Genomic DNA, 144,179 nt, shown 5'->3' with positions numbered 1-144,179 from the left:
CATCTCCGCTACCTGTGAAGCCTGCTCCCCTGTCTTGAGGCATATTGCACCCCAGCCAGGTGCTTCATGGCTGACTGGGGCTCAGTGTGCCTCAGTGCAGAGGCTACCAGTGTCTCAGCACAGTGGCTCTGCAGTGAAGCCTCCAGGCTGAGGCACATGGAGATAGGGGAGCATCTGGCCCAATGCTGCCCGCTCCTTCATCTCAATGCACACTGGGGCCCAGCCATGTGGGGGGGGGGCTACTGGGTTGTAGGGTGCCTCAGCTTAGGGGCTTCACAGGAGGTGGGAGAGCCCTGGGCTGCCTGCTCCCCCATCTCTGCATTTGTCCCAGTGCTCACCACTTTGGTGTGGGTTGAGCCACTTTTTTCTGGGATTTTTTTGCCCTTGGTGCTGCAAATTAGCAGTGTAGCACACTGATTAATGTGCAACTTGTGTGGTTTGTAGCACTGCAAAGGGGTTTGCAGTGCCACAAACCACACGTTCCTGCACATCTGGATCCAGCCCTGAAGTCCTAATAAACTGCTGGTTCATTTTCCAAACTAAACTAAACTAAACTAAACTAACCCTTTGATCCTTTTATGCCTGACATATCAATAGATAAAATACCAGTAGAAGAATCATGTAACAGGTGCCTGGAAATATTCTGTCTAAATAATTTTCAACTGGCAAATGTAGTTTCTAATAAATTGCTAATTTCCACAGGAAAAATAAGTTTTTGCTCCCAAAATGTTATTTTCTATTAGAAAACATAAACTGATTAAAAGTGGGTCAGTTCAGACTGAATCATGATAACCTTGTTTATTAACTGACCCAAAACATTTTGTTTCTAATAAGTTTGAAAGAATACTAAACTGCATTTTCTTGTGACACATCACATAAAACTGTATTTCTAAGCCCCACTGTTTCCTATGGGGCTCTTTTGGAGTCCTTGGAGGATATACTACCCATAAGGCAGTATACTGTGACTGAGCTCTATGGTGCATGTGGGAGGTCACATGCCTCTGGGAACATAATAGGAAATATACTCTGCCCAAGGATCCAGGAAAGAATAAGAAATCAGGCACCTAGCCTTTAGCTCCCATGAGACAATGGGAAAATGTGGTTTAACAATGAAATGATTCAAAATAAAGCCTTGGGTCTTTTCAACTAACCCAAAGGAAATATTTTATTTCTTTGGACTGCAGCCATATTTTATTTAATCAAAACTTTGGAATGAAATAAGCATTTCCAAATGTTCTTTTTTGAGAATTCCAGGTCCAAAAAAATTATGTTGAAATTTTAGAATTCCCCATAGGATAGAATTTTGAATTTTGCTCAGGTGCAGTAAAAATGTTGAGGTTTGGGCAAAAATGTTTCTTTTCTGAAACCCTCTGTAAAAATTGTTGGAAGCATTAGAAATTAACATGACACTGAGCATGTCTCTATTACAAATTAATTCCAGACGTGGATAATAAATATTAATTCTTGTTAGAAGGAAAATTGATCATGGGATTAACCGCTCTCTAACACAAGCCAGTTGAAGATTTTTTTTCTTGTGCTTATACCATAAATTTAAAAATTGACAACTGTTATGCTCTCCCTGTTCATTTTTCTGAATCTACTTACATGTTGTAAAACACTAGTTTCATGAAAGTATATACTTGGATCGACCTAACCAGGGTCATAAATTGGCCATAAACGATGCTCCCAATCTAAGTTAGTTCACCTCAGGAGGCGAACTGATTTAGATTGAGAACGGAATTACCCAATGAATGAAGGGGTTAACCTGAGCTATCAAACTCTTGCAAAAATCACATTTTCAGCACAGTCACAGGGCTAAGAAAGCCTATCCATTTGCCTCAGCCATGGGGCTGTGCTGTTCCAGCTGCACCAGCCCCAACTAGGCTGTTTTTAGGCCCTGATCCTTCCCCTGAATTCCCCTCTCTTGCAAACACATCAACTCCTGCACTCTTGGCAACCACGCTCCCTCCCAATGCACTAACGTTCTCCATGGACCCACCAGCCCCTTTGATCCTGCCAGTCCCTCTCTCCATCCCAAGTTACTTATCCCAAGTTGTCTATGCTGCTCCCAGCAGCGGTGAATGCCTATACCTTAGTCTGTGTTTAGGCGGCTTAAAGTAAACTGCCTAAACCTAGACTGGGTGCAGTGAATGTTTGTATGTACCCAGTAGTTGCAACTCTTTCCTTCATAAGCAGTCTAAGTGAAACAAGGGAGACTTTGCATAAGAAAAGATGATGATATTTAGATCCCTATTAATGGCTTAATTTCTGGACTCATTTTTTTAAATGACAGAGCAGTAAGAATTTTTTCACACAGAAGCAAAAAAAGACAAAAAAGAAGTATTTCATGTTAACCTGATGTTAAAAAAAATCTTCATATTAAAAAAATCACTTTAAATGACATATTTAAATCAACTTAACATGAAACCTTTCATTTTTTTTTAAAATTTAATTGAAGGCAATGTAGTTTCATACCTATTTAGAAATGAAAATGGAAAATTTTCTATTAAAATGTCAAAATAAAATGTTTGACTTTTCATTCTATTCAGGTTTTTTGGCTTAAACAGTTCAATGAATTAAATACACTTTTGAGAACAGTTTTGGGGTGGGATCAGTTTGGTTCTTGATGCATCTAAATAGGACTTGAAGGGTTTTAGGTGCTTAAGTTAAAGAAATGATCCACTTCGATCCTACTTCACTGGTCAGAAATTCATTACATGCTTACTACTAATATAAAGTTCATAAATATTCCTGCCCCCTGCCCAGAGTGTCCCCATCACTGGGTACAGAGGCAGACTCCCTCTACCCTGCTGGAAGGACTCTTTATGCAATTTACATTGCACTCTTGGCTGTCCAGTACCTCAGCTTGGTGGTTGGAGCACTTATCTAGGAAGTAAGAGATGTGGGATGACCACAAGCTGAAGAGGTCCTAGAGTTCAAGTCTTCCACTGCCTGGCTTAGTGCTCTGAACATTCAGGGCAGTTGTAGATGACACGGTGGTTTAAAATGAGGCAGTGGTTTTTTAAAAACATCGCTTCAATTTACAGCAAAGTAAACCCCCATGTCGTGTACACCCATGTCCTTACCTGCCTCTCTGACGGCAGGGAGGGGAAAGTGAGCTGCTGGTGGGCCAAGCAGTCCCTGAGCTGGGTGGGGCTGGTGCTTCCCTCTGCAGCAGTGGCGTCCCCCCTCCAGGCAGCACCCGCCTGCAGGCACCCAGCTTGGGTGGTCCCAGGGGGCATCCCAGCTGTGGAGGGAAGCATTGCCCCCACCATACAGCTCAGGCAGGCATACAGGCTCCAGGGAAGGAAAAAAAAAAAAGATGATTCAACGCTTTTTTTACTTCTTCTTTAGTGCAGCCTGCCTTCTTGGGCTGCTGCCAGACTGTCTGAGATGCACGGAGCCCGGCGATTTCTTCTACGGCTGCAAGGTAGCAAACTAAAACTCCTCAGAGGTGTTTTAGTTTGCTGTGCCCCAAAGTCATTTGCTGTGCCCCAGAGTCATTTATGGTGCATCATGTCACCGAATTTGCTACAGCGGCTGAAATTAACACGCAATATGCCGCTGAATTTGCAAACTCATGGAAACAGCAACACCATTAAAGGGTGCAAAAGGGCATTTAACCCACTTTAATGTGTTGTCTACAAATGCCCTAGGTTATTAAGGAAAATGTGATCACCCCTTTCCCATGTTCAAAGGCTGGAGGATGAATACCGAATAGCATGTGATTAGGGTACTAGAGATCAGATTCTATTCAAGCTATTAGGCGTGCAAGTGGACTTTGGCACCTAATGCAATTGTGTTCCACCCAGCTTGAGTCCCTGAAGAACAGTTAATGGAAAAGGTGGGTATGTCCTCCATCTTGCTGCTGTTTTTGTTATTCAGCCATAGGCCTAAACTGATGGTGTGTTATAAAAGTAGATGTATTAGTCAGGATTTTCAGGATTTGAACAGTGTGGAACAGAATCAAACTTAAGATACTTAAATTCACATAGATGACCAATGGTTGGAACAGAATCTGGCCATAGGTATCTACCTCAGGAGTTAGATTATGACGAATGGATATCAAGTGAACAGAGGCGTGTAATAGTCAGCCCATATCAGGCACCTGAGATTCTGAGGAGGTTGGAGTTCAGGGACACTCCTGTACTTTTGAGTTTCCCATTGGCTGCCTTTATGCTTTTTGCGTTGTCCTTTCAAGGTCCTTACTTCCTCCTATTGTCTGTATAAAGCACTTAGGCACCCAGAGCTGGCCATGTTGCATCACTCTTCAGAGATGCCTCATTTTCCCCGGTGACTTTGTAGGGATCCATTCTCCTAGGCAAAGGTGCCTAGATTTTTGCTATTGTGACTTTTAAATGAAGACTCTCTCCACTCCAAAAGCAATTGGATCACATTGTTGGGCAGTTTGACTGTGCATTTTTTGGCTAATAAAATATTAAACTAAAAATTGTGCCCAGCTGCAGTTACAATTACAGTACTCACATTTGAAGTTCATTTCCTAAGGGATCAGTGGCATTTTAGCTTACAAAAACAAAAACAAAAACCCTAAAAGAATTTAGTAGATTTGTTGTTAGCAATTTTTATTAACAACCAGCAGTGAGTATGCTTAACAGTGAGTGTACAGACAGAAAATGAAGAACGCCCTTCTTCCCTTGAAAAACTTGCAGTTTAATGACCAGAATCAGAAAGGTAATTAAGCATCATGCTTTAGCCCCACTAAAATCTGTGGGACTTTAGTCCATGCTAAAGAGGTGTCATGCAGTTATGTACTTTCCTGAATAGAGATGGACTTAAGCACATGCTTAAGTGCTTTGCTGAATCAGGGACTGGGAGTCTGTTCCAAGGCTCAGTGACATCTCTTCATTGGCAGAAGTGGGTGTTGGGTTGGTCCCTAGTAGTTAAATCCGTTAAATTTTATCATCCTCTTTTGGTCAGCTCCCATGGCTCTTGGGGGAATATTACTGTAATATGAATTTTCCTGTGAGGCCCATCATAAAATGGGCCCTCAGAGAGGAAATGAGGAAAATAAAATACATCGAGAAGTCCAGAAGAGGGATTCTATGTTCTTTCTGTCAACATCTAAACAAGGGGTGGGCAATTATTTTGGTTGGAGGGCCATTTAATGAGTTTTGGTGTGCTGTCAATCGCTGCAAAGGTAGCCCCGCACCTTGAAAAGTGCCCTGTCCTCTTGTTGCCATCTTGGGACCAGAAGATCCTCCCCTTGCCCCCCAGAAATATTCCTTTTGGGAGGGGAGGGTTGCCATCCTGGAACCTGAAAAAATCCAAATCATATACTAAAAGTCAAACACCTACTATAACATATTTTAATTTATTACAAAAAATGTTTGTTGTCATGATTTGTGTTGGTGTAGTGTATATAGAGGTGATTGCATAATTTTAAAAAATAAAAAGTCTTACTCTTATATGCTGTGTATGGGGAGTGTGGGGTATGGTTGTGTGTGCGTGTGTGCATGTGGTGGGATGTGTGTGTGGGGGGAGACTTGGGGGTAGCTGTGTGTGTGGGGGCAATAGGGTATATTGGGGATGTATATGGGGGGTTGTGAGGGCAGGGTGTGGGTGTGTGGCATTTGTGGGGTGTGAGGGAGGGTAGGAAGTGTGAGGACCCCTACATACTCCCCTCCCATGTCACACAGCACTGCAGCAGCAGTGGGCAACAGGCACTAGAGGTGCTCGTGACCCGAGTAGGCGCTACCACCCGGCGGTGCACGGCATCAGCTAGCACTGCACATGTTGTCAAGGAGTGCAGCTAGGCTGGCCTGCCTCTATTGGTGGGACTGTGCAGTGCATGTACAGCCCCTGGCACTTGTGTACCACTGAGTGAAGCCCCATGTGGTGGAGCTGGCTGCCTTTCCTGCCCCCTGCCATGCAGGTCCCGGGACTGTGTTGGAAGTGGAGTGGAGCCTCAGCCCCTGCTTCCTGGCAGAGTCTTGGGACCTGCACAGCAGGGAGCGGTGAAGGCAGCTGGCCCATAGCGTGAGGCTTCCCCTGATGGCGCATGGTGCTGGGAGCTGCATGTGTACCACGTGAAGCCTGGTGCAATAGAGGGAGGCTGGTCTGACTGAGATCTTTGCCACCACGTGTCGTACTGACTGGAGCCATGCGCTGCCAAATGGCAGTGCCTGCACAGGCCATGAGCACCTCCAGTGCCTGCTGCCTGCTGCTGCTTTTACCACTGGCAGCAGGGGCTGTGTGCCATTGGGAGGCATGTGTAGGGGGTCCCAACATGCCCTCCTTCCCTCACACCCACACCCTGCCCACCCGAGCTCTGCGCTCCCACTGCCAGCCCCAGCTCCCTCCCCACCCAGCTGCAGCTCCTCCCCGCCCCTTCTGCTTCCCTACCTGGTGCCCAGAGCGAGCAGGATGCTGGGGAAGCCGAGCTTGTCCCCTGGTGACTGCAGCAGTGGAAGCAGCTCCCCACCTGGAAGCTGCATGCTGGCTAGGCTGGGCCCTTCCACCCATGAGGGTGGGAGCAAGGTGCAGAGGCTGGGCAGAATACAGTTATTTGGTGAGTGCCCGCAGGCTGGATGAAATTGCCTGGTGGACTGGATTTGGCCCACGGACCGTATGTTGTCCACCCTGATCTAAACTCTTTAGGACTTTATGGGGGATTCCTGATCTGTAATTGAAAATATGTTTGATTTTTGTTTCTTGAAAAGTGAAAACTTAAATCCTTTCAGTTATCTTTTATAGGCATGTAAACTTTCCCAAGGAATTATTATTCCAGTATGACCTGAGTCTTAAATTAAGATCACTGCAGTATGGCAGTCTTCGACCCACTGGAGAAAACATCACTGGAAGAGAACTCATTGATTTCTCCAAGCGAAGACTAACTTCTACTACAAATTAATGGTTTTGCTAGGATTTCAGAAATCAGGTGACCAAAGACTGTATTTAAGTGGTGGGTCATGTACACCTGGTTGACTGAGACACATTAACAAAAATGTCCTACATATAAGAAAAAAATTCCTTAGATGTAAAGGGAGTAAAGAAAAAATATTAAGGGTAATAGATTACAGGAGCAGGTCATTCGTCTTGTATAAATTATTTTTTCCCAAAGAAAATATCTCTGATACTAGATTTTGTATGCAATCTCTCTAGTTGCTGCTGTTTAGATTAATACTAAATACAGTTGGATACAGAAGATGAACAGATGAATTGTAGTGAAAATCAGTTTAATGGTTCAGTAGGACCCTTCTCAGTTTTATTGTGAGACTTACAATGTTAATTTCTTAAAGGTCTAGCTCTTGGATCCATGCGGCTCCATGAGAATCTTGGTGTTCTTTGAAAACAAAAGTAGGTTTCTAAGACCTCACAGTTTCTGAGGAGAGTTAGAAAATGTGCTTCATTTCCAGTTTAAAGTTTCAGACGGTAGAAAACATACAAAAAATACAAAATATGTTGTTTTCTAAAAAAAACCCCCTGGATTTGGGAACTGACCTTATAGGCAGGGGAGGATAGAGGCTCTTAGGACTCTGAACTTTTCAAACTGCTGATTGACTTGGTTGTCTCACAGCTTTCTAGCATCAGAGTGATTACTGTAGAGACGACCTCTCAGTGCCTGCTGCGCTGTTCTTATTAGAAGTATTGCTGTGCTGCAAAAAGGAAACAACAATAGAGGAAATGTGTTGCTTCTGCACGCGTTAAGAGCACTGATCAAACCACATGAGATCCCATTTCAGGCATAATGTGCATCGGAGGGCAAAATTAGATTGAGAAGTAAATGGAGCCTAAAATTTCCATAGCTTTATCCGTCAAAAAGCTGTTTCATTGTGTGGTTTTAATTCTCCTAGTTCTTCCATTCATTGCATGTAGCACGCTGGCTGGAGTACATTTTAGAAATAATGGGATGAGAAAACCCATCTTTAATTTGGTGGCAGTGGTGAGGTGCATCAGGGCAGTTCAGACCTGAGCTGGGAGTAGATATGAAATGCATAGATATGTTATGCACCAACAGAAAATAGCCAGATTGGCACTTTCAGCTTTTCAGCTAGAGTTTTCTACACTTGTAAACGTTTTGACCTATTTGAAGGCTTTTTTTAAAGGTAAAATTTCGTTTCATTCCTGCTTGTAAAATCTGCTCAGTGATGAACTTCACTCTGTCCAGAAAAGAATATTTTTCTAGCCTTTAAGTTCACTGATGGTGGCAAGCGCATCATTTAGCTGTAAGATTCCCTTTGTTTCCCCTTTTAACATGTCTCTTTGACAGGAGGAGGCGAACTGGTCTCTCAAGTAAGTAGACACATTGAGGTTTTTTTTTTACCTTTGAAGGCAACACTTGATGTCATTTCAAAACTAACACAGATTGCCAAGCAGAGCATTGATGTACAGTGAAGAATTCCCCTCTGAAAACTTGAATATTGTAGATCTATATAATTGGCACCAGTGGTATAACTAAAGTAGAAGGCAAAGCATGTCTGTGTGTCTAGACCATGTATGCATTTATGCATGCATGTTTTCAGCTTGCCTTTCCCTTGTCAATTTTCTTTTTGCCTCCAATAAAAACAAGGGTAACTTGAATCATTTGGTTTCAGGAATTCCCACATAATAATTTATTGCAATATGGGCTTTTGTCAGGTTGCATATTAAAGCATGTATAATGCAATATCACACACATACAGCAGGGGCAGAACTGGGACAGAGGTTAGGGGAGGCTATAGTCTCCCCAAAATTTGCCTTATCCCCCCCCCGTAGCCACTCCTCCCAACACCACCCCTGTCCAAGCCACTTGGCTTCCCACTGGGCTGCTGCTGTCCACCCTGTGCAGCTGAGCCCGGCCCACTCCCACCTGCAGCCCGCAGAGGCGTGGCACTTGTGGCCTGGCCCAGCCCAGCCCAGCCCACAGGGCCCGTGTCCCACCTTTGTCTGCTCAGTCCCCCCAGTTTTCTGTCTAGCCTACCTTGCCCCCCCCACACTGGGAAGAGACTGGCACCAGCCCTGGCACAGAGGCACACACTCACTCACTTTCATGAATGCCTCCTTCCCTCTTATTGTATTATCTGAGAAAAGGAGAACTCGCTGTCATAGTCATTCTTATTCCATGTACATAAAGATCCTTCGCTGGTGTGATATGGGCCACTCCACTGATTTCAGTGCAGCTACATTTCTTTACATTAGCTGAGGTTCTGATCCTAAGGTTTCAATGTTAAGACCTCATTGGGTGAAATGCTGTGCAGTGGTTTGGGAAAAGCACTGCCATGAACAAAAGGCATAACTGGAAACAAGTCTCCAGTTCTGCTGCTGTTACATGCTTTGAGGAATTGTCTGGAGGAAGGGTTGTCATTCTGTATAGTCACTTTTAGGGTCTGTTTGCTGTCTGCAGGTGTGAGGGCAGGAAGGGCACGGAGTCTGCTTCCCTGTGATGCTCCCAGGACAAAAATTAAGCGAAGAAGCCATTCCCTTCAGTGGCTGGCCAGATAGCTGAAGGGATAACACTATGCTGTGAGATGAACTGGGAAAGACAGAGCCTCTGCTTGTCAAAGAGGCCCAGGTGAACTCTGTACCACGCTGTTGTGTTCATCAAGCAAGGTGACCCATGTTTCTTTCTTTGGGGTCAGGAACAGTCCAGTTTTTCAGCATTCTCTAATAATTTTTATTTGGCTATTCAGAGCCTCAAAAACAATGGGCTTGATCCTCAATTGGTATAATGCAGCATAGCTCAGTTCACAACACCAGGGCTGCATGGATTTTCACCAGCTGAGGACCTGGCCCTCCGCTCTCTGAGGACTGAGAGAATGACATTGCAGAAGTCTGGAACTTTAAAGCTAAGAACTAGATAGCAGCTGTAGTCTCCCTCTACTCCACATGAGTGGGACACACTGCTTGCGTCACATGCAGCCAAGGACATTAGCATTGTGAACACAGGGACACGCTCTGGACATTTCCATGTGAGACTCATCTGTAACCATGGGCAGATCTAGGATTTTGAAGAAGGGGGTGTTGATGGTGTGCTGCATCCACACAACACATATCTTTCTCCATTTAAAGTGACACTAGGAGATATACTAATATATTAGGAGCCTAGAGCTATGTTATTCAAAGCAAAACTAAGGACAACTTTGTGGAATGTGCACTAATTTGCTAGTTTATATATTAAGTTTAAAAAGCCACAATGAACTAGGCAGAAATAGTCGAAATATACTATTTTATTAGTCCTTATAGTCATTACATGTATATCTCTAATTCATAGATTCATAGATTGTGAGGCTGGAAGGGACCTTGGAAGATCATCAGGTCCAGCCCCCTGTACCAGGCAGGAAAGACAACTGGGATCAGGTGACCCCAGTAAGGTGACCATCGAGTCTCCTCATGAAGATTTCCAGGGTAGGCAATTGCACCAGTTCTGGAGGGAGCTTATTCCAAAGTCTGGGCACCCCGGCTGTGAAATTTTTCTTAATGTTGAGCCTGAAATGGTCTTCCAGGAATTTATAGCCATTACTCCTGGTTTTCCCATAGGGCACCCTGGTAAACAGTTGTTCACTGAGCCCTTGATGTACGCCCCGATGAAGTAGTAAGCTGCTATCAAGTCCCCTCTCAGCCTTCTCTTTTTCAGGCTGAAGAGTCCCAGGTCCCTCAGCCTTTCCTTGTACAACTTGCCATGCAAGTCTCTCATCATATGGGTGGTCCTTCTCTGGACTCTCTTGAGCTTTACCATCACATCCTTGTTGAAGCATGGCATCCAGAACTGGATGCAGTACTCCAGCTGTGGTCTCACCAATGCCCAGTAGAGTGGAAGAATCACTTCCCTAGTTTTGCTGGATATGCATCGATTGATGCGTGCCAGGGTATTATTTGTCCTGCTGGCTACAGCATCACACTGCTGGCTCATATTCATACTGTGGTGTATTATTACCCTCAGGTCCCTTTCATCTGTGGTCCTTGTAAGTTTGATGTTGCCAAGCCCGTAGGTGTGTAGGGTTTTTTTTTATCCCCAGATGGAGAACTTTACATTTCTTGATGTTGAACTTCATCTGGTTCTGGTCTGCCCAACTTGCCAGCCTGTCTAGGTTGGCCTGTATCTGCAGCTTATCTTCAAGTGTGACCACGCTTCCCCATAACTTGGCATCGTCTCTGCATTTGGCCAGTGAGCTCTTCACCTCTGCATCGAAATCATTGATAAAGATGCTGAAAAGGATGTTAATTCAGTTCATAATACAAAATCTAGCCTTCTGGAGCATCGTGACAGGGCTTCCAACTCTTCACTTTTACTCATTTCAACAACTAAGTTAATGTACATATGAGTTAAAATTACCATACCTGATTTAATATTTTTAGCTTGAGCTTAAAACAGTCTGCAGGAATGTGAAATAGGAGGGAAATGGCTAAGAGACAGAAAAAAATGCAGAAGAATGGATTGCTTGATTAATGGAACATCAAAAATATTAAAAAGGAAAGAGGGTTGCTAACATCTGTGAAAAGGAGTTAGCAGGAATCAGGTAGATAATAATGAGCCACAAAGTCAATTCTCCCCTTAGCGCTGCCTCGATAGAAATGCTGCTTCTCCTTCTAGGAAGTTGGATTTAAAAGTGGAGCAGGAATTAAAAATAGGATGGGGGTTGAAACTACCACTGAACCCCTGTAGTATCTATCCCGGTCTGTAAGTCTGCAGCCAGTGCAAGGTGGGAAGGGTCTTGATGCTTCTGTCAGGTGTGAACACTTCAGGGCAGCTATATCTGCTTTGTGGTATGGCTATTCTCCTCTTTTCCTCTGAAACCCACCAAAAGAGAGCATCCTATTGCTGGCTCAGAAACCTGATCTGAAGAGTCTCTAGAGAGCTCCTGGTGACGCTGCTGTCCTCAGTGCTGCTGGGCCATTAGGTGCCTGATGCAAAGCCCATGGTGTAAGATGAAGCAGAAGATGGCTTTATCATCTCAGGAACATTTGCAAGATTTTGAAAATTTGTCCTGTAGTGAGTCAGTGAGGAAAGTTACCATCTCAGCAACCAAAATCAGAAATACAATTTGTTTTTGGTCACTGTTAGCTTCTGTTTTGATTCTGGTCCTTTTCACTCCTCACCCTTTCCCTTAATTAGCTCATGTGCTTAAATAAAAGTTAATAAAGAAGAAGTCATTTAAGAAAAGCCACAATCCAGGGAAAAAAAAAGAAATTTTAGTTTAAAAAATGGTGGAAAATGAAATATTTTCACCATGTGAAAACATTTTCTAAGAATTGCTTGGAAGGTTTGTTGAAATTGACTGTCTCTGGTGAAAGATTTCAGTTCCAACAAATCAGTACTTTCTGATGAATAATGTCATTAAAAAAAATTCTAGTTTTACCATTGAAATCAAGAGAAAGACACCTGCTGATGTAATTTATACCAGTGTTGGTTTACCGATTTTCCTGGTTATACTACTTTACATCAAGGGTAACATTCTTTTAATTTCTGGTTGTCCCATGTCCAGATTTGGTCATCTACATAGTATTTTTTGGATGTGTAAGTTCTGAAAAAAACACACCTATGCACAGGTTGGCATTCTATTGTGTGTGAACAGCTCCTGTACTGTCAGGCCAACTGAGCATATATAGTAGTGGCTGGGGCCAATACATTGCCTTAAATGCTCAGAAATTGAATTGTTCAAAACCCATGACTATTGAACCTAGCTTCCAGAGTGGAAAAAGCCACGTGTTCTGCTTTTGCCACCCCCCAGCTCAGGGGATGTGCCCTCATTTGGGTTGTTGGAGAGTCTGACTTCTGGGCTCCCCTCACACATGGAGCAGGTGAACCAGGGCTTCTTTCACAGTACTCTAACCGCTGTAGTAACTTAATGTTACTTATAACATTACTACTATATGTAACTTATGGGATGCAACAACTCTTTATTATATACATGACTATGGATGGTACAGAGGTAACAATCTTGCTACTTCCTTTGCAAGGGCGGGGGCCTAGACTTGTTGCTATGGCTGCATCAAGTAGTTCAACCTGCTTGCCCAACCTGTCCTTGTGGTTCCACACTCATTGGACACTGCATTTCCAGGAGAACTAACTCAATGTCCAACCACCACAGGTCAGTTTAGGGCACTTACCCAGGATTCTGGAGGTGCTGCACCTCCCTTACAGGAGGGGTGGTGAAGCAGATGTTGAACCAGGGCCTCTGTTGAGTCCCAGCACAGTAGTCTAACCACTACACTACACAGGTCAGCCGTTATTCACAGCCTTCTCTGGTGCTCCTGTTGAAGCTGAGCCACTAATACAGTCAAATGAAAAAAATAGATGGAGCACAGCAAAAGGGGGAAACTTCTGCTCCATTGAGGACAAGGGAACAGGGCTCCACACACACTCAATAAAATGCCAACCTGTGCATAGATGGATTTGGGGACTTATTCATCTAAAATGCCATGTAGTTAACCAAATTTTCACACTTAGAAACCAGAAAAGACTAGAATGACACCCATGGGTGACTGGTGCCTCCCAAGTCTAAGGGGGTACCAGTGGGGCACAACCCGGGGGGGGGCATTCCCCCAGGTGTCAGTCTCCAAGAGTGCCAGTGGCACAGTGGCACAATAGCAGCAGAAGTGCCAGCACTTCCACATGCAACACAGCACTTCTACCGCTGACATGCCATCAGCGGACCCAGTTTCAGAGGGGGCACTGGTACTCTCCATGTCCCCCTACCAGCCAGAGCACTCGCTGTCAGGAGGGGCACCAGCGCTCTCAGGGGGGGCATGTTCCCCCACTGTGCCTCCCCTACACGTCGCCTATGATGACACCGCATGTGCCCAGGCCCTATAACATCTAGTGATGTGCTTACAGCTGTCTACCACATGTGCTAATCAAGCCTGCAGTATAGGCACACAACATTTATTTGCTTTTTAGTTACAAACCACTTATAAATGAAAATGTAGCTGTAAAGCATGATGACAACCAACTGTCCCTCCCATTCTGAGAGTTTGGCTGCATCTACACAAGACACTAACTGCACTGAACAACTTTTAGGTGACGCTGACTGCAAGTAATTCATTACTACTGTGCATTAGTGTTGAATCATGCTTCATGCCATGCAGTGCTACTGTGCAGTGGTAACGAGCTACTGCATGGTCAGTGTCTTGTGTAGACATGGCCACTGTGAAAAAATTTTGAGTAGCAAAAGGCCAAAACTTGTTTGCAGTTGAGATAAGACACAGTCATTTATGGAACTGCTCAACAACTAGGATTGCAAAATGTTTTTACAACCTTTATTTCAACCCTTTCAGATTTATGCTGTCACCATGTTGCATGAGGGAAGTTTCAAGAATGCTGGCTTAGTTTTGGTAAATGACAGTGTGCACAAGAAGCAGCATGTTTGTAATGGGAAGTTGTTCTTATCCTTCACGTTGGAGAAATGTGTCTTTACTTAGTAAAGGAGCACAGTTAGAAGCCTTCTGTTGAAAGGATAGTCTCACTAAATAATGAAGATGAGATTTGTTAAAATTCTAAGGGAGTTGGAATCGTCTCTGGTTCATTCATAACAGTTTTCATTAGTAGATTTCAAAGCAAGTTACAAAGGAGGTCAATATCATTATTCCCACTTTACAGATGAAGAAACTAAGGCACAAACAGGTAAAGGGCCAAATTCTATTCTGCCTGTTGGGTGTCTAAGTGGACTTAGGTGCCTAAATGTGATTTTATTCTACTTTGCTTTAGTCCCTGAAAACCATGCAAAAGGTTGGTGGATCCTCCTTTTCTTCTTCACTACTTTTTTGTGACAGAACTCTGAGGATCAAATGATAGTGTTTTACCTTAGATGCACTGATGCATTTTTAGGGACTCCAGCATGGTTAAATAGGCACATTTAGGCATAGACCCCCAAGAGGTGGAATAGAATCTGGCCTGAAGTGACTTTTGCCGAAGATCAATGAGCAGGTGAGGGCAAGAGCCAGGATTAAGTCCCTGAGTCCAAGGCAGTGTTCTACCTGCTGAGAAAACCTCACTGGAAGAGAACTTTTTGGATTCTCCAAGAGAAGACTAACATCTATTACCAATAAATGGTTTTACTAGGGTTTCAGAAGTCAGTTGACCAAAGACCATATTTAAGTGGTGGGTCATATACACCTGGTTGACTGAGATATGTTAAAACAAAAAGTCCTACATATAACAGAAAACCCCTTAGATGTAAAGCAGAATAGAAACAATAAAAAGGATGACAGCTTGCAAGAGCAGGTCATTCATCTTGTATAATTTTTTTTCTGATGAAAATATCTCTAATACTAGATTTTGTATGCAGTCTCTCTAGTTGCCTGCTGTTCAGATTGAACTGATTGAGGACTGGCACATTTAATATTAAATGAATAGGTTGCATAAATAGATATCAACATCTGAAAATGTGTCAGGTATAGAAGATGGGCAGATGGGTTGCAGTGCAAATCAGGTCAATGGTTCTAAGCAGGACAGAAAGTCTAGGCAGCACAAATGACTTTTAACAGACTAATTTCTGTCCTTGCAGTGGCAGGATGTTGATAGTTACCTCATCCCCCTGCTTCACCTGTGGCAAGTTAGGGTGTGCTTGATGTTTTTTGGGCATTGTCCCTGGTAGTTGTATGAAAGGGTTTTTTGTGCATTTTTGTTTGAATTAGGCTGGGTAGATAGGGATGGCTTAGACTGGAATGATCCTGCCTTGAGCATGAGATTGCACTAGATGACCTACAAGAGGTCCCTTCCAGCCCTACTTTTCTATGATTCTGTGATTCTAAGAGTAGATGTTGAGGAGATGATCAAGTCAGACTGAGTGATGCTGAAAATGTTCTTAAAACAACGTCACTCCAACACTGCTTAGAATTGGTGTCATAGACAGCTGCTCCAAGGAACAGCTTAGCAATTGCAAAGAATATTTTAAAATGATCCACTCTCTTTCCTTCCTTCACGGAAATGTCATCTTCCATTTTTTATTCCACTCTGCCTTTTATTTAGAGACAGCATAGTTTGGCTCAGACATCTATGAATGTTCTTTTAAAGGTGAATCTGTCTTCCCTTACATACCTGCTCCCCTGCAGGTAAGAATTAAAATAAACAAAGCCACATCTGGGACCATCATTTCAATACAGTGTGCTTAATCTTAATGTTATGGCTTGGATAGCAGATTACAGTGCTGCTGTCACAGCCTTACTGCAACAGTCACGGTGGACACTGTGCATTTCAATACCTCCTCCTCTAATCTTTCCCCCACTGCTCCCATTCCCTGGCTGCTAATTTCACGCCGGCACTTAAACATGATGGATAATTGTGTTCTGCTTATCAATGTTTAATTTAAGGGCTGTTCCATCTGACCTGGATGCCCTCTGCAAGAGATATGCCTCGTTATTGATTTCATGGTCACACCTGTGACATTACCTGCTTTGTAGGAAGTCGACTTTGACATTCCTGTGAGGCCTTGGCAGCCAGACCTAATTGTCAGAAGAATAATCGAGCTAACAAAATCATTACAGCTGATCTGTGTGTTACCACTGTTTTATCTGCCTCTAATTAGGTGCAGGGGAGGTAACTAATAGCAGTAAGCATGCTACACTAGGTTTGATGTCCATAAATAGAGTGGAATATAGTGTGTGTGTGGGGGGGAAATTATTCACGATCATTCTGGAAAGTTAGGAATTGAATTTCAGTTTGTCCAGGTTTCCCCCATTTTTTTTTTTCAGGAAACTGTCATGCTAGCGAAGTTTCCCTCCTGCAAGTGTTTGTGGAAAATAATCATTATGCATGTTGTCAATTTTAATTTCATGATTTAAATTAAATTCTGGAATTAATTTTTAAGGTGGAAGCAGAAAATATGCAAGAGTCATTTTTAAATTTGGGTTTAGTGTGGAAATGAGGATGGCAGCAGGCAATGCAGAGAGGTAGAGGGAAGAAGAAAGGTGGTGGTGTAAGACTGGAAAGGGGAAAAAGATAGGGAAAGACAGGTCTGGAGTGAGGAGGTATGTGGGCCACTTCAAACAGGTGGCAGAAGGAAACAACTCTGCAGCTAAAATCCTCTGTGAAACGCAGGCAAGCGGTAGATCAGTTCTGAGTGTAATGTGACAACAGCAAAGATTCACAAAAACAGTCACTTTCTTTTACCACTTGCACCAACACTTTGCTAAAGTAAGGAAATAAAGAATACAAATAAGGAATTTAAGTACATACACTCAAATGGCCTCTTTACTGCGGAGCTTGTGCCTAGAACCTTCCCCAGCCTCTTCCCATCTAGCTTCTGGCACCAGATAAAAGGACAGAGCACTTGGGCTCTCACACATGCTGCTTGCACGTGGTTCTGTACAAAGATAGATGTGAACGAGTACAAACACGACTAGAATTTAGAAATGTGGTAAACTGGATCTTTTTCTTAAATCAGTTTAGAGCAGAGGTCAGCAATCTATGGCCTGTGGGCTGGATTCAGCCTGCAAAACAATGGGATCTGGCCCACAAAGGTTTGACCCAACCCATTAACAGTGTGCTGATCCCCAGCTGTCCAATTCAACTTGCTTTCTATCTTCCGCATTTTATGAAGGGCATGCTGCTCCCCTCTGGCAGCTCCAGCCTTCTTGCTCGGTGTGAAGAGTTGTTCTCCCTCTACTGCAATCTCTGGTCAACAACCCTGCCAAATTGTTGACTCCAAATTCTCTCTCACCACACTTGGTGGTGGCATGATTTTGGCTGAGGCCAAAATCCCTCTACCTCTCTGCATTGCCTGCTGCCATCCTCATTTCCACACTAAACCCAAATTTAAAAATGACTCTTGCATATTTTCTGCTTCCACCTTAAAAATTAATTCCAGAATTTAATTTAAATCATGAAATTAAAATTGACAACATGCATAATGATTATTTTCCACAATATGGAGGCAAGAGAGCAGCCCTCTTCCCAAAGCTGGGATGGCTGGAGGAGGTGGGTGGGGAACAATGACTTGTGGTGCCAGCTAGGTCACAAACCACCACCCTTTTTAGTAAAAGATTGCCAAATCCTGGCTTAGAGAGCACATAATAGCATGCAGAGATACATGTGCATTCTGAGTTAGTGTGGCAAGTTTGGAGCCTCTTGATAGCCTGTATGTCAGGACTGTGGTCAGGAATATGGGAAATAGTTGAATAACCCTGTCTTGTTGCAGAAGAGCTGGTTAAACTTTTAGTGTAAAAAGATTTTCCTTAATTGGATAAAAAAACATTTTAAAGAAAAAAATAGAGCTGTTCTTTAAAAAACTAAAGGCATTACAAACAGTTTCTATTCACCAAAGTTCTTTTTTTGGGGGATTTTGGTAAAGAAAACCAATTTGCTAAATTTTTTATATAAATGTCAATGTTAACTGGCTACATTTCAAATCTTGTGGTATAATTTTGGGTGATAAAGCCCAAGTGGTTCCCAGCCTTTCTCACTGACTTTTTAAAAATTATCTGATAAATGGTTGCTTATAGGTAGGGGAATAAATCTATGGGTAGTACCCACATGGGACATGTTGCAGGTCTACCTCTAGGAAAATGTCTCATGCCAGGTGTCCAGAATAATCCTAACGAATAAAAAGTGGTGCATTTTGCTGCTGCAGTCATTCCAGGGAACACCAGCCCTGTTGGCAGCCTACTGGCTGCAGACAGTAGGACCTTTTCCACCCAAAGTGCAGAAGCCAGGAAACTACAAGTTCAAGTCTTCTCTTTCAAGGACTTCTGTTAACAGTACTGGGCACACCACTATCCCTGTTATTCACCAAGGCAATTATCATTCCAGAACCTTACAAAAAATGCAACTGAGGCTGCACAAAGTTACTTTAAATAGAATTGGGAACAGAAACTCAAATCTCTGAAATGAAGGAACCAAGTATTACCAACTCAGCAGTTCTGCCTCTGGAAATAAGTTGGTCCATTCTTCTTGACACCACTTCTATAATCACTACTCAACCTTTTCTTCCAGAGCCAGGAAAGTTCCTAATACTGTCATACTGTCTACTGCTTCTAGCGAATAGATGTGCAGTCTACTTGCAAAGAATATTAGCTGAAGTGATGACAAGCTGGGGTGGATTTTGAAAATGCCACATCTAAACTCTGAAGGTGACTCATGTGAGAGTCAGTGGCTGCATACAGAAATTTAGGCAGTCTGCTGGGGAGGCACTCTAACTATGGTGCTCTACGCTAAGTGCCATGAGTTAGGATGCCTTTGAACCCAACAGGCATTTGCCTGTTGAGTGGAGGGGGCTTGGAGCCTACTTTCATTGGCCCAGGCCAGCAGGCAGGGGCACACTCCAGCAGCCTTCCAGGAGGCTGCCAGACAGCTCCTCTCGCCAGCCCGGGCTTCCTTGCCAGCTGGCAACTGACAGCAGTGGCTAGGGGGGAAGGGGGGAAATGAAGCCCTCCCACCTTGCAGGCCCAGCCCAGCTACCCCGATGGGGTTTTAGGGGGAGCCAGGCCAGGCCTGTGAGGCAGGGTGGGCTCCATTCCTCTGCCCCTCAGCTCTGGATGTGGCAGCCATGGCTGCCACTGTCAAGACATTCATGCAAGGGGTGGGGAAGAGAGCCCCCCCCTGAAATGCAGGCCTGGCTCTGCTCCCTCTAAGACCCCAGCAGGAGTAGCTGGGGTCGGGGAGGGCTCCCTTTCCTGCCCCCTGACAGTGCAGGGAAGAGACAGAGGTTTTCTCTTTGCTCTCTGTGACAGCCCCAGGGATGGGGCTGGGCCAGTGCTCACCTGAGCAAACACCCACTCAGCCCCACAAAGCTGCATGGGAATCACCTGAAATTAACCCATGCAAGGCACCTGTACACAGGTTCCCTAAGGTGCTCTACCCTAGAGCGCTCCTATCTAATACAACATCAGACGAAGTTACATTTTCACATGATCAGCCATTTTAAAAACATTCTACAGCCATGAACGTTTGTTGGGTTATGGCTACAGAGCACTTCTGGGGGCTTCTTTGCACAAAAAATGGAATTTCTGTGCACACCCAGTATGTCTCTGCACAAATGGAATTTCTTCATTGCCAGTCATTTAAGGTTTTTGTTTGAAACTAGATTTTTTGCTCTCCCTCAAACTGACTGAAAAAGTCAGGTCTGACTGAAAATAGGTAGGCAAGTGGCCAGCTAGAAAGGTTCTTAGAAGTCATGGCTGGAAGAATCCATAGTGGAAGCTAGGGTTTCTTATGTAGCAGAAACAATTTGCAACCAGTGACAAATGGCCCATTACAGATCATAGAGAAACAGTGGTGGGTTTGCCTATCAGGTGGACCTGGGAAATATTCTTTGTAGTGACTGGGGAAAATGCAGGAATTTCTGTAATTAAGAATGTAGCCTGGGCCCAAGGTCACCTGGATTCTGTCCTGGTCTGCCACAGGCTCCCTCTGGGATTTTGTCAAGTCACTTAACATCAACATTTTAGAAGATGGCCTTTACTTTTGGCCTTAGTCTCCCTATGCCTCATTCCCACTGTGTAAAATGGAGGCCCTGATGCCTCCCTACCTCACAGAAAGGCCATATCTATATATTCAGTCATGTTTGGGAGATGAAGAAAACACTGGGGGATGGAAAGCTTACATCTTTCTCAGATGGGAGAAGCGTGGGGAATCTAGAGGTGTGTTGAGAAAATTCTAGTAGCAGGAGAAGTGTTGAAGCCATGGTGGGGATATTGGTAAGTGGGGAGATCCTTGTTGTCTGCTGTGCATGGGGGATCAAAGGCTGGTGAGACCAGGGAAGTGTAAGAACATAAGAAGTGCCATACTGAGTCAGACCAGTGGTCCATCTAGCCCAGTATCCTGCCTCTGACAGTGGCAGAAATGGATGCTAGAGGGAGTGGATTGAACTGGACAGAACTAGAGTGATCTGTCCCTTATCCATTACCCTCCCTGGAATCCACCATTACAGATTTAGCATGAGCATTTCTAGACGCCGTAACAACCGAGACTGGGGTCCAGGATTCCAGAAGGAATTAGAATCGTTCTGAGCTTACCTTAATGGTATCTGAATAAGGATTTTTGTAAGTGGTACCTATGAAGATATAAAAGGCAGCTCCCTGAAGTCATTCTAAAACAAAAGGAGCGGTACTGCCAAAGACTGAGTTTTGGATGCATTCAGAGCCTACCTTGCAGTCTGAGCATATTTTTCCTGACACTGAGAATCACCTGACCAGAAACCAAGACTCTTATCAGCAGAGCACAAAAGGTTGTGCCTTCCTTTCTTAGGACCACTGTAAAATTCACATTTGTGTATCTTGTTGCAGACCTGTTCTTTTTCAACATGGTGAAGCCCAGCCAAGGACTAAGAACTGTGTTTTGGACTTTTGAAAGCTCAGCCAGGGGACCTGTTCCTGCATGGCTTAGGGATCTGTGACTCTTACTAATTTCAGTGGGAGTTCAGATGGAACAAGGGAAGTAATATTGATCCCTAATATAGTGATGGCTCCAGGACATGTTTTTTTCTATGTATGGAGGGAAGCTATCATTTGGATATCTGAAATATCTTCTGTTCTGGTTGTGAGGTGTGTGGGGGGACCATTTTCACTAGGTGTTTTAGACCATACCCTTTCCACATCTTACAGACTGGTGAAAGCTTTGAGGTTCAAAGAAGTATCCCCAAGGGTTTCAAGTCAAACCGTACAACTCATTTTTTTTTTATCTTTAACCTATTTCAAATCAGAACCCTGGTCTCTAGAAAGGAAAATTTATATTATTAAATGAATGCACAATTTAGTCCCTGGCCTTGTTGCTTCACTGATGGAAATTTCTTGATTTCCATAACCGTGAAATATGGGATAAATACCCACATGTGCCAGTAACACTGCGCGTCGGTGAGATGCTATTTAGTACAACCTATAGTGTGTTCTAAAGATGGAAATTACAAGTCCCACTATTGCGGAATAGCAGAACAACATGCTGAGACACTGGTAAAAGGGCTTTGTAGCCAACCTTCTCACCACCTGAACCCCCTGCATTTTCTAATGTATCCTTTGCAGTAATTAATTACCTCTCTTGTGGTTTCATTTCTTTCATACTGTTACTGGCAATCAGGTAGATAAAGGGAAAAAAATTGTTGGTGCCCTGTGGTATTAAAAGTGAAGGGTTTTCACACTGTCAGGGTAATGAATCCTGCAAGGGTTTGAAGCGCCTGGGCTTGGGGGAATCTTTGTGTCATGTGTCTGGGAATGACAACCCCCAGTGGTTAATTACTGCCACGGATGAGAGCTGAGCTGGTAGCAAAATGAGATAAGTTCATTATGAGTTAAATTTGAAGTTAATTGGATTCAAATTTTCACCCATTAGTATACAAAGATACACCTAGAAATGCTCTTTTTTCCTCTATTTTATTAAAAAAGGGTAAACTCATGAAAAATGCTGCTAAACTTAGTCCTTGGTTATTTTGTCATGGTTTGGATACAAAAATTATCTTTCACAGAAAATGTTTTATTCCTTTTCACAAACCAACCTGAGGCATTTTCTTTGGGAGCTAGAGCATTTGTGAAAATGTGAATGTAAGTTACGGTGTCGGTTCAGAAGAGGAAACATTGCTGGTCTTTATCACAGCTGGTTACAAAACGGAAATTTTCCAGGGGAAAAAGTTTTGGACAAAGTGTTTTTGTTTGAAATTTTTTGACAAACAAATTCAGCTTTTGTTCAGTATGAACATACGATTGCTTCTCAGCAAACATGATGAATCTGGACAAATCAAACTCATGAGGTTCATGAATTACCTGGAAAAGCAAACTGGATTCAATAAAGCGACAGGCTTGCTGAACTCAAATCAGGTAATAGATATAATTAAAATTGGATTGACTACTGTATTTATTTTCCTTCTGACATACAACTTGTGGGCATGAAATTGGTTTTGTGATATTTGTGTACAGTTCCTACCTTAGTGGGAGCTTTACTATGCAATTGGGACCACTAAGCACTCCTTCAGTAAAAATTGTTTCTATTGTTAGTGATTAATATTAAGTATGATGCTATTTAAGAGTTGTAGGAGCTATGTGTCGTGATCGCATATTGGTATATATCATTGATTCAACATGATATAAATCATCACTGACCCTATAACTGAAACTGGCTTGTGATTGAATGAATATTTTTTGCATGTATGAGCCATATTCCTGAGAAATTAGTCATCATCCTGTTATATATGTTTAAATTTATATTTATTCATGCAATGAAGGAGCCATTTCAAAGTTCACATACGCAGCATAAGCTTTGCTATATTATACTGTGGTCCTATCAGCACTGCTGTTCTGGGCTTGTGCTTGAGTGTAACATCTCTGAGGAGCTCATAATCACTGCAAGAATTGTAGTTGGTGAGTCAGTAGGTGACTGACTTAGCTGCTGATTCTGTGTATGCTTAACAAATCAAGATGCTAACAACTTATAGGACTGCTAGCTGTGGTGTCCTGGTATATTCTGTTATACCCTGCCTAGCTACATTTCCTCTGCAGCTTATATATGAACAGCACTTCTCATTTCCTCTTAAGCAGTTAAGCTATTAAGCAGTCAGCACACTTCATCCCAGAGGTTGCTACATTTCAATGGGCAGGCAAGGGGTTTCTTTTATAGTTCATACAGCATGCATCCATTTGCACAAGGCTCTGGATGAGAAGCACTATATTAATAATATTATGTTGTCTTCTTTTCTGGCACTTTTTAATCCAGCAAACTCAAAGCAGTTTATCAGGGGAGACAAATAGGATTGTCCCCCTTGGAGAGATGGGGAAACCAGGGCTACAGAAATGAAATGAGCTGGCCGAGGTCTCACAAGTAGTCTGTAGCTGGATCCAGAACAGAACCTTGACTTCCTGATTCCCATCTCATGGCTTCTCCATGTATAATGCTTGTAAAACATTTGAACACCTGCCTTTTATATACACACATGTTGGTCATTGTTTCAAAGGCAGGTTTACTTAACTTTGAAGGGACTCTAGTACACTGCACAGCACTGCAGGAAGAAGATGGAGAAAGATATGAATAATCCTTTACTTAAGTTGCTTCATACAGTTGCTCTGTCTGTAACATTTTTTAAATCATCATCTCCGTGTATCAATGTTAAATTAACCTGGAGGAGGGGGGAGGTCATGGGTACTAGTGACTCTTACTCCTTTGTCAGAGGCTAAACAATACCGGTAATATGATATACCTGAACCTGAAGTCTCCGCTGCTTAAGCAACTTCAAGTATAAGTAGTACAGAACACTACAGCATGCCTCCTTAACAATGCAAGCAATCACAAGCACATCAAATCTGCTCTCTGCTTGAGTCACATGCAAGGTTTTAGAGATTTTATATCCAAAACACTACTAAAACCTAGGGCCTACGATATCTAGGAGATTGCCTAGAGCCCATGCCTATGGTCTACATGGTCTACAACTCAGTTGCTGGGGCTCAGCAGAGCACACTATAATAAGGCTGTGTGTAAAAGAAACAGATTCCTTAGGGACCAGTCTGAGGCTGGGGTAGGAAAGAGTGGTGCTGAGTACGTGGGGGCTTGAGAGCCCTGGCCTCCCTCAGGAAGAGGGTTGTTATCTGAAATGTGTAAAATGTTCCACATCTTAGGTTCCCCCTGGCGAACACAAAAGTTGGCACCAGGTCAGGAACTAAGGATCATCACAAACCTTTCATTGCAAGAGCACAGCACTTCTTCCCCAACCCCTGCCGCCTTCTCTAACATAACTACAGTGCAACCTACATATGGAAAAAACACAAAGAAACCAAAAAAACCAAACCAGTCCTACTGAGCCAACACGCTCAACTGCACACATTCTTCCCCTCGGGAAGAGAGTAAACAATGCAGGACAGATGTTAGTCATGTTGCACAGAGCACTCAGGGAAGGTGCCCTGATGCAGTGGTGAGGAGCGTGCTATAGGACAGGAACCTAGACAAAACGGAAGAACCATGAAGCAATAAAGTTTCCTTGGGACTATTAAAAAAAAACCCGAACCCAGCCCTGTAGCAGTTCTTACAATGCTACATGCTTTTATGAAGATTCAGCCATAAAGAGAATTTAGGAAGGCTTGCCCCCAGGACCGTTTCCTTTGCCAGGAAGGCTGAAAACAGCTCATTGTCTGCAAAATGTAAACAGGTATTTGTCAGCTAATCAATTATATGGAGCACTCAGCATTAACAGTAGACAATAGTCCTGTTTCCAGTAGAGAAGAGTGAGCTGTATATGTTCCCTCTGTCACTGACAGTGACATACAGTCAGCCCTGTTTGTGCTGACATGAGGTCATCTTTTCTTCCCCAGTGTGGTTGGGGAGCAGAGAGAACTGTCTGCTGGTGTTTTAAACTGTGATATCACAAACTCCACAGGCTCCTACAATCTGTTTTACATTCCTTTGTTATCAGATTCTTGAGCTGATAGAGATGGACCCGAAGTGCTCTGATTCCTTTGTTCTGTTCTTCTCTACTCACTAGTTTTAGATTTTAATGAAAAAGAAATGCTAGCACTTGAAGCTAACAGCTGTCCTCTGCTTACAGTCCATGGGCAATCGCTGGTCGCCAATTGATAATAACGCTGAAGTGAAGCCCATTTGTTTTCCTTAATCTAGTGAAAACTTTTCAGAACAGGGCAGATTTTTTCTTTTAAAAAACCCACCCTTCTAATTGGAACCCATGTTGCAAGTGCTTGTCCCTAGGGAAAGAATGTCCCTGGATTTAATGGACTGGCCTGGCAGACTGGAGGTTCAGGTCCCATCTCTCCTGCAGGTAGCTTGCATGAGTCTAAGGGGCAGATTTATAAAGACATTTAGGCCTCCACATACATCTTTAGGTACCTAAATATCTTTAAAAACTCTGATACAGATCCCCCAAGGTGTTTTGGAATGGGAGTTAGGCATCTATACATCTTGAAAATCAGGGGCGCTAGGCATCAGCTGGCATGCTGCAAAAGATATTTTCCTCAGTTACCCTGCCTACTTGAACTGTAAACTCTTTGGGGCAGGGAATTTTTCTTACTATATATGTTTGTTAATGCCTGGCACAATGACAAGTAGTTTCACTGTCATCAGTGCAAACCAGGATACAGGAAAGTGCTTATTCAGGATGCATCTGAAACCTGACAGAGAGGGTTAGGTGGAGTTGAAGCCCCTGGGACCTGCTTCTTTATTCTCTTCTGTATCAGTGGAATTAAGTATTTTATTTAGAAGTGGACTGCAGGTGTCCAGATGAGGAGGAAAAGCAGATACTTATTCTATCTCATTTTGGAGGAAAATCAATAGAGAACTGAATGCCACAGTATTTAGTACTAGATGCTAGATGTATACATCCAACCTAAAGACCACTGATTTTAATAACCTGAAAACCAGCATGATTTTAAGAGGCACTGACCACCTGTAGCTCCCATTGACCCCAGCAGGACCACCACCCAGTTGATCCATCCACCTTATCCAGGTAGTTAAATCCTGGGGTGGTGAGGAGCTGCAGAAAGATCTCATAAAGCCCAGTGACTGGGGAAAAAATGGCAGATGAACTTTTGCATTGACAAGTTCAAGGTAATGCACATGGGAAAAATAATCTTAACTATACTTACACAGTGCTGGGGTTGTGAACTAGCTGTTATGACTCAGGAAAGAGACCTTGGAGTTATTGTAAACTGTTCTCTAAAATATGAACTCAGTGTGAAACAGTGATCAGAAAAGCCAATAAAATGTTGTGCATCATTAAGAAGGAATTGAAAATGAAACAGAAAACATCATCATGCCACTATATAAATCCATGTTGTGTCCACATGTTGAATTCCATGTGCAGGAAGTCATTTTTTGGAAGGACTCTGGAAGTGCATATTTAACTTCTAGAACTTGTTGCCACAGGAGGTTGTAGATGCAGCTAATATAACCAGGTTCAAAAAATGGAGGACTGGTCCTTTAATAGGCATTAAATACAACAGGCAGGGATGAAGCCTCTGACACCCCTAAAACAACAGTGGTGCAAGTCAGGAAGGGTATGATAGGGAATGGCCCACCCTAGGTATGCATTATTCTCACACCCTCTGCTTAAAGTGTCTACTACTGACAGTCTCAGAGACAGGATACTGTATGAGATGAACCATTGATCTGACCCAGTATGGCACTTATGTTCTTATGCTTTTGGTGGCACCACGTGAACAGCTGGGCTTCCAGAGCAGAAACTGTGCCCTGGGAAGGCACTTGCTGCTTAGTGGACTGTGGCAGTCAGCAGAAGGCAGCAGTAGAGCAAAGCTGTTGGCAGAAAGGAGGGCAGGATAGCCACTGGGGACTTAAGGGTGCAGACTCTACTGAAGTCAACTTTATAGCGTGCCTGTGAAGCCAAAGAGGCCGTGCGAGACAACTCAGGATGAAACCTGCCCTAATAAATGGGCCAAATGGGAAAGACACTCCAGATTACAGTATTAGAGGTATTTTCTTCTGCTGCAAACACCTAATTGGTCTCTATGTACAAAATGAATCACTAAGCAGCTTTTGGAGGAGCTTGCTCTCTTATTTTGTTCTAGGGCTCCATTGTGGAAACCCTTTGCACCTAACACTTCTTTGAGTGTTTTATTAGAAAATTGACTTTATTTCAGCAGTCATCATGGACCCTCCATATTACAGATAGATAGGTTTACTTACAGTCCCTTTTTGCTTTTATTGTCTTACTCCAAATGTTCAGTGTCCTCAAGCCATAAAGGAATCTGATACGCCTAAAGGGTGTTGGGGGCAGGAAATGTTTTAACGAAATTTTCACATTTCACTTACTCATTTTAACCAGCTTCAATGTTACCTTGTTCTATTGTATATTGTTTCCTTACAGAACTATGCTAAAAATAAAGCAGACCCTTTCAAATATGAAAATATGAAACAGGGTCAGAGAAAACACAAGGTGATGGTAGACTTTTTCCTTTGAGATTGCACAAGGTGGTATTTTATGAATCCTCATTATTTATTTTTTTCTAATTTTATACCTTGTTTATTTCAAATCATGTTTTGGTCGCAAGTGAAACTCTGGTCAGCGGTCTCATTGTAATCCTTAGCAGATGTTTGTCAACTTGACAGGAGCATCAGTTTTTCCTGTCTGACAACCTGCTAAAATAAATGTTGAGAAGGAAGTAGCAAAGGGGTGTTGATGGGATGTGAAACACATGGCGTCCTCTCAAATCAGTCCCTCCCCCTTCCCTGCTTTTCTACAGAGTGTGTATAGTACCCACAGATTCACACCACTGCACATCTCCTGAACCCATGGAGGATTAATTGATGCGTATGGGTTGTCTGGTATTGAGAGCTAATCCTTCTTCAGGAAAGTCAGGTGAAGGCTTGTAGGAAGTGTTGGTCAGAAATAAACTATTCCTCAGTTAAAACAAATGCTTCCCTTCCTGGGGGGGTTGTGGTTTTACCAGTATGAACTGTGTGCAGTATCTCTATCTCACCTCTGTATCACTTAGACCTTCAGAAGAGATAGTCAGTCAACACATTAGCAACATGGCAGGCAGTTACTAACAGCACATGCCTAGCTGGAAGGTCATTTCTGATTGGTGGGTTGATTTAAAGCCTAACCTTGCAGAGGGCTCAAAAGCACGATGCACGTCTGAATGGAATAATACATTATCATTACTGTGATAACATGTTATCTGGAGGGATTCTTGCATTTTTGGCACCAATAGAGGCATCAAAACAAATGCCAAGCAATAGGAAACCTTTCTGTTTTGGATAAAATCCTTGTTAGTATGTAGTTTAATGTCTGGGGAGAATCACAGATCCAGCAGATATAGCTAGATCTGGGTGAATCCAGTATCTACAAGAAACTTACAGGTCACATTATATGAGGCAAGTTGTGTGGGAAGTAGGGAAACCTATTAATCAAAGAAGGGGGGAAAGTTTTGATCTGAAATAATGATTTACTGTCTGAAATTATTTATTAGGCTGTATGGTGTCATTTAAAACTGCAGGAGAAATTAATTATTTAGACCCTTAAATACTTTTTGGAGTGTGCCTGTACAATACACATGCTGTAAGGAAATGGCTCAGTGTATCTGATAGAGTTGTAATAGAGTACAGAAAACAATGGAACTTAAGTTAAAAGGCAGCTGCAAATATACCTCTTCAGTAGTCACTGTGGGTGTTACTAGATACAGATTCTTTTTATGTCATAGGATATTTACCTTGAGATCCCTGACTCAAGTCATGTGACTAGAACAGACTACATAACTGATTTTTCATTCCTTGGGCAGATCCACAAAAAAAAAAAATTATGAAAGTTTAGTTTCAGGTTGATTATGAATGAAAATAATTCAGCAAATTGGAAAGAAAAAATGGTTTGGGGTTCTCACCCCAAAATCAAATGTTCCATTGAATGTTCCATTTGATTTTTGAGCTTTCTAAGATATTGTAATTGCCATTGAAATTTAAAACCAAAACATTATTGCAAATCTGAAATAACAAATATTTCATTTTGAATATGTCAGAACAAAACATTTAGATTTTTAAAAACTTTTTTGTGCTTACTTTCTGACTGAAGCTTCTTTACCAAACTATGAAGGAACCCATAAAAAGTTGTAATTGATCCAAATCAGTGAAAAAATATTCTCCCCCCTCCAAATTTCCCCAAGATGTGACTGGATCCTGGGTATAAACCTTCAGTTTTTGGTGGGACTTCAGAATCTTGTTTCTGCCTCCTCAGTGTTATCATGTCAGATCTGAGCAAGATCCGGTCTGCTTCGGTCTGCTGAGTGAGATCCAGTCTGCTACCCTAGAGGAGTTTCAAGGAAAATTCAAGGAGGTGCTGGAAATGCTTTTTGGTAATGGTGAGCACGTCTACACATGTGCCCGACTGTACAGTTGTTACTGCACAGTCATTTAGTATTTGCTAAAGCAGAGCCTGGCCAGCCACTGGAGCATGGTGCCCTGTGCGCTGCTGCCCTGTGTGCTGCACTGCTTTTATTTAGCAAGGGTTTTTCTGATACTGGGATTTCCAAATATGCAGTGCAGAGAAAAAAATCATGTGCACAGAGTGTATTTTGTGGCACCTCAGAAGCTTTTGAGGCACTGCAAAGTGCATGTGCATGCTTTTGTAGATGTGCCTAATGGTGCATACCACTACCACTTTAAAAGCAGCAGCCTTTTAGCCTTATTGGGCACATCCACATGAGCACACACTTGCGCTGTGTGGCACCTCAAAGGCTTTTGAGGTGCCACAAAATGTACCCCAGGAATCTAAGTTGGTGCAGTGCAGAGCCAAATATAAACTGTGGGAAAAACCTGGTATCAAAAATAAGTGCACCAAGAAAATGGTGTGGTGCACGTGGCAGCCGTGTGTACCACCTGAAACCAGAGGCTGGCCGGCCAGAGCCACACTCCAGCTGTCGGCCAGGATTCGCGTACCCAGATCGCTGCTGCTGCAGCTTCAGGAGTCCCCCAGGACTCCAAGGCTGCTGGGGCCAGCACCTGGTCCCTTACCTGACTCGGGGCAATTTGCCTTACACCAGAGCACACATACAGGGGCATTACCTGAGGACAGCTAGCAGTAGCACACATATGTGCCACTGCTATTTGTCCCTGGGGAAATGAACATGTGCACACATCTGGACATACCCATTGAGGTGTTTCTTTCCCTTCTCTGTTACCTTTCAGTACATTTTCATTTTTGGGATTTTTATCTAAAGGGCAATCAAGAAGCCAAAAAAGGAAACAGAGATTCAAGGGACCAAAATGGAAATCACCTTCATAAAACTGCTGAAAAAACAACTCCACAGGCTCTTGACTGATTCATGGATTTTCCAGGGCCCAATGTAACCCTTGAATTGGATAGTCAGGCACAGCCCAGACACTCTGTAGAAGCTAGCCTGGGGAGTGCGGAGCTGGGCTAAAATAATATTTGGACAGCAACCAGCCAGACTCTCTGAGCAACATAGATGATCACAGCCTATGGTCTGTGGGAAGCAGTGGTTAGGAGGCCAATGGGGAGGCTGAGGCCATAGGAGAACGACATGTATGCAAGGGTGGCTGCACTGATCCTGTGCAGGTGGCAGCTGCAAGTGCTGGCCCTATCATACTGCCATTACCAATGGGTGCATCATCTGCACACACCACCCCATAAGTGTGATGCACCATAGAATACTGTGAGTAGCAGGAATCTGGGTTTTCTGTTCACCACAGAAAAATGCTGTAAAATATGGATTTTCTCATTGTCAGGAGAAAAACACAGTTTTCTCCTTTGAAGGAGAAAAGCATGGGAAACTCTGGTAGAGTTTCAGCCTGCAAGGGGCTAGGGAGAGCAGGAGGAATGTGATCAGGTAGGGGGCACCATGTGCATGTGTGCACACACATGCACATGGCAGCAAGGCAGCATGAGAACAGCTCCTTTAGCTCCCTGCAGGTAAGTCTGGGGAGTGGGGGGAAGATTGAGGCTCCCATAGTAAGGGAAGGAGGGAGTTGGGCAGGGCTGGGGCTGGGGACACTGCCCAGCCAGGACGGTGTGTGGGGCCTGGGGCTTCGGGCTGCTATACGTAGCTGCAGGGCCCGTGTGGGGAGCAGGACAGAGCAGCAGATGGCTAATTCAGGTTGCAGGGGGGCTTGTTCCCCGTCACTGTGTGCACTCCTGGGAGGAGGAGGAGTGGGGGGGGCACATGTCCCCAGTTTTGTGTGTGGGGTGGGGGTGGATGCAGGTGGCGTACTGTGAGCTCGGGGTGGGTGGGAGGCTCAGTGCTCCTGCTGAGAGCCCCATACCACCATGGCAGCAGGGAGCACAACTCCACGCTGGCACCCCCTCTGTTGCCAGGTAGGCAGGGGGTGCGTTATCCTGGTGGAGCAAGGCAGCGGCAGAATCAAGTCTCCCAACCCTGTCCTGCCTTGCCACTCTGGGTCTGATGTGCTGGGCCACAGGAAACCACTCTCCCCTCCCCTATGGGCTCTGCTCTGGTCATGCCACCCGTGGGGCAGGGGAGCTGGGCTCCACACTGCTCAGCTGCAGCAGCTGTCACCTCCCACAGGTGGCAGCTGGGGCTCAGGTGCTGCTGGGGGGGAGGAAGGGAGATGCGGACCTGGGTCCCTAGTTTCATAGCCCTGGCAGCAGGGGGCCCCCTCCAGTAGGGCTGGGGTAGGGCAGAGGGCTTGCGGGGGGGAGTAAGGGGCACCAGCAGGGATGGGTGGCTGTGGGTCCTGAGTGAGGGACACTAGCAGGGCCAGGGGGCAGTGGGTGGGGAGTAAGGGCACCAGTGAGGCTGGGGGGCTGTGGCTTGGAAGTGAGAGGCAATGGCATGGAGCAGGGCACCAGCATATCAGGGCTGCTCAACGTCACAGAGCAGTGAGGGGGACAGCTGCAGCTGGACCTGCCTCTTGGTGAGTGAAAGTGGCAGGGGGAGCTTGTGATTTTCCATGACAAAAAACCCCAGATCAAATGCCAATATTTATACGTATTTAGAATATTTTTATTATAGTGATTGTTGCACTGTAGGCTTCCAAATTGCTTAAAAATTTTAAATATATCAATAAAACATTGTGTTCAACAGATGCCTATATATATATAGTGGCATTTCATTTTACTTACAAAAAGAAAATGAAGATTTTGGGGTTTTAATCAGAGATTTTTATCAGAAAATTTGCAGTTTTTAAACAAAGAAAACCAGGATTCCAGGTGATTAGGTACCAGAAGCCTGGGCACATTCATATTCATACAGTGAAAGAGACGTGGTACCTTTACAAGTGAACTCCATGTGCAGCTTTTCAATTAAATGATTTATGACATCCTTCACTACTCACCTTCTTGCCTGGAAGATATGATAGGGCAGAAGTGGGGTGGTATAAGTGGCATATTGGAGAGTAGGTGTAGGCCTGGGGACTCAGGAAGACTAAGTAAATCTGGTGAAGTCTAGAGGGAGGGTGTGTTAGTGTAACACACATGAACACAAGGGGAGCAGAAGACAGTGCAGGTTGTGTGCAGCCATATTGTTAGTGTACTAGGCTCCTGGTGAACTTTATCTTCCTCCCTCCTATATGCAATATGAATATACAGCAGTGGGACTCAGACCCATTGGCTAACATGGCTGGCATTACTCCATGGTCACAGGGAAACAGGGCATGACATCCATGCAGGGTTTCTGTGGTTTGAGATGCCTTGCTTTGGAGCAGAAAGAATGCCTAATGAGAATTTGGTTATGAGAGTTGGGCCTTTTTAATGTCTTGTAAATTGGGCATCCAAGAATTCAGGCATGCAGGATTGCTCCTAGGATTGTACCACAGAAAATGTAGGCTCAAGCAACTTGCCCTGGCTGGACATGACATCTGTGGAAGAGCCATTAATTGAGCTCAGAACTCCAGGCTTTAATTAAAAGGCTGTCTAATCTGAACTCTGAGCAGGGGAATCAGTGGACTATGGTCTTAAATTTTTGCAGCTAACTTTCTGAAGATGACCAGGCAACCACATATTTACAGTTTTCTGAGACATCTAGATATCTTTTTGAGAAACAGGTCAGCAGTCTCTCTCTGTTTTAGAAATGTTGAAGTAAATGCTAAACAAATAAAGGTATTGCTGCTAGTCTTGTGTTTCTCTCTTGCCTTAACATAGGAGGCATCCCTATAAACAATGGCTAGTAATGGTGTCACCCTTATATGTTATCGAAGTGCATAAGTTCCCCTGGAGAAGTACAAAATGGTGATGCAAGTCCTCATGTAAAATGTCTAATTCCCAAAACAATGTCTTGAATTCAGTGCTATATCAGCATGTGTTTTTGCCCTGGCAGTAGTTCCATCCTACACAGCCTAAGACACTGTTGCGACCACGGCAACCACTTTGCATCCTGTTATATTTTCCATACAGAAAAAAAGAAAAATTCCCTGAACTGAATTTGCAGGACCTCTGCAGACAGTCCTTGTGTGTTTAGACATGCTAAGTCCTAGGAAGAGTGCTTAGTAAGTGTTATTAAAATTGCTCTAGCTTTCCATTGCAGGACTGATCAGCTCCTAACTCTATAATGCTATTTTGCCAAATCTGAGTTTCAGCGAAACATGGGAAAAAGAAGGGAACATCTGAGTTAGATTGGTTGTCTTGCCTCTCTGCAGAGCCATGAGCCTTCTTTCTCTGTCTCTCACTTTATCAGAGCTTTATGGCAGCTTACAAAGAAAGGAATTGTCTCTTCTCTTCCTGCCAAGCTAAAAATCCCACTTTGGTATTCACAGTACAGTGATGACAAATGCATGGCCTGTGTTCTGAGTGTTCAGGGAAATGTAAAAACATGTCTAGTTGTTGTGAATGCTCACATGGTGATTTGTTGGTCTGATTCTTCAGGTCGTGAATTGGCAAGCACAACCCTCCCAGGATACCCTCCTCACGTCCCCCCTGCCGGACAGGGCAGCTACTCTGCTCCAACGCTGACAGGAATGGTGCCTGGTGAGTTTTCAAAAAAAAAAAAAGCAGCATTTCAGAAGCAAAGCCAAGCGCTTTGCAATTGTTCTGCACTGATGCCAGCAAAAGACAGAATTGTACTGGTGAAAGGAGAAAATTAGATGTAAAGCAGGCCCAAAAAATAAACAAACATCCCTCCAGTATGAACAATAATCTTATCTTTCAGCCATCAACTCAGGTGATTCAGACCAATTGGCTGAAAAAGGCTCAGGCCCCTCCTAGTAGGGCAGTCTGCTGTATTCTTCATAAGATGCTGTCAAACTTTTCTCTCTTTCACCACATGAATAATTGTAATCAATGTCTTTGTTATGAACATGTCATATGCATTTGTGCAACTGGACTGGGGTCAGCAACTGATGACCTTCAGGCCAACTCTACTTAACAAATTTTGGCATTTTGGTAGCAAAATGGTGGGAATTCAGTGGCAGGGCTATTTTGCGGTGGTTGATGGCATCTGGGTCTCACATTAGTAACAGTTTGGTGGCAGAGAGAAGCAGCTGTCGTTAGGTTGAGCATCAGCCCACTTGTGACTGAGCTGTATTATTTGGGCTCCTAAAGGGCTACAGACCCCAGGACTAGACTAGCTGCTAGGATTTGTCAGGCTGAAAATGCTCAAGTCATTACTTTTTAGCACTAAATCATAACAGTTTGAGTGTCTTTAGTGAGTTACCAATTTTTTTTCTCCACGTTTTTCTTTTTGAACAATATTTCCACATTTTTGAGAGAAGACTAGCCTTGTGATGGAAGGGGTCAGGCACTAACTGGGAAATAGTGAGTGCCTTCAACTCCCTTGGAAGCCAATGGGAGCTGAGGATGCCAAGAATCTGACAAGGGGTGGGATTAAGCCATTATGTATGTAATGCATTTTACATTATTGCCATTATTAGCACCTTTTAACTATGAATTAATAAATGGTTAATTAATCACTTAATTTATGACCTTTGATACCATGGCGGTATCATATGCACTCCAGAAATATGGACAGTGACAGAGCTAGCCAGATAAATATGATATTAAAGAGTATTCATTTGTATTTGCTCCTGACTTAAATATGTAAAGGCAGATTCAGATGTTGGTATAAAACAAAATTCTCTCTTTCACTTCGAAAGAACTATGCAAGTTTATACTACCCAAAGATTTTGCCCTTAGAATCTGTTACAGCTGAGTTAAATATTAAGGATATTGCTGTTTGCTAGAAAAGTGCTCTGCAGTATTGTGAGTGCAAAGCATTGAAAACGATCATGTGATTTAAAAATCATGAGACTTTTAAAAATAATATTTTTGAGGTTCACTGTTTTGCCTTCTGCTATTTGCGCCTTTCTGGTTCTCTCTGGACATATTTTAAGCTTCTCTTCTCAGCCATAAAGATTGGAAAGCTACTTTAAAAAAAATGAAATTGAAATCCTGACAAAATCAAATGACTCCAGCAGCTGAGACTTTAAGAGGAATATTAGAAGACATGCAATAAAGCACAGATAGTAATGCCAGCTCTGTCCCTAGAGCACATCCAAATTCAGTGATCAGTTTTGAGTGTATTCAGGAACTTGTGTCCTAGTAATGCCATTAAGGAATTAGGAAAAGTTTATTAATTTTAGACATTAATCAGTTTTAGGAACTCACTGCATGAAATGGGTAATTGGCAATAATATAGGGTGCCTATACACAAGTGTGGAGGCTGCTCTGACACACTGGAATTCCAGTGCATTGGAGCAGACTTGATTAATCAAATCTGCTGGAGCATGGCAATTGCCACGCTCCAGCAGCCTCCTGCGTCTCGTGTGCCAGCGTCCCCGTGCTTAAAAATGGTGGCTGGGGTGCCTGTACTAAAGCTCATTCAGTGAGCTTTAATTCAAGTGCCCCTGCTGCCAATTTAAAGTGCGGGGATGCTGATACAGGAGACATGGCAGTGCTTTAATTAAAATGACTCTTGGACCTTCTGAGTAAGGGATCCTACATTTTCAAAAGCACCGAGGGATTTGGAGAATCCAGCAGGGGCACTTTGAAGAGAACTGACTTTTAGAAAATGCTAAGCACCTGTGTGTTGAAAATCAGGCCCCTTTAACATGTCTGTAGCCTGGCATGCCAAAACTAAAAATCACAAGTCCATTTTTACAGTTCAGCTGATGATGTTTCAAAATGCTTCCAATACACACTCCAGGCATAGCCTTATTTTAGCAGTCCCAAACATCTGCCAGAATATGCATAAGTAGACGAGTGGTCCATAGGTCAGTATGTTAGATTGGGACATGGGTTCAGTTCCCTGCCCTGCCAAAGGTTTCAGGTAATTCACTTACATGGGATTTAAAAGAGCTCCTAAGTATGTTAGACATGTAACTTCCATGGAAAGCACTAGTTCAGTTGGTTTTGAACATCCCTGTAGGTTTCTATCTATACCTTGAGATGCCAAAAATACCTTTGCAAGGCTGTCTCTGTGCCTCAGTTTTTCTGTATGAAGACAATATCAGCAGCCAATGCCTCTCAAGGGGCAGAGAAGATAAAAGCAGTAAAAATTAGATACTACTGTTACTTATCAATACCTAAGATAGAGAGGTATGGCAGAAGTTAAGACAGTATGGTATTTGGCAGAGTTTAGAAAGTGGAAATACAGTGCAAGTTTGGTGTTGTAGGCTCATTTGAGCTGATTTTCCTGTGTAATAGAATTTATTTTTAACTACACCTAGGCTTGTGTGACCCATTAGATTGAATAACTGCACTGTTCCTCTCACTGGTTCCTTTAATAACAACCTTCTGCTCCCACGAGGTTGAAGGTCAGCTGCAATTCTTTTAGGTACTTCTTCTCATTTAAGTGAGAATTTGCTAACTAGCATCCAAAATACCTTCTCAATCCTCACTTGTCTCTTGTCACTGGTAGGGCGAGTTTCAGAGGCATCTTTAGCATTGAGCACAGTCTTGTGCAATTTGCCTTTGGAGTAGCTGACAGATCAGCATGAATGCCATATGCTCATCAGTGCTTGTGCTCTGATATGGCTGAATTATTGTCCTGAAATTTAGACAAGGGGAATGTTTCTTTTACCAATTCTCTGGGATTCACTCCTACACCTGCCACTTCCCTGTAATAATTTTCAGAGCATATGTTAAAAATGTGTTTATTTGATAAGACTTTAATTGTTAGCTATGAACAATTAACTAATTGTGTCAGTGAAATACTTAGAGACATAGGAGAAATATATACATGATAAGACATACATGATGTTTTGTTGCATGCTTGTTGTTGCTGACATTGCTTATGCTATTGTGAATAACCCGGTCCCCAGCTACAGAGTGTGTGCAGTATTCATCAAGGCTTCCTGGAATGCGTGTGCAGGAGGCTGGGGAAAAAAACACTCACCACTCTTGCTTTGCATGAGTGTTAAATCTGAAAATTCATGGATAAGAATATTCATCACTGGTATTCCAAAAGGGGAAATGGGAGCTTTGTATATTCAGCTCCCTTTTTATTTTCTACTTGTGCCAGTCCTAGCTGTCTCCCTGTTTTTCCCCTCTCTCTGATATCTTAAGCCCTATTCTGAAGCCTCATAACTTCATCAGCACTGCGTTGCAGGTAGACCTGATCTTCCTGCTCTGTGCCACCACCCAGGAGAAACCCTCAGGACTCCTGCAACCCCTTTCCAACTTTCTCCTGTTTTTTTTCCACAATCTCCCTAGACTTCATTGTAGATCTGAAAGTCTGACTATCTACCACTATCTACGTTACATGGAGTATGCTGGCTCCAGGTGAGGGTGGTGTCACACATTCAATTTAACATATACTAAGTGCTGTAACAATGCAAGTGGATGCATGTTCAAGCACTTTAGCAGGTGGCAGGTGCCCTTGTGATGTTGCAAAGTTGTTCCCTTTCAGGCAAGGCATATTTTTTAACACGCTAACTTTAATGGGAGCTCTGTTGCTTATTAAGTATGTGTTAAATCTGGGTGGTATTAAAGTGCAAACACATTCTGAGCAGTCACCCAGTAACGTTTACTACAGTTTCTTAAATGCGCACCTCAGTGATTGTCAGTCCCAGCCATGGCACTGCACGATAATTCTGAACTGCCTCTGGTGCAGTCCTGGGGCTGGGAATGACAATCAGCTGATTATCAGTCCCAGCTTCCAGCATCACAAACAGGAGTCTTGAAGTGGCACCCAACTTTCAATTTGATCCTGGAGGAACCTGACAAGTGAAAGGTCCATGATCCTTCCCTCTGATACGTGTAGTTCTCCTCGTATCATTTGGAGGCTTGGTACAGCAGAGGGTCCCTGGCTGATGTCATGGATGGGTTGGGAATGTAGATTTCTCATATCATCTCTGTGGAGCAGTCTGATGACAGCTGAACATGTATTACTTAATATGATCTGAAGATACTCCTTGTACAAAAAGTCATAACTTTGCCATCATACAAGCACACTTAGCATGTATTTTGCTGATCAAACACACAGTTGCCAAGTTTTAAGTACATTTAATACATGCTAAATGTAACATGCAGCATGGCCCTAGGCAACAACACTCCAATGATTTGCAGTTTTTGCAAGTAAGTGCATGGCACCATCCTAACATATCCCAACTTTAATATATCAGAACATTTCAATAATTTGTGACTTGCACATGAATGTTTGACTAGGCCCTAGGAAATACTTTTTCTGAGACATTGATGTCACTCTAAGTCACCCACCTTCTTCTTCAAGGAGAAATTGTGGCCTTTAGCCCTCAACTTAGAATTTTACCTCCAGGGTGGCTCATAACCATCTAACTTCAGCTAGAGAATTTTTTAATTAATTGCTCCTGAAAAATAAAGTTCTTTACTCTGCTTATAAACCACAGAATGAGAGTCTGGCAGAATTTAGGTTTCTCAAAAGCACGCATATTCCTTTCAAGACATTAACAGCCCCTACACACCTATTTCCCTGACTGCACTCCCAGTTATTGCCATGATTATCACTCCCAGAAAAGTTGTCTGTAAAAAGCAGTATGTCCAGGAGACACTGCTGTACTATCAAATCAGTTTGCTTGGTCTTCTGGTAAGATCATTTCTAGCTCTACAGAATTAATGAAAATGGTAAGTTGGCATTCTTCAAAGCAAGTAAAAAATGTTATATGTGCCCATTGTCTGCATAACTACTGTCTGCAATGGTTGGGATCTTTCAGTGCAGCTTGGGAATTATGTACTTAATGCCTTTTTATGTCAATGGAAAACAAATGTATATTCCTTAGTTTGCTTTGAAAATCTCAACCATCTGCACTGAAGATATGCAGAAGTTTATTCAGAGTTTTGTTATTTACTGCAACTCTGCAAACATACAATCCATTAGGGCCAAATTTTACTCTTCTTTATAACACATGAAGCCCTATGACCTCATTAAGCTTGTGTCATTATGAATGGAAGAGGTAGTTATCCCATGCTAAATTAACTGAATACCATATTAGATCTGACAGGTTAGAACATGTAATGCTTTTGGGATGTTTTCTTCTCAGTGAGGCTGGCCCTTAACTTCAAGCACATGCATAGCTTCATATATATGCATTAAGCCACTCAAGGTCTCGATTAAATATTTTTATGAACCAGGATTACAGTGAGTAAACATATTTGCATCTGTTCCAAAACTTCTATATGGTTCAGCCATTAGGGCACAGGGACTCACCATCAGGTGATCTGGAGGCTAATCTTGACACTGTCACTGACTAGTTGACCAACCTTCTTTTCTGTTGCATCGGTGGAGATAATTATATTTAGCCAGCCTCATAAATGATATTATGTTCTGTAGATGAAAACAACTATATACATGATATGCTATTATTCATTACTATTATCATTTATTGTGTTATGCATTGCCTAATCCGCAAAACTTCTTTGTACTGCATTTCTGTTTCTGTCACTATGCGAAGAGCAAAAGGTGGATTCTAAGTTAGTAAAGACAGTGGGCATGTTTCCTTTGACTTCATGGGCTTTGGGTCAGCCCCCAAAAGAAGAGAACAGGATTGAGCCTTGAAAGTTTTGGTGCGTTTCTACATGAGTAATTTGAGTACCTTGCAGACAAACAACCTTACCAGTATGACTTTGAAATGCTTAGAGTGTATACTGCACTGTGTTGTATATTACACGACTAAAGTTATGGATTCTGTTAAATCTGCTGGTAGGGAGATCAGCTTGTCCACCAAACAGAAAGATCAAGAGGACAGAACTGGAGCCATGGCCTGTCTACTTCAGTCATGTAGGAAGTCCCACTGACTTTTTGCTCTGATTCAGTTTCTGTCAGTCAGAGTCCTCTGAATAGGAGTGGTACTAGGCTGATGTAACTGTGAGATGTAAGGATCAGGTCTTAAGAATTTTTTTTAAGCACAACGAAATGTAAATGACAAAGAAAGCAGCATGGTCCACACCCTTGCTTTCAGATCTCTTCCTGCAGCCTTTATTAGATCACTTTTCATCTTCTACTTCACCTCTGAGAGAGAACATGCCCATCCCCATTTTGAACTGTCTTGTTCATGACTACCTTGATCTGCACAAAATGGAGTTCCTAATACTCCTCAGCGCTGGATGTAACACACTGTTTGCCTCAAGAAGCACCTTCTGGTTTTCTAAAATTGGTAGCAAGAAGTTCCCTGTTTCTTCTCTATCCCATTTGTTATTTTATTTCCCTCCATACTATCTCCTCTTATGTATTTCCTTTTCAAACAAACTAGTCCCAGGCTTTTCTATCCCTGTGCATATGGAAGTTGCCTGCTTGTGCCCCCGCCAGCCTCTCTGCAGCATGTTGAGCCAGGTTGGAGCAGCCCGAGGCTGGCAGGCTGACCCCCACCTGGGCCTCCTGCCAGCCAGGGCTGCTCTGACCCAACACAATGTGCTGCAGTCCCAGGTGCATGTGTCAACACAGAAGCGCTGAACTCTGTTGTGAACTGTACCGAAGTTTATTCAGTCGCGTGACTAGCATGTGTAGACACACCCAACATATGCTAAATTGCTTGAATGTGCATCTGCTTTCGTTTTAACTGCACTTAGTGTTAAGATCAATGTGTGACACCACCATTTTGGAATGTGATTGGGTCTTTATTTCATCTTTCACCTTTAACCCTGAAATGATAGGCAAAAGCCTGAAAGTTACGGGCATTGGAGCACCTTCTCCAGCTTTAGCTCAGTAGCCTAGTGATTAGAGGCAATCACCCACCAAGTGTAAGCTCCAGTTTCTAAGCTAGCTCCATTGGTGGGGTTTGAACATGTCTCACCAGGGTGAGGTTACACTTAGAACAGACTAAAGGAACTTCAAACACAAGAACCTGCATGTTAAATCTCAGTAGCTGGTGCTAAGTGGCCTCTGAGTTTCTCAGAGTTATGCCATTTTGGGTGAGGGTTAACTGTGTGCTGTGCTAACCCATTTTAGAGTAACTTCAGGCTGCCCTATGGAAATAAAATGAATAATTTGCAGTCCTTCAGAATCCCAGGATGCACCATTTCCAGCCCTGGCTTCCTTCCCCTCTGGAGCAGGGATCCAGTCCAGGTGTCTTGGCTCCTTGCCATACCTCTGCTCACCAGCCCTCTAGTAGCAAGTCAGAGCTGTGCAGGCAAGAAACACTATTAACCCCTAATGCGCAACTGCTCGCAGCACATTCTAACTTTTACACCACTTAACATTTCACAGATTTAGTCTGGTCTAAGTCTAGCATGTAACTCACCCTCAGACTCCCCAGACTGGTACTCTGAGTACCTGGCCACAGGATAAGTGCTAGCTAGACTGTTGTCCAGACTTCCTCTTGAAGCTGGCCCCCTCAGCAGCCCAGGAAGATGAGAGGGTATGTGGCTCAGTGACATGGCTACTGCTTTGCCAGAGAGGGGACTCTGACTGAGCCATTTGTTTGGAAGAGGTGAACACTTCTGCAGTGCTCTTTATCCACTGTCTAATGACTAGTAAATGTAGTATCTCAGCTTTAAGAGCAGGGCCTGAGCTATGTCCTGCTTGTGGCCTGATGATTAGAGCATTGGGTAAGTAGGCCAGAACATGGAAGGACCCTTTTCCTGATTTCTTCCAGGCCAAAGTTTTGGGCCGTACGCTCAGGTATGTGCATATGGAGCTGTGTACTTGCTCAGCTACTCTGAATGTTTAGCAGCTTTGTGGATGCTTACAGGTCTACACTGCACATAGAATAGGATTGCAAACTGTGTGCAAGACTGAAAGACTGCCATTTGGGCATGTAAAATGCAATACAATTTTGCCTTTAGTGCTTTCTGCATGCTCCCCTCTCTGAAAGCTCTACTAATCAGGGCAGTGCTCTAACTGTTCCTGCTGCAGGGAGAGGGGAGAAGAGGTGATGGCAGGAGCTGGAAGAGGGGAACAGATGTGTTGGGTGGGCCTGTAGAAGAACTGTGAGGGGAGCACGATTGTAGATCCAGGATCCAATCCAAAGTACAGCACCTCTCTCCGGATAGAACCACCTGACAGGATTTTTCAGCAGATCATGGAAGCAAGTCCCAATATTTTTTTCTTTCTTGGCTTTTATCCACCCATCAAAATACAATCTCAGCTCCTGTCTCTTGGTATGTTATTATGATTATTCATCCATAATGTGACAACACCCAGAAGTCCCAATGAAGAGACAAGGATTACCCATGCAGGAAACTATACCCACAGACTGGAGAGAGCCCTGCCCCAGACAGCTCTCAATCCAAATTGTCCTACATTTTCTTCCAATCACCTTTGTACCCTTCAGGTTGGGCTTCTGCCTTGTGGGCAGCTTCTGAACCCTTACCGTCTTGTCACACAGAAGTAGCGAGAGGTTCCCATTCTGCTCTCACGCACAGCTGCATAAATATAGAGTAAGTCAACTGGGGTCAAATGGGTGTAGGTGGGAGAAGAATCAGACTTAACATAAGCTGGAAATGAAAAGAGAACATATTTCTTCCATGGGCGAATCCCTTGCATCTTCCATTTAAAAACATTCCACATATCCACCCTGCCCCAACTAGAAGGCCCGTAGCATAATGTAATTGAATTGGAATAAGGTTATGCTTAAATAATCACGCTTGTTCATTTAAATATTTGTTCTGGTTCTTGTGTTGAAAATGCTCAGACAATGGCCCTTGTTACCCTCTGTTTTATTTTTTTTTCACTTTTCCCTTCTCCCCTTCTCTGGGGACTCAGCTCTTGGCCTCATCCCTCATGTTTTCCCTTTCACTTGACTGTCATTCTCATTGTCCTCTCGGGGCTCTGAACGGAGGGTGACAGGAAAGGGTAGACCGTCCGAGATAGTGATGCTGAAAATATAGTCATTAATGGGACTCTCGAAACCCAGATGTCCTTTCTGAACACCAGTAATTTGTTTTTAATGAAAAACCATGCAGTGACCCTGAACAAATGAATTTCCTTTATATGAAGTCTATGTGCAATTACCCGACTAAAGGGACCTGAAAACAGCCACATCCAAAACTAGGATTTACAAAAAAATAATAGCAGTAGTATTCTCATTGTCTTTTAGCTAAAAGGAGATACTGGATCCGAAGCATTAGACAAAAAAAAGGCCACTTGGAAACAAATATTCAATTTCTACAAGAATTCTTTGGATTGTAACTAGTAATGAAAATAATGTACAGAACCATAAATTAATACTGAGAAGGAAGTCAGAATATGTGAGTTTTCTCTTGGAAGGCTGCTGTAGGGTAGGAATGTGTTTCATCTAAGTTTGCAAGGAGAAACAATACAAAACCTTCAGTCTGATTAAACAAAGCAAACTGTATAGCCATAATTGCTATAGAAAGAACAGAGACATGATTGTCGTATCATAGTTGGAATCAAAATGTAGGCATTAGGTTTTAATAGCTTTTAAATAAAGCCTTCAATTGTTGTTTTTTCCCCTTAGTGACTCTGAAGAGCTTAGTCATATTTATTATCATGTGTTTATTTCCCTGTGGTTTTGCTTTGTGTTAAAGCTGTAGTTTGTTTAACAAAGTTTTGCCGTGGCATTTTGTAACCTTCTCATGTGCAACAGTAGATGTGTAAAAACCAGTTAGCTGCAAGGGTGGGCTGGGGAACTGCAAAGAGGGATGACAGAAAGGAAATTGTAAATGGCAGAAGATGTAATGTAATAGAGGGGCTAGGGCAGAGAACAAGGTTTAAAGCTCCTCTTGTGTAACTTCATTAGTTGCACTGGAGTGACTCCTGAAAGGCAAATCAGGCACTTACTATAATTTTCCAAAAGATAAAAAAGAATGAGAAGTAAATGCTTGAAGTTCCTCTGGCAAACCAGAAAGTTTGTAAAGTACAGATTTCCTTGGAGCCTAAAGAATTACTAAATCCATTTGCTGTATGCTCAAACTTGCTCCATAATCTGTGGTTGTCATATATTTTTTCCCCCACAGATTGTGGTCACTTTTTTGTTTCAATAGTGTGACAGTTTGAAGAACAAGAATACATTCATTAGGCCAAGCTATATTTCTCTCATTTGCATCAGTTCTTGACATATTTTATATGAACTATACCAGCAAATTGAAACTCCAGGAATATTGCTTGCATTATGCTGTTAGGGGGACCTTCTAGTATAATTTTATTTTACTCACTTGGGCATAGATCCTAGTGTCCTTATTAGTACCACTGCTTACTTGAATTGCATTTCAGTCCATGAAAAACTCAGCTGATTTCAATGGCATTGCTTCAGGGCCCAGACCTATGAACACTGAGGACACTTGACACTTTACAGAGTTAATTGTAGGACTCACCCCTTTGTGCCTGATCCAAAGCCTACTTAAGTCAATGGGAAGACCTTTTCTTATCAACGCCCCTTGCCCCATTATATGGTGCTGCTTTACTTCTTCAGTGGCACTCACGGACTTTGCACTTATTAGATTCTTTTCCCATGGCTGAGATCTTTCTGCTCCCCCAACATTTAAAAGGCTTGGTTTAACAAATATGAAGGAAAGAGAAATCTCTTGAAGTCACTCAGCTAGTAGTCCTGTGTGATTCTGTTTTCACTGTGAAGAAGCTTGAGTACTATCTGAAAGCATTGGTTGATGCACAGTGTCTCTCGCTGGGTGAGACAAAGACAGACATAAGCACTTCACCCAAGCATACCAGCTTGGTAGTTTTGGGAAGAGCTGGTCTCTGATACGGAAGTGACCATGAGGTTTCCCTTTCTGTGTGCCAAGGAAAGTGGCCATTAAGTTCAGTAAAGCTAGGATCTCACCCCATACCTCTGGCAGGACAATGTTTTCAAAAGTTGCTTTAGTTTTAAGATGCTTGATTTGCGAAAACTTGGGCTTGATTTTTCTGACAAATGGAGCATTGGCAGTTCTTTTACTTTCCAGGTGTAATTAATAGTAAATACTGAGCCCTGGTGAATATTAGGTCCTAGTAGGTGTCTCAGGTTGCACACCCCTATATTGAAGAACATAGAATCAATCTGTGCAACATGTAGTTCACTGATTCTTTGATTTTCCTCTGCAGTGGGGTGGGGAGAGGCTCCTGAAGGTCACAACTGGATCCTCACTGACATTTGTCAACATGATTGACTTACAGCAGAGTGATTCGAGAACACACGAGAACTAAAAAGACTCATTGGGCAAGTCTGCACTGCCTCTGTGATGAGTGCAGAAGAGTCACTGAGAAGCATACCTGAAGTCCCATTTAGCAGGTGACAAAGCTCAGAAATGAGGCAGTGTAGCCAGCTTAGCACAAACGGAGGCACATGTGAGAAAGAGCCTGAGTGGAGCTCTAGGCGTCTAGACTGCTGCATTCTCTCTGTTTAGCTCACTCAGGCACCCAGAGTTTGTTCAGAAAGAGGAAATATTTTGACACATCTCCACTATGTTCTCTATCAGTAATCATCCTGTTAAAGATAATAGACCAGGTCTTTACCATACCTCTACTCTGAAGTTAATTCCTAACAGCAGAGGATCTGGCCCAGAATATTGTTCTTAATAAAATGAGTGCCTCTGTGTGTCATTCTGTGACTTTCATTGCTCAAAGTCCAGCCCTTGTTTAGGAACTCCCTGATGAGGTCCTATGACCTCATATTCCCTAAGAGACTCAAAAAGGCATGTTATATGCAGCATCATCACTAAAAACACCTCATCTAAAGGATTCAAAGCACAATACTTGAGGGGGAAAAAAGACCTTTGCATTTGATGTGGTGAACAAAGCAGGGTGCTATCTTTTGCATTCAAGTGAACTTGCTCTTTCAAGAGCATTCCAGATAATGCTCCCAAGGATGCCCTTTTAATCAAAAAAAATCCTGGAAGTTTCTCAGCAAATCATGAACTAATAATGTAGGGTGTTGCCAATGTTCAAATGAACCCCACTGATGCTTCCCCTAATTAATTGCAATGCAGATAATTCAGTGATATGCATTTATCCCAGCTAATGCACTTCTTGAATAAGGGACTGCCAGGATCTTAAAAGCCTTGAGATACGTTTTGATGTTCAGCTTCCAGGAACATAATTACTGCACCTGTGTGGAATATAGATAAAAATTATATTGTTTTCAATACGATGTCAGATATTATTTCATTAAATTGATTTAGAAATTACTTTGGAGGGAGCACAAAGGAGCACAATATTTGAAAAGGAGAAGCTCAGTGTTTACAGCTACAACACCCAAACACAGCTCTATGTAGATGCAAGATCCCGAATGGGGGTAAATTAACATAGATCCATTGACTTCAAAGGAGCTGCACTGATTTACATCAACAGAGGATCTAGTAAACTAGTCTAGTCCACTGTGATAGTTTTTCTTGCTTTATCCACTATTTCCTCCTCCTCCCTTTAATGTGAAATATTATGCATATCTAAACATAAGTAAGCAAGCCAAAGTGTGTATAAACAAAAGGCTCCATATTTAGAAGTGGGGAGGAGGAGAAAAAACATATTGTATTGCTCCACTCTTTGGAAATTTCTATGCATTTGTAATAACAAAATTACCATAATTTGCTCGTTAACGCAGCTAGATCAGTCAAGCATTGTTCCAAACATGCAGAGGCTGCTTCTCGCTCTAGGTCTGCCAGTGAGTTAAGCACGGTGAAAATTAGCATGCAAATAGCCCTAATTCGGCAGTCGAGCTGTCAGATTCACATTCAGTGGCTTGTTTCATTTGAAATCCCTGACAGGAGCGGCTTATGCAATCCCACCTCAAGTAGTTCCAGCCAGAAGAGGCACCAAGGGGGCACTTTCTGAGTGACAGTTTGGCTAGTTTCAGTCAAATAAATCAGTCATGTCAACTGGTAGCAGTGTACAGCTACTCTTGGGGGGGAGTGTGTGAGGGGGGAGGTTAGGGTTTTCAGCCAGGTCCCACCACCAAAACTTCCCCACCCCATCAAATGCATATAGTGGGGGAGTTTAGGGCTCCTGCTGCTTGCTAAACAATTTGTGTGAAACATTGCTCGTGGGGGCCTGGGAGTGTATCAAAGGATTTTTATATTCAGATATTGATTTTCAAGTTAAGGTACTGTTTGCTGCAAAAAGACTTCCCATACAGAGGTGTTTAATGCTGATGGATGAAAGTCTGTGTTTATAATCATTTCTTCTTATATCATGCTTAAGACTCCTGGCTTGTTTGCGGTAACTGAACTCATGTAGCATAATTGCAGAGGCTGCTACGCTAGGCAAAACAAAAAACCATTCCATGGTTGGCAGGACTTGGCTGCTCTACTCAAATAGATGTCTTCTGCTTTATTCCACTCATCCGCTGCCTGTACAAAGGAGGAGGGAAGTGGAGTGTGCTTAGAGACTGATCTTGACTAGAGAGCTAGCTTTACTGCCCAGTCTCAATACACATTTGTTTTAAAGAAATACGATTTCTTGCTTCTATAAGACTAGATCCTGCAGCCTCCAGCAAAGCTAACAGAGGGCAGTATCAGGCTACCCAAGCAAGGCCTCATGCTGGCTTCCTGCTCCTGTGCTCTGTGTTTGAGGAAGTAACTGTGGGATAGCTTCTTTTATATATTTGAGCATTACAGGCCTAATTCAAAGCCTAAATATGTCTGTGGGTATTATTGCCCACATTATTTTATTCAAAACGTCCATATCAGCTAGAGGCCAAATGGGTCAGAGTCTCATTGTGCTAAGTACTCCATGAACACATCTGTGGTCCCACAAGACAGGTTCAAATTTTTAAGTAAGGTGCCTAAATACCTTTAACAGTTTAACTGTAGCAGTCAGTTGTGCTGTCAGCTTTGAGAGGCATCAAGGCCAGGCTCACAAAGGCCAAGTGAGGCCAAATCCATGTAGACACATATTATTTTTAAGGGAAGGAACATTTATTTTAAAATTTTTTGTTAGTGGCTACCTCCTTCCCTATAGCGACAACCAAATATGAAGCCAATGGATTACAATTAGGGATAAAAACCCAAGAAAAATAGTTTGAACCTGGAAAGCAGTGATTTGGACTGGTGAACTAGAGCAGTGGTTTACAACCTGTGGTCCAAGGACCCCTGGGGGTCTGTAAACTATGTCTAAGGGGTCCACAAAAGATAACTATGATCAATCGAAAGTATGTGAATACCCACACTTCAAATTCAAAGGGGTCCACACCTCCATTCAAAATTTCTAAAGGGGTCTGCACCTCCATTTGAAATTTTTTAGGGGTCCACAAATTAAAAAGGTTGAAAACCACTGAACTAGAGCAATGGCTCTAAACTTTTGTTGTTCTTATAACCCACTTCTTGCCCCCCCTTGCTCTCCCCCAATCCCATGGCCCAGCACCCTTCCTCGCTCCCACCTGGCATCCCACATCCTACCTCCTACCTAGCCCCCTGCATACCCTATAACTCACCTCCTTTTGCCAGGGTCACAGCAGCCTAGGTGTGTTTAGGTGACGGAACTAATTAGTCTTTCTGCAGTGCTGCACACAGGCAGATGTAATTCTTCTCAAGCCAGAGCTAGGGGCCGTGGTACAGCCTGGTGTCAGGGTGTAATGGGACCCCTACCTCATCCCCAAAGAAGAGAGGGAGCGAGAGAGTAGATGAGGGAGCCAACAAAGTGAACTTCCTGGCCAATGCACCAGTGTGGGTGTAGTGCTCGAGCAGCGAAGTCCCCACCCTAGTATCGGCCTGGATCCTACCTTGCTCACCCTCTCTGGCCTCTCAAGGTCCTACTCTATTATCTTTGCTGCCACACCTTGTGCTATTATACTTGGACAGAGAAGCTGTCCCTAGAAGGCGAGGGGATTTCACTTCAGGTCTTAGGCCCTTGTCCGGGCTGAGGCCCCTGGCCTCGGCCTACTTTACTCTGGCTGGGACCCTGCATCTGCGGTCTACCTTCCCACAATCTTAGGTTCCCACCCCCTACAGCTGCAGCTTTGCCCTTTCCTCAGCCCTGGTCTCTCCCTTTGTGGGCTCTTGGCTTGTGCTCTCAGTCTTTTTTGTCCCACACCACCGTCCTTTAGCTAACGGCAGCACTGCCCTGCTTTTTAAGGGCTTAGGACCCGGGGCCCCTCTGGCACCCTTCTCGGTGGCCATCTCCTCCCCTACAGCCACAATTCAGACCTCCAGTTTGGCTTCAACCAAAAGTACAAGCATCTACTCCCAAACAGAAGATTCCCCTAAACCTGGGCCAATATCTGACCATGGCAATGTATTACAATTCAAGGCAAAAATACTTATCTCCACTGCCAGTGGTGCAGGGGCTTCCTTGCATCTCCCTGCAGTCTGGAATCCTTCCTCCTTGGCCAGTCAGACCACTCTCCTTTCCAGAGCTCCACTCCTTGCAGCATGCAGGGCCAGACTACCTGCTTTGATTCAGGTCCTGGGCTTACATCCCTCTAATCGCTTCTCTGAGTCACCTGACCCACTACTTCCTCCCCAGGCCTGTCAATCACTGACCATACTGTGCTGCTCCTTGAACCCCTTTAGTGCTGGGGTAGGAGTCCCTTTACATAGGGACAGTTTGGGAGGAGGGAGCCATCTGTCCCTCCCCAAAGCCACCATTGCATCTCACTCATGATGCCTCCAGAGCCCCCTGGCTAAGTACCAGAAGAGTATTATAAGCCAATAAAAGGAGATCCAGTGCTAAGCTATATATAATCAATATAATCATACAGTTCACTTCAACTCAGCATGCATCTGAAGGGATAAGCCTTCGTTGCCTGGCATGTGACAGTATTCAACTTGCTAGCAGGAGTGGTCAGTGGTATGATGTTGCTTAGTTATTTGCAAAATGCCAAGAATGTGCCAAGTGCTATGTGAAGGCCAAGCATTTATTTCTTTGTCTCCTTTCTTTTGTCCTATTTAATAGCATTGGCCAAAATTTTAAAGAATTGGTGTTTTGGGGCCAGTTCTTTTCCACCTGTTAGCTTTGTAAGTGGTCTTAGGTGCTTAAGTGCAGTTCTGTTTTAGTCTGTTTGAATCCTGGAAAAACTGTATTACAGAAGGCATGTGGGTTTTCCTACCATTCGCTGCTTTTTTATGGCTTCTGTGGGGCTTAGTGACAGTCTGTAAAGTATTCTGGAACTGGAACAGGATGGAATAAAATCACACCGAAGATACTTAATATATGGAATAGAATCTCTCTCTCAGACTGCTTAGTTCATACACTGGCATCTTACTAAGGGCCTTTGATTTTCAAAAGTGTTACAACCTAGCAGCTCCCAATACAGTCATTCCAGGAGTTCAAGGGACTTTGCTTGTGCATTTTCAGGATCAGGACTTTCAACCAAAATCATTTTCTGTTTACAGTAGAGTACCACAAAGCCATATCACCAAACTTGAGCTGAAAAATTTTCCAGACTAGATTATAGCAGATGTTTCCCCTGACTGGTATGTATTTTACCCGTCACAGTGCCACAAGTAATGTAACTGTTCTTCTCCACTCTCTGGCAAGTTAAGGAGGTTAGATTCCAAAAAAGACACTATCAGGGTCAAAAGCATTTTGTGGCATGTTGCATGGAGGTCAGTGCAAAGACTGAGTGTTTCAAATGTGTTTCTGTGTCATGCTAGTCAAGCTGTATTGTGCAACAAGTTAGCCATAGCATGGCCAAGGTGACCAATGAGTAACTCTAGAAAAATCACAAATCAGAGGTGTCACAATCGTTTCTCTTCCCTGGTATGTCGGATACAGTTTCCAAACAGTCAGAGATTGTTGTGTAGTCAGAATTTAAAACAATGTGGTTTTCCTTGAGACCTGGTGTTTGGTAACTGTGAGAGAATCTGCCATCCATCTTTAGCTCCCAATAAAAGGAGGCTTTTTCAGGGACTTATTTCATGTTTGACTTTATATGTATGCTGTAGGATGAATGTAGGGAGTATTGGGTGTGGGAGATTCTGCAGGAGATAAGTGCAAGTGTAAGCAGGTTTATTTATACCTTTCATAAGCTCATATCCCAATTTTGTAGGGTATCAGAGAATGGGTCCCCATTGGAATTATTTACCACAAAGTCTGGAATATCTATGAGATGGAAATTCCATTTTCTAATCAGTTCTGTTCATGAACAAAGAAGTGAAGCTAGTAGTTACCCCCTGCTATGGGAAAAAATAAAAACAAAACAACCAGCACTACACACCATAAAACATCCTTTTTTCTTAGATCCTTCCTTCAGTCAGAAAAAGGAGCTTTCTCTATGTTTAAATCTGGGGGGGAGGGAAGGGGGTTACACCAAAAATGAAAAACTAAGAGGATTAGGAGTTGAATGGTGATTATTAATTTAAGACTGAAATGTACCCGTCAAATAGGCAGTAAAAAAAAATTCTTTTTCATTGCATTGTAGAAGTATGGCTTGTTTAGAAGAGATTTCTATAGCCTCCGTTTAACAACTCCAAACACAAGCACAGATTAGAAAACACTAAGCAGACCAATGCACATGTGGACATGGGCAACTACATATTAAAATTTGCTTTGATAATGTGACCGCTGGAAATTCAGAACGTAAAGGTTGCTGTTTGTATCTGAAACTCTACAAAATTGGGACCTTTGGCAATTGTAGTGTTTGGCAATTGTGTCATTATTTGGAACCAAAATTTGAAATCTTGAAATGCTATATTTTTGTGTGCAAAGAAATATTTCAAAATATTTTGTTTTCATAGTATAGAGATGCTATTTATCAAATAAAATGTTTCAATACTGGCAAATCTTTATATTATATATAAAGTAACATACATCAAAGAAAAAGGAAACAAATTGAGACCACTGGAAATAAATTGGAATCAAAACTAAATAAAAAAGTTGAAACAAAATGAAACTTGAAAGTTGCAATGAAATGAGATAGACAAAAATAAATTATTTCAAATTATTTTGAATTTTTCCCTCAAAAATATATCAAGATAGACTCCTTCCCATGAGAGAGAGGGATTTAGGCAAAGAAACATTTTCTAATGAAAAACTAATAAAGCATTTTTAACCATCTCTATGGCCAGGTACAGACATTATACTTTTACTGGTATAAGTGATCAGAAATTAGTTGATACCTGTAACAAAACAGAAGTTCAGCACACAAAACTGTCTAAAGCTGTAGCAGAACAGAAGTTTGGCACACACAGAATGGTTTAAAAACGGTGGAAGATTTGCCCCCCCCCCGGGGCAATGTTTGTTCTGTGCTGATCTAAACTATGTCGCTTACAGAAAACCATGTAACTTATATCAATTCTGCCTTAGGCTTTCTGAATGTCTGGACATAGCCTAAGAGTTAACACATGTAGAATTATTAGAGGAGAGGCCTCCATTATTCTACCCAGGCACTTGTTCCAGTGCCCAAAGAGCCAGGACTGAAAAGGAACCTTATAAACTCTGCAGGGAAAATGGTATTTTCACTTGGAGGTGCAGCTGGAACTGGAAATTACAGGTTCTGGTAAGTGGTGTAACCTTCAAAGATTTCCGTGGTCTTTGAATTAGTCTCTTTATTCAGCCCCTGTGTCATATGAATGTAAGGACTGAAAGGGATGTCCTAGTCCAACAGGTCCAGCCCCTTGCATTCACAGCAACCATTCACCCAAAGACTCTTAACTGTCCACTCCAAATCTTCACATGCCATCACTACAAAGCACAAAGCCAGAAACACCAAGAACATACTGCATGCCACTGGAAACAGCATGGGAGTCAAGAGCACTGCCAATGCCCTGCCACTGCAATGGCAAAGAACTAGTTGATTAATAACTGCTCAGAGGATCCGAGGGAAAAGACCATGCCTCATGCTCTGGAGGAAGGCAAAATGCTGCAGTGTGCATGCCAGTCTGACTCAGACACTCTCTCTCTGTCTCTTTTCTGATCCTAAACTGGCACTTGGATTGATCCTTAGAAAGGGCAAGACCCCCCGAGCCAGGAATCCATCAGGTTTAAGTACCAGAAGGAGCACCAACATACTTCTCTCAATGCCTCCCACTCCCACCCTCCACAGCTTTAAATGCTCTCAAAACACCAAGTCTTATATCCCATGTTCCAGAGAAAGGTGAAAAAACATGTAGAAGCTAACAAAGCATACATGAGGGGGGAAATGTTTCTTTTTGGCCCCTGCAAGAAGCCAGAAGTCCTGAAGCATGAAATGCTTGCCATCTGCCACGCTGAAGAAGATATATATCAACTTAGGTATTGCAAATACATGGAACAACATATCATATATGCTAATGGAAGAAAAATGTAGGAGGGGAACAACTCTCCTACCTTCTAGTCCAGTGGTGCCCAACCTTTTGGCCCTGCAGGCCAGATGAGTGGCACAGGGCCCACCCATGGGCTGGATTGGACCCAGGACTGTAGCACTGCCCCTTCCCTGCACATGGTGGGATTGGGCCCTGGCTTGATGCTCTGCCTGGCCCTGTGTGCTAGGATCAGGTGCCAGATCCAGCGTGCAGGGCCTAGGGCTCTCCTTGAGTTTGGAGATTTGGCAGCTGGGAAGTGATGTTTTTTTTCCTGCCACCAAATTTCTGGACCTGTAGGGAACCCTGTGGGCCAGATGATGTGGTGCCATAGGCTGGATCTGGCCTGTAGGGCAGAGGTTGAGCACCTCTATTCTAGTTCAATAGCCTAACGGAAGATGCAACTTTAAATCCTCTCTGAGTGATAGGAGCCTAGAATGCCAGTCTCCCAGTCCTGGGCAAGTGTCATAAAGCTTAGGCTATTTGCCACAAGGTGGAAGGATCTTCCTTCTCTGGCAAACGCCTGCTAGTTTTGATTTTTCTGTGACTGAAGTTTTGGGACCTACTTGGCATTCTGCACGTGCCTTGGCAATTCTGTCCTACAAGGAAGTATTGGCAAACGTAACTAAGAAGAGTCCAAACACTGTGTAAGAGGTTTCATGATTATGTATATTACACTTAGGTGCATGAATAGGGTGACCATATCTTTTGTTTTCACTAGGACAGTCCTGTTTTAAATACCTGTCATCCTGGGTGTCCCATTGTCTTGGTCAAATTAGTACTTTTCCCTAATTTTCAGAATCCTCCCATTTTTACAATCGTGCTCTCCAGCCAGTGGGGTGCAATAAAGGGCTGTCAATTCTCCATTGTCCTGAAGTGCTATACACCCTCAGTCTCTGGCTTTCCACATTCCTGCCCTGCCCTACTTCCCCCCTACTCTCTGGGTCCCTTTAAACTCTCCTCATAGGACCTCGTTGGACCTGCAGGCCCCTAACCATACAATTGGCCCTCCTCTGGACCCTCTCAAGGTTTTCCCCATCCCTCTTGAAGTGCAGTGCCTCAAACTGAATGCAGTACTCCAGCTATGGCCTTACCAATGCCGCATAGGGGGAAAGTATCACCTCTCTAGACCTGTTCATTATGCACTTGCTAATGCATGATAAAGTGCGGTTAGCTTTACTGATCATTTCATCGCATTGACGACTCATGTTCATCTTGGAGTCAGCTGTGCTGCTTAGGAAATCAGCTCTCAGTCTGAAGGTGTGTTGGAGATTCCTTCTCTGGAGGTGCAGTACCTTGCACTTATCTTTGTTAAACTGCATCCTATTCTGCTCTGCCCACTTTTCCAGCCTGTCGAAATCCACCTGAATGCATTCCCTGCCCACTTATGTGTTTACTTTGCCCCATAATTTGGTTCCATCTTCGAATTTGGACAAAGTGCTCTCCATGCCCTCATCCAGGTCACTGATGAAGACACTGAACAGCATTGGTCCAAGGACTGAACTCTCAGGGACCCCACTGCTTACATCTTTCCAGGTCAATACCAACCTAGCCACCACCACTTTCTGGGTGCATCCCTTAAGCCAATTCACCACCCACCTGACTGTGTAATCATCTATGTCACAGCTGCTTAGTTTATTTATGAGAATGGGGTGAGACACTGTGCTGAAGGCCTTTTTAAAATCCAAGGAAATGACATCAACTTCGACTGCTGCATCTAAGCATTTTGTGACCTGCTGGTAAAAAGAAACAATATTAGTCAGGTCTAAACTGACTTTGTTGGTCTAAACAATTACTTGTCCCTTAAATGGATAATAGCACCTTATTAAGACTACCAAACCAAACCAAAAGGCTGAGGCAGTCACTCAGTGTTTATTAGTTATCCTACCTTTTCTACCTGATTTAACCCTTTTTATGGAGAGAAGATGCAAAGCAAACCAGTGACACAATCAAAGACAAATATTTATTCCCATTTTTTAGTGCCACTACTTGTTTAGGAAGCTTGTTTTCATTTAACTGACCCCTGGATCTGCTAGCTTGTCTAGGAAGTCACAAATTCCTACCATTACGCATGGCAAGCAGTGCCCCTTCTCACTCATCCATTTGCAAAGATCTTTTGAATGTAAATGATAATGCCTATTATCCCAGTTGGATGTTTCAAATACAAAAAATAATTTCTTGCTGAATCACTTTGATCAAGCTACAGCAAGCAAGCCACAGCTATTATTATGACAAGATTACTGTGGTCAGATAGATCAGTTCCACCAATGTGGTTTATTATCCAGTGGGAGGTGAATTCTGCCATAATTTTAACGCTATTTCTGTGTAAATTAGATATTACTAACTTGGAAAGGAAGACCAATGTCATGCTGTTAAATCAGATGGAAAACTCTTCATCCTTAGTCACAGGCATTCTTTTGTATCAGATTGGTACCAGGTTTGGAACTTGAATGAAGAACTGCTACCTTCTGTGAAAAAATACTTATATTTGTTTCAAGCGATGTTCTGAGGTCATTGGAAAGAAAATCTTGAATACAATTCACAGAAAATAAAAGAAAATTCTGCTTCTAGGATTGTCAGAGCATCTTGGAGACATTGTGAAATGCACCAATTTATGCTGTGCAGTAATACAGAAGCTGGAGACACTTAGCAAAATGTTCTTGCATTGGAAAATGTGGACCAGACAAAATCGAATGTAGCAATTTTGCCAGCATTTTTTTCTGAAAATTATTGAAACATTTTGTTTTTATTAGGCCAAAATATTTCAACACTGTAATTTTGATTTTCATGGGCAGAGTGGCACCCTAGAAATTAGCTGGTTCAAAGTGATATGAGATTTCAAAGGCAACAATCTACTTCGCAGATGTTATGCAAGGACTGGCAGAAAAAACAACAACCTAGTTTCAGATGAAAGGGAAAGGGATGGGGGGACGGGATGCTTAAAAGAGGTAAGAAGTTGGTTGATTGGATCAGCTGTAACAGACAAGTCAGTTAATGCCTAGAGGGACACTGGAGTTAACAGATAGTCCAGGCAGTGGGATAAGAATCTTCAAGTCTGTGGATGATTTCTTGTTTTACAGTTTCATATTCAAATTGGCTTTCAAAATACATTCTTTAAAGCACAACTACTCTGAGATCAGTGATAGAACATCTAGAGTGGTTAAAATATTCTGCAACAGCGATTACTGGAATTGATGGGATTACTGGAACTGAGGTTGAATTGGTGTCCATTCATCCTCTTATAGAATGATTGCCACATATGCCCAATGTAGACAGCAGAGGGGCACTGTAAGCAGGTGACAGTGTCATAAAACAGAGCAGGTGAATGAACCCTAAATGGTATAAGACATGTTGTTTGGTCCTGTAATGTGATCTGTGTTGATGAAGGGGCATCTGTATCTCTGGAAGAGAAGGGAAGGAATAAGTTTTCAACAGGGCTGGCCCACAATTTTTTGGGACCCCCTGCAAGATATAGTTTTGGGGCCCCCTGATGCAAAGAAGGTGGCAGGGAGGTGGGGTGGCGAGTGGCTGAAGAAGCCAGTAGTGGCATTTAGGGGGAGGTGGGGAATAGCCAAGTAAGCTGGTGGCAGTGGCGGTGGCAGTTGCAGCAGCAGGGGAGAGAAGGGGTTTTGAGTGACTGGATGTGAAACTGGCAGCAGCGGCAGCAATGCGGAGTGGTGGCAACCCTCCCCCACTTTGCTATGGGATTGATTTGGACTGTTCACGGCTGCAGGGGGCCCCTTGCCTGTAGGGCCTCCTGTGGCCACAGGTTCTGCAGGATAGGACAGGCCGGCCCTGGTTTTCAAATATAAAAAGGGTTTTTATAAATAGGATCATATATTCTCTGTGTCCAAAGTAGACAGGACATGAAGTGATGGTCTTAAATTGCAGCAAGGGGAATCTATGTTGGATATTAGGAAGAACTTTCTATCTATGATGATGCTTAAGCATTTGAAAGGTTGTGGAGTATCCATCATCTGAAATTTGTAGGTACTAGTGTTACGAACATTTGTCTGGAATGGTTTAGGCAGGAATGATCTTGTCTTGAGCAAGGGATTGGATTAGGTGGCCTTCTGAGGTCCCTTCCAGCCCTACTTTTCTATGATTTTTGAAAATTTGAAATAAATTCAAAATTTATTTTTTTAGTCTTACTGCCATGAAATATTTCTGCTGTACCAAAATGAAACATTTCCATAAGTCTGAAATAAAATATATTTTAGTATTCTATTAGCCAGAAATGAGAAGATATTATCTTTTCATATCAATCTGGGACAAAATCAAATTCTGAAATCCCGTTATTTCTTGTGGGGTGGAAAGTCCCTAACTGCTAAAATTTCCTGCAGCCTGAAAATTCTGTATTTCAGTCAGCTTTTCTCCATGATGTTAATGTCCAGTCAACTTAGAGCAAATAAAAGGCAATAACGTGATGCAGCACATACCCTGTCTGTGAAATTAGCACACACTTGGTCTGTGAAGTACATTGCTATGGAAAGGCATCAAGTCAAATCTCCAGGTCAGCTTTACTTCTTTTCTTTGGGGAGGTCAGTATGTAAACAAGGGGAGTCATAGAAACCAAAGCAATGTTTCCAAAGTCAACACATAAGACAAGTGTAGAGAGTGACTCTGTGGGACTTGGAGAAAATCCCTTTCCCTCAGTTCCTGCTACTGGAAGCTTACGGATGTATGCTGCCACCTCAGTCCAGCTGTCCACACTCCATCACAGCTGGAGAGTATTGACAGGTGTGCTCAGCCTCAGTGCAGCATGCTGTGCAGGGAGAAGGAGCCTCCTGCTGTCTTATCTCTGTCCCAAGTACATGTGCAGGACTGGTCCGAATGTAGCCCCCTATATGGAGTTTTAAAAGGTGACTATAATTTTACAAGGAACTGTTACATTTGCAGCCACGTATGCCGAGGCAAAGCCAAAGTTTATCAAATCTCATGCTATGGTGTGTAAGCTTGCACGTTCAGGATTCAGGAAAGGCCTTTCACCCCAAGCTCCATATAGAGCAACAAACAGTTGGCTAAGTATATGAGGAGTTTGCCTTGCATTCTCAGAAGCACAAACTATTGGGCCACTGTTTCACATTCTCATTTCAGGTTGACCATTCTAGTGCTGTGTGGTTGCAAAGAGCAGGGGGTCTGTCTGAGAGGGGAAGCCTTAAGGGTGAGAAAGAATTCTTTACCAGCATTAATTGAGATGGTGTCTGCAGCCAGGTTGGACAGTTGTCCTCTTTGTTTAGAGGAATAAATCTCTTAGTTAATGCAGTTCCAATATGGTTGCTCTGTGGCACCACCTACCTTTATTGTATTAAAGTTAAATACCTTTGTATACAAAAGTTTAAAGTGCATAGCTAAAACCTGCATGCTTGCAGTAATTGCAGATGTAAATCTTTTTGTCTTCCTGCAAAGACTGGGTGAGGTGTTTCATAAATATGTCAGAAGCAGCATTAAAATTTTATGGCAGGCAGCGCGGGTCGAGAATAGTACAGTGACTTCACAGCAAGGTATGTCCACCTTAACCCAGAACTCATTAATCATCGATGGGATTTTTGTGCCTTGTAGCTTCCCAGAAATGAGGTAGAGTTACAAAAATCTGCATGTTACTGATTTTTTATATATGAGAATCTATTGTAAGCTATTAAAATAAAAAGTCAACACTTGTCCATGTAAAAAAAAAACTAAAAGAAGATATAGAATCAATGTGTATCATAATAAAATATGGAATTATGTAACTCTTGTTATATGTAAAGTGACAATTTTCATGTGATCAGGAAGTTTGGAGCCATCCTATTAACAAAACTTTAATGAAATCCCTAACTGATGTTTGCAGAAACCAGGAGAGCTGCTTTGAAGGTGCTGCTACTTTCCTACTATTTTTGACATCACTGCAGAAAACATAAAAGGCCATTGCTAGGATTAAAAAAAAAGTCAAAGTTTCTATAAGGGTTACATTTATGCATGGCTTGTTAAAGGGTTAATGAAGACTATAAGCAGACTCCAGATATGAATAATGTGTTTTAGATGGTTATCAGCATAGCCATGGGAAGGTGTTATAGATCATAGGTCATAAGCAACCTATTGATCTGTTGTACTTTATAACAGTGAATTAAATAAGCATTTATTAAAATGTATATTAATTATATCTTAATCTTCAGTAATCTTTATAAAGGTGTCTCTAGTGCACACAGTGTGGTTGGTGTGAAGTGAACAAAGACATTTTTTAACAGTCTGAAGTACATGTGTGTGTGGTTCTGCTGCTGCGTTTCAGTGGAGGACCCTGAACTTATATACAGGAAAGTGTTTGCGAGTAATGTTATTTTGTATGTCAGAGAGAAATATGGATTGAGGAAGTAATTTGAAAATGAAACTAACAATGACCTGCTGTTTCAGGGGTGTTCAGAGCTGCACAGAAGAAAGCACAGAAAGGAAGCAAAATATAGATAGAATTTTTAACATTATGTAGCAAGGGAGAGGGCAGGATGGGTTTTCTTTAAATCTTGTGGAACAGGTGTAGAGGGAAACAGTTGATGTTGCAATTATTTTCTCTATAAGCTCTTCCAGATATATGGAGAGAAACATTTATGAACTGGTGGAACCTGAAATACTGCAGGTTTTACCTCTTCTTGGAAGAAGAAACAACTGCTTTCTCATATATTTTGATGTTGCAAATGTTGGCAAATGCTGACATTGAACGGGGAACGGAGTGCAGATGTTATAGCATGCAATATAATGCATGTAGGCATGTGCATAATGATAGGTAGATGTTAAAGCTGTAAAGACCTGCTGAGTTATTTAGTGTAGCTTTTCACATTACCGTATTCATAGATTTCTTCAGGATCCCCATTAGTTTCTTGTTTCATTTTGCCTTGAATACCTCTTCTGTTAGCAATTCAGTGACCTTCCTTGGCAAGTTACTTTTCTCTGAACGACCTTGCACTTACTGAAAGGACAGGCTGTAAATTTTGCAGGGTCTTCAAGTAAGATATCCAAGTCCTTCCCAACCTGTAATATGGCTTGTGTTATTGGCAGTGACTGTTGGGTGCAATGTGTGGGGGCAGGGCAGAGGAGGGCTGTGACCACATTTACTCATATTACAAACACATCTTACTAACTGGTCTGTCTTTTACCTCTTTATTTTACTCTGTTACTTTTTGATGTACGTTTATTACTGACTGCTAAGGATAACCCCCATTAGTGCCTTGCGGATACCCATATAATAGTCGCAGGGTAACATTTGCAAAAAGTGCCTAAAGAACCAAAGTGCCATTGACTTTCAGTGTTATGGCAGTTAGAGGGCTGTTGTAGCCATGATGGTCCAGGAATTATACAAGAGCCAAGGATTTTTTGGGGTGTTCTCTTTTATTGGATCAATTGCATGGTTGGAATAAAGTTAGACAAGCTTTTAAATGCAAGACATTTTTCATCAGATCTGATGAAGAATTTATTTATACACGTTTATTTATACAGTAGACTTCCCGTGCCCACCAGCAGTATCCTCGTGTGGGCCACACTGCTCCATATGAATTTCCCTTTACACCAGAAGCAATGTAGCTACAGTTGCATGGCTTGGGTGGGTTAATTAATATCCATGAGCAAGTGGGCCAGTTAGCCTACCCTCATGCTGATTTAGAGATTTAACGGTGGGGTCTACTACAGACCTCCCAACCAAGGGGAAGAGCTAGACCAGGAATTCTTAAGTCAGCTCACAGAGGTAGTTAGGTCAAAGGATGTGGTCATCATGGGTGACCTGAACTTTCCAGACATCTGCTGGGAAGGGCAGTCAGCCAGGTCTGACTGCTCGTGTAGGTTCCTAGCCAAAATGCAGGACCTCCATCTAACCCAGGAGGTGCACAGCCCCACCAGGGGAGACACCTTGTTGGACCTAGTGCTGGCCACGGGTGATGACCTGGTGAGGGGGCTGCGGGTGCTCGACCACCCGGGTGACAGCGATCATCGCCTGCTGGAATTCACCATCCAGCGCAAGGTGGCAAAGGCATGCAGTAAGGCAGCAGCCCTAGGTTTCAGGAGGGCGGACTTCAATGAGCTAAGGAGAATAGTCAGGGAAGCACTGAGGTCCCAGAGGGGAGGGGAGCCAGGTGTCCAGGAAGAGTGGTTGCTCCTTATGGAGACGATCCTCCAAGCCCAAAGGGAGGTAATCCCAACATGATCAAAGGGGGCAGGGGGGCGCAAAAGCCCCCATGGCTCACCAAAAGCATCCAGGAATGTCTCCTAGCTAAAAGGGAGGTGCACACACAATGAAAGGGAGGGGCCATCACCAGGGAGGATTATACTGCAGTTGCTCGGGGATGCAGGGAGGCGGTCAGGAAGGCCAAGGCGGAGATGGAACTGGTACTAGCTTCCCAGATCAAGGACAACAGGAAGTCCTTTTTTAAATACATAGGGGGTAAAAAGAAGGTTCCGGGTAATGTGGGGCCCCTGCAGGACAAGCTAGGAAATTTGGTCATCACACCAGATGACAAAGCCAACGTATTTAACGATTTCTTTGCCTCCACTTTCTTGAGCAGGGACTGGAACAGCCACCCACCTCAGGGCCCCCCTTAGACCTCAGTGGAGGCGTACCTAGGCCAAGGGTCAGTGAGAAACTAGTTAGGGAACTTCTGGAGGGACTGGATGTATTCAAATCATCTGGTCTGGACGATCTCCACCCTTGAGTACTGAGGGAATTGGCTAAGGTCACTGCGGGACCCCTGGCACGGCTTTACAAGCACTTGTGGTGTTCTGGTGTGGTGCCAGAGGACTGGAAGAGGGCCAATGTGGTTCCCATCTTCAAAAAGGGGAAGAAGGAGGACATGGGAAACTATAGGCCAGTTAATCTTACCGCAATCCTGGGCAAGCTTTTTGAGAGAATTATTCCAGTACATTTCCACGAGGGGCCAGCAGGGGAGATTATGTTTAGGGGCAACCAACACAGGTTCATTAGCGGCAGGTCCTGTTAGACCAACCTGGTGGCATTCTATGACCAGATCACCAAATCCTTAGATGCAGGGGTAGCAGTGGACATAGTCTTCCTGGACTTTCGGAAGGCCTTCAACACTGTCTCTCACCCTGTTCTCATTAAGAAACTGGGGGACTGTGGTGTCAGCACCCACACAGTCAAACGGGTTGCAAACTGGCTGGAGGGCCGCACCCAGAGAGTGGTGATGGATGGGTCATTTTCGACCTGGAGGGATGTGGGCAGTGGGGTCCCCCAGGTCTCAGTCCTCGGGCCTGCACTGTTCAACATCTTCCTCAGTGACTTGGACAAGGAGGTAAATAGCACCCTGTTCAAATTTGCTGATGACACTAAGATGTGGGGGGACGTGGGCACGCTAGAAAGGAGGAACAGGCTGCAATCAGACCTAGACAGGTTACAGGGGTGGGCAGATGAGAATAGGATGGGATTCAACACCAACAAGTGCAAAGTGATGCACCTGGGGAGGAAGAACCAGCACCATACCTACAGGCTGGGGAACTCCCTTCTCATCAGTACAGAGGCAGAAAAGGATCTTGGAGTCATCATTGACGCCAAGATGAACATGGGCCAGTAGTGTGGGAATGCAGTCAGGAAGGCCAACGGCACCTTGTCATGCACCCACAGATGCATCTCAAGCAGGTCCAAGGAGGCGATCCTCCCCCTTTATGTGGCACTAGTTAGGGCACAGCTGGAGTACTGCATCCAGTTCTGGGTGCCGCACTTCAGGAGGAATGTGAACAACATGGAGAGGGTCCAGAGGAGGGCCGCTCGTATGATCAGGGGCAGCAGGGCAGCTCTACGAGGAGAGGCTACGGCACCTGAACCTGTTCAGCCTCCACAAGAGAAGGCTGAGGGGGGATCTAGTGGCCTGTTACAAACTAGTCAGAGGGGACCAGCAGGCATTGGGGGAGTCCCTGTTCCCCCGAGCACTGCCAGGAGTGACCAGGAATAATGGTCACAAGCTGGCAGAGGATAGATTTAGGCTAGATATCAGGAGGCGCTACTTCACGGTCAGGGCGGCTAGGATCTGGAACCAACTTCCAAGAGAAGTGCTACTGGCTCCTACCCTAGGGGTCTTTAAGAAAGGGCTAGATGTACACCTTGCTGGGGTCGTTTGAGCCCAGTACTCTTTCCTGCCATGGCAGGGGGTCGGATTCAATGATCTGCTCAGGTCATTTCCGACCCTAGAAATTATGAAACTATGACTGGCCTACTTGCTGCACCTTATAGATGTGAAGCATCACCCAGACACTGCTTCTAGTTTAGGAGCAGATGGTGGAGCAGCACAATGTGCTTGAAGGTGTCACAGCTGAGCATGGTAAGTCTACTGGGTAGATTTGGCCTTCAACTCCTAAATACTCATTAGCAACTAAGGGCATATCTACTCCACAATAATTGCAGTTCATGCAAACCTACCTGAGCTAGCATGGGTACTACTAGTATAGTAGTTATCAACCCTGTTAGACTTGAGGCTCCCCTCATTAGACTCAAAGCACCCCTCCAAAACTTTTGTGAATTGAGTTGCATCCCATTCTGAAAACTAATTTATATATTACAGTGCTTACCTCCTTGCAGAAGGGCCAAAAGTGGGGATAAAGAGTTGTAGCCAGGCAGGGAGAGCCCGAGCCTGTGCTTATCTCTCCACACCTACAGCCTAAGTTTGGCCTTATCTCCTTACATTTTCACACATCCTGTGGCACTCTTCAAAGGATTTCTTGGCACCCTAGGGTGTTCCTGCACCCTGGCTGAAAATCTCTATGCCAGTAGTATGGCCACAGAAACATGCAGTTTTAGGGCAACTTGCACTGTAAATCCAGGAACCTGTGTAAGTACTCAGGGGATCAACCAGCTCTAAGACCTGTGCTACTATGGCTACACTAAAAATAGCATGTGGCCTAGCTAATTTAAAGCTGGCTTGGCTGCATCTGTATGGCTGTGTTTGGTGCCAACATAACCTAAAGGCCCTTATAAAAATAGAACTGGGGCGCCTATGTTATTTATGACACATCTATGCCATATCCCTGACATAGCTGAGCACTTTGTGCCTGTCCTCTCTCATACACATGGCAAACCTGGAAATGTATCGGTGAAACTGTTCTGGAGGTGTCCCTTACAGCTACTTTCAATAACATCAGAGGCAGAGGTCTCAAAAGCCCAGCAGGAATTCTGATGTTCCCTATTTGAAAACTGAAAAGTCTCTGATAAAAAGTCCCAAAGTCACTCTGTAAAATATTCTGTAAACCATGTTCCTCCACAATTAAAACAAAAGACCACTATATATAGAGAGAGAGACAGTGATCACTTGGGCATTGTTTTATTGATATATCTACAGTGTTAAGCACTTTGGAAGGCTACCAGTGTCTTTATCATCATAATAAAATGAATGCTAAATACCTATATGTTTTGCTGTTTGCCTTTGGTTTTCTTATCATAGAGCAGTTACAGTTCCCTCTGACCCCTTCATTAACCAGGATCTGGGGACAGCTGTCCCTACAGCCACAGCTCCAGCCAGCAGGTCTTACCCTGTCTGGCAGCTGGGTACACAGGGTGTGTACTATGGGGATGTGGAGTTTGCAGGATAGAGAGGTTGGAAGGGTTGCTGGGGGGATGTCGGTGGCTGTGGGGGGATGTGGAGAGCCATGGGGTGTGTGGGTAGGTGTGGGTGGATTGTGGAGGGACTGTACGCAGGAGACCCACCCCTCTAGAGCAGCCCCCCTGCACAGCTCACAGACTGCCCCCCACAGGGGCTACAGCTCCCGAACAGGGGCTACATGGCCCCTGCAGGGGCTACTACCCCTCCCTGTAGGGCCCACATGCCTCAACCCTGCTTGCTCCCCCAGCCGCCTGCCTTGCCTCATCCTTCGTTGTTTCCTGCAGCTCCCCAATGGCTGCCCCACCCAATCCCACCCCCCACTTGCACTCCTAGCCCCCTGATGGCTGTCCCACCTTGCCCCACCTCCACCTGCTCCCCTAACCCCCCAAAGGCTGCCCCCCACCCCCAGCCTCAGCCTCCCAACACTAAAAAAAAACTCCAAACAAAAACACCACTCGCATTCACCAGCAGTAGCAGGGACTGTGGGGGCTGTGGGGTCTTTGGCAGAGCCCCCTTGCACAGCATGGGGCAGCAGGAGGTAGCAGGAGGTAGCAGAGATCCCTGATCACCGCCCCATCTGGCCCCACCCTGATGCCCCCCCCAGCCCCCCCAGTCTGGAACTCAAAAAAAAAAAAAAAGCCCCCCCCCCAAGCCCCACACTCACCAGCATTAGCAGCCGCTGTGGGAGTCACTGGGGCCTCGTGGTACAGCCCCCCCATGCAACATGGGGCAGCGGGGGGCAGTGGGGCCTGGCCCTGGCCACCTGGCACCCACACTGCCACTGCCTCATCCCATGGGTGCGGTCAGGGTTGGCACGGTGCTGTGCAGCTCCACACACTGTCGGGCAGCTGGGGCCATTGTGGCTGTCACTCAGGCCCTGTGCTGCATGGGGGGACTCTTCTACATGGCCCCAGTGACCCCCGACGGCAGCTGCTACTGCTGGTGAGTGTGGGTGGGTGATGGGGCTGGGCTAGGCAGCCAATGGCGGGGGTCTGTGGGCAGGTGGGGAATGGGGCCAGGCGGGGCAGCAATCCAGGAGCCAGGGGGAGGGTGGGGGGCCAATGGGGGTCCCCCCTGGTCCCCTTACCCCTCCTCCAGCTCTCCTGCTTCCTACTTATGGGCAGGAGCCTGAGTCCAGCTCCCTGCGGCTGGGACGCTGCCTGCCCTCCATGGGCAGGCAATTTGCCTCAGCACCGGGATGACGGCCAGCCATAGAGATGCTTTGGCTGCTACCAGAACATCTCTGTGAAGGACCCAGCCTCTGGTTGCCTCAGGGCACAGTCGGGGGACCATGCCCTGCCCCGGTTTTTCCCCCTTGTGGTTTTTTTTGACCTCTGGATATCCAGGGGTGTAATTTTGCCCCTGCATTGCAAATTTCCAGAATGGGGAATGTTTTTTCGTTCCCGTGTGTGCCTCTTGCAGTGTCTCAAAGGGCTTTGAGACGCTGCAAGATGCACGTGCACGCTCATGTGGATGTGCCTCCTGGGGGATTGCCCCCTGTATGGCTTCACTATTACACTTTGGGGTTTGGTGTGTGTAAGCAAGAGCAGGGTGTGATTGAGAGGGACTTGGAATCTGGTGCCGCAGGCAGTGGGCAATAATGCCCACGGGCATTATTGAGAATTTCGTTGATACTTTGGTTTGGTTTCCATCAGTAAGATGCTATTTCCTCTTTAGGAGAATAAATGAGCTTGTACAGACATGGAATGTATTACTCATATCAGTTTGTATGTACAGGTTTTTTAGAATAAGGTATAAAGATATTATATAGTGGAAAAATAACTCAGCTCACTGTTATGTTATCAGCAGTTAACACAGAGGCCCGGCCCACAGAGGCATTTAGGTGCCTAAAACTCCCACTTAAACACTTCACATTGAAAATAAGTTTTTATGTATAGAACTTTTTGTTTTCCCAAAATGTGCAAAAGACAGCATCTTATTAATATCTCAGCATCAAGTTAATAGTTGTCAGCCAGACATCTCCTGCCCATGATTTATCCAGGACTCTGTCTTTGATAGGGTTGGTTGAAATTTTGATGTAGTTTCTGTCATGTCTTTTTTTTAAAGCTAAAATGACCAAATTTTGTTTACTTGTCCCTATTTTATTTTATCCTCTGGAAAATTAAGAAAGTGTTTAAAAGGCAGAAAAAATTAAAAGTACAGAATCATTTTTCTTCATTTCAATTAATCCTTTTACTCTTTCTAAATGTTTTCCAATCCAAATGAATAAATGAATAAATAAATAAAAAAATAGAGAAAAAATATTTTATTTCTTATTTTTTCCTGACATTTTCACCTTTCCATCAGTGGCAGAACAAGTTAAGCACTGCTAAAAAACCAAGAGAAAGTGAAATTTCTGCCATTTGAAAATGAAGCATATAACACATTTTGAAAACAAAAATTAAAAAAATCATTCAATTAAAAAAAAGTCTTCATTCATATCTAGTTATTCTTTTAATTAAACTCCTTTTCTCAATCAGCTGTCATGGTTAGCATTCCTCCATTAGCATGTTTTGGGCTTAATGATAAAGAGTGCTGAGAACATTTTAGAAGGCACTAAGCACCTTAACTTTCATTGACTCCAGCGGGAAACTGGTGCAAAATCCCCTCTGCATTTAGCTGACATATTCTTGTGTTGAGAGTCTGCGCTGAACTCAACTGCAGTCAAATGAGCCATGTGCCAACCCAAACCCACCCTTGAGGAGGGGCTTATGTGTTTCCTGTAGCTAAACTACCCAGAAAGGATCCATTTGGCAGATTTCTCACTCAAAGAAATACCCATTCTAAGTCCTTGGGTGACAATAGGCGGATATAAGATGCAAGTAGGATTCATCTGAAGTATTTAGGCATGTGTTTATTCTGTTAGAATGGTGTGCTTTGTAATTTAAATGATAGAGGGCCATATTTTACATACCAGACCCAGGCAAATGCTTTGGTTCTTCAGTGTGCATTCCGGCTAAGTAATAACTACCAGATATATTGCCGAGCACAGTCATGATTTGGTAGAGAGACCAGCGGGTTGGTCTGTTAGGCCCCCTTGCTCTGACTTTGATGATAGAATTTGACTGCAGGAATTAAACGGGGCTTTTCTACAGGAGTTCCTTGTCTGGAATTGCAGAATTAGTGTGTGGTTGTGCTTAGCATCCCTGTTGACACGCATTGTGTGCACACAGGCAGGTAATAGTCTGCCCATTGTGTAAGCTCAGGAGACACATTTTGAGTTCAGGGATGTATATTTGTCTGTTGGGGCCTATAATGCATTGCACTTGGCACACCTTCCGTTTCTGTAAATAATGTGTCTTATAGAAATATATAGGTCCTGGATTGCATGATGTAAATCTAAAATAATTTTACTATTGCAACATAACCAAGTAAGAGGAGTGTCAAGCCCAAAGATGCAATATTAGTTAAAGGCATTTGGAACAATGGCAGATGCCCAAGTTGTATTGCTGGGTGTGTTTCAGAACTGAAGGAGTCCTGAAGGAGTGTTTCAGAAACAGATATGCAAGGGTGTACATCATTAGTTATGGGCTTGCTCCAGAGCCCACTGAACTCTCTGGGAGTCTTTCCATTATTTCAAAAGATTTTGGGTGGAGCCTTAGCTCATTGAATCATAGAAAAATCAGGCTGGGAGGGACCTCAGGAAGTTGTCTAGGCCAACCCCCTGCTGGAGACAAGAATTTGTCTAAACTGGGCACGTCTACCCAAGGCGCTATGTCACTGTGTGATGCCACCACTACTGCACAGTAGCTCATTGCTATTGCACAGTAGGGTCAACAATGACCTGTGCATTGCCAGGACTGTGCAGTACCAACCACACAGTACATTGCAAAGCAAGTACTAAATGCCTACTCAGTACCAATTGCGCAGTCAGGGGCACGTGTAGACGCTCCCACTGTTCTGAAAACTTAGGGACCAATCCTCACACACAGCTACCAGGTACAATGCCCCAAACAGCAACATCCTTTAACATGCCAGAGCTAAAGCAGGGGGACAAAGGCGCCATCATTGTATCTCAGCTCAGATAACTGCTTTCATATCTTTCTAGGACTGAAGTAGGGGGAAAATTGACATACAGAGGCATAAGAATGTCTGTATTAGAAGGGCAAACACTTCTCTCCACTATACTCTGTGGATTCTTTCTTTGTAACATGGAAATCTGCAACACTGTCTGTACTTGTTCAGCTCATTGAACCCCTGCTGCCCTCAGTGTGAGTGTCCCACATGGAGTGAACAAGGAATGTGTAATGGAGATCCATCATACATCTCAGGGATGCAAGCTTTGTGCAGGGAAAGAACCGACTCCTTGCTCACTGCTTCAGTGTGCCGCTCCTCTGTTAGTAGGCTGCTCTTCAAATCAGCAGTTACACTGGCATATAACCTGAGCAACAGAAAGGGGAGTCAGGCTGTTTTTTGGTTACAAAAGGCAACAGAAGTAGGGGCCAGGTTCTGAACTCAGTTATGATGGCTAAATCCACAGTGTTAATTCAATTTGAACTGAGATCAGAACATGGACCACGGAGCATAAGTATACTTAATGGACATCAAAGGGGCCTTTATTATTGACCTAATGGGGAACAGGATAAAACCTGTACTTAAGATGAGAAAGGCTTATACCAGTATAACAGAAGTGACCAATTTACCTTTGAATAACTTGTACTGGAACACAGGTATTAGCATATTGGGTCAGAGCAGTTGTCTATCTAATCCAATAATCTCATCATAAAGAAGCATTTTCCGTCTATAAAAAAAGCATTTTCCTGATTGCCATCAATCGAGGGCAACAGCCTGGAGGTCAGTTTAGTGCAAGTATAATTTTGGTGGCTACTGCCTCTGCTGGCCTAGTCAGTGCCACTACCCCAGTCCCTGCTGCCACTGCCTCAGCCACTGCCACCATTGCTGTTGGTGTCAGCCACTGTGATATCCAGAGCACAAAAACTGCTTGTTATGCTTATGGTGGCTATTATATTTGCTACTTGCAGTGCACTCTGATCTTCTCCTTTCATCCTAAAACCATTGATAGGGTCAGTGTTTGCAGATTAGAGCTGTGTCAATAACTGGCTTTACATGTTCGTTTCTTGTTGGCAGTTCTGAAAATTGCATCAGTGAAAGTTCTGTTGTACTCAAAATATCCAGTTTCCTATTTGGGATTTTGAGCATTTAAAATCTTTTAATAACATTGAAATTAATTTCAAAATGTGGCAACATGCTGAATCAAAAAAAACAACTGGTTCAATTTAAAAATGTCTGGATTTTATGGGTTTTTTTTCCAGTTTATTTAACTGAAACAGTTCACCAAAATCGACATGAGTCTGCAGCATATTTTGATCAATACACGTCTACACTGTTTGATGAAAATAAGTTAGTTTATGCAGTGGTTTTCTATAATTTGAAAATTGTTGTGTGTGATAATATTTCCATCTAAGCAGAGGTCTTTGCCCACCTCTTTCTCCCTCATGCTGGACTACACTGACAGCTTGTTGCAATGAAAAACATTAATTATCAGGAAAAAAAATGAATATGTTAATCCTGGAATATTGCCTGGACATTCTCTCTCTTTTCATACTTCTTATTGTTAGTCAATATGACTTTAATTAAATTCTGCCCAGCAATATAACTGACCAAACGAAAATACTAGTATTTCAATCAGTCAGTTCTGATATAGGCAAGACAGTTTAAAAGGAAATAAGGCTGCCTAAGGACTGTCCTTTAGTTTATTCTTGAAACTTCAACTGTATCTGATGTATAGTCTTATGCACACAGGACTTGTTTTAAATCGATGCTAGAGTTGTGTGCATTTAACAGCTATTTCATAATGGTAATATGTAATATGCAAGCTGCTTTGGTACATTTTGGTTGCTCAGTGCAATATTTAGCCCTGTTCTCCATGCAGTCAAGCATATCTTAACTCCCGGGATAATGATTGTTATTGGAATTTGCTGAAGAAATTTATGGTCCATGTGATTACTTCCACAAAAGAAAACGTTAGAAAGCAAATAAAAAGTCACGAGAATGTTAATTTAAGAAAGTTACTGTAAGTTCCTTTGCCACAGAAAAAGCTAAAGAAAGCTATAGCCCTCATCAAGTGGTAGTTGGGGAAGGAGAAAAATAAAACAATTAATCTAGATAGGCCCATTTCAGGTGTGAAGACTGAGGTGAATTCTCTAATATATCCAGGAAGCCGATATACAAAGTGGACAGTACACTGATATTCTTGGCCAGAAGTCTATTTTTTTCCTACAACCTTCTGTTCTTTTTCCTCCATTGGCCGAGTTTATTGAATATCATTTCTCCTGGTTTTTTTGTTTATCTGCCCAACTGAAGGACTAAACAAGAATTTTGAAAAGTAGGAGCACAGATAAGGGAAGGATACAGCTAATTAGAGCTGAAAAAAGACAAGGACAAGTTTGATGAGAAAGGGCCTTGAGGGTTGTAACCGTATGGAATGGTTAAGAAAGCTAAAGGGAAAGCTAAAGTGTCTGATCTTTCCATGATGTTTAACTGTAACTTCCGTTAATGTTAATGAAAGAGTGTGTGTGTGTGTGTGTGTGATTATCTTAAATATGTATTAATGAAATGAGAAGAAAGTTATTTGAGATCTATAAAATTCTGGAGGTGATACAGATAATGGATTCTATACTTTTATGTGAGCAAGTGACAGAACTGTGAGCAAGAAGGAACAGGCTATAATCAAAAGAACCAGAACTTGCCTTTTCCCCTTCATAAACTCATTCCCAGCTCCAATAATCTTCTTTCATAATCAAGCTAGTTGTGGAGCTCTGCTTCACTGTCCTGATGCTGAGCATAGTTATCTTTAACATCTAGCTGTCCTGGCCTGTAGAGCTCTTCTCATGATCTCCAAGTCATGCATGTTTGTAGATCTCCTGGGCTTCCAACTATTGCTCTTCAGAGCATTCTCCAGGCATTGTGGCTCCTACATTATCCCTGACCAATATTCATTCAACCTCTTCTTGAAAACCTCCAGTGAAGGACATGCCACAACTACCCAAGACAATCTATTCCATTTCTTCACTGTTTTAACAGTGAAGAAGTTTTTACAGATATTAAATCCAATTCAACCTGTTTGGTGCATTTTCAAGTCACTGTTATACATCCTACTCTCTGCAGTGATAGAAAAAAGGTGTTTTCCCTCTTTTTTATGGTAGCCTTTCATATATTTGAAGACTGCTCTCAAGTCCCCACATAAGTGCCTTTTCTACAAGCTGAGTATGCCCCTTCCAAACTTTCCTCATATGGCTTAAATTCTGAGCCCCAAACCATGAGTGACTGGTGCCTCCTGAATCTGGGGGGTACCTGCAGACGCTGCCAATGGCGGTGGTCCCCTCAGGGGGGGCACCAGCCCTACCGACAGCATCAGTGTCGACCATTACGGTGGGCACTGGTCCTGTCGGGGGGCACATGCCCCCCCGTGCACCCCTGGCCAGTTGCCTATGCCCAAAACTGCACACACTACTCTAGTTGAGGCCTAACTGGTACCAAGTGAAATTCACTATCACCTTCCATGTCTTACACCTAATATTTCTGTCCATAGGTGCAGACTGGTTTTTGCCAGTGGGTGCTTGCAGACATAAAGAAACAAAAGGTTTACTTTAAACTCAGTGCATTCCTATGTCGAGCCCTGTGCATGTGCAGAAGAGGTAGCACGTTACTTCAGTCCAGCTCTGTAGTATCTGTAAAGATGAGGTGGTTTAGTGGCACTTTTTTGGTGCTTTTATCTAATAGCTGATTGATCAGCTTTAGCTAACAGCACCAAAAACCCCTCCTGAAGTGCCTGATCTTTACAGATGTTGCAGAGCTGAATTGAAGTGACACACTACCTCTTCCAGTAAAGCTGGTTTTGTTTTGTTTTGTAACATCTGCAAGCAGCAGGCTGTCACTTGTGGTTGCTGAGCAGCCACTCATTTTTTTTCAGTGGGTGCTTGAGCCCAGGAACACCCACAGAGTTTGTGCCTATGCTTCTGTTGATACAACCCAAAACTTCATTCGCCTTTTTTGCAGCTGCATCACACTGCATACTTACATTGAGCCTGTGATCTACCAAGCCCCCAAGATCCTTCCCCACAGTGCTGCCACTCAGTCAGTTGTCATTCACTTTGTATCTGTGTTTTTAATTATTCTTCTAAATGTGTAGCATCTTACACTTGTTAGCATTGAACTTTGTTCTGTTGGCTGCATGGTTGAGATAGACATAGCTAAGCTTTCAAATGCAATGCATTATTCTTCAGGTGACCCCATACTTTGGGGTGAGCTGCAGACAGATAGTACCTACATTGGTGTTACTTCCACTGTTGTAGCTTTACCTCTGATTCTTTCAGGGCTACATCTCCCCCAGATTGCATAAAGTTACTTTGGTCTGCTCCTTTTTTTACACAAGTATAAAGGCCAATTATGTTGATGTAAATGGGGCACACAAATTATTTGTGACAATAACTTTGATCAATTGAGGTAGACAGTAGAAGATAGAACTTAGTCAAGTTAGTGCATAAATATGGGAGATGTTTCTCTAATGCAGTGTAGAAAGGGGGACACAAGAATTTTCTAGGACCCCCTGGCTCAGGATGGAATTTGACCTCATCTTTCCTAAATAGTATTGCATAGATGTGCACAGTTAACCATTGGTGGACTGGCTGGAGAATGCCAGGTGAACAGCTGATGGATTATATCTAAGCACTGGATGGACATGTGGCATTCATGTGGACTGAACATGCAGAACAGTTTCCCTGCCCAGGGCCCTGGCAGTCAGACAATTCAGGCTATTCAGGGAAACAAGGATGTGGTTGCCATGTTAACAACTGGTACCCAACTTGGAGACACAGAGATCCATGTTCTGTTTCAACTTTAGCTGCCTAAATACTTCATAGCTGTCCAGAATAGATGTGTAAGTGGCTCTAAGTGCAGTATGCAGATTTTGGTTCCTGTTTCCATCTGTGTGACTAGATGTAGCCTTCAGACAATGCTCAGTAAGAGCTACTATTACCGTATATACTCTATTATGATTGTGCTCCACACAGAAAGCACAGAATTGTACACAAGTCCCCAGAGCTTTAATCTGAGAAAAACCATGGCTAGCAACTGTTTCACAAAGGTGGAGGAATAGGACTCTTCCACCTGATATCACCTGAATAGAAAATGGGAAACCAGGTTGCAGGCCCCTCTCAGCATTTTCTGCTTCCTAGTAAAGTCCTCTAACCACCAGGCTGGCAGCTTTAAAAGGCCATGCATACCCTCTTGAGTCCCACTGAACAGCCAAGAAAAGTTATGTAGGATTAGAAGAACAATGGAAAGGAAGCCTGGCACAGTGGGTCCCAGCCCCTGCTTTTGCCTCTAATACTGCCTGTCCATTTTATCCAATGACTAATATAAAATGTCAGCTTCAAGATCAATTCCTGAGTATGTACAGCTGTTCCCTTGCAGCTGACAGCTCATGAAACTGTCAAGAAATACTTACACAAATGAAATATTAAGTAGTGACCAGTATGTATTATATAAATATGTTGACAAAGTAGTTCTTTCCTTAGGTCTAATTGTGTTGTGGCATACTATGCCACACTTGCTTACATTAAGCAGTGGCTAAACCACTGTGTAACACCGTAGACTGAAATGGGTCTCTTGGCTTGCAAAGGTGGAAGAGTCTTGGCCCTATATTAGCAGTAGTAGCATGAAATCCTGAACCTAGTTTTGGCAGCTTATGAAAGGATCTTTTACAAGAAGAGCTACAAGAGCACATAAAGTGAATGGAAGCCACTCCTTGGGACACACACACACACACACACGTCCCTGGGTAGTTGATGCATGGTATATCTTTTGAACAGGGCTGGGGCTGATCATTAAACAGTGCTGTCAAGAAGTATATCTGATGGATCCTGGAATATCTGGTGGAAATCACGAGGCACTCATGCAGTGTTCATTCATCTCGCTTAGTTTCACTGTACTGCTGCACCATTTGTCTATCCAAGGCCTGTGATGGTAATAGCAGGCAGGGTTGGTGGGTTTTTTTTCCCATTTCTCTTTTTTTCCTTCTTTCTATCTTTCCTTTGCTTTTATTCCTTTCCCCTTTTTTTCGCATGGCTGATGGATATGCAGAGTATGTGGGAAGAAGCAAGCAATACTGTCACTGAACTGATGGTGTTCAGTGACTCCTCGAGCTCTTGGCTGGTCTGTACTGCAGGAGCCTGACACCCTGACCACTGAGGCATAAAAAACAGAGAATTGGAAGCCTCAGCCTGTCAGGCACTGGAGTGTCCCCCAGAGAGGCCTGGAGATGTGTGTGTGCGCGCGCATGTGTGTGTGTGTGTGTGCGTGTGCATGCACGGAGGGGGGAGGGTAGCAAAGGTTGCGGAGAGTAGAGAGGGAGAAAAGAATCAAGTGGTGAAATATCAGCTTGTCTCTACTGATTCTCACACTGGAATACTACAGATTATTTAAACAGCATGGTCACCTGCTTTGCAGGTTGTTCAGCACAGGAACTGGATGTGCTAGCTCTGTCTGAATGGCTAGCTAGGAAGGGATGGGAGCAAGTGAATACCAGATGGCAGTACATGGGAACCATGGTGGACTCTGCTGTCCTGTCTTTTGGTAAGGCTCTGTAGTGGTGGCTAGGTGGTGCCATTTTACTTGCACTCTTGGCTCGCAACTGTGCAGGTTCCCATTTGGGTTCTAGATACCCCTCCAGGGTGGACCATATGGCAGAAATAGGTTGGGTGGACTGCCTGTAGCTGGGTAGTTCCCCAGAAATGCCAGGCCAGTTGCCTCCCCAGTAAAAGGGGCACCTTATAACCCCAGCTACCACTACCCAGTGGGTAATTTAGAGAGCAGACATGGCTGGAGCGGGGGCAGGCACATTGGATTCCTGAGCCCCATGGGCTGAGTGCCTGTAGCCTGCAGACAGGAGGGCTCAAGACAAGCCAAATGAAGAACCATGGTGGTATAAGACCCTGGTGGCCCCAGCGAGGGGGTCAAGAGGGAAGCCCCAGGGAGGGGGCAGAGAGTGACCCGGAGAGGGACCAGTGGCTGAGTTCAGCCCAGTGTGGGGCAGAAGGCCAACAACCATGAAGAGTAAAGCTGTGTGTGTATCAGCTAAAGTGTGTGAGTGAAGAAGCTTGAAGGGCTATGTAGAGTAGGGCCAAATGGGGATCTGAAGGGCTGCATGGAGTAGGGCAGGATGTGTGAGGCCCAGTGAGGGGCAGTATGAAAGAGGCCCTGTGAGAGAGGTGGAGTGGAAGAGGCCCTGTGGGAGGGGTCGGTATGTACTAGGCCTGAGAAGAGCAGAACATTAGAGGCCCAGCAAAGGACTGAATTTGGCTTGGCCTTAGGCTGGAGCAGATATTAACTCAGCATGGGACATGGTGTAGGGTTGGTACAGAGCTGTGTATATCACCCTCGGCATCAGGGCATTAAAATGGGCAGCCTTCCTCATTTTAAATCAGTTTATTAAACAGCAAGTGATGGCAGGCGAGACTGGGTGGACTGCCCCACATAGACAGGAGGGTGAGCTGATGTTGAGACCCAGCCCTGAGCTGGTTTTCTGTCACATCAAACAGTAGCTCTACTGTGCACTCTTGGGTGCATCATTCACCGAGGTGGTCACTGAACACTCTTCCATTCTATATGCTTTGCTGCCTCGGGCAAATGCAGTATGATAGTACCAAATGCATGAATAGGAGTCTCAGTTGAAGAGGGAACCAGGAGCAAGGAGGAAACCCAAGAAAGGGGTTTAGGTTGTATAGGTAGCTTCAGCTACAAAAAGGGTACCAGAAACTTGGTATGTATACCAAGAGAAGTGCTGTAATACCTCTGCATCTATGGAAACAGTGGTGCTCAACCTTTTGGTCCCAGGGCCAGATGAGTAGTGTGGGGCTGGGCTTTCTGCAGATCCCACACAGGTTTAGTGTGCAGGGTTGCGCCTCATGCAACCAGCTCTGACCTTGCATTGACCCGATCAGAACCTGCCCAGGATCCTACCTCATGCTACCTGAATCAGGCCCCAGGGTCCGTGGATCTGGAAAGCTGGCAGCTGGAGAGCAGCCGCCACTTACCTGCCGCCAACATTTTGGACCTGTGTGGATCCTGGTGGGCTGGATGATATGGCTTTGTGGACTCTATATGGGCCCAAGGGTTGGAGATTGAGCATCCCTGCGCTAAAACATAGAGTTGCCTGCCAAACCACACAAGTACATCTTAGATTTAGAACATGGGAATTCTGTGGAAACCCAGGAGCTGAAGGAGAACAATTGCAAGTGGTAGTCATAGGAGGTTATGCACCACAGGAGGGCAATATGAAATGCTCAGGCTCAGTGAGGTAATGCTAACTTCTCACCCAAAGACAATGATAACTCATCCCGTATTGGCCTTCATGTTACCACTTTTGTGTCTAATTCCTGTTCCATAAGTCTATTATTCATATCAATTACATGTCCAAAAACATTTAGAGTGGAGGTCTCAGTTATATTTTGTGATGAGGAAAATATTTTTTGTCTATTTGTGACAGTTCCTTTCTCTCTTCTCTCACTTCTTTTCCCTTGCCTAATTTGTCTCCTTTGTTGGGCTAGCTCCTCCTCTTCCCCTTAGACTCACTCCTCTTTTTGCTGTCATTTCCACTTTCTCACCGATCCTTTTCCTCCTGGCTCTTTGCTGTAACTCATTTTTTTAAAACAAGAAAGAACATTATGGCCAAGTTAACCTTCAGGAACTGTATACAGCGTCCTTCATCACTCAAAAGGACAGGGAACAGAGAGGGAATGTATATGCTATGTACTTTAATAGGAATAGAAGTTTGGGAACAACTCTATTTTCAGTGGCTCACAGTGATTAATATAGTTGTATGGTAGCAGTAATAAAAAACCACCCAGGCTTTTATAGAAATCTAGTCAAAATGTAATAGGCTCTTTAAAGAATAATGTTTAATAATCTTACCTTAAACTATTTGAATCTTTATTTTTCACTTTTATTCCTATGACAGCGCCTTTAGTAGTCAGTGTGGAAACACAAATAGCTTCTGACCTTCCCATTCTAAGAAGCAATCTTAGGAAAAGAAGGACAGACAGCCTGAGACCCAAGGTCCATCTTGCCCCACATCCTGCCTCTGTCTATGGGGAACACTAGCTGCTTCAGATGAAGGAGCACTAGGCAGATGTGAGATAATCTTTCTTCACATACATCTTCTCCAAATCTGCAGAAAACAAAGGCTGGTTTAAAGCCTGCACCCTACTATCCTTTCCAAAATGTGTAGTATTTATGTGATCAGTAACTATTTTCACTCTGGATATTCTTGTTGTTCATATAAATGTCCAGTTGCTTTTTGAAGCCTGCTTATTTTTTGATCTCAACAACATCCTGAGGCAGCAAATCCCTCCCTGCATGTGAGGTGTTTTCTGTACCTTTTGTGACTATCAACTTGTACTTATTTGCAGTGCACCTGGGAAATGGAGGTAATGTGTACTGTACAGATGAGGCTATACCATTGATTTGTCACAGCAATATATTATTTCCTATATGATTTTTCAACCTGTTCCTTCTTGTTTGCTTTTCTGCATACAGATGGTGATACCCACATCACCTTCCTAAGCTGAAATGGCCAATTTAGAACAATAAGAGTAAAGTATATGAGTAGTTTATATCTTAAACCCTACCTTATCAGCATACTATCTCAATGACCATAATGCTGTCCAGAGTTCAGTTCCTTTATAAGAAGACTTTCTAAATTATTGCAGCTCAGAACTGCATAGACTGGGATATGTCTATTAGCTCTGATGGAGCTACTCCAGTTGAAAAAGATAAGGCTTTCTGTTATTTTGCTGACACTAATGGTGTTGGAGTGCCTTGCACTCCTCTGAGCATCTTCAATGCACCTGTTTTTAACAACTTAGCATATAGCTTTGCAGCTTATTCAAATGTGCTTCTCATTTAGCAGATGTTGGGGGAGAGGAAGGAAGAAGTGGGCAAGAATCAGAGATCATGGAAACTTCAGTGGGCTTTGATTCAGGCCCATATTATATTTAAACAAAAGGCAATTATGAAGTTTGGCTGTCATATTTTTCCAGCAAAATGCTGGTTCATTGGAACTAAAACTACTTGCAAGAAAAGACAGATAAAGGGTGTTTGTGCCTGAAAGCTTGCTAAGAAGAATTTTTCCAGCTGTTTGAGTTGGTCTAATTAAAGATACCAGATTTACCCAAGGAACCTTGTCTGCCTATGACCTTAGACCAACATGGCTACAACCTACACCCTTGGAAGAAAAGATTGATTTCAACCAATTTAATTTAAGAAAAAGTTAGAAAAAGTTTTAAAATTGTGGAAACATACTAACTTTTCTAAATAGAAATTACTCATTTTTCCATTTGAAATGACTTTTTCCACTTAGAAATGCAAGTTGATTTACAGTAAAAAAACCCAATCAAGCAACAAAAACAACTGCCCCCTACCCCGAAAATAAAAAGATCAGTGAAACTGGCTTTGTGGAATTTATTTGCAGTGACAGTATATTAGACTTATTTTATAGGTGTTATATCTAGGGACCTACCGAAATGGCAAAATCTGGCATTGCCTGCAAAAACGGGCACTGCCTATGAAATCCACAGAAAAAACAAACACCTTACTGAAAAATGAAATGCTAGATCTCTAGAGGGAATCAGTAGTGCTCAAATCTGGCTGTACAGCCTGCTGGGGGGAAGGGGGAAAGTGGGGCAGTGTTGCCAGATGTTAAATATTAAATGATCATATTGGAATCTCAAAATTATTGTATTTGTTGAAAAGCCTATCGTACACTGAAAAAATATTCAAATAACTATGAAAATAAGTATGCAAATACATCTTGTTCTTACTTGCTTTATATTGCTCACTATGACTTGTCAGTGAGTGAGTGAGAACTGGGTCCTCCAAGTTAAAGCATTTCTTTATTTTGAGGCAGGCAGTCATAAGAAAATGCTGATAGCAAACCCAAAAGTTGGTTAAGACTCCCTGAGAGTGATTTGGGTTTTGTATACACTGCATCAATTAGCTGTCTCAGAATTATTGTACATTTTGAACACTTTTGCTATTACTGATCATACATTGTACAAGGGTTGAAATTAACATGCAAATATAAGATGGCTGCTGCCTGCAAGATGACAGTTGTCCCCACCCTTCACTGCTGATTGGCTGCAAGGGCTGCCTGTTGTGCGACCCTGCCCCTCTCCATCAATTGGCAGCCATTGTGTCCTATTAGTGGTGAGGGGTGTGGCCACCAGGGCGCCTTGGCCAATCAGAAGCATGGGGGGAGGCACCTGCTGTGATCAGCCAGCAAAGATGGCAGCTAGCCTTGAGATCTCCCCATGAAATTGGCCAGCTGCCTCCTTGAGTTGGGTAGACCTGTAGTTATATCTACTGTTGGAGGGACACTTGTATATATCGTCCTAGAATAATGTGACCCAAAATTTCTATGAGCGATACCCTAATATCTAGCTATAGGATTCTCTTGTAGTGACTCTATCGAAAAACAGCCATAGACTTCAGAGAGCTTTCATTCCACAGAGAACAAAGGTGTTGGCGCCTTGGCTAAGTGTTACTTTGCATATTAACTAACCTATGGAATGTATCTAGTTGCTTCTTTTCACTTATGTAACTTACTTGTGTTTCTAATGTTCAGTTACCCTTTTTTTTTCTCCTTCTTCTTTGTCTCTGATTCAGGGAGTGAGTTCTCTGGAAGTCCATACAGCCACCCACAGTATTCAACGTATAATGACTCCTGGAGATTTCCCAACCCTGGATTGCTAGGTGAGTTTTCCTATCAGGGATTCTACAGGAGCATCTGACTCACTACATGGCTGATAAAACATAGCTCCACTGGGTAAGAACCTGAACTTCCCTTTGCAGGGAGTGCCATTCATTACTTGGTGGAAGTGGAAAATATCCTCTAGAGAAGTCTCAGTGCTGTTGATGGGCTCCCTGTCATTACTTCAGTGCCCAGAGCCCTCCTTCAAAATACATTAGTGCAATCCTCTAAGCCACTGAGGAATCCACCTCCTCCATCTATTCTCCCTTTTTCTCTCTTTCATGCATGTGCACACGCACACACAAACACACACTTACCTTCCCCTCCTTTCTCCATGCATAGACACAGGCAGAACTTAGCACTGAAAAGGAAACTGCTACTTTTTGTGGGTACAGACTTTCTTCCATGCAGACCTTGATATGATCACTGTGCTGTTAAAGAATCTTGTGGGATTTGTAAGCATTTAAAAATGCTTGTCTCCAAAATTTAATAAATTGTTCACAGCCACATCTAAAAACTGCTTATTCCCTACATCATTGGTTTCAACTTGCTCAAGTGTCTCACAGAAAACGTGTTTCTGTCAGATCTTAGTTTGTGCTCCCTCTTTCATTTTGCTTTTACCAGGAATCTAGGTTCCAGTTCTGGGTGGGCTTCTGCCACCAGAGGTCCTTGCACCAGTGGACAATTTCATCAGCTTGTGTGAGATTCCCTCTTATGAATCCTGGGGTGGGTATGAGCAGATCTTCACGTAGGATCAGGGCCCCAACAGGGTGGGTACACAATAATCCATTTTACACCACTGTCAAAAACTGGCCCAGCCTGACCTTATATACATGTAACACACAGTAATTAGAGGTTTTCCTGCATAATTTGCATGGATGAGGTAAGTAAAATACCAATTAATTGTCATCTCTCAACTCTAGGAATAGAGTGCCTTGGAGACTTCCAGATTTATGGATGACAGGGCTGTTATATGTGACCTCCAGCAGAGAAATAATTTTGAATTTTTGTCATTTTTTTCATCTAGTTTCTTTGTTTTAAGTAATTGAGTCCCTAAGTAATTGAGCCACCTAAGCTGTATTCATCATGGTTCTTGCCCTTAAACAAGTCCTTTGGGAGTAATAGACAGCTAGAGCATCCTGTGCCATGGTATTGGTATAATACTGCCATTTGCAATACCCTAGTTAAGGGGCCGCCAATGCCTCCATCATAAATCAGGGGCCAGATCCTCAGCTGATATGAATTGGCATAGCTCTTCTGAAGCTAACAAAACTACATGGGTTGCAGCCAATTCAGGATCCAGCCCCAGGAATAGATACGAAACTTTGATTTGGCTGTATGGAACTGCTTGAACTGCAACAGTTAGGGATGGGAGGATTTTCCTTTCTTTCCTTCCTCTGTAATGCTTTTAAACAAAATGATCTACATGCCTGTTTTTAAATAATAGAATTGTAAGAGAAAACAATGGCTCTTCAAAAGGCTGATAACTGATAACATTTGTATGGCTACAATTTGAACCCTCTACTCACCCTAGAAAGACATTATTTTCCTGAGTAGCACTGGCAACTTCTGACAGTGAAAATTTATTCCAGACCGACCATTACCTTGATCACATTCTTGTATGGTAATGTCAGGCAGGTGCCTTATATGTGCAAAACCTCATGGGCCAATTCTTGATTGGGGTAAACAGGTGCAGTGCTTTGAAGACAATGGAGCTACCTGAATTTGTATTTAGTTGAGGACATGTCCCCATGTCTTTACAATTTGCATGATCAGGCCCTTCCATTCCTGGCCATCTATGCCTCTATTAGCTCCTCCCTCTCATTCTCTCTCTCTCTGCTTTATAAGCTCCTTGGGGCAGGGACTATGCCTTCTTTAATGCTTTAAAGCAGGAGAATGAATGCAGGTGCATCTTGAATCAATTACTGGAATAATGCAAATGTTTGGAAAAAATCTGTTCTTCAGGCTGATATTAATGTTTTCACAGTGGCCTTTACTCAGGAGTGATGAAGACGTGTTCTGCTTACAGCTTGACCAAAAAAAATAACAGAACATATTTTTCATATGAAAATGCAGTTTTGTCAGAAACAAAATATTTCACAGGAACTGGTCATTTTTATTATAGTTTTTGCAGGAAAAAATGTCAAAGTAAATAAGTTCCAATTTCAGGCTCCTTTTTCTATACTGCTGAAATATTTAGCTTAGCGTCAGTATTTTCTCTCAATTAGGAAAATGTTTTACATTTTATTATTTCAATTCATATTATTTTATTAAGTAATCAAAATGAAATCTTTTGATGTTACTAAATTAAACATTTGAGTTTTTATTTTGCAAGAAATTGCAATTTTTCGTCTCAATTCAAAGAAAATTTCAAATGTCAGGATCTTCTATAGGATGGAAATTCTTTTTTCTGGCTGGTCCTCATTTTCATAAATGCCTGTACTTACCATATCTGTCAGTCCTTTGTGTTGTAATACACTGTCTACAACATTTGGTTGGACAAGCTGCTGAAGAGCTGTCATTAATTCTTGCCTCCCTTCGGTGCCAAGATGCTGTGTATGGTCCTGGTTGCTATATGAGAACTCAGAAATTTACTTTGAATTGAACCAAGAGACTTGCTGTCATTTTGATCTCCTCTGTTACAGTAGCTTCAGAGGAGCAATTCTGGATTTGTCCTTTTTTCATGTATTTATATGGTGGGGCAGCAAAACTCAGAGGCATCCAGAGTACTCAGAGGTCATGCCTTGAGCACTCCCTACCTGGGCAAGTCTCCTATTGCCTTCAGTGAGAATCAGGAGGTCAGAGCTAGGCCCTAAATCTTGGTGTCCTAGAAATGTTGTAAGAGTCTAAGCTGTTACAGTACACCATCAGGTCAGCATTTCCACTTTAAACTCAGAGGATCCTAAATTGTATGAATCTTTGTGCCTGCAGCAGAGATTTTGGGAAGGAAGGAAAGTATTTCAAATACACAGATAATATTTCTATTGTTCTTGAGAGTTTATTCAAATTCATTGTGTGGTTCTCAGTGGGTGTGTCTACATGAGACACTGACTGTGCAGTAGCCTGATACTGGCAAATACTGTGCTGAGTTGCTACTGTGCAGTAGTATTAAGTTACTGCACAGCAGCGTCACTTAAAAGGAGTTTGCTGATGCTACTACACAGTAACTCCAGTTACTACACATTTATTTAGTACTTGCTTATACATGTACAAAATGAATGTGCAGTAACCATTGTGCAGCATCTTGTGTAGATGTATCCACTGGACACCAGGTTCATGTGGTATCAGATTCAAAGCAGTGGCCTGACAAAGGTAATCAGGACTAGTACATGCACTGACATGACTTCTTTTCTTAAGTCTCATTCACTTCATTAAGATGAAAATGCAATACCTTAAGCATTTAAAAAGAGTCCACATTAAATTAATTTCCTCTGCTGGATAGGCAACAATCATTATCAACAGCAGTTGAAGCAGATTTGAGATTCTGCTGATTCTTTGTGCATCCAGTTGGGAAAAGTGGCTATGTCTACCCTTTGGCCAGAGGCTTTACCTAGTGCACCCACTGGGTGGCAGATGTATTGTCTTTTGGGCCTCTCCCACAACCCTCACCAGGGAAGTGGCCAGCCAATTACCTGACCAGGTCTAACCTTGCCCTGGCCCCTCCTAGAGCAACTCTATACACACTCACACACACATACTGGGCTCCCAGCCCTCTGGTTTCCCCCTTGCTGGGGCTCCTCATCTCTGCCCCCTCACCAGGGCCGCCCCCTCACTGGGGCTCCACATCTCTGCCCCCTCACTGGGCCACAGGGCTTCCCTCTCTGGTGGGGGCTCAGGTGGCCATAGCCATGCCTGGTCCCACCTGGGTCTTATACTGTCTTTGGGCTCAGCAGGCCATAGCCATGCCTGGCCCCCTTGTACCCACAGTGTTGTGGGGGCTAGGGGTTAAGGCACCCCAACCCACCTTTCACCAGGGGTGGTAACTGACCTGGTATTTCTTGGGGGCTCCCGGCAAGGTGCGGTTTTAGGTCATGCCCAGGACCCATGAGTCTCCAAACCATCCCCTTAAGCTCCTGCCCTTACCTCCAAGAAATTTTGTACAGCCTGTCAGCCAGGCAGCTAACTACTCTGTTTATATAGGCGGCCAGAGGTCTAAAATGTCCGCCATAATCAAGCACCTGCTGGCTGTTTGGCTCAGCCCTTAAAGTGGCAGGCACCAACAGTACCCTGCCATAGTTACCATTTACATATGCAACACTATTAGGCCTCAGTAAACAAATTAATGCCACCGTAAAATAATATTGTCAGGTACAGTATTGTCTTACGGAATTGTAATTGACTGCAATTAAATGCACGTGCAGCTGCTGACCGCAGGTGTAATTTGCACCCAGTCAGCCCAGCCAGCAGGGAGCCAGACTCCTGTCTGCTACCTAGCCACACAGCTTCATGCTCTCAGCACCCTTGTGACTCATCCAGTCCCCCTGCCACCCAATGCCACCACCTAGAACCTGGGGCTGACCCCCTGTGCCCCCTGCCAGCCCAGGACAAGCAGGACAAGAGTATCCCTGTTGTAAACTGCTCTGCCCTGGCTCAAAATGCTGCTTTCCTGGGTGCACATGTAGATGTTGCACCCAGGAGTAATTTTCTCTGGCTTAAACTGCTCCAGAGTTTATTACTTCAAATGAATTGCCCATGTAGCTATATTTAGTAGCTCAAAAAAGACGATCACTTAACGAGAAATGCCAGGGGAGGAAGGAAACTTCAGTGTGAAAATGACAAGTATAGAGAAGCAGGAAAGAGCATAGGAATCAAATGAGCTAAAAAATGCATGGATGGTATAACAGCTAGAATTCCTGTACTTTACAATGGTTTGCAAACAGATGTGTATTACACCAGAATGAGGTGCTGTTATATCAGGTGTTCACCACTAGGGGTCATGGGTGAAAGAAATACCCACTTTGCCTCTAGTAAACTGCTATCCTGGGATAGAAGCAGACAAACACAGTTTAAATAGTGTAATTTACACCAAAGGATTTCCCCCCCTTACTCTTTCAGGGTTGATTCTCCACTGGATCGGGCAAAATTATGTTATTTTAGGAGTTTGTGTACTCTGTCCGCTTCTTCTTTTTTGCACCTGTGTAACAGAGGCACAACAATGAAGCTCAGTGCCTGGGGTAGCTGTGACAGAGTGACTTATGACTACTACTAGCATGATTGTGCAGCTGTGGTGGCAGTGGGTTTTTTCTGGCATTACTCCCCACCCCCACATCAGTGCCTCAGATGACTGTCTTGGTCACGCCACCTTAGTTATGCTATTCGTAATGCTGATGGTGTGAGCGCAAACATTTCATCTGTCCATGCTCTTATGCAGTTTCCTTATGCTGCGATGGTATTCTACTGTTAAATGAGGTCTCAGTAATTTGTAGTAAGTGATCTACCTCAACCAAAAACCTTTATCCAATTACCACATCTCACTTCTGTATGCTCAGTCTCTTCCTGTGTGTCTGTACCTCTCTTAGCACTGAGCTGCTTGCACACACCCTGAACTCTCTCAAGTTTTCAGGCAAGTACAATAAAGGTTAATAATATGATTTCCTCCCCTGGCTGTTCTCCATGCAATAGTGGATGAAACTAATAGCCAGAAAGATGACTCCACTAAGGTGACCCGATTAGAGTAGTAGATGCGTATTTGTTTTCATCAGTATTCAGGAATTACTAGATACATACAGAGTAGGCAGGGCCATTTAAGGACAACACAAGTCATTTCACCTGCTCTCAGGAGCCTTTGAGCCATTCTGTTCTGACCGATTAATGTTCTTTTAATGCACCCGATCTCCTGGTATCTGAGCTTCTTTCTACTGGAATGGAGACAAACCCTAATGTTTCAGGGCAAGTGAGTTCTGAACACAACATAAATCTCAGTTTTCAGTTTTTAAAGAGTCCAGCTGCCGTAACTAGATACCACTCTGCAGTAATAATCCAGCTAGGTACACCATCAAAAAGGGCCTTCTTTGTTTTCTACTGCAGCGTTAAGATCCTAAGGGCTGTTTTGAATTGTATGAACATACACAAGCACGTATTCATGCACTCACTCACACGCAGGTTCAGTCGGTTATTGTTAGCAAGATCTGGCGAGCCAGCCTGTTTAAAGCCTACTTAACACAAACATGCTAAAAGTGGATAATAGCAGCACAGACTAATGAAGAAAAATGATTCAATTTCATGCTGGTTTGTTGTAATAACTTCTTTACCATTCTCACTCATTACTTTCGACTTGATGTTGATCACGGTAGATTTTGTTTGATGCACTGTTCCCACTTCCGAACTGATGTGATTTGTATACGTTGTGAAATGTAAGCGAGTCTGACAGGACTCCCTCTTGGATATACCTGAACTATCTAGCTGTTGTTACAAGAGACAGGGTCATAAGATTGACAATATTGGCATGGTTTCGTATGAGGTGAAAGGGTTAGGAACCAGTCAATTAGGATTAGAATCAGTTCTTCTGTGGATTTCTGTAAAAGGATTAGAGAACAGTATGAGTCAGAAATGACTGTGTCAAGAAATAAATTGATGATAATATGAATTAGAAAGAAAAAATGACAGAAGAATGGACAAGTTTATTCTAGATGAGAGTATAATGACAGGGAGAAAGAGTGAATGCTTTGTAATGTGATATTTTCATTTTTCACTTTAAATACAGGCCTTTTTGATTTCACCACAGAAACGTGAGCTAGAAAAAAAATCAAACTGAGAAAAAATGAAGTACTGCGGGGTACTGTCAGAGAAATATTGGTCTTTAAAGTCACACTGAAAAGAAATGGGATGGAAGAGCAGGAGGAAGGAAGGGAGGAGTTAAGGTAAAACTACTCAGTCCACAGAGGCTCTGGGTGAAATTCTGTCCCTACTGAACCCTGGGGTATCTCGCTAAGCAGCCCAAATTTGCACCTTCAATGTTTTTAGAATTTAGTAGTGCTAGAATTTTGCCATTAGGGTCTGGGCTTCTACAGTCAGTAATGTAGACATTGGAAATGGTCTTTTTTTCCTGCATCTTCTTTTGTGTTTTTCCCCTAACATAGATACCTGCTCAATCATTCTAGCTGATATTAGAATGATTATCGATTTTTTATTACTATTTTGATTCTGGTTTTTTTTAAATAGTTTTTCTTCATTCCAACCCTTTAGTGTTGGACCTTGCAACCCTGTGGAGTAAGTCATCTAATTCAATGCAGGAAGTTCTGATTGTGCAGGGGGCACAGAGCTGTGGACAAACCTGATGCATGTCCCAAACTTTGTAGTTCTTTTGTAGGAAGTGGCTGTTAAAAAAACAAACAAAACACTTTTTTTGGAATGAACATGTGTTTTCTAAGTCCCACTCAAATTATAGATTAGTCTGAAGCATAGCCCTACTTTGTACATTTTTGATGAGAAAATGGAATTTCAGTTTCGTCAGAATAAAAAATCCACCTCATACAAAATGAAAATATTATGTTTCACCATGGTGTTTATTATTTTTATTTTTTTCCATAAACATCTGAAGCCAAACAAGATTTTTGTTTAATTTCTACTTAAAAACACATTTCATTTTTAACAGCCCCTCTCTGCCTTCCTGTTCTCTACTTCTGTTGTTCTTTTTTCTTTCTTGAAAAAAGGCATGAGGTAGAAAAGTAAAAGAAAGTAAAAGAAAACCCCTCTCTCTCTCTCTCCCCCCCCAGGTTTTCACTATTTTTTTTGCCAAATTCATTTTTTCTTGAACACTTTCACTTTGATCAAAAAGCCAATTTTTATCCATAAAAATATTTTTGACCAGCTCTGATAGGAACAACTCAAAAGTCAGCTATGGAGCAGTTGACAAAATTGGAGTCACAGTACCCCTACAAGACAGGGAAGTATTGTTATCTGTATTTCACAGCTGTGGAGCTGAGGTATAGAGGAATTAAACAAGTTTCACACAGAGTGGAGGCAAGAACTGAACTCAAACCATAGGCACTGACTTTTATTTTTGCCCCCAGGGGGTGCAGGGGAGGCGGCCCTAAGGTGATGGATGTGTAGAAAGTTTTACGCATTTCAGGTGACAGCCCTATTTCTGAGGGGGACCAAGGACCTCAGACCCCCACGCACTCGGGACCTATGACTCAAAAAACCTTCTAAATCCAGCTTAGCATTTTAGCTACAAGAGCATGCTTCCTCCCTTAGAGGAAGGTTTTGCATCAGTTTGCTGTAATTTTAGAGTCTTGAAATACTACCAGTCCTACAGGGGACTTCCTAGTCTACAAGGTGAAATTCATTAAGTAACTTTGGATCAAATTCTGGAGTTCTCATATGAATCAACTCTCCATGCAGCTCAGTGAGTGCTGGCGTGAGAGAGAACACCCATGGATTTCCTGTTGAAAAGGGATACACCTGAAGTGACTGGCTGCAGGACTGCAGCTAGTAATAATCACCCAGTCTCTTTCTTGTAGTATTTGTCATGCTAGCTGAGAATTGAATGCGTTGCGTTGGAGGAAAGATGTTTTCTTCCCAGTACCATACCTGCAGAGCTCTACTTAACATTGCTATGTCTGATGAGTGCATGAAATGGAGCTAATTGATACTTCATGTGTCTCTGTGAATTCCTTTTTAAACAATTCTGTTCAGAAAACTGTCTATCCCCACCCCGTCCTCATAAATCACTTCCTTTCAAATTGGCATTGATCCAGCTCAAGCATGCACACTCTTTTATAGGCCCTGAAAAGCAATAACTTATCTATTTTTTATTACACTTTCAGACTTTTTCACTGGATTTTATCTTCTTTTGGTGCAAACAATAAATGTTTCCTCAAGATGCATACCAGGACTCCTTGCTTCCTTTACCTAGGAGTATGCAAGATGGAACAGGGAACTGGAACAATCACAGGCTTTCCTCCTAATTTTCCTTTGCAAATTCCAGTTACAAACATATTTTCAAGAAGAAAGAGTTTTGTAACAAAAACAATGATACTTAATTCTTCTTAGAGGGAGTATCTTTTTATTTAATGTTAATCAATGACAGCTCTAACCTAGACACAATTTTTCAGAAGATACAATATACCTGACACACATTAACTCTTTCAGAGGAATCTTCCATATTTGAAGCTGCCTAGCTTCTCAATAACACTTTATTATATTAGGGTAGCTGTTACTAGAATATGTGTCTCACCAAAGCAATCTTTCAGCAGCTTACTGTAAAGCATAAGCAGGTTTTAGGGCCAAATTTCCCAGTGCCAGAAGTAGGTAAAACTCCGTTTGAAATGAAGGAAGTCGCTGCTGCTTCTGCTTGTGAAGAACTGGTCTCTGTGAAAGAGATCTGATTTCTTTCTCACATCTGTAACCGAGAAGACTGGCACAGGTATGACTGTCAGTCAGATACATTCTGCTCCTGAAGTAGCTCAGAAATGATGGCTTTGGCAGCATGGAAGCCAGCAAGGGATTGGGTCATGGTGGGCTGGGATCTTGGATAGCTAGACCATGATGAGCTCTACACTGCTGAAGCTATACTGCTAGCAGTGCTTGCACTAGCTAGCATAAAGGGAGCTGGGTTTTGTCTTCATTAGCTCTAGTTACACTTGGGACCACAGGGTAGGTATTCCCTTTGGTCTGGGTCAGAATGCTGTTAAGAAGTTAGTAAAGGGCTTCTTTTTTCCATGTTGGAGTTACAATATCTTGTTGTACTTCTAATTCATAGATACTCCTGTTCATTTGTCAGCAGGGTTATGGGATCATAAGAAAGTAAGGGCATGTTTACACATGCTTTGGGAGGTTAGGGGGAGCGGGGGATGCTTTAATTAGCAAGCAGTTTTAATTAAATCACCCGAGCAAGCGGTTTTAATTAAATTGCCCGAGCGTCGTGTGTATCAATGTTCCCGCATGCTGAAAAATGGCAGCAAGGTGCTTTGAACTACAGGAAAAGCTTTGTTATCTGGCACCCATGGGGAATCGGGGGCATCAGATAACAAAAGATGCTGGTTAATTGAGAGGCCTGAACAAGCATCTTTATCTGTTTGGGCTGCCACTTCTCCCACCGTGTCTGGGGCATTGCTGACCCTCCTGCTGCATCACCGACCCTCCCGCAGGCCCTGCGAGCCCTGAGGGACAAGGAGGCGGGCCCCATGCAGCCTGTTATGCCCTGGGCCATAGGGGTTTGGCAGCGCAGGCTGCTTTGCCCTGGGCTGTGGGGGCTCAGTGAAACTGGAAGTGCCACGATGCATTTAAAAGGAACCCAAGATCTACCGTGTGCTGCCACCGCCCTCCACCCCACCCAGCAGGTAAATCTGTGGGGAGGGAAGAGTGGGGGCAGATCGAGAAAAAATTATTTATGGGCTTGCCACCTCAGCAGGTAAGTCCCACCCAGCCAGGGTCCCACTCTGCTTACCCCTGCTCCTGCCTCTGTTTCTTACCATGGGAGCCTCGATCTAGCCCCCTTCCCTCCCCTCCCCTCCCCAAGGGCTGACCTGCTGGGCTGGGGCACATGCATGTGGGCACTCAGCCCCCCACCCCAGCCTTGGATCAACTCCAAGAAGCTCCAAGATCAACCACAAGAGGCTCCAAGATCTACCAGTGGATCAAGTTCCGCTAGTTGGTGACCACTGCCACAGACCCTCACAAAGTATGCTAAATTAACTTCCTTATTTGCTTCTAACACTTTATCAAAACTTTGTCAGCAAGGTCTTTCCCTTCTGAGATATATGCCAGTTGCCTCCCATTAAATATTATATATACAGTGATGCATCTATCCCAGGAGGTGCACAGCCCCACCAGGGGAGACGCCTTGTTGGACCTAGTGCTGGCCACGGGTGATGACCTGGTGAGGGGGCTGCGGGTGCTCGACCACCTGGGCGACAGTGATCATCGCCTGCTGGAATTCACCATCTACTGCAAGGTGGCAAAGGCATGCAGTAAGGCAGCGGCCCTAGATTTTAGGAGGGCAGACTTCAATGAGCTAAGCAGGATAGTTGGAGAAGCGCTGAGGTCCCATAGGGGAGGGGAGCCAGGTGTCCAAGGAGAGTGGTCGCTCCTTAAGGAGACGATCCTCCAAGCCCAAAGGAAGGTAATCCCAACTAGGATCAAAGGGAGCAGGAGAGCACACAAGCCTCCATGGCTCACCAAAAGCATCCAGGAATGTCTCCTTGCTAAAAAGGAGGCTTACACCCAATGGAAAGAAGGGGTCATCACCAGGGAGGACTATTCTGTAGTTGCTCGGGGATGCAGGGGCCAGTCAGGAAGGCCAAGGCAGAGATGGAACTGGGACTAGCTTCCCAGATTAAGGACAATAAGAAGTCCTTTTTTAAATACATAGGGGGTAAAAAGAAGGTCCTGGGTAATGTGGGGCCCTTGCAGGACGCGTTGGGAAATTTGGTCGTCACACCAGACGGCAAAGCTAACATGTTTAACGATTTCTTTGCCTCCGTTTTCCTAAGTAGGGACCAGAACAGTCACCTCCCTGCTGGGCCCCCCTCGGGCCCCGGGGGAGGCACACCTGGGCCACGGGTTAGTGAGGATTTAGCTAGGGAGGGAGCTTCTGGAGGGGTTGGACATATTCAAGTCAGCCAGTCCAGATGATCTCCACCCTAGAGTCTTAAAGGAACTGGCCGAGGTCATTGCAAGTCCCCTGGCATGGCTTTACGAGCACTCGTGGTGCTCTGGTGAGGTACCGGAGGACTGGAAGAGGGCCAACGTGGTTCCCATCTTCAAAAATGGCAGGAAGGAGGACCCGGAAAACTATAGGCCGGTTAGTCTTACCTCGATCCTAGGCAAGCTGTTCGAGAAAATTATTCTGGCACACATCCAGGAGGGGCCAGCAGGGGACTGCATGCTTAGGGGCAACCAACATGGGTTCATCAGTGGCAGGTCCTGTCAGACCAACCTGGTAGCCTTTTCGGATCAGATCACCAGATCATTAGATGCAGGGGTAGCAGTGGATATAGTCTTCCTGGACTTCTGGAAGGCTTTTGACACTGTCTCTCACCCCGTTCTCATTAAGAAACTGGGGGGCTGTGGTGTAGATACCCACACAGTCAAATGGGTTGCCAACTGGCTGGAGGGCCGCACGCAGAGGGTGGTAGTGGATGGGTCCTTCTCAACCTGGAAGGACGTGGGCAGTGGGGTTCCCCAGGGCTCGGTCCTCGGGCCCGCACTGTTCAACATCTTCATCAGCGATTTGGACGAGGGGGTAAAAAGCGCCCTGTTCAAATTTGCTGATGACACTAAGATGTGGGGGGATGTGGGCACACTAGAAGGATGCAATAGGCTACAATCAGACCTAGACAGGTTACAAGGGTGGGCGGATGAGAATAGGATGGGTTTCAACACAGACAAGTGCAAGGTGATGCACCTCGGGAGGAACAACCGGGACCATACCTACAGGCTGGGGAACTCCCCTCTTGTCAGCACGGAGGCAGAAAAGGATCTGGGGGTCATCATTGACTCCAAGATGAACATGGGCGGGCCGGCAGTGTGGGGATGCAGTCAGGAAGGCCAACCGCACCTTGTCATGCATCCACAGATACATCTCGAGCAGGTCCAAAGAGGTGATCCTCCCCCTCTATGCGGCACTGGGCAGGCCGCAGCTGGAGTACTGTGTCCAGTTCTGGGCGCCGCACTTCAAGAGGGATGTGGACAGCATGGAGAGGGTCCAGAGGAGGGCCACTCGTATGATCAGGGGACAACAGGGCAGGCCCTATGAGGAGAGGCTACGGCACCTGAACCTGTTCAGCCTCCAAAAGAGAAGGCTGAGGGGGGATCTTGTGGCCTGTTATAAACTAGTCAGAGGGGACCAGCAGGCACTGGGGGAGTCCCTGTTCCCCCGAGCACAGCCAGGAGTGACCAGGAATAACGGTCACAAGCTGGCAGAGGGTAGGTTTAGGTTAGATATCAGGAGGCGCTCCTTCACGGTCAGGGCGGCTAGGGTCTGGAACCAACTTCCAAGAGAAGTGGTGCTGGCTCCTACCCTGGGGGGTTTTCAAGAGGAGGTTAGATGCACATCTTGCTGGGGTCGTTTGAGCCCAGTACTTTTTCCTGCCATGGCAGGGGGTCGGACTAGATGATCTGCTCAGGTCCCTTCCGACCCTAGAAACTATGAAACTATGAAACTATGCTGTACAGTTGGTGTGTCTAGTCCCTAGGCTCAGGCTTATGTGTTTGGAAAACTGGTATCTTGCTTATGTCTTAAACTTTCTGACTTCTTCATGATCTCTGTCAGTGCCATATTGATTTTTTTTCCCCATCTCTCCTCCTTTAACCTTGTTGGCTAACTCCCAGTTCATGCAGAAGTTTTGCTGGTCAGCAGTTGCGCTGCTTTTCTGCACAGACACCAATAGCATTTTAGATAGGGCAGCCACAGTGCATTTTCACTTCATACAGCTCTGATTCCTTGTGGTAACTTCCTACCACATTCTGTTTATTTTTATCACTTTCCTGCCCTTTTGTTATTGGGAATTTAAAAAATGGGGCCCAAATCACTTCTTATACTAGCTTTAAATTATATGACTCCATGCACATTAGTGGTGTAACAATTCATATACTCTGGGAGATCCAGCTGATGCCCCCCTGGTGGTAGCTGGAAGAATTCTCTAGCTTAATCATTGCTCTGATGTTAGCATACTATTGCTGAGCCCTGAATGCTGGAGACATGAAGGAGGGAGCCTGGTCGTCATTTATCCTTGCAGTTTGGCTAGCACCTGGTAAGTGTGGCTCCAGCTACTTAATGGAAGCATGGCCACCACTGTGAAATAGAATATTTTGGTAGGGTGGTCTGGAGTGGGGTGCCTCCTCTTCACTTTCAATGCAGGAGGAACAGAAGACTCATAAAATGAGTGGTTTCTTTGATATCTTGGGGAAAGAGTATGTGGTGACAGTTGGAATAAAATTCCCTGGTCATAGTCAGAATATCCCTACATGCATATCTCCCTTTGGCTTTCAGCCTTTTTCTTTCTCTCTTCCTTTTTGAAACCACAGCTACTCATTCACACAATGTGGTATGAGGTGCCGACATGCACAGAACCACCGAGTATAGTCTAGGAGTTGAGAAAGCTTTACAGGAATATTTTCCTTTTAAACAAAGAAAGATGCAAGCACTTCAGAAAGCTCAGTGGAAACAAACAAACAAAAAGCTTTATTAGGGCTTGTGTAATTTCCCTTCAGGTTAACTGGTTCCAGCAGCATATGCTTTGTCTTTCTTGTGAGTCATGGATTTCTAGGTAGAAGAACCTCTGAGTAGGCAATAAAAAGTCACACAATTTTTCCCAGGCATTGAATCTGAGATGACTTTTGTTGATTTAGTGGTTAATCAGAAGCCTTAGTGATCATATCATTATGACCCTGGCCAGTAGAGGTGATACAGTACTGCACTTCTGAATATGTGCATATATTAAACCAGTAGCAGAATGGAAAAATGAATTTACTACTCCAACTCATGAATGTCGGCCTGTATAGCTTAAAGGGCTGCAGTGGCAATCAACAAGATCAACAATGGAGAGCATATGTAATTAAAGAATACCAACTCCATTTATTTTTTGTTAACCAGGAAGGGTATTTGGTAGAAAATTTGGGAACATCTCAGAACCTTTTAAAATTATCATTGGATTTATATTTTCTGTCCAGCACTGGGGTAATTTATTCAATTAGGAATGTACAAACAAAAGAAGGACATGCTATTTTTACAACACTGTCAGGCAATGATGTTTATTCATCTACACCAGTCTCTATCTTGCATGGAGAAAGCTCAAATGAAATTAATCAGGAACATCTTGAGCTACAACATGTAACACATTGCTTCTATTTTGGAACATGGAAAGATAGAAAACGTAATTAGCCACAAGAGACTTGGTAACTGAACTCAGGATTCGGGAGCTAAACACAAGTGATCCAGTATGTCCAGTACCTCTTCCTTCTCCTCCTCCTTAAACTACTATCTTCTTATTTGTTCCTTTCAGTTGTTTTATTCAACAGGATGCTTTGAAACTTGTCTATAACATATGCTAGCCTTCCTAGCTCTGGACTCTTCCACTAGTCACTAGAACAAAAATTGTTTCTATTCCTTGTCACCTGGTATTGTTTAAGATTGAAGGAGATAATAATGATGTGCCTAAGCCAGCCAGATGTACAGTATATTCTCTTCTACAGTTTCCAGTTGTATCCTTTCCTGAGGTGAAATTTGATCAGTAAGGATCTTGTCCTGCAAGTGTCTAATTAAGTGAGCAACCTCACTAGCTTAATGGGAACCATTGATATGCTGAGCATATTCATAATATTCTGCAGAATCAAGACCACACAAGTCTTGTTCAAATCCAAGCAGGCTATCCTAAATCTCTAGCAGCAGGTTTCTCTCTCACAATCTGTGTTTGTAAGTAGGGGAGTACTTACCAATAAGACCATCCATAGGCAGCCCCTTAATCAAATTAAGGCAGCCACTTAATCAAACTCTTAGGTGACATGGCATTTGCTGTATTTGCAGCCATATCCCGTGACATACAGCATAATAATTCAAGATGCTCATCCCAAATATTGGATGACCTGGTGGGGCTCAGACTATTCAGAAGCAGTTTCTTCCCTCTGCTGGGTCTACAAAATTTAAGTGAGTAGTGTAGTGGTAGTTGGACATCATGGTCTGCTTTGTGTTCGCAGTCCTCTGAAGCCTGTTGAGGTGGCACAATTTTTGCAGATGGCTAGGCGCCGAGGGCTGTATTACACAGTTTAAGATTGAAGCAAACATAAATACAACTTCATTGGAATGAGTTACAAAGCAATCATAAGGGCTGTGAAATGGGAGCTTTGTTAACAGATAGCAGAATTGCAAAAGGAAGGATAGCTTGGGGCATGAATGATGCTGCTATACTGCTGGTGGGTGCCCAGGTAGCTTGGGAAGGGGCATGATTGGACAGAAAGTTTGAGTTGTCTTGCTGGCTTGAAAGGCATGAAATAGCATAGTCACTGGCACGCAAATGTTATCAGGATTGAGGACACCTTTGCTTGAAGGATAAGCAAACCCTCTTTTGAGACTATTCAACTTTTAGGACCACTTAAGGAGGATAGGTGTGGTCCTGTAGTGCTGGACATCCTGTGTTGCCACAGAAATGGAAGTACTGTTGCTGGCTGCTTGTGCACACTGTGCAAAGAGATCAGCCAGCTCTGTTGATCCTTGGTTGGCTCTATGTGTTGACCTTGTGGGTAGTCACTTTCTCTGGTTTTGGTAAACCTGCCTGCCCCTCCCTGGGTTATTACATGATGTGGTTTGCCAGAAACAGCAGCAACAAAGCTGAAACTGCAACTGAAGAGAGTTGTGGGCACATGTGGACGCAGAGGGAGGAAGCAAGAAAAGGTGGGATTGAACATGGTCACAGGTGTTCTGAGCTCTCCTCAGAGATCCCCCTAAACAACAACAGAAGAGAAAAGCCTACCAAATTCTTTGAATAATTTATCTGTTTTGAATGTATTATTTAGTGTATTTTATTAGGAAATAAACTGTTCTGAAATCCACTATTTACAAGGCCAAACAAACCCAAGTATGTCCTTTAAGCCTTCAGGCTGATCTTTTTCAGCCTAATAAAAGGCCAAGATGCTAGTGAGTAAAATTCTGAAAACCAAAAGAGATTTGGAAGAGGGAATTATAGCCCAGCTCAGCTCAAAGGCCAGTTTAGGAAGAAGAAAAGAAAAATTTCATCTGTTAGAATTATAGCACCACCTTGAGCTAAGTGTTAAAATTAAAGGACTTTGCATATCCTGTTTGTTGTTAATGATGCAGTTCTAGCATGTGGTGCCAACACCCAGTCATGTAAAACAGAATCAAGGGGCGTCAGAGAAGCAGCTTTACCAGAGTCTGAGCTGTTAGAGTGCACATGCCCACCACCAGGCCTGGGTCTGCATAGGAGGCAGAGAAAGCAACGTTGCCCTTTCTCCTGGTGACAGACAATGTTTCCAGATTTCAGCTAAGTCAGGCTCTTGGCAGCAAGGAGCCGTTTTCCCCATCACAACAGAGGAAAGATAGTTTAGTGGTTAGAAAAACACTCCCCTGCTGGGCCAGAATTTTCCCTTGTGATTTTGGCAAATCACTCTTGTCTTTCACTACCTCACCAGAAGTGAGGGAGACTTCATGGTTCATTATAATCTTTCTGATCCCTTCTAAACTTTTCCTTTCAAAGACATTAACAACCTCTCTTCCTTTTAGTGGTCTGATGTTTCCCCCAAGCCATTGGCGATGCGTAGGGGGTGCATGCAGGTGCACGTGCACCCCCTGAGTGTGGCAGTGCACCCCCTACAAAAAGGCACTGCCGACACTGCGGGCAGTGCCTGTGGGCAGTTTCTGCTCACCACCCCTCGCCAGACGCCAACACTGACACTTCCGGCAGCGCCTGTGGGTGGTTGCTGACCACTGGTTGGCACTTACCACCCAGCACCTCCCCCCTCGGCTGCCGACAGCGCTGGCAGCATCTGCGGGAGTTCTTCGCTTGCCACTGCCGCGCTCCTGCCGCCAACAGCACTACCATGCCCCCCAGCAGCCGGGGGCACGTGTTATTCATGCCCCAAGCTATCCTTCCTTTTATAATTCTGCTATCTGTTAACCGCTCTTGGTAAGGAAGCTCCCATTTCACAGCCCTTAAGATTGTTTTTAACTCATTCAAATGAAGTTGTATTTAGTTTTGCTTCAATCTTAAACTGTGTAATATAGCCCTGGGCCCCTAGCATCTAAATAAAGCTTCCAGTTTGTTTTTAACTGGAGAAATATAAATGTTGTTTTATATGTGATGATGCACCTCGTCCTCTGCTCTCCCCTTTTCAAATTTCTAGATCTACCCATTGGGGAGCTAAAAAAGCCTTGTTTCCAGAACAAAATGGCCTTTGTTCTTCCTGTCCAGGTGCTGTTCCAGAAGCACCACAGCCTACTTAGAGTCAGTGACTTTTCCCAAATACAGTAGCTCAACCATCTTTATTTCAGGCCCTTCTATTGCTGCCCAGTTGCCTGTGCTTTCTGCCTGCTGCGATACTGAAGGCTCAATAGAAATTGCTCTCTGAGATTCCTGCACACACCCTCTTACCCACAATATCAGGCTTCCTAATCTCCTGATGACTCCCCAGTCACTGAACTCATGACTTTTCACAGGTCTTGACACTTCTTTCCCAGAAATCATAAAATCAGCACCTGAAGTGTTGGGCAACTTCAGATTTCAGTCAGACTTTGTGCACTTACATGAAAGGTTTTGCTGCAAAATGAGCGGAAGAATTTCTTGACTTTGTGATGCTCGCAGTCACATACCCAAAGCATGCACTACAGTAGACAAGGTGTGGAGGTGCACGTATATGCTTCAGCCCCTTTCTCTGTGTTGGTACATGAAAAACCTGCTTCTTTGCTGCTCCAGCTAAATTCTTTAGGACTTAGTGCCTTTGTAACAAAACTAGCACAACTCCACTTGCTTGGACAGAAACAATTGCTTTTTAGAATGCTTATGGATGATGAAGACCTTTGCTTCAGTCTTGGTTGGTAATGCATAGAGCAGGCCTGCTGACTGGCAGCTCTCGTGACTGGTTAGATCCACTCATTAAATGTACAGTTTTCTAATCTGCCCACCTTCCTGAAGAGTCAGCAACTGGTTTTCAAGAATGAGCCCTAGTTCTTTGTCCCACATATTAGATGAAGTGCTCTTACAAGGGAATCCAAGAGCATGGAGCCTTTTATCCTGTGAAATGCGGGAGCTGGGGGGCCCAGGGAAGCAAGGTCCCACAACCTAAACAGGAACTTCAGCATGGTAGTTAGTGGTTTAGTTTATTCAGTACAAAGCATGGTTTCAGACAAACTGAAATTCCCCAACTGTGGGAATTACAAGGTTTTGAAATATGTTGACTAGTTTTGATTTAAAAAGTTGAAAAATAATTTTGTTTCAGTACAGTCTGAATGAAATGCTCTGATGTTTCTGTTTTAAAACAATGTTTCAATATCAAATATAACTATATTTGATTGATATAAAATGTTTAAGGAAAACTCAAAACTAAAACAAAATAAAATTGGAGGGGGTGGGAGTCATTTAATCAAGGCAGTCAACACTTCCATTTTGGACCCTGAGTGATTTGCGTGGCTGTGGTAATAATGGTCTTCACTTGAAGTTCTTTTTGCAGAATTGGATGCCAGAATGGCAATAGAAAAGTAAAGCGTGAATTGAAGCATGCAGGCGTGTACTGTACCCATAGGGCCAGGCTCAAAACTGTAGATCTAAATACAGGCTAGTCAGAGGTCACCTGCCTATACAAGTGTCAGGCATCTTTCAACTTTGGATTCTCATGATCACCTCCTGTCTTGCAGGTTCTCCTTACTATTACAGTGCTGCAGCCCGTGGAGCAGCACCTCCGGCAGCAACTGCTGCCTATGACCGCCACTGACCCCAGGAGCCCAGAACTCAAGCACTTACTAAACATATCATCCAGGACGACAGCATCTGATTCACCTAGATATAACCATGCAAATCACACTGCAAGGAAGAAAAAGGAAGTATCGAGTAGGAACCTGCTGATTGGAATTTTACTCTTTAAACTGGGTGAACTAATTATTACTATTATTTTTTAAATCAGTGAAATTCTAGTGATGTTAACTGGGTCTCAAACAAAAAAAGAATCAGGAGAAAACAGTTCTGCTGACATTCCATATGGTTCAAAAGGGACAGTAGCTGCATCTTACTGCTGGCTATTAGTCTACTTGCCTCTAGTTCTCTCAGCCATGCCTGGGGAATAGGAACGGTTCTGACCTTCAGCAGTCCACTTTGGGATGTCTCTTTTAATGTGCATTGCAACAGGCTGTGTGATTCAACATGGACTGTCTGGCTTTTGTGGTAAAGATGGATTGGTTTGCTCAATTTACACAGTACCAATGTAAATAACTTGCTTCTTTGTGTTACTATGAGAGTGGCTTAGCATAAACAGCAACATGGTACAAATTATGAACTCAAAATGCATCTGAAAATGTGTTTTGAAATTGGTGCACTGATTCAAAGAATTCAGTAAGCTTTAACCAACTTTGAACCAGGTTAACATTCATTGTGGCTATATTTGGGGCTGATGTTATTTCTATATAAAGCATCATATCGGACAGTCATGTGTGATCATGGTGTGTGATGGCATTGAACATATGAGCAATTGAAAGATGTGGGCAGTTTGTGACATTTTACTGCTAAGTATTTATTTATGTTCATTTGTAATCATAACTAGCACTGAAACAAAATCTCCAGCTTCAAGTTAAACTACACCAGAGAAGGAATTCCTAATTAACACCTGTGTACATCTCAATATATTGCTTGCTGAAACCCAATTATTTCTGTTTTGTAAAGGGGAAGAATCCCAAGGTGATGATTTTTCAAACTGATATCTCAAACAGTGTTCTAGTCATGGCAGCCATGCACACTGAAACATGCAAAGGTTGCTTGACCAAGCAAATTGATGATGAAAGCACACATTTAGGAATACCCATGTATTTAAATGAAGACATTTCTCAAGTTATTCCTTAAACATGGGTGGCTACTATGGATTCAAGCTATTGTAGTCCAGAGTTACGCTGTGCATAAATTTGGCCCTTTAATTCTGTATTTTCTCCTTCTGTCTCAAAGAAAACATATTAATAGAACCAAGTGACATGTTGTTCAATGTTCTCTACTTCCCAGGGCTAATGAATAGAAGAGAGCTTACAAATGACTGGTTAAGCGAGTACCTCACTATCAGCTCCATGACACCATATAAACTACTCATTTTTTCCTCTAAGGAGTGACTTACTTTAATCATATGCTGATAACAATCAGCAAACTTCCCATCTACACAGAGGGAAAATTAGAGCAAGGCTTTCTTACTGAAGCCAATGGAAAGACTCCCACTGACTCTAATGGGTTTTGAATTTGGTCCACGGCCTTGGACAGTATAATCGTACTTAATGGAAATGGGCCTGATACTACATCCTTACTTACATGGGTGAGCATTTACATGTAAAAATATTTTTCAGACTGCTTGTGAGGGAAAGGTTTTCCTGAGGTGAATAAGGGTCATCAGAGCCATAACAGGACGCCGGATGCCTGGGGCAATGGCAGTGCTTGGGACGGGGTGACTTCCAGCTGCTGGCATGACTGTGCAGCTATGGTGACAGCTGTTATTTTTTGGCTCTGGGGGCTGCTGCCTCAGCTGCCCTGCCTTAGTTACACTACTGAGGGTCATGAGTACAGCCCAAACTATGAATAATTAATTACAAACATAATTTTCCATTTTTTTCCAATGTTCTGAGATGAAAACTCTTTAATGACTGTTTCCCTGCAGTATGCCACTGTGCTGCTTATCCTGCATGGATGCTGCCATGTCAAATGGCAGCGAGAGAGCCCATTTTAGAACCTCAAATGGATTTGTCTGTGTGTTCCTTCCAAAACCTTTTCAACCCTGTTTACCTTGCCCTGGTATGAGTCTTAAACACAGGCATTTCTTCCTAGTTTCCAAGGTGAATAAGGCAAGTCCTTTAAAGGTGTCAACCTAAATCCCAGCAATTTTAATGGGAAATAGACACCTAAATACCCTTGACTCTCTTGGTCATAGTTTCTAACTGAAACTGTCTTCCTGACCAAAAATTCAGTCTAGTAAGCTCCTAAAAGGCCTCAGGTAAGAATGTAAATTACTTTTCCCTTTTGATGAGTAGTAATGGATAAATGTATTTTGGTTTAAACAAGTACAAAACTGTAAGTACAACTCATTCATCTAACCAACTGCTGGGCTTCTCTCTGGGGCCAGTTTTTCTAGCATCATCTGAGGCACCCTACATTCAGGGCATGTCAACATGTGCATTTACATCAGCTTAAATTTACTGCACAGTAAGTGGGAATAGACCAGCATCTACACGTGCAGGTACTGAAGTATAGTAATGCTGTGTGTGGACTGACTTGAAACTAAAATTAGTCCCAAGTCAGTCCACACACACAGTGTTACTGCTCAGTAAGGTGTCTATACATGCATTACTGCACAGTAACTAATAAGGTGTAAATATGATACTTGCATGATGCAGGTATCAAATTTACACTCAAGTCAGTTTAAGTCTCCATATTTACTGCACAGTATGGGCATGCACGTGTAGACATGTGCCCGTGCTGTGCAGTAATTCTGGTTACTACACAGTAAATGTGCATGTGTAGACATGTCCTCAGAGTACCTTTTGCTCTTTAGCAGTGGAGCTGCAAAGAGTATGTTTATCTCCTTTTGTATAAGGTTATTCAGAAGCTCCACAAAGTTTCCTAGAATGAAGTGTGTTCATATGGCTGCATAGACCTTTTCCAGTGGCTCTTTGGAAACGGAAGATATTCCATATTTCAGCTGCAAAGAAAAAACTATATTTCTCCTAATATGTAGTTGCAAAGTGTCATGGAGGGGCTGATTGTGGCTTCATGATTAAGGTGGAGTTGAGTTATACAAGTGTAAGTGGAGAGGATTCATATGACTAAACTGGAACCTTAGAGCATTTGTTTATGTCTTTACAATAAGCACAGTACTTATGACCAGCTGCTGCTCTTGTGAGACAATTCTTGAAGTAATTATGCATGAAAGATGAAATGGACCTCGAGGCAGAGGATCAGCCGAGCCCTGGTAATCTCCAACAAGCTGTATGTTAGACCCCTTAGGCCTAGGGCTGGCATTCCATGCTGGGCAGGATTTTGCTAACTGCATGCACTATCCAGAGGATACCTGATTTATTTAGTTCATCAGTATAAGGTTGCCTTGTAATGTTTACGCTACCTTTCATAATACTAAGGAGAGTCAACATTAGGCGCCTGGACATTTGGCATCAGCTCTTGTTAGTATGTGTAGAATACAAATCATAGCCTGTAAATTTCATCCTATGGATGGACATCAGTTTCAATAATAAACCCAGACATTTGGGGTCAAGCCCTGCTTGCCTTAGTCATAGGAGCAGACCATTTAAAAGCAGTGGGACTGCCTCCCTTGAGTAAAGCAAGCAAAATTTGACTCATGATCTATGATCAAGCTTCCTGAAGAAATAAAATGCTTTCAACATCAGTTTTTGTTCATTCAAGAACAGTGGGGGTGGGAAGGGTAGAACCATCCTAGAGATTTTGACACCCAGGTCCCCTTCATTTTCATGGGAAATCCCATCCCTTAAGCTGTGAAAATCATACCTTGATAGGAAATGATTTTCTGGGGATCACAAAAAGTTTCCTTTTGTCATTTTCTTCCCACATGCAGGGATGGAGCAGGTCTTCTCTTTTTGTGGGTGTGAATTTTTTTGGATCATTTCTTACTCTTTGCTGAGTACTCTGTTCTTATATCCCCTGCCTGAATGAACTACTGTTCACCAGCATGGGTTTGCTGGGCAGCAGCTGAAACCAGATAAATCACTTGCCTTGCTTTGCATCAGTCAGGAATTAATTAACAAAAGATAAACCCAAGGGTGCATGATATATGCATGTGCATATACTGTGCTGCATGTCGCACACACGTTTCCTCACACACACACATATATTTCATCCTCATTATAACCCAATGCCTGTGTAACAAAAGTCACTGTAATGAATTTTACCATGTGATTAATGATCGGGCTCCGGAAGAGACTTTTGAATTCCAGTAGAAATTTGAGGTGCCTCATGAACAGACTGGACTGTGACCAGGGGAGACTGCAAGAAAACAGAGCAGCCTCATGTTTTGCAGCTGAGAGCACAACCCACTCATTTTGCAACTCTGCTAGATGTATCCATTCATTTTGATATGCAGCTGTTTGGTTTTTTTAACTACACATTGGTTTTAAAAATATATGGATAAGCTGGTCAGGTGGTGTGAGTTGGCTTAGTCACACTGACATCATCCCAGTGGGAGAGCCTGGAAATGTGTTTGTTGGGGATCTGAGCATAGTTTGAGCACCGTATTTTTCCTTAAGAATTGAAATGAGCCCACCTTTTCAGACGGCAGTTTCATGAGGCTTTATGGGCAGCATGACCCTACTGAATACTGCATCCTCTCTGGATGTTTCATTGTGTAGTTATGTAGGCCCTGCTGATTATTCAGGTGCCACTCCTGCTATCTTCTCTGCACGTATGTCATACTGATGGGTAAATCTCAAAAGGTTTGGATGTTTGGCTCTGTTTTGATAAGCACTAAAAGTGTGGATGCTTATCTGGAGCTTATCCAGTTCTTTTGAGGTTTCACCCATCCATCCTTCCCTCTTTCTTTTTCACCATCCCACCTTCCATGCTCACCATCATCCTACTCAGATTTCTGTTTCTCCTCAACAGGCCCCAGTGAAGTCAGCAGCCCTCCACAAAGGCTTTCTTATATACAGGCACACAGTGGGTGCATCTACACAAGACTCTTACTGCACAGTAGCCTAATAATGCTGCGCAACAGCGTGCCAATCAAAAACCGTGCTAATAAGCTACTGCACAGTGTTATTACGCTACTGTGCAGTAACTGCCACAAAAAACACGTGCTGGCACTACTGCACAGTAACTGTAGTTACTGTGCATTCAGTTAGTACTTCATTAAGGAAGTACTAAACTAAATGCGCAGTAACTATGGTGCATTAATAAACATGTAGACATGCCCAGTGAAGCTCATTTTTTCCAAGGTATGCCACACGCTTTGGAACATCCCTAAGCTTGCAAATCCTTAAAACACATAAACTAGGAAGCGGCAGCCTAGCAAATGAGCAGACACTGCCAGGCCTCTAGGATCTGGGAGCCTCTTTGACAAGTTCTGGAGGAGGGTCTAGTTTTTGAAAATGAGTCAGTTGTGGTAGCATGTTGTGAGAACAGGAAACAAGAATGCCTTAGAGCTAATGGATGGGCTGATGGTTGTAATGAAGGCTGTTATGTGATGCAGAGGATCAGACCATAGCATTTCTGGGAGTTGCACAGAGGAAAAGGTACCCTGCTCAGTGTGAGAGAGATGGAGTTAGGGACTGGAAGAGGGCTCCTTTGTCTGAATGGCTTGAGTTGATGCATAATTTTCCTAAATGAGTTCATGGATCACAATGCAACCCAAATACACAATGGATAGAGTGGGTCAAATCCTGGTTTCAGTTGCATGATTGACTGGGGACTGAGAGTAGAATGTACGTCCATATTCATTTTAATCCAGCAGTGACTAGTATACCAGAGCCTTTTAGGTACCACACCTCTGTCTAAATCAGGCTCCTAATGTTGCAGTAACTTGTTTGGTCATTATATTCCAAAACATATTTAGGTTTTATACTTTCTCAGCTCCACTTCAGGAGGAATTTGGTGTATACAGTATCTATACTGATAGGCATAAGAACCAAAATCTGAATGGGAAAATGCTGCTCCAAGGTCAAATCAACAAACAAAATGAGACAAAGCCCAAATGAAGAAAAGTATGGAGGAGATTCTAGCAGAATATAACCATCTATGGGGTATTAAAATAGATACATGGAGAGAAAAATAGAGGACAATGAATTCTCTTAGTGTTAATTTCAAGAAGTTCAACTCAGTCATGTCTTAAGATCTCTGACTAGCAAGCTGTATATGTTTCAGGACCCTGGTATTAGCTTCACTGCACCGTAGTCACCCAGGAAAAACAGGCTGCTTCAAAGAACAGCCCAGCTTCCAAGATGTCATGCACACAGGAAATTGAGGAAGGCAGGTTGGGCAGGTTCAGTTAAATACTTAGGGCTGGTCCTGGATACTCTCACTTGGATATTACTAGCATGAGATGACTCATGGTATGAAATCATGGTGCTATTGAAACCAACAGGAATTTTACCATCAACTTCACTAATTTTTTTATTTCCCCCATCAGCTTCTAGACAGCTGCTCATTTGACTTATTTGTGTATGGGTAATAATGTGCACAGTAAGGTTCTTCATTTGCTGAACCATTGCCCTGAATGGATGGGAACTACTGTAACAAAAAAATCCTTGTGCAAACTAGACACTGGGTGCATGTACATGTGCAATTTAATGAGCATTAAAACCTATTCTACTGTACATTAAAGTGGTGTGTAAAAACCATGCTAATACACAAATGCACAGTAGAATAGGCTACTGCACATTGTCACCTAAAAATGCACACTTGCACTACTGTGCATTAGTGTAGTCTAATGCACATTTATTTAGTAACTCATATTGGAGGTACTAAATTTAATGAGCATTAGGAAAAGCACATTAATGCATGTGTAGATGTGCCCACTGTATTGCATTTTTAAAGGTCCTTAAGCATCTAACTCCATAGATTTTTATGAGAATCAGGTATCTAATTTTTGAGACATCTGGCTTCGATTCCTTGTGCTCAGAATCAGGCCATTGTGATATGAGCCTTTGGGATATACTGAATATAAATTTTTAAAGGAAATACAGATGTTGTTATCCCTTATAATCTCACCAGGTTAGCTACAAAATCTTAGCCTGCTTTTAAAAAACCTAATACTTTCCAGTGGTTTGCTTCAAGAGGTGAATGAGCATGAAAGTTGCTGTCAAACCAGGCTCTGGAGGGATGATGGTCAGAGTATGTGTTTTACTTAGAGACTCCTGGGTGGTGGGGCTGTGCTCTGATCTATACTAGGATTATAGCTGCCAGGCACAAAGCTCCACTGTTTCAGTTATTGTGCTTAATAAGCAAAATAAGGAAACATAAAAAATGAAGCCAGCCACCTGAAAAATGTTTAGGCACTGAAAATAAATTTTCTGGGGGATTAGTGGGTTTTTAATAGTAAAGTTCAGATTGTGGTGCATATTATTACCTCACTTTGTAAGTGTGAGCCCTCTTCATGCTATTTAGGGAGAAACAGATTCAGTCCAGTTTGTTCATTTCAGTGGCTCCTGGTTGTGGAGACCTCTTTGCTCTGAAACTGTCAAACCTTCTGCCATAGGCCTAGTTTTAGCTGAAAACACCATTTAAAATTGGTATTTTTTTGCTAGAGTTTTGATTTACCCACAGTTCATTTTCCTTGGGAGTAGGACAAAAAGGAAGCCATGGACTAGACCATCTTAATTTCAAGCATGAACATTTATAGTTTCATTGAAACCTGTGTCTCATTACAGAGCTATCTTGGTGAATTGGCTGCCAGGTCTTAGCATCCAACTCAGCCTAGCTCAAGTGTTAGCCTTCCTCGAGTTGCCCTGTCATCACTGATGCTGTACTTCCTCATGTGCATTGCTCGGACTTCTGCTCTGAGTGCTGCAGCAAGCAGAGTAATTCAGTTATTCTTTCTCAGTGAAAATCTTGTCTATCCTTGTGGACCCACAGGGGAATTGTGGGAAAGTGCTGGCCGACTATCAGCAAATGAGTAAATATACCTCCTGCAAAGTAGGTATATTTTGTGCAACACGGTTCATAAATGGCACTTGGGAATTTAGCCTGGAGCACCAGGATGCTGGAAATGGTGTGACTGCGAAGCATCACTGCATGAGAGAGTTCTGCATGTGGGCAAGAGAGCTGAGAGAGACAGGCCCTGAGTAAAAGGCTGAGGTTGCTCTGTTGTGAAGACGAGCACTATTTATGTTATTTAGGGGGCAAAACATTCTAGGCAATCCATACATAACTAACTGCTGTAACTCATTGTATAAACCAGTGATTCTCAACCAGAGTGCTGCCTGGTTGTTAGGAAATTCAAATCCTGTTTGCGTTTCCAATTCAGACAGGAATTCGTAGTGTTGAAATATTCAGAGCTCTTGTGATCTTTCTGAGTTCTGTGCAACAGAAAAGTTGCTCCATTATTTTTTCTTAGGCAAAAAACAAATAAAAGCTAAGAGCTGGCTTTTTCCAAGGGGTGTCTTAAGTTTAATGAGAGGTGCCTTGAGTCTAAAAAGTTGAGAAACATTGGTTTAGCCAGAAAACTCCATATTCATTAAAAATGTAGCACAAGAAATTAAAATTGAAAGGATTGAAACCATTGGGTATCACTTTGCTGTTGTAGTCAGTGCAAGGCGACATGCCAACACCTAATGAAATACACCATCAAAAACTTGCTTGATTCCAGAAATACTCACACTTTAATCCTTGCTGTCTTACTTGTTGGCTCTCACTGTGATCTTTGCTTACTAATCCTCCGAAAATCCAAATGCACACAAAGTGCTTCAGAATAAGAGTCAAAGGGAAGGTGTTTTTCAGGACACCTTTATGGATAGTGGACAGTGTGTGTGTGTGTGTGTGTGTGTGTGGGTGTGTGCGCGCATGCGCAAGTGTACATGTGCAGGCATGCTTTTGTCTACAATCCATGTATCTTCACATTCATCACACCAGGCCTGATTCAACGCCTGTTGAAATCAGTGGAAATCTTTTCACTGACCACAATGGGTATTATATTAAGCCCTGTGTCTCCAGATTTTTCCACTCTGCCTTGTAAAACGAAACAGGAAAATGGCCAATGGGCATTTAAACCTTTCTTTTGCTCTGCTCAGCCTTGTATTGGAAGAAACTCTGTCCTGGTTTTTCACTTTCTAGTGGCCTTTGTACATTCTGAAATTACACAATGCGTTACATTGCAAATGGAATTCCTTTCCAAGAAAAACACAGTATTTTTTTTTCTTAGAGGCAGACTACTTTGTATTAGGGACTTCCAGCATCAAAGAAATACATATCTATTGTATCCACCAAAGTCTGTGATGCCTGCATTTGAAGCTTACTTGTAAAAAAAGAGAAAAAGAAAAAGAAAAAAACCCATACAAACAAAAAAAACACAACTTACAAAAAACCCATAAAAATAACAGTTGAATTGCCTTTGAAAGTAGGAGATAAGTCTGTCTCCACACAGATGAAAAAAATGCTTCTTAAAATGTGTACGTTTTGTATTCTTTTTTTCTAGTAGGAAAAGAACTGACTTGAAATCTTGGTGTTTTTTCCTTAGTGCTGTGTGTTGCTTTTGTGTGTTATAATATTTGAATGTAATTACAGCAGTGCCAATTTGCCAAAGATGTCGAACATATTTTTTGGTTTTTGTTTTGGGTTTTATTTTGGGGAACTGGGAGGGAGGTGGGATGGGAAGGGGGGGAATGAGGTCTGAGATAAGAGGGAAGGGCATTTTTGAGTTTTGTTTTTTCATTTGTTTTGTTTTTCTGATTATTTTTCTTGTTGATACTGGAATTTGTGATTTTATTCTAAGTTAAACGGTTGACCGCAAAACTTTTTTTTAGATTAGTTGAAGAAACATGCAATAAGATTGGCGTAGTTTCAATATCTGTGTGTCTTTTCATGAGAGTGACTGTTACTTGTGGACATTTGATTTTATGTAACCTTTATGTGAGATAATTATTTGTAAATATTTACCATAATTTTATTGGTTCCTAAAATAAAAGTAATTTTTTAAGTTCAAAGAATCTGGTTTTACTTTTGTTTTAAACTTGGCTTTAGGAGCACTTGAAACAATCTCACGCTGCCTATCCCCAATTATGTAGGTTCATATTTTGATACTTTAGTTCATAGTGCTTGAAATCCTGACCTCTGAAATCCAGACCCAGTGATCTTCAATATTGGTTCATTTCTGATATCGGCTGGTTTCAATGAGTCTCCTCAGACACAATTCAGGTCAGCAGGATGCTAAGTGCTCAAGCCATAATCCAACAAAGCCCCTGCTTATCTTCAAGCACGTAAGTAATCTCATTTAGCCCTATCGATGGAATCCTGATTTTACTGAAGCTAAAGTCATAGCTCCAGAAGTGCTACAAGTGGAATAAGGTGAGGCACTTTATTTAGCGTATGCGGTTTCAGTATGTTGTTTCAGCCAATTTAATGCAATGTCATCACCAGTGTGAAGAGATTGAAGGCCAATGGGTAGCATTGTAAATGGACACAAGTCAACAATATGGGACATGGTTTGCACTTGTTCATAACAGCATTTGTTGTCATTGCAAAGACCTCACTGGTATAGATTTGAGGCACAGTGACCCTGTCCAGTCTGATAATGGTTGAGAAGTGCCCAATAACAGCGTGGCCAGTTAAATCCTGGTTGACTGACTGTAGGGTCAGAGACGATGTGGTGATTGATTGGTGCTTGTGCTGACCATTTTTCATGCCAATGAATAAAAAATGAAAAGTCAAAGGGTTTTGAAAGGGTGGACCACATTGGGCATCTTGAGGGGAGCCGAGCTATTAGTGTTTGGAAGATGTCCCAGCATACTGGCAGTGTAGGATTATCCTGGTGTCTTACTATCAAGTTTACTTCAGCATTTGTGCAGCAGAGATGAGGGGGAGCAATGCTACTGAGTAACCAGGACAGTGGAGTGAGGCACAATGTGCCTGATACAAGATGCATTGTAGCATGCAGTTGGGTGTCAGCTAGTTTGCTGTGCAATGATGCTGAACAATCCCATACAAGGGCACAGTATTCTGCAGCTGAATAACACAGTGCGAGAGCAGATGAACCTAGTGTGGAGACATTGGCACCCCAAGTGGAGCCTGCATGTTTGGCAAATAGATTATTTCTCCTTAAAGCAGTTTTCTGGCAATGTGATTTATAGGTTAAAGTCCAGTCAAGGGTGACTCCAAGATAAACTGGGTGGGTTTTGAATTTGAGAAGCTGACCATTTGAAGTGATAGATAGTGAGCTCACAATTAGCTCTGGTATTATGCAGATGGAAAACACTTGAGACAGTCTTTGAGATATTTGGTTTGAGGCACTATGGCAGTATTCTGACATCAATCTCATGTCTCCATCAAGTGTGAGTTTCATGCTTGAAAAGTCACAAGCTTGGGTGGCAAAGCCACTGTCATCAGTGTAAGCACATTTTTGTGACCCAGTCACAGGCAAGTCATTAATGTACAGTTTAAAAGGGAAGGCACCAGTACTGATCCCTGAGGAAAGTCACTGGTTTGATGTCTCCAAGAGCTACTTTGGTTGGCCAGGTGGACTCTAAAGCATCAACCATGTAGTAATAGTTCAACTAGATGAGTGGCCCAATGTGGCAGAATTCCTGATATTTTTGCCAGAAGACTAGTATCCCAGACAGTATCATATGCTGCTGTTAAGTCAAGAAAGACAACATCAGTCTTCAGGTTTTTCTGAAAGCCATTTTCAGTGAAGGTGGTTGAGGTTAGAACTTGATTACAAGTGCTCTGGCCATGGCAGAATCGTGCTTAGTCTGGGCGTAGAGCAGAATCAATTACTAGAGAATTAAGTTGCAGAACCAGTCTCCCAAGTTTCTTGTAGCAGACACTCAGGAGGGAGATTGGTTGGTAACATGCTGCTGATTGTGAATCTTTGCCAGGCTTGGGTAGACCAATGATTTTTGCTCAGCACCAAGCTGATGGAATTCGTCCTTCATGCATAATGTAGCTGAAGAAGAGAAGCCAGTTATGAGCTCATGGACCAAGATGTTTCAGAAACTGGGTGCATGTTGTCATAGCCAGTTGCAGTGCTAGATTTTAATTTGCACAGCAGAGTTGAGTTCTGTTGGTAAAAAGGTTTGTGGAGGATCTAGGTTTTGATGGCTTGGGGGTGTGCACCTGCTGCTTCTGTGCTGTCAGTAAAAAATTGTCTTAGAGCCCTTGCTATTTGTGCTATGGGGTGTGCTTGCCCTTTCATAATGCCAGATGGTCACTCTGTACCTTCCTTCCATAGGGTGTGGCACATGGCTGCACTGGATAGTAACACAGCAGGGTGGGAAAAGTGACCCTCAGAGCCAGAAAGCTCTCCTGGATCTCCCCACTCCACCCATCACCACTGCTAGTGTCACTCCAGGAGAAGAGCTAGACTCCAGCCATTTTGACCCCTACTGCTCACTCCCTTTGCAGGAGTTATTGTAGACACGTTGCACCTCCCTGGCCTGCTATGTGACCCAAGGGCCAAGCTTGATTGTGATTTATTCTGAGGTTTACAATGCGGGTAACTTTCCATAAAGCCCCACTGGCAGCTGCTCTATACACCATCATTATCTATTATTATATTAAAAATGTTATTAAACAAGGTCTATAGTTAATGAAGGATTAATTATTTATTCTCATTGAATTATGTATTAATATTTAAATCTGACTGCAGTATAGGAAATGGGAGTTCAGCTGTCACTGTGAACAAACTTGTAATTTGCCTTTTTTCACATTCAGGCAACAGTACCTGTGTTTGTCTTATGTGAGCAAACACATAGCATAGGCTAGTCACACCCCACCTGGTGCCTTTAATGCCCAGGCAGATTCCATCTCAGTTGATCCCAACTTTATACAAATATACACAGATCTTCCCACTGTAGCTTTAATTTGTGGATGCTAGGGCATGCTGTGCATTACTGATATTTCATTTTTTTTTCTGTGAAGATCCAGTTGGTTTTTTAAAATGCATTTATTTGGATCAGATTCACACACCTTAGATAAGTATAGTCAAAAAACCCGAGACTGAACTGACTGAATCTTTTCAGGTTAGTCTAAACTGTGTAGACTGAACCAATAAGCAAGTGAACAGACATTCACTTTTGATTCTGGAAATGGAGCCATATGCCTGCAGTGGCCCAGGCCAGAAGCTGGGTAGCACTAGAGCATGCCTCCCTTCTCTGCTGCTGCAGACAGGTTGAATCTGGAGGGCATCTGGGAAAAAGTTCAACAAACCAATTTAACTTAAATCAGTTAAGTCTGATACTACATCCATCCAGGTTTATTTTTAACTGGTTTCAGTCATTTTGAAAGTGGTTTATGTGTGCTGAACCTCAGCTGTGTTACAGATTTGAACCAGACTCCAATCATTTACACCGGTTTATGTGTATTTCTGTACCTAGACCTTCTGTCTTTGCTTTCTGCAAATATTGTAGCAAATGATGCTGCAGCAAGTCTTTAAAAAGTCTAATTTCAGAATACTTGGCATTACTACTGATTTTAAGGATTAAGCTGTTCCACTAGGAGAATGGATTCGATACAATGTCATCTACCCAGCCAAAAAGCCTACATACTGTATTTTAAATATTCCCAGTGAATAACACCTTGAGAAAAGATGTTACGGAATTCCACAGACATTTGACAAATAATTTTAAATAAACTCAAGAAAGTCATGCTCTGCTTATGGACAACAAGTGAAGAGACAGAGATAGCAAAATTCATTGGATAACTTCTATTAGCTACTAGGGGTGTGCATAGCGGGCCCTATTCGATTCGGATTTGGATTTGGATTTGGATTCAGCTTGAATCAGGGACAGTGATTTGATTCATTGATTCAGATCATTGTCCCTGATTTGATTTGGCGGAATCCGAACCTGAAGGTTCAATTCGGAGAATCAGTGATTTGTACATAGACACAGCTTTAAAAGTTTTTTCTGCACACCTCGAGGTACCAGTGCAGCTTATGATTGCTGCGATGCTGGGGCACATGGAGCATCTCACAGTAGTGCGGGGGGGCGGGGAGGGGGCCCTCCCTGTGCTCAGTGGTGAACCCAGAAGTGGACCGGCAGTACTTCTCGTCCACTTCTGAGTCTGTGGGAAGATGTGCTGGTGGCCCCTCTGTACACCCCTGGCTTGGCAGTCGGCCACAGGGGTACCCCAGGTGCCCTCCCCAAACCCAGGAGGCACCAGCCATCAAGCTGGGGGGTGTGGGGGGGGGGCCCTGCATGCTCCCCGACAGACCCAGAAGTGGACTGGAAGTGCTTCTGGTCCACTTCTGGGTTTGCTGCCAAGCATACTGGGGAGCCCCCGCACTTCTGTGGGACACTCCGTGCACCCCAGCATCACAGCACTCATGAGCCCCTGCTAACCTAGTGGTATGTAGAAAAATCATTTAACACTGTCTCTATGTCCAAGTCTCCAAATCTCTCCAAATCTCTCCAAATTGATTCGGAGGGTTTTGATTTGATTCAGAGAGATTAAAGGGTCTCCTGATTCAATTTGGATTTGGAGAATTGGCCACTGAATTGGGCCTAATCTCCGCCAAATTGAATCAGGGACCAAAGCTTCGCACAGCCCTATTAGTTACCTTCTGCACTCTAAGACAGTTGCTGACTCAACAGATTCACTTTTGGAAGTCACCTAAATTCATGTTTGTTTCATATTAATGCAACAAGCTGATAGTACTCTGAGGCTAATATGGAAATAACACTCCAAAGTCATGGACTTCCAAAAACATAAACCTAAACTATCAGATTTAATTCAGCTTTGTTGTACATCCAATATAATTTAGTGGATCCATTACCAACACAGTGTGATAATCTAACATTCCTTCTTAATACCCTGAATTTGACTCTTATCTAAGGTAATTAAACATTCCCTGTGTAGTGTTAGACTGTGACACCACAAACAACACAGCTTATGGAACAGCTTTTTTGGCTTATGCCTTTTAGACGAAATCTTGGGCTGGAAATGTTCATGACACTCTCCTCATCACCTCACTGGATTGGTTTGGATGCAACTCACAAATGGCCAAACAAAGGTGGTCTCTAGTTACAGAAGGGTGGTCTGGGTTAGGGTTGTATCTAGATTCCTTCATTTGACAAAATAAAAATAGAAAAAGTGAAGATGAGATGGAAAACCAAGGAAACAACATCCACACTAACTCTCAGCAATGCTCTGTGAAGACTCCTCCCTGGATAGTCCCTTGAATTACTGCAAAATGGAATATCTTAGCCTGCTGCAGGGCATGCATGTATTCCTATGTGGCCTCTCTGGGTGACAGCCTGTGTTGTGAATCTCTTCTATAATCCTCCTCCCTACATATCTGACCTGCATGTATTTTGCTTTTTGGATGTGTTTGCTCTGTCTTCACACCAGACACCCTCAGACACATGAAACTAAGTGATGCCCTATGCGAGTCCCTTGTGCTATGCCTATTGTCTATGCAAACTCTTGTGTATGAGGGTGTCAGGCCATTTTAAGCTTGAGAGTCAAAATTAATATCTTAAAATCTAGTCAGTGGCAGTCACTGTGAATCCCAGCTCATGTATCTAATGTTCTCATAGCAAGAAACTCTTCCATCAAATGTTCTACTGCTGCAGGACAAAGCCCCTGGGTAGGCTGAAGTTCTAGTACACATTGCAAGAGCCCATCACAGTTGAAACCTCCCAAACTAGGGGTAGGTGGGGTGAAAAGAATCTGTCTGAAACTCTGGTCCTAGCTCATGACCTTTTTTCTTCCCTTGAGTGGTAAGTGGATTTTTCCCCATGGATTCTTGTCCCGCTCCAAAATATCTCCGGAAACTCCTTGATCATCACATTTCTCCAGAGAGAGAGCCCAAGGCCTTTTTAAGAGAGGCCTGTGGTGTCTACATTGCCACCTGGTGTTTCTGATGTCTTGCTGCTCCCCACTCGTGAAGCTTCTGCACCATGTTTGCCAGGGTTTTTCCAGGCCAAGTACCTACAGAACCATCTTGGGAGAGGTGAGTTTTGTTCAAACTATTTGTCAGCATGGTAATGTTGGCCAGACTGCAGCACTGAGCCATTGACCAGCACTTGGATCAGGTTCCCCTCTGTGTCTGTCCATGGGTATGGGAGGCAAAGACCTTGTCCTCACCTCCATCTAGCCCCCTGCTGGTTGAATTATGTCCCCAAGGGAACAGGGAAGGAGCAGGAAGTACAAGAACAGGAACTATTTCTAGGTTTTGTGGGAGCCAGAGATCTTTGGCCACCTCTGATCCCTCCATAGCAGGGTACCTCCTGGTCCTGGGACATCTCTGGGTCTTGGGCCTATACCTTCTGTGGCAAAGAACTAATTGGAGTTACAATGTGAAGCCACATTCCATGCACTGGAAACAGAAGGGCCTGATGAATATAATCATCCAAACCCTCTTATTTATGAATTAGTGGAAATGCCTGAAAAACCCCCAAAATTAGATTTATCTACCCCAGAGAGCACCAGAGACTCTGCTAGTTATTTTTTGTGTACTGGTTGTACAAGCTACTTCTTAGCACTAGTTGCATTTGCAAAGCTCTGCTGGTCACTGGGATTCCCACTTCTAACTATCATTTTTATGCTTCAGCTGTATCTCTGTCAGACAGAGTTCTGAGTAGAGCAGCCCATCTGTTCTGCTGTGCTCAGTCAGCTTCCTTTCCCCATAAAACCTCCCACACTCTGTATGTGAAATACCTTTTCAAACGGTTGGCGGTCCTGCAGCAGATGAAAATACTTGACAAAGTTTCAGAATGATGTACAGAGAATATTTCTTTCCCTTTAGGTGATAGGCCCCATACTGCTTCATTCAACACGGATGCCCTTCAAACATGCAAATATGTCTTTAATGGAAGTCTGTGCAAATGGCTATTGTTTAATGTGTCCTGGGATTGTCATTCAAACTTCACATGAATAGGAAATGAATGCTCCTGTTTAAGTATAAGAAAATATCTGTGCTCCAGCAGAGTGTGCAGACAAGGGCAAGGAGCAGTCTAGCAGGGAAAGTTAGGAGTAGAGAGGCCTGGGCGTATAGGAGCTGCCAAAATAAAGGAAAGCACTAATCTATCAAGTCAAGGATCCAACAGTCAACTGATCTTAGCTGCTTTGGAGGGAAAATCCCTAAAGCAAGCAGGCAGTATTGGGAACGGGATATCTAGATCTCTCCCAGGCTTGACCAGGAGTTCGCCCGGGAACTGACTGAGGCCGCTTGCTCCAGGACCTTGGTTGTCATGGGTGACTTCAATTACCCGGACATCCCCTGGGAAGATCACTCAGCAAAATCCGAGCGGTCGCAAAGCTTTCTCTCGTGCATGGATGACCTCTATCTGACTCAAGAAGTCTATAGGCCAACGAGAGGCAAAGCGCTGCTTGACCTGGTACTGGCTACGGGGGACGACCTAATTGGCGACCTAGTGATCGATGGGAAGCTGGGTGACAGCGACCATGAGCTGATCACCTTCACCATCCGCCGTAAAGCTGGCAAGTCAGTCAGCAACACAGAAGTCCTTGACTTCAGAAAAGCCAACTCTGACAAGCTCAAGAGTCTTGTCGGTCAGGCCCTCAGGGACCATGACCCCAGGGAGATGGGAGTTCAAGAAGAGTGGTTGCTTCTCAAGGAAGCGATCCTCAATGCACAAGCTAAATCTATTCCAACACAGAGGAAAGGCAGCAAGAAGGCACAGCAGCCCTCCTGGCTCTCTAGGGAGCTAGCGGACCTCCTGCGGCTAAAAATGAAAGCCTACAAAGGATGGAGGATGGGATTCACCTCCAAGGAGGATTATTCTGCACTGGTCCGGTCCTGCAGGGAGCAAACCAGGAAAGCCAAGGCTGCAACTGAACTCCAACTAGCTTCAAGCATCAAGGACAACAAAAAGTCCTTTTTCAGATATGTGGGGAGCCGGAGGAAAAGCAAGGGCAATGTTGGACCCCTGCTAAACCAGATGGGGCAACTGACAACTGACGCCCAGGAAAAAGCCAACCTATTAAATAGGTACTTTGCATCAGTCTTTCATCAGTCCCATGGGACACCCATGCCTGCTATGGGACAGGGAGATCCGGGTGATGGGAATCCCCTACCCTCCATCAATGCTGACCTCGTGAAGGAACACCTTGAGAAGCTGGATACCTTCAAGTCAGCCGGCCCTGACAATCTGCACCCCAGGGTACTCAAGGAGCTGGCGAGCGTCATAGCCCAGCCCCTGGCACGGATCTTTGAAAACTCCTGGCGCTCTGGTGTAGTGCCCGAAGACTGGAAGAAGGCCAATGTGGTGCCGATCTTCAAGAAAGGGAGGAGAGTGGATCTGGCTAACTACAGGCCCATTAGCCTGACTTCTATCCTGGGGAAGATCTTAGAAAAGTTTATTAAGGAGGCCATCCTTGAGGGACTGGCCCAGGCTAACATTCTAAGGGATAGCCAGCACGGGTTTGTTGCGGGTAGGTCTTGTTTTACCAATCTCATTTTCTTCTATGACCAGGTGACCTATCACCTGGACAAGGGAGAAGAGATTGATGTCATATATCTTGACTTCAAAAAAGCCTTTGATCTGGTATCCCACGATCACCTCTTGGCCAAACTGGCCAGATGTGGCCTTGGCTCCACCACGATCCGCTGGCTGGGAAACTGGCTCCGTGGTTGGACCCAGAGGGTTGTAATCAATGGCAGTCACTCATCATGGTGCCCTGTGACCAGTGGGGTCCCTTAAGGCTCTGTCCTGGGACCCATCCTGTTCAACATCTTCATTAATGATGTGGACATTGGAGTCAGGAGTGGACTGGCCAAGTTCGCCGATGACACCAAACTTTGGGGCAAAGCATCCACGCCAGGAGATAGGTGGGTGATCCAGGCTGACCTGGACAAGCTCAGCAAATGGGCGGACAAGAACCTGATGGTGTTTAACACCGAAAAATGCAAGGTTCTCCACCTTGGGAGGAAAAACCTGCAGCATCCTTATAGGCTCGGCAGTACTACGTTGGATAGCACTACAGAAGAAAGAGACTTGGGGGTCATCATTGACCACAAGATGAACATAAGCCTCCAATGCGATGCTGTGGCTAGTAAAGCGACTAAAATGCTGGCTTGCATCCATAGATGCTTCTTGAGCAAATCCCGGGACGTCATTCTCCCCTTGTACTCGGCCTTGGTGAGGCCGCAGCTGGAGTACTGCATCCAGTTTTGGGCTCCACAATTCAAAAAGGATGTGGAGAAGCTTGAGAGAGTCCAGAGGAGAGCCACGCGCATGATCAGAGGTCAGGAAAACAGATCTTACAATGACAGGCTGAGAGCCATGGGACTCTTTAGCCTGGAAAAGCGCAGGCTCAGGGGTGATGTGATGGCCACCTACAAGTTTATCAGGGGTGACCACCAGTATCTGGGGGAACGTTTGTTCACCAGAGTGCCCCAAGGGATGATGAGGTTGAATGGTCACAAACTCCTGCAAGACCGTTTCAGGCTGGACATAAGGAAGAATTTCTTTACTGTCCGAGCCCTCAAGGTCTGGAACAGTCTGCCAGCGGAGGTGGTTCAAGCACCTACATTGAACACCTTCAAGAGTAAATTGGATGCTTATCTTGCTGGGATCCTATGACCCCAGCTGACTTCCTGCGCTTTGGGCAGGGGGCTGGACTCGATGATCTCCTTAGGTCCCTTCCAGCCCTAATGTCTATGAAATCTATGAAATCTCTCTTCCCCCACACCTTCTAGTGTTTGCTTTCATAAGTTAGAAGTGTTTCTATTAAGTGCATAATTAATTCACTAGGATACAATAGTATATTAAAAGAGTCTACTGTAATACAAAGTTAATATGAAACACTTAGACATTATCAACATGAAACAAAAAATTAAACGACAGATTTTCATAGGATCGTAGAATCAAAGGACCAGAAGGGACCTGCAAGATCATCAAGTCCGGTCCCCTGCCATGGGCAGGAACTTATTGGGCTCAAATGAGCTCAACAAGGTGTTTATCCAGCCTCCTCTTGAACACCTCCAAGGATGGCAACTGCACCACCTCTGCTGGGAGTGTTTTCCAGATTCTAGTAACCCTTATGGAAAATAAGTTTTTTCTTATGTCAAGCCTAAATTTTCCCTCTGTTATCTTGTGCCCATTGGTCCTTGTCATCCCTTGAGGTGCCTTCCTGAAGAGTTGCTCCCCTAGATCTTGGTGCGACCCTAACGTACTTGTAGGTGGCCAACAGGTCACTTCTCAGTCTTCTCTTACTCAGATTGAACAGGCCCAGTTCCCGGAGTCTCTCCTCATAGGGCCTATCCTTCAGGCCCCAAATCATATGGGTGGCCCTTCTTTGTACCCTCTCAAGCTTATCCACATCCTTCCTGAAGTGTGGTGTTTCCAACAGATGTCAGGGTAGTTGAAGTCACCCATGACAATCATGACTTTAGTGCTAGCTGCTTCAGTCAGTTCCCTGGAGAATGCCTGATTGTTCTCCTCCTCTTTGAAGGGAGGCCTGTAGTAGACTTCCACCATCAGGTCTCCCTCTCCTGATCTCCCTTGTATCTTGACCCAGAGGGTCTCAAGGGACCCTTCCCTGTTATCAAACATGACCTGAAGGGAGGAGTACTGCTCTTTCACATAGAGGGCCACACCTCCTCCCTTCTTCCCAACCCAATCCTTCCTATAAAGCCTATAGCCCCCAATATCCTTCTTCTCTTTGAAAAAGCCATTGAGATAGATCATTCCCATGAAATAGTTCATTTCTGACGAAACTGCATTTTCTCATTGGAAAATTGCTCTGCTGAAACTCTTTGGCCAAGGTGTACTTACAGGCCAGTAACAGTCACTTTTTTAGAGTGCAGCCAGGCCATTCTGCCTTATCTCCCTTCCAAGGGGCAATACCAATAAGCCTCCTTGAGAGAAGATGCAGGTGGGGATTGGCTTGGTCACAGGACCATTATAATACACCTGGCCTGGTGAAATCAATGATGATTTCACTGTGGAGATGGCTCCTGGGTGTAAGTATGGGCCTTAGGGCTGAATATCAGGTGAGAGGTGAGTCTGGGCTGTAGTCAGTGGGACATGGTGTTACAGGTGAGTAAGTATCACATGTAAGGAACTGCAGACCCTCACTCAGAGGCAGGTGACACATTTTGCTGACTGTGGAAGCTTCTGTATAAGCTCCTTAAATGGCAAGCCACTTTCTTCTACTTTGTGGTGTGAGCTAATGAGCACCTGAGCACGAGAACCCATTGGGCTGCAGTGCTTAATGATTAGGCAGCCTGCCTGTGTGTGAGGTTGAGTCATCAGAGCAAGGGCTGGTAGCGACTAACAGTGAGCCTAGGCTTGTCTGGGAGAGATCCAGTCCCAGCCCCCCAGCTGGAAGAAATCGAAGAGTAGGACTAGCCACTCCCCAGGGCTACAGGAGGACAGCCCACCTACATTGGTCTTTGTGGGTGCTTTTACATGTGCTGCAGCGGTGGGATGGGGGGGGGGGGGGCTTTAATTAGAGCCACTCTGAGAGCCACTCTAATTAAAGTGCCTGGAGCATCTGGTGTATTGGCATCCCCGCGCTTCAAAATGGTGGTGGAATGCTGATACACGAGATGCAGAGGCTGGCTGGAGTGCAGTAATTATCATGCTCTAGCAGACTCTGTTAATTCAGTCTGCTCCTATGCACTGTAATTACAGCATGTCGGAGTAGCCTCCCAACTCATATACAGACACCCTACATGCCCACAGCAGATAGAAGCAAGCTGTCTGGGCAACAGAGCACCTTGCTGTGCCCCTGGCCTGCTTGGAATGGCTCACCTACTTCCAGATTTTGGCATCTGATCTTGGCTTTGGACTTTGACCCTGCAACCCTGACTGCAGCTCCAGACCTTAGCTTTTGATTTTGGCTTTGTAACCCTGACTTCGGTTTTGGAACCTGGCTTTTGACTTTGGCTTTATGCTCTTGACTCTGAGCCCTAACTTGATTCCTGACCTGGCTCACCTGTGGGCTTAGCTTTCCTCCTGACTTGGTCCCTTCTTACCATTCCTTGCCACATAGGTGACCCAACTTGAACTCTGATGCCCCAGTCCCTTACCACAGTTGTTGAGTGGGTCTGCTGGGGTCATGGACAGATCATCTTCCTGCAGCATGGTCAACAGTGAGCCTACTTCTTGATCCCATGGACTTCAAGAACCAGAGATCAGCTCTTAGGTGCCAGAAACATGAGCACCCCCTAGATTCTGTGGGTGGCAGATTTTTGCATATGTCACTGACTGCCTGCACAATGATGAGTTTGTCTGTCCTTAGGAATCTCTTACTTCCTTCTGCAAACATATTTAGGGTGTAGGAAACATTCACAACATAGCAGGCAGGTGGTAGAGAGATGAGCATGGGCAATGGAAAAGCATGAGTTAGCAGTTGCCATCCGGAGCTGCATTCTCATGTGCCCATCTTTATTGTGTGATCACATCATTCTTCCCTCCCTTCTCCTCATCTCCAAGCCAATGCGCCCTGAAGTCACCTGAAATGAATAATCTTCCCTTGCTCCATACTGATTGATGTGTATTATTGGTGTATATACTCTGCTGAACTGTGGTCTATCAGCACATACATGAAAAACTGGCCAAGCCATCATTATCAGACACCAAAATAACAAAGGGAAGGGATCGGAGGATAGAAGTTAACATAATCCTGGCTGAAGACTACACAGATGTCAAATTTTTAAGAACTGCATACAAATGGGAATTAGCAATATTACATTTTTATGAAGGCGTCAAAAGAACAAGGGGACATGGCCTCATCTGAAACAGTCTGCTAAAAATTATAAACTTCCCATTACTCAAGGGCTGGCATTAGTATTTTTTATTCAGTTTTAAAATTCAGGAAGTGTCACATGGAAGCTCTTCTGAGAGGCCCAAAATCCTGTGGAAGAACTGAAAGGAAATCTCTTTACTGGATTATTAAACATGCATAGATTTATAGATTGTAAGGGGCTATAAGGGACCTTGCCGATCATTGGGTCCAGCCCCCCTGCCCTAGGCAGGAAGACAACTGGGGTCAAGTGATCCCAGTGAGGTGACTGTCCAGTCTTCTCTTGAAAACCTCCAGGGTAGGTGACTGCACCACCTCTGGACGGAGTTTATTTCACAGTCTGGACACCCTGACTGTGAAGGACTTTTTCCTGGTATTAAGCCTGAAGCAGCCTTCCAGGAGTTTGTATCCTTTGGTCCTGGTCTCTTCCCTAGGTGTGCCCTAGTGAACAGTTGTTCACCGAGCTCCTGATGAACTCCTCTGATATAGCGGTAAGCTGCTATCAAAACCCCTCTCAACCTTCTTTTCTTTAGGCTAAAGAGGCCCAGGTCCCTTAGTCTTTTCTCACATGGCTTGCCTTGCAAGTCCCTGATCATACGGGTGGCTCTTTTATGGACCGTCTCACATTTTCCATGTCTTTATTGAAGTGCGGCACCCATAACTGGACTCAGTACTTCAACTGCCATCTCACCAGTGCTAAGTACAGTGGGAGTATCACTTCCTTAGTTTTACAAGAGATGCATCAGTTGATGTATGCCAGTGTGTTATTTGCCCTGCTGGCCACTGCATCGCACTGACAGCTTATGTTCATGCGATGGTCAATCATTACCCCTGGGTACCCATTACTGCAGTGTATTCTAAAACAGGTAATTTAGGCAACATTCCCAACCACAAAAGCACAGGCTTTTTTTGTGTATACAGGGAAAGATTCACTCACTGACTTAGCACTCACCTGCTCCCGAAGTAGTGCTTTTGCAATTGCATACTGCTACGGGGTGTCAGTGACCAGAGAAGGGGAGTCCTCCCACAGGCTTCTCCCCTGGACTTCTCCCCAAATAGCTCAACCAATAGGCTAGAGTCCAGCTCTCTCTGGTGCTTTCCTGTTTGCCCCCACAAAATCAGCCTTCCTTTTTGTCTAGTGGTCCTCCTTCAACAGGAAGAGTGGAGGGCACCACAGCACAGCCTACCTTCTATGCATGTGTTTATCTAGCCTGATGGTTTGGACACTCTTCTTGGAAATGGGACCCCCTCTGACCCAGCCCTGCTCTTTGCAACCCCCTGCACCCAGCCAGCTCTGGGCTGGCAGTACAAGACAGCAGTCCTTACAGTCAGAACAGCAAAGGGCTGACAATTTGTTTGGCTCCTGCATGCTGAGACTGAGTCTTTTTAAGTATCTGCCCCCACTTTATCAGTATGCCAAGTGTAAATGTAAGGGTTAGGCATAAATGGTCTGGTCAAGCATTCTTCCTGTATTGAATCAGTCAGACGCCAGGTCTTCCACTTCTGGGGTTCTTTGCTCAGCAATGTGGCCTTGGGTCACCCTTCTGAGGTACCACCATCTCCCCAAGCACTATGTAGGAAGCCTGGGTTGTGTATTTTCCTCTGGCTTGTAGGTACCCATGTCATTTCTTATATTTAGCTCTACTGCTAATGTTATTGCTCTAGGATGGTAACACCTGACACCCGACTCTTGCATTCTGGCTCCTAATCCTATTAACCCCATTGTACACAGTCCCTGATAACACTTTCAAATAATGGTACATTCCTGTAACAGTGCTTAATTAGAGTGGAACTGACAAATTGAGTCATCATGATTAATGTTATTATAATGAATACATCTGCAGTTTGCTATAACATACAAAAATGTCTGCCTTCCCAGGAAAGCCTTTGATACAGAAGGTATCTTTTATATTCATGGGGATGTAATACTTCCTTCTGAAGGAATTCCATTGTAATTTAGCATGAATTAATGTCCATTTATAATACAGTGTTACTCAATGCAGCAATTTATCTAAATCCTATGTATGCAATGTAGACTCTCCTCTAAGAAGACCTGATAATGGAGAAATCCTGTTAAAGAAATACATTTACTGTAGATCATTAATGCTCAGCGTGTTAAGTGGCCTTTAAATTAAACTAAGTTAAATAAACTCTTCTTTAATTTACCAGTATAACTTTTTCATTAACAAACACATTAAGGTCTTAGTCATTTACATACAGCTGATGCAAGCATATGATACTAAAATGTTCAATTAGTGAAGCAAAATGTAATTCAAAGCATGTGTACAGTAGAAATAGGCTGAGGTGACACAGTGGGCTAGCATACTAGTCCTTTGCCTTTACAACCTGGATTCAAAGTCACAAAAGAGAATTAATGTGACCATTGGTTCACTGTTATTTGGCATAATGATTACTCTCATTTCAGAAGGACTTAGTAGAGTATAGGAATTTGGTAGAATCCCTTTAAACAGTTTGTGAACCATCTAGTGGTACTCACATACTGCTAGGTTTTGCACGTCAGTTAGTGAAAACAATTATTCGGAACCTAACTATGCTTGGATGGTTTCCTCACATAAAGACACCACAATCCTAGGCAGATAGGAATGCAGGAATATAATATACTCTTAGGGACAAAGACGTCACACTACTGTAGGCAGCCCTTGGTGCCCCTGCCCTGGCTCTGAATTATGCCTCTCTGGCTTCTGCTTTTACTTCTTCCTTGGAAGCCTCTGTCAAATCAGCAGAATATCTCTGGTATTCCTGCCCAGTCTGCCCCTCCAAACATACATTTAGGTTTCTTGCAATCTCACCTCTGTTTAATGCTTGGTCTATCTCCAGTAATCTTTACTCAGCATCCAGGACATGAACATAAGAAAGATGTGCTTAAACTCCCTGTAACCAGAACAGTTATCACATTGCTCCCGTAGCCCTTCTTTGGGATAGAACCTGTTTACTATGTCACTATGTTATGCCTAGGACAGGGGCGGGCAATTATTTCGGGCAGGGGGCCGCTTACCCAGTTTTGGCAAGCTGTCAAGGGCCACATGGGTAGCCCCGCCCCTTGACAGGTGCCCTACCCCCTGGTCACCATCTTGGGACCAATGTCCCAATGTTTTGTGACCAATGTTTCAGAGCCAACACTGGTGGGGCCGAAAGCAGGGCACCAGCTGGCAGGGGTCTGTGGAGCCGGGCTGGGCTGCACCAGCAGGGAGAGGGAGTAGCTGGCCCGGCTCCACAGAGCCCCTGCTGGCTGGGACCCTGCGCTCCTGCCACTCTGCTCTGGGCCTTGCTGGTGCTGGCCCTGGGACACCAGTGTGGACCCCGTGCTCCCACTGACTCCTGCACCTGCTCACTCCCAGTGCCCCAGCAGACACGTGGTACAGGTGGGGGGCAGCATGCAGTCCCGACCCCCTGCTTGCCAGCAGGGAAGGAGCTGGTGCTGAGTGCGGGGAGAAGCAGCCCCTTCCCTGCCCCAGGACTGGTGCTCCCTGCTGCAGCTGCTTACAGCCCGTGCGGGGCTGTCTTGAGCAGGCACAGGCAGCCCCACGCGGGTTGTGAGCAACTGCAATGTGGGTCACCGGCCATGGGGCAGGGGAGGGCCGCTTTTCCCCCACACTCAGCACCAGCTTGTAACACACCCCCGCTGCCAGCCTGGGCCCCAGGTTCGCCCATCACCTGTGGCCCCACAGCAACTGTGGCCCCACAGCTAGCGGCGCCAGGCAGTGTTTGCCACCGCCACCTCTGGAAACCAAGGACAGATCAATATTAATTTTCTAAATTTTTTAGGGGCCCTGCAGGCCAGATAGAATGGCCTTGCAGCCAAATCTGGCCTGCAGGCCATATTTTGCCCACCCCAGCCTAGGACAATGTAGCCTTCATCCTAATTGACCTTTAGACTACAATACAACAGCAGTCTTAACCCCAAGCCTGAGCTCACATACCTAATTTTACTTGTCCCAGAAAAAGTAAAGGCCCATGGGTGGATCTAGGGGGGTGCAGCAGCACAGTCACATCCCCCTTCAGCTGTGCAGTACATGCTCAGGGAGTTCTCTGGGCCCACCAGCATGTCAGCTGGAAGCCCTGCATATGACAAGCTCTGAGCTTACCAGCTGATCAACATGGGCTCTGGCCACAGGCCCTGCTTTCACGCAGCTCTGGAACCCAGAGGGTGAGCACTGCTGCTCTTCACCCTCCCTGCCTCCCACCCTTTCTGCCCCACTGAAATCAGTAGCAAGGAAACAGACATGGGTTTCTGAGACATGTTAGAGGAGGGGCTCCAGCCACAGCCTGCATCAACCAGCTCAGAGAGCTCACTGGCATCCAGGATCCCATGATCCTGTATTCACCCATGTAAAAACACAGCTTCTTTTTTTTCTCTTGTGAGAAAGCAAATTCTTAAAGGAGACAAGTGCTGTCTCAGCAGCAGAAGCAAGATAATCCCCCATGTTTCTTTTGGTGACCTCTCTTCTGATAAACATACCTTACCCTAAGATGGAGGTGGCCAATTTGCATGCATTCATGCCATCCTCTGTATGTGACAGAAAATTTGGGAAGAGGCAGGCAGCAGATAGGGCATGGAGCAGAAAGCAGAACAGCAGATTAAGCAGAGGAAGGGGATTGGAGTGGCACTCAGGAAGTGCCTGGATCTCAATTTGTGGCATGTCTTAATTCAGGGGCAGGCAATTCTTTCAGGCAGAGGGCCACTTACCGAGTTTTAGCAAGCCATCAAGGGCTGCATGACAGGCAGCCAAAGGCAGATAAATTCTAATTTTCTAATTTTTTTAGGGGCCCGCGGGCCAGATAGAATGGGCTGGCATGCTGCATCTGGCCCACAGGCTGCATTTTGCCCACTCCTGTCTTAATCTGTGGCATGTCTGACAGATGTTGGCCCCCACTGCTCTAGAACACTTGAAGATGGACTTTGATACTGGAACATTGGTTGTTATCTCTGGTCTCCATTTGTTCCTAAGAAATAACTGTATTCTCCAGTTCCAGTGGATATGGATTAGAATTAAGAATCTGAATACCTTGGAGAACATGGGCTATACAATTGGGTAAATGGTGCTTTCTAATGAAGAACTGCTGTACATGTATATGGTAACTGTTAGAGCTGAGTTGGAGAATATAGGAAAATATCTGAGGTTCTAAAAAAGGTTCCTCCCCTGACCTGAGGCATTTAAAAAATTCTAAAATTTTCAATGAAATGACACACTGAAAAAAACCCTGTTTCAGTTAACATTGGGATGTAAGAATGTAGACTGGAAGGGGCCTTCTGGGCTACTGAGTCCAGCCCCTTTCCTTTGACCTATTTCCATGTTGGCAGCCAGACTTTTTTGGTGGGAAAATAATAGCTTATTGAAAAAATCTAAAGTGGCACTAAAAATGACCTGCTTGTCCTCCATAGTGGTTTCCACTGGGATGTTTGGAAGTTTATTCCCATTTCAGGTGTCTTAGCCAATACCTGTACTGAGCATTTCTGCCTGTTAGGCTGTGTAACTCAAGGGTGTGAAGAGATGTCATTCTTTCATTGGCACTAGCAAAACTGCTTTTTCCTTGGGTAGCTAGTTTCACTCAAAACTGATATATATAAAGCTAATATAAGTTCAGTATCAAACTAGATTTAGACTAGGGGCTCTTTGCTAGTGTAGTGTATAGCAACTGCTTCAGAGGTAGACAGGCCTCTCAAAACATTGACTACTTTTCTTAACACTAGAAAAATAATCTGCCTTAGCACTTTTCAAACAAGCAAAATCAACTGCTTTTCGAAATTGAAGGTCATTTGTTTTCAGTTTCCCTGGGCAATTGTGAGAAGGGTAAGTAAGGATTAGTCTTTCCAGTAGAAGAACCAATAGACAAACCAATGATCCACTACCCAATTTCAGTGTTCACCTGCTTGAATGGCCAGTGCAGCTGCAGACACATGAGGAAGCTCAACAGATGATGTACAGTGTAGTCCTGAAAATGAGGCAATCCCCAAATTTAAAGCTATATACTTGCTGCATTTTAGATTAGAAACATGGTCTGATATGAAATAAACCTGGCAGTTAGGAACATGGCTAGATGGAATCCTTCATCTTTACATCTATGAGTTATTTTGGGGAATTCTGATGAACAAATGTGTCCAACCCACCCTCCCACACACACACACACACATACACTTCTTTAACTGACTATTTTGCAAATGCCAATGCATGCATCACCACATTTGCTTTATAATAGACCAGTTCAATACTTTATTTCCATTACACAAAATTCTCCTATCCCTGGAAGCCTCTGTTCTTTCTTGTCTTGACGTGCTCTGCATGTGTTAATGCCAGAGGTTGATAAATAAAACCAGAAGGCATGGGATTGTTTGGCTCAGTGACTTACTTCTGGGACCTGGATTTTCAATTCATTGATGAAAAAAAATCATTCTGATTAGATGACTATAAAAGGTGCAAAGAGAAAATAAGTTTGGTGTCCCTGCTTGGGAGGATTAGAGGCACAGAAGCTCTTGAATATTGATCAGATCTGAAGGAGAAGCTGAGATTTGAGGGAGAGGAAAGAAGGAGGGGGACAAAAACCATTAAATTTTGATCATTCAGAAAAATTCCATTTTTTTCCTTAAAGTTTCTCCATGGAGAACCAGCAAAAAGGTGCAAGAACAGTCTTTGGAGAAACTCTAGCAGCAGATCTTACTTAAAAGGCTGTGTGGAGGAGAAAATGAACCACCTTCTCTCTCTCTGTCTCTCGGCCTCCCTCCCTCCCTCCCCTCCCCCTATTTCACACTTAATATGTTAAATGACAAATCTTTACAACACCCTTACTAGTCTCTGGTAATAGCAAGAATCCTGAAGGCATTTAATTTTTGTATACAAAGATGTAAGATGTAATTCCATCCCGACTCATCTCTCACTGCCAAGGCCATTATTCCATGTAGCCTCAAAGCAGCCTGTGTAACAGTGTGGGGATCCTTCCTTCTTATTGCCAAAAATGAAATAAAGGACCAAGATGGTAAGACCTTTGTGACAGGGTCTACACCTTTTGATGTCAATGTTTGTTTTGAACAATAGGATCCTGATCTAGGGCTGTATTCCCAGCCACTAACATGAAAAACAGTCAAAAAAAAAATATTATGGAAACCAGGTTCCTAGTGAGAGTTTTCTACACTAAAGGACAAATCACACATTACTTTTGGTTTCTTTCTCTCTAGATGATTTTGGGCTTCACTCCTCAGTTAGAACTTTCATTACAAATTGCATTTCCATCTGTGGACGCTGGCACGTGGTGAAATGTGATTCCTTCTATTGCAAGATTTCTAAGAAACCATTCGCATGTCAACATTGGGTACAGAACCTTATGAGCTCCCTGTATCCAGAAAGCATCATTAAATCCTGACAAAATTTGGGTCTAGATGGCATGCTCCTTTAGGCAAGTTTGCATTTATTAGTCTAAACAAAATGTATTCTAGGATGAACCTCTCGAGATGTGCCATCTCATTTCCAAGGGGGTCATAGGAGACAGCAAGCAGAGTTACGCTGTTAAATTCATTCCATTATTCACGCATGTACACAATCAAAAAAACAGTGGAAATACAATTAGCTATGCAAACTCCATAATCCAGCAAAGTATCAAAGGAGGCAAGGAGGCAAAGTACTGGAATTCAAAACAAATATTACCATTTAACACACTAGATCCAATACTGAAGAGCCTCTGACAGACGGAAATAATATTGAACCACAGTCCTAAACATATTGAAAGCCCAGTGGAAATTTAGCTTTTCGTTCCAAGCTAAATTTGATTAGGCATGGCAGGAATGGAGAAATACCTTCTCAGTAAGAGTCTGAGCCTCAGAGTCTCTGTCACAGAGGTGCAGAAATTCAGATCAGGTTTATTCTTCCTTCTGACAGTCCAAAGAATGAGACTGAATGAAATGCAGAAGTGTAGCTAGAGAGAGTCTCCATTTTTCATCAGGCAAGCATGTGATCTCTGTCCTAGCATGTACTGTATCTTCATCACCAGTCAACAAACAGGTCATCTGCTCATACTACTGCTATTATTAAAGTGTATAAAGTAGACTTTGTCTAATCAGAATAGGCCACGTTAGACAGATCCGGTTAACTGAATTTCAAAATGATGCAATGCCCAATTGGAGCTTTAGTAAAGTATATGTGGGTTCAGAGAGGTCATGCCAAATCTACACCAATCAAAGACCTGAACCGCTTATTTGTGACAGCTGAGGATACCACTCATTTCATTTAGTTTCAGGCATAGTAACCAATAAAACTGGGGAAGTTCTGATAAATTAGAGAAAATTAGAAAAGAGCAATGAAAGTGATCCTAATGCTGAGACGTTGGTGGAGGAGAAGGTGAAAAAGAGCCATTTCCACATCTCCTCCTCTTTCCCTATATAGGCAAGTGCTTCTTGGCTCAGTGAGTCCTCTAACAGACTTGTTGGAGGAGGTGGGGAGGGAGAGGGACATTGCATCTACGCACATTTTCAACGTGTTTATAACTGAGATGGGGAGGAAAGGATTTACTTAGGGTGGTGCGTGGAGACATAACTAGAAGTCATAGGATGAAACGCTTAGAATTTTTCAATCTTTCTTTCCATTAAGTGATGGATAGGGTACTACCACTACACAGAGACAGGGCCCAATCCCCAAACACATAATCACCTTGGAGCAGAGTCAGTAATGTAGCTGATGGATTATTGAAAGAATCATATGATGATGGGGAAAGCTGGAAGTGCTCAAAGTCTTTGGAAATCAGGCAGCTTTACACAGACAGGGAGGTCCAGAAGCTGGGGCATGAGACTGAGATGGTAAGGGATATTCGTCACCTTCAGGCTTCTAGGCACTGTTCTAATGTAACTCATAATAATAACTTCTACCTTTGAAGCTTAACTCAGCAGCAAGGCTGGGTTTGTACCATCACATAACCATGTTGCTGTATTTTATTTTCTGCCACTGAATTTTATTTCTTTCTTTTGTGTGTTGGCTAACAAAAAGTCTGCAAGTGAGGAAGATGTTTCAGTGAAACAGCAGTGAGTCTACAATATTGAATTGTGTAAAAGTTTACAAATAAAACATTTAAAACTCTCAGCACAGTCAGCATAACACATTGTTCCAACACTAGACCACAGTAACATGCTCCACTTTGGGCTAACTGCAGTGAAACTATGCTGCCATACACGAGTCAGGTTGGTGAGTGCTTACTCATGGGACTAAATCCAGTGCAGGACTACAGTGTGCATGCAGCTCAGAAATACTGATGAATGTGGGTTTATGAGGTAGGGAATTATCATTACCCCCTTTTTACAGAATGGGAACAGAAACAGGTAGACCAAGGGCCAGTTCCTTCTCCACCTCTTAAGGGACTAAGGGAGTTCCTATTCTACCCCGTTCAAGTCCCTGAAAATTCACTAATGCATGTATTTTTGTAACACACCACCATTTTACCCTTAAAATAAAATAACCAAAAAGCAGCAAGGAAGAGGAGGACCCACCCACCTTTTATTTTAACAGGTTTTCAGCGACTCAGGGAGGGCAGAAAGGAATTACATTTAGGTACCTAAGTCCACTTCTGCACCTAATGTGTGGAATAGAATATAGCCACGAGTGACTTATCCCAAGGCACAGTAAATAGTGCTAGAGTCGAGAACCAATTTCAAATTTCCTGCCTTAATTCCCAAACCGTCCTGCTTCCACATGAACACATCATAGACCAATTCTGCTAGATTTCTTGTGCTGTAGTTATTTAGCTGTGAGCACATGCTGGTGTGAAGATGATTTTCAGCATATTATCACCTTCTCCATATAATCAATAAAAATTTAAATGAGAAGAGGTTGGTTGATTCTTCAAATCCTATTACACTTGAGCACCAGTATTTATAACCCTCTACAAAATTAAGTGTTTTAGGACACGACCACAGTATAATAGCATTTGCAAAATGCTTTCTATCTTTTTGTTGATGTGATTAATCATCCCTATGGTGTGTTCTTAAATACTCCAGCTGCAGGTCTGCAAAATTATGCAATGCATTTCGTAAATATTGGACATATTATAACAGCTCTACATTCCACTCTGGCTGAATCACAGCCAAATCTACCCACTTGGTATTGTATATATTATAGGTTTAAACATTGGGCATCGTTTTTCTCCTATATTTATCTATTTCACAAATATAAAAGAAGGCTCTTCTGCGCCACATGCACTAAACCAGAACTAATGTGACCAATATGAAAATCTGACTTTTATATCCAAATAGTGTCATTTGAAAAGTAGCAATGTATATGCAATGGAGAGTTTCATATTGTATAGAAAAAATATGTAAATATAACAATCAACTCCAATATAACAACTAAAATAACTTTTAATTGTTTTCCTTTCACTTATATTTTCTGCTTGGCTGACTCTGCTTACAGCTTTCGGAAAGGCCAGCTCATCAGTTTTTGTTGTTAATCAAGAACAGTAATTGTGTAAGTTATAAAGATACAGAATGATTCTTTGCTGAATCGGATAACAAGTTCCAGAAAATGCAAAGTAGTATTTTTTGTTGTTGTTATTGTTGTTGTTAATAATTTGTAAGGCCGTCTTTTGAATAAACAAGGTCCCTGAGAGGTGCTGGGAGTTGAAACATGACAAGGAGCCTTCTCCCTTCGTTCTTTAAGCATCTACTAGTCCTTCAGGAAAGGGGGCTATAACTGAAGAAACTATGTGCTGGGTGCCCTCCTGTGTTATTCCAGTTTTACACCAATGTAACAGCAATGGAATCAAAGTGGCTACACTAGAGTTGAAATGGTGTAACAATGATGACTCAGGCTTTGTCTGTGTAAATACAGGAATGTTCAGCTTTCATACTCCCTTGGGGGTTACTGTGTGGAGGATGACATTGTGGTCCTAGGTAATAGTGGAGGGCATGGGAAAACCTGTCATACCCAGCCTTTACCAAGAAGCAGTTTCTCTTTCCTGAGTGGGTATATCCACTCAGGGGCAGAATTGCAACATGTATAGATAGCCAAGCCAGCTTTCATTTAGGTAGTTTGGGACCCAAAAGCTGTGATATGGCAGCCCAGGCTTTACTATGAGCTATGTACCACCCCTCTTGGGGCTCTGCTTTCACTAAAAGTGACTGAATCTCAAGCAACCATTGTTTCCGTGCTCTTGGCACTCAGGCTAGCAGATCATCCCCATGTGCTACAGTCACATGTCCTGATTATTGAGTAGATAGAAGCATAATCACTTTCAAGCAGGGTTGCCAACTGTCCATAGATTTACAGACTGTCAGTAAAAAATCAGGCTAAATACTCCTGTCTATAGAGTCCAGAAATAAATCTGAGCTCTCTATAAAAACAATCAAGCTGGCTGCTTTGTAAAACTCCTGCTTGGAAAGAAGCTAGAGAATCAGAGCCTAATTGAAGGAATGGCAGAGCACAGCGGCATCACCCGGTGTCTAAGTGAGATCACAGCATCCTGCAGAGGGGGGAATAGGGCCAGTAGTGGTATGGCTGGAGGATGGGCTGGGAGGGGATAGTGTGGTAGAGGGTGCAGTCCAGGACACCCCAGAGTATGGGGGTAAGTAGCGAACCCGTGGGGTAGGAGCAGCATGGTGTAAAAACATTCTACCAACAGTCAAACAGGGTTGCCATTCTAATATTTTTTTGCCACAAACTTTTTACTGACAACTAGGATCTGGCTGGAGGACCGGGTCTGGTAGGGGAGTTACATTTACATCATGTAAAACATACAGCGTTAAATTTGTCAGTAAAAACATTTGGTTGTCATTAAAAATATTTTTCTTGGGTTGTCAGCCCTGCTTCCAAGGATAGGGGCTGCATTTCTCAAACACAGCCCTGCCAGTGAGTATTCCATCATACAGAGGGCAAGACATGAAACAATGGCTTTAAATTGTAGCAAAGTAAAGTAAGCTTAGATCTCAGGGGAAAAGGTCTTTAGTTTTGCAACAGTGAGGGAGTGGACTAAAATCTCAGGGGTGACTGGTGCCTTCGGGGGGGGGGGGGGCACAATTTGTGCGCCAAAAGCTCCATATCCACTCCTGTACTTCTGTTCTGTGGCTTAGTGCCTGCCCCCAACATGCCACCAGGCCACGTGGCAAAAAAACCCCGTGCCCTCCCTACCAGTTGCCTGTGGACTAGATTGTCCAGGGATCTGTGATTCTCATTCATTGGAGGTTTTCAACAGGAGGCTGGATTAGCATTGGACAAGGGTAGTTTAGGAGTAGTGTATCCTACCGTTGTGCAGGGGGTTGGACCTGATGAACCTCAAGATCCTTCTGACTCAATGGTTCTGTGATTTTCAGGTGGCTGTACAGTTTTGGGTTTTGCCTGAAAATTCTAGTAATATCAGGATAATAATCACTTATGTTTCATGGTAAAGTTACATGGTATTTTCAAAACATATAGTAAGATAAGCTCCCTGCCTTAAAGAGCTTATGGTATTGAACCATATGGTATTAGATAAAGCAAAACTTAGGAGCAAGCAGGAAGGAGAATGAGCTTTGGAGGAGGTACAAACAGAAAAGAAGTGCTCTGTACTGAGGGATTTCACTGAAGAAAAAAGGGAGGGTTCAGCAAACAGAAAGTGTGAGGCTGGTCCCAGCACGAATACAGAAGGTGGCATATGAAGATATGAACACCAGCAGGCTGGACTGAAGTTACAGGTAACCGTTGGTATTTCTCCCCTTAGTGCTGAACCTATCCAACCCTTGCTAACCTCATGTGCTGCTAATCTTTTCACCCAGATTATAAAAAACAGTATTTTTGCCTTGTGGGCACCAATAGAGGGAACACTGCAGGCTGGAAGGAGTGGTTCCATGATCATGCTGACAACTCTAAAGATACCAACCAGCACTGCCACAGACCCACTGTCTTCATTTTTTTGTTCACAGTTCTTTTTACGACAGGTGCAGCCTACAAAGCTAACAAAACCAGACAGTGAAGAATGTTACAGTGTGGCAAGAGGGGTAGGTAACGTTAGTACCAAAACAGAAGGCCACTGTCAGTTGATAGTTAATCTGCAAAGATGCCAGTTTCCATATCTACAAACCAAACCCCCTTTCTAGAAGTTGGACAGTGTGTGAACAAAACTAGGCCCACCTCTGAGCATCCATATCTCAGCCTGAACAACAGGAAAGTTTGCCAAATGCTGAGAATCAGGAAGATTTGCCAGCTCTGATACTAAATACAATTCCAATCTCATTATGAGTAGCAATTGTAACTCTAGTACACCAAGAGTCTTTTGTGGGGAGAGGGAGCTTATGTAGCTAGTTAAGTACAGCCATATCCTAGAATCATTTTGTAGCTCAGTACAGAATCTCCTGAGTTATTAAATGGATTTAAGTGGATGAACTCTGGTGCAGCCTGCTCAGCAATGCATGAAGAAAAGAGTTGGAGGTGTAAAAAATGTCAAATAGCTTTCTCATATGCATTAAACTATTAATAAAGATAAAATGATCTTTATGTTTTTGGTTTATAATGTCTCTTTTATGAAAGCAAGAAGCAGCTTTGATTCACGATTCGTTGGTTTTGCTACTTTGTGTCATTAGTCAGAACACGTCAAGAATAGCACCTAGACAAGCCACTATGCCTAAAGGAAAGGTTGCCAAGAAAGCTAAAACTTCTTGGCTTTTGGGGCTGTATCTGGGCCTTTGCAGGAGCCTCGTCACTATGTAGTGGGTGATCCGAATCATACAATGTGGGGGAGAAGGATGAGGAGGAGGAAATGCCATTTGATGAAAAAGTCACAGAGCCAAAGTCAAGGTAAACCATGGAGAAAACTCGCATTAGTGGCTGAGAAGTTCAGCATGTTTCCAGGAACAGGTTACACCTTGGCCCGGATGGCATTCATGCTCTTTAAAGGCAGCATTGAATTAGCTCATTAAGTACAGAGGAGACTATTACAAAGTTGCCTCTTATCCATCACAAATATGTGACTAATTAACGTTTTCTGCCAAAAAGTGGCAGGGTTCTCAAGTCTCAGTGGCTAAAGTTAGATTCCTAAATCCATAGCCAGGGACCTGATTTTTAAAACTGTGAAATCCTCAACAGCAACTGTGAAGTAAATTAAAAAATGGGTACAGTTATTAGGCAACTTCAATGAGAGCCTAACTTTAGGCAAGTTGGAATATCTGCCTACAACCAGGGTGTTCTGGAACACGTAGTCCGATGAGATCATGGGAGTTGTAGGCTTCTCAATAATGTATGCTAGAAGAGTTATAAAAGCTACTTTTCCTCCAGTTACCGAGTCAGAATTTCAGAGGCATGTGAGGGAGGATGATAAGTTGTTTTGGTGCTTCTCCAGCTAGATGACCCAAAGAAAGGCCTTGGAAGATGCCAGGGGGAGGCTTGAAGGAAGAGTAAAAGGGCTGGGGAAAGAGGAGGAAGTAGTTGTGTTTGGCCCTAGAAATCCAGAAATGAAAGAAAACTCAGAAAGAGCAGCTTGCTGCTTGTGGGTTTGCTCACCCTGAAGGCAGAGTATGTGTACACTGTAATAAATTGCTTCAGATGGACAAGGCAATCCAGCAGGCTGTGGACAGAGCCAGGAAGGGATTACTTCTGAGATTGTGGATAAAGAAGGGACCCATGCCCCAACAGTTGAAGTCTGGGCTTTCTATTGAATGCTGATTGGTTGCATTGATGTTCCCTTTGGACAGGGAAGACTGGGAAGGATTGTGAACATGCTGGGGGATCTGAGTGCAATTCAGAGGGATCTCGACAGATTGGAAAGTTGGGCTAGAGTTAACAGGATGAAGTTCAATGCAGACAAATGTAAGGTGGTACATCTTGGGAGGAATAATCAAAAACACAAATACAGTGTGGGTGACACCTGGCTGGATGGCAGTTCTATGAAAAATGGCTTGGGAGTCTTAGTAGATCACAGACTCAATATGAGTCTGCAGTGTGATGCAGCTGAACAAAAGGCAAATGTGGTTTTGTGATGCATCAATAGAAGCATTAGGTACAAAACACGGGAGGTGACAATGCCTTTCTACTCTGCACTGGTTAGGCCTCAGAGAAGTACTGTGTGCAGTTCTGGGCTCCACATTTTAAAAAAGGACATGGAGAAGTTAGAGAAGGTCCACAGGCAGGCAACAAAGATGATTAAGTCATACAAAGAGAAGCTGAAGGAGCTAGGCATGTGAACTTTGTGGAAAAGGCACTTAAGAGGGGACATGATGGTAGTCTTCACATACTTGAAGGGCTGCCATAAAGAAGAGGGAAAGCACCTGTTCTCTTGCTGCAGAGAGGAGGTCGTGGACCAATGGCTCAAAGTTGTAGCAAAGTAAGTTTAGATTGTGTATCCAGAAAAACTTCTTCACTGTTAGAATAGTGAGGCAGTGGAACAGACTACCCAAGGAAATTATGGACTCTATCACTTGAGGTGTTCAAGAAGAGGTTGGATGGCCATTGGTTGGGATTGATCTAGGTAAAGCTGTGACTATTTTTTATCATGGATATTTCCCAGGCTTTGCCTTCCCAGAGGCACTGTGTTGGCTACAGCCAAGGTTTGGGACTTTGACTGGGGTGTGCCAATGCTCCTGCTGGGAGTAAAGCCAGAAGATGCTGGCTAGAGGATCGTTGTTTCCTTCCTCTGTAGTGGGGGGATGGACCTCTGCCCAGGACCTCTTGCGTATATATTGACAACATTTTATGGAAGCAGAACATTGACTACTGCGGTTCTTATGCTTTACTTGTGTCAAGTCAGGGTGTTAGTTCTATGTTGTGTCAGGGTTGATGTTAGTCTTATGTAGAGTTTAGATTATGGTTATATGGGATTGTGTGGAAAGGGATAATCCTGCCTCAGGCAGGGGGTTGGACCAGATGACTTCTGAGTTTCCTTCCAGCTCTATCTATGACTCAAAGATTTTTAGTAATTTCTTGCAGGTCCATTCCCAAACAATAAGGGGAAACCTAGCCAGGGCTGTAGTCTAGTGAAGGGAGGAAAGCTGCTATGGTGAGACCATATTTGCGGACTGAAGTGTTGTGGTATGTTGCCTTCCTCGCTACTCATCTCTCCACGAGGCATTGTCCACACAGGGAATTAAATATGCAGTAACCTAGATTGGGATTTTACAGAGCGTCAACTGCTCTGCACTTGTACCCCATATACGTGCTCTTAGTGACTTTGTGCATGATAGCTTGCTCCACATCCAAAGCAATTGCTTCTTTATTTTCATTGTTGCACATTAATCCACCAAAGGACATATCCTTGTCATAACTTTTCTACCAGGTCTAAACTTTCAAACAGCAGGGAAGAAATAAAGGTCATCCTAGTTAGCTAGCATACAAGAATGGTTTCTCCTCTCTCACTTAAAGAGATGAGATGTAATGTTGTACAGCAGCCTTCTGTCACTGGAACAAGTATTAAGGCACAGCCCCAGCACTTGATTTACTAACATTGTGCCATTTCATGCATTTTATCTTTAAAGACTTTCCCATTTCTTCAGCAGTAGATATAAATACTTATGTGGTTTCCCCCTTCATCCCTCCCCCCCACTTTCATAGCAATAATCCATCCCAGCCTGCAAGCATTCCTGGAATAAAATATTGAAATATTGCTCACCCAAAAATGGATCAGGGCTAGTTTCTATGTGGGGGAATACAGTGTGATGGCATTCCTGCCTCCCAGCTTCTTCTTTCTCTACTGACCAGTATTAACATCCACTGTGGTTCAAACACTTCAGCCCTGGGCAGGAATGACAGGGCACACAGGGCAGCAGCAGCAGCTTTATGGCCAGCCAGCAGATGCAGCAGTTGCTGTTTTTGTGCTCTCCCTCACCCTCATCCCCACCCCAACATGGGCCCTGCTGCCCTGTTTGCCCACTAAGTTACACTACTGGTCCTGGGAAACTGTTGAAACAATTGCTATAAGTATCCTTTTTATGATGACTAAGTGTTTGTGTATATTACTAGCCTTCTGCCAACAGAAGTCCTGACAGCTGACAGCCACACCACTGGGAAGCTGCCCAGTGCATCCCACTTGCCTGTCTCTGTCACAGAAGCTCTGCCAGCAGGACACATGGTGCACCTGAAAGACACCAGCTGTGAGTGTGGGGAACTCAAAGATTTACTGGCAGATCCTGAGTTCCTTTGCTCTGCAGGTTGTGCAACTCACTGATGTATGGTGGCTTTCCATTTTCACTAGAATAACAAGGAAGATTTTTCTTTTTCCCATTCTGAACCTCTTCCCCCCATGAATTTGTTCCTTATAAAAGGTGCTGGAGTAGCAAGCAGCAGCTTGGGAGGTTCTTACCTGGCACAATAAGTGATCACAATACCCAAGCACTGTAAAACAAGTGCTTACCCCATGACATCAGGGAGAGTGATCAGCTCCATTGTATTAATGGAGAGTTGAGCTCAAAGAGGCTAAGTGATGTGGTCAAACTCAAACAGGAAGGAATTGGACATAGGAAGAAATTGGAACCAGCTCTCCCAGGGCTGGGCCAGTGCTCTAACTCCTACACTAACCCTCTTTGCCTGTCTTTAATCATAAAAGGGGCATATGCAGTCCTGGTTTGTCTACATTTCTCTCCTCTGCTCCCCTACATATGAAAGAGATGAATGAGAAAATAATTTTATTATTATTTATTTTTCATTGGCACTATGAAACAACATAGAGGTTAGAACTTCCTTGTGCAAGGAGCTGTACTACATCTAGAGCTGGGCCTTTGGTTGAAACAGAGAATCTTAAGAGGTGAAGAGCAAGACAAGAACAAGAAATGACAAAACCAGAGGGGGGAAATGAGGAACATGCCATCCGTACTCACACATCTCATGGCAAACATGAAGCCTGAGGAACAGAACTCATCAGAGGCACCTTTAAAATAGACCTAAAATGGAAGTACTATTAATTCAGTAAAGGGATACAGGGAATACCTGGGCAGGTCTGATGTACCACTGGGTAAATAGCTTTGGTGCATATGACAGGCTAGTCCACTGCATAACATAAATGGGTAATTTTCAGGCTATGAGAGCTATTTAACAGGCAGCTGAAATCTGCAATTAGCACACAGAAACCAACTTCAGTTAATGATACATCTTAATTATCTATGTAATGTTATTTATGTTCCACTTGTAAAGTCCAGTCTTGTAATTACTGTTCAAATGTTAAGACTGAAGATTCCTTTTTTTAGCCTTGAAGCCAAAAGGAAAGAGAAATGCTTTGCAAACTATGATGAAAGCTGCCTGCTCTATATGAGGCTGCAGTAAGTGCATTTTCTGAGTGGCAGTGGATTTCATGATGATTTCTGGGCTTGAAATGACACAATAAGCAAGTATTGCTTTTAAGATGCAGTTGGGTCTAGGTGGAATTGATATATAACTCATAGGGCACATTTACAAGAGATGCTACGTCACTGTAGCAACAAGCTATGGTGACCTAGCTCATCACTAGGGCGACATAGCACTGGCGGGCACAAACCGTGGTGTCGCTGCTACTGCACAGTAGCAATAAGTTACTGCACAGTAGCTCATTGCTACGGCACAGTAGAGTTGGAAACAACTCATGCAGCACTGGGACTATGCAGTACCAGTGGTTATAACACAGTCATTTAGTACTTGCTAAACCAACTACTAAGGGACTGTGCAGCAACCTTGCAATCAGGTGCATGTGTAGACGTGCCCATAGAGAGGGAATACTGTGAAGGAAAACTAGTTATAAGTTGCACTGGACAAGAAGACAACCTGCTTCTAAGGCAAACAAACTTAAAATCAATTTCATTTACCCATAAACCTTTCTAAACCACTACTTTTTATAAACTGTTCCAGGGCAACAAAAATCCCACCTTACTGTACAAGTTATTTTTTTTCCCAGTAATCCCTATCTAATAAGAATGAACCTTTTGGGTCATTGTTTCTCTACAAATGGGAAGTCTGGCCATAGTATCTTTGACTGCTAGAGCTCAAGTGTGAGGTATATAATATTATTTTAATGCCAGGGCCACATTATTTTGAAATAGGCCCAAAGCTTCCAGATAAGACCTATGGACATTATTGCTAGTAAAGTACTTACAGTGCAAAATGTATTTGTCTTGAGGAAGGTTTTTGGAAGGAAAGTTGACCACACACAAGTCAACTTCCTGACCCTCAGAACAATATGGACTTCTAAGAGAGAGGAGAGATGCGTTTTCCCAAAGGAGGCAGGTGCTGGTTAGCACTTGTGTCACTGGCAGGTCTCTACCAGCCTGGGACTTCACCTGATGGGTCTGCCTGTAGCCCAGGGGTCAGCCTATCTGGTGGTAACCTCTCTATCAGTAAATTATATGTGGTTGGATGGAAAGGAGCATTGAAGCTGAATGAGAAACAGTGGGTCTGTGAATCTGGAACTAATGCTGATGGCCAGAGTGGTGAAACAAATTTTCTTAGCACTGTTGGTGGGACAGGAAGGGTCAGTACCATGGAGGTAAGTGACTTAATGAAATGTCAGTAAAGGGAAATCATGTTTAGCATCAGGGCCACTTCCTGTTTTCATAGGGGGTGTGTAGATGAAATGGGGCCCTAAATTGAAGCAGTGGGTTTTTAAAAACATTGTTTCAATTTAGGGCCCTTTAAACCCCTGTGTCATGCTCACACCCACTTACCTGCCAGTGGTGGGGAGGGGAGGGCGAACTGCCAGCAGGCTGAGCAGTCCCTGGGCTGCAGGGCTCCCTCCTCAAGGTGGCACCCTACTTAAGCTCACCTGGGGGGCACCACAGATGCGGAGGGAAGCATTGGGCCTTTGTACAGATCCGGCAGGTAGGCAGGCTCCAGGAAAAAAAAAGATGGCTGCCTTTTGTTTTCTTGGGTGGAGCCTGGCTTTGAGGCTGCTGCCTTGCTGCCTGCAGGGCTTTCTGCAGAGCCCCTGAACTGCACAGAGCCCTGTGCTTTGCTCTGTGGCTGTAGGGCAGCAAACTAAAACTCCTCTAAGGACTCCCAAGTCATTTAAGGCGCATTACACCACTGAATTTGCTGTAGCAGTTGGAGTTATTGAACAATACACTGCCAACACATGCAAACACCAACCCCGTTAAAGCGGTGCAAAAGTATTTAACCTGCTTTAATGTGTTGTGCACAAGTGCCCCTCGTTTTGTCTACATGGCCACAAAGCTTGGTTCATACTACTGTCTTTTCCAGAATGATGCTTTATTAATTTGTAGCAAATGTTTTCTTTTAAGGAACCTGAATTGCAAGATAAACAGCATATAATGGTGCTCCTAGTTAATTAATAGATAATTAATAATTAATCACTCATGATTAATATGAATAAGAACAATAATACCTACTCCTTTCATGGCTAGATTGGATCAGTGACATCATTCTAAAAAATAATTCTAAATCTTGATGTCACTGGGTGTGTCTACATGTGCATTTGATTTGGGAGCACTTATGAATAAACTACTTGCAAGTAAATGCTCCTGGGCTGGTGTCTACATATGCAGGGTCTCAGGAGCAGATTTCTGCTCCCACCCCAACTTGCCCTGCACTGGCCCTTCACAGCAACCAGGGGGAGCCCTAGGCTCCCCGGGGTGCTATCCCAGAGGCTGGCAGGGAGCACCAGGCCAGGAGATAGCTGTATCCTGGCAGGGGCTGGAATATTGGTCCCTGCCCCAGCAGCAGGGAGCTCCTGGCCCCAGTTCCCTGATTGTGGGCAGAGGACATGCTGCTAGCATGTCACTTTTAAAACACTTCATATAGATGGTATACTGTTTGTCAGCAGTGAGAGGCAATGGAAGTGGTAGCAGTGGCAGTCATTTGTCATCTGGAGACCATACTAGGGTAGGGTGTAGGGAAGGAAATGTGTTTTTCAGCAGTATCACCAGTTGCCACAAAGCCCCTGAATTGTGCTATTGATGATCCAGACCAAAGACACCTGGAGTTTCTTTACAGCCTGTTTTGGGGGAATAGTGCTATGCTGGATTTTTTATTTTTTTACCAATCATTTTTGGTAGAACCTACAAGAGAATCTGGTTAGATTTTTTTTGGTCACTTGACAGATGTGGCTGCTCCCACAAATATCCCTTTCTATTTGGAAAAGAGGTCTATAT

General features: G+C 43.6%; 1 long non-coding RNA gene across 1 annotated transcript; it reads left to right on the top strand.

Annotated features, from left to right (window-relative positions):
* Nucleotides 1–34,180: 34,180 nt before the first annotated feature.
* Nucleotides 34,181–100,548, top strand: LOC149868706 (uncharacterized). The gene is made up of 3 exons (XR_016441017.1): nt 34,181–34,247; nt 81,047–81,133; nt 100,438–100,548. It is a non-coding gene; the product is annotated as an uncharacterized LOC149868706 (long non-coding RNA).
* Nucleotides 100,549–144,179: the final 43,631 nt, after the last annotated feature.

The sequence above is a fragment of the Crocodylus siamensis genome, chromosome 3 (genome assembly GCF_052110815.1).
Source record: "Crocodylus siamensis isolate JL-2025a chromosome 3, ASM5211081v1, whole genome shotgun sequence".
NCBI classification, from domain to species: Eukaryota; Metazoa; Chordata; order Crocodylia; family Crocodylidae; genus Crocodylus; species Crocodylus siamensis.
Note: the sequence above shows the minus strand (reverse complement) of the source record. Positions and strands in the feature narration are given on the sequence as shown.